Below are 121,896 nucleotides of genomic sequence, written 5' to 3'. Positions count from 1 at the left end.
TATTAGTGGCATATCCCTATTGGGAATGGAACACAAGCAATCCTAAGAAAGTATGTTAACAGTCTGAGACCCTTCATGGCGAACTCCCCTGCTAGTATGGACATGAGTGGTATACAGAGGGTGTCGGGTGACGTGGTGAGGATGATTTCATCAACGTAAATCGAAAGGTAGCAAATGTCACCACCATGTTCATAAATAAATAGGGAGTTGTCACATTTTCTCTGACAGAATCCGTGTTGAGTAACAAAAACCGTGAAACGTTGGTACCATGCACGTGGTTCTTGCTTTTGACCTGTAGAGAGATTTTTTTTTAGTAGGAAAACATGGTCAGGATAATCAGGGTGCCGAAATCCCATTAGCTGAAAAATGTATACGGTTTCACTAAGTGTCCCATGGAGAAAAGCATTTGTCACATGGAGTTAATAGACATACCAGGAATGTGAAAGTGCCAAAGTAAGAACATGGCCGGTTTGACAGCTAGAGTAAAGGTGTCCCCACAATCAATTCCCACCTGTAGTTTTCAGCCATCACAAACCAACCGTGCCTTGTAGCGTTTCAAACTCCCTTTAGCCGCATGCTACAAAGAATATTCAAATAAAGTTTCTGAGGGACCAACTCCCATGGCTCCGTTTTAATAAGAGCACGAAACACGTCGTTCATATCATTGTATTATTTAGGTGTGGACAAGGCAACATGTGGGTTTTTGGGAACAAGAGCAATAGTGGAACTATGTAGATTAAAGAGTTGTTTAGGTTTCGTGATGCCGCCCGTCGCACAAGAGTGCGAATGATGCGAGAGTTGAGCTGAGATATGAGGCTGTGGGTTGTTGAATAGGTAGAGGTATGATGTTTATAATGGGTGGATGGGCTGGTTGTTTATGAAGACGTGAGTAGGTGAGGGTGAGCATGGCTGTAGTGTGGGTGGCGGGTGGTGGGTCGTGGGGAGTGGATGGGTGGTGGGGACCTAATGTGGGTTTGGGTTAAGGGCTGGAATGGGAGAGTGGGGGGAGTGAGATGCGGATGGTGGGGATGTATGTTGGGTCGAGGTGTGGGTGGTAGTAACAGAATGTTGAGGTTGGGAAGATACATATGCCATAGGAGAGGATGAACATTAGATGTTAAAAAATCATAGTTGGAGGTGCTGTGAGGCGACCGAATGGCATAAGGAAATATAGTTTCCTCAAAGTGAATAAGTCTTGATATAAAGATTTTATTGCTTTTAATGTCAAGACATTTGTAGCCTCGCTGATTTAATGGGTACCCGAGAAAAACACACGATTGTGACCTATTCGCAAGCTTATGAATGGTGGTTGATGGAGGCATGGTGTAGCATAAGCACCCGAAGACCCATAGGTGTTTGTATTCATGTAAATAGTTGTATAGGAGGCTAGTGGAAGATTGGAAGTTGGGTTTTGTTGGGAAGAATATTAAGTAAATAAGTTGCCGCTTCAAGCGCATAGTGCCAAATATTTATAGGAAGTGAGCTTGGGCTTGAAGGGTACAAAGCATGATGTTTATGGTTCGAATTTTTTGGTTCCGTCTTAACAGAAATACATGTCGTTTTGGTGATAAAAATTTAGAAAGTTGTTATTAGCAAATTCTTTTCCATTGTCACATTGAAATTGTTTTAGTTTTTGTTCAACTTTTGTCTTAATAAGATTGTAGAAGCGAGTGAAAAGTAAATATACTTGAGATTTGGTCATAATTTGGTGAGTTCAAAGAATGTTTGCAAGGTCTTTAAGAAATAGAATGTAATAACGACGACCGAGGTCGAAAGGTCAGTATGAATAATATCAAATGGCTTAAATTTATGATTAACAGGTAAAGCCTTGCACTCTTACCAAAAAGACAAGAGTAAAAATAGTTTTAATTATTTCTCCATAATCAATAAAAGAAGAAGACTTCAAAGACTGTAATAATTGGTGGACCGGGTGTCCATGTCGTTGATGCCAACGCTCTTGAGTGAGAGTGGCAAAAGTTGAAGGAGAGTTGAAAGTTGGAGCTAGTTCAGGGGTGAGAGGATATGGGTCAACTGTGCTATTGCATCGTAGGATAGGCTTCCCCATGTTGATGTCCTTCACAAGAAAACCAAATGGGTCAAAGATAATAGAAATTAAATTACCTGTTGTTAGGCGACGAATGGACACGAGTTATTTAATTAGGTTGGGTGCATAAAGAACATTATTTAATTTTTTATCATTAATTTTTTGTAGTATTTCATTCCAATCACCAGGGCAAATTACATAAGGATAGCAGGTAGACGAGCAACATACTGCGCCGCCATCCCCTTCTGAATAGAAAACCCTAAGCTACTAAAAACAAAGCCTCGCCCTTGTGGGGTCGAAAAGGTGGTGAAAGTTGTTGGTTGCCTTGTCCAAGTATGGGAATGGTATTGCCGTCACCGACAATAATATTTTAGACATGCAATTATTAAAAGAAGACAAAGAGAAGTTACCTGAGTTGTATTGCATATGTCCAGTCGCACCGATGTCCATATACAAAGTCGGATCAGGAGATCAGAGACATGGTGTATAATGTTTGCTCAATATATGTAGACGTATATTGAGTGTGATACGCCTGAACGAGCTTCCTGAAAGTTCGCTAGGGGTTCGCGTTGTTGAAGGATCATTATGATGCCATTAAATTATTCTGTAAGGCCACTGATTAATTGCAAAACAAGGCGTTGGTTATCAACTGGTGTACCTACTCCAGCAACAACAAGTTATATCAAGAGATTTGAGTTCTTGGCAGTAGGCCTATGATGCACGGGGACACCTGTTTAGAGGGAGTACCCGTCCTGGGGATGTTTTGGGGACAGAAACGCCATGGGGACATTTCCTAAACGTTTTCGGTTTATGGGGACGGATCCAAAATGTTTCCAGGTTATTGGGGACGCATTTAAAACGTTTGGGGGGCGTTTCTATGTATTTATAGGGTTTTAACAATGACAGTGGACGTGGTGGAAGACACGGAGGTTGAAGGTATGGTAGTTGTGGTGGCGGACGTTACTACAAAGGAGGAGGTTGCAGACTTGCAGGTGTTGTTCCTCGTTTGTAGAGGCAACTGTTTACAAATAAACTCAAAACTAATGATAACGGGAATCGTATATGAGAAAGATGTTTCACCATGCTATATCATGCATCATGTGCTTCTTATATATATGTAATAATGGGCATGTATTCTTTCGAAAGAAACATGTAATTAGTATATGTAAAATAATCTCCGAATGATGATGTAAAGATGTGGGATGTGGGTGGAGATGCTTTTGATTCAATAGAAGATGTTGGGTTTTTGGAGGTTGCCGATCTCTCGCTAGATGAACCGGAATTTGAAAATGATTTGATTATTGATAACTAGGTTATTGCCCCGTGTAATACACGGGGTGAATCATAATTATAATGTGAAATAAAAAAATATGTTCATAATATGATCTAAGTATATATAATATAGAATAATATGCAGACCAAATACAAAATAAATATTGAAGTTTGTATAGTCATTTATAATAATATGATGTGTTATTTGTTTTAGGATTTGTCATAGGAACTTAAAATTTTGTACCACTACTAAAAGGTGTCACATACTTCCAAAAAAATGGTAATATGCAAATGGGGATCTTCATCAGGCAAGCCATGAAAGGTGACAGAATTTTGGAGCATTTGGATTAGGTGAGGTCGAAGCTCAAAGTTGTTAGCATCGATATTTGGTGGATTAATAGCGGCTCCAAGATTACCGACCGTAGGCCGTAGGTAATCTATGAGAGTACGTTGATCCACCATGGGAAGTTTTGGGTCGAGGCTTTTTGTCAGTTTTTAGCTTAAAGTCTTTTTTTAAAAGCGCTCGGGTTCTTCTAGCGGCACTTTTATGTCTTTATCGGAGGTGGAGGTCATGCATCAGGTCGTATTTTCTACTAATTATACGAAATGGTGTAAATTTCTGTGAACAAAAAAAAATGTTGATCAGTTAACAAACACGACCCTGTGTCTATATAGTACGGCCCGGTGCTGTTGAGATAAAGTTTCTGTTTTCTGGTTCCCAGATACTGGAATTTTGCCACGGCCTCGTGGTCCTTTAACACAACCCCGTGCTTTTATTCAAGTAACCCAAAGAACAAATTCTTCTGTAAGTTTGGCACCGCCCCGTGTTTATCAAACATGGCCCCGTGTTACTCCTGCAGAAAGTAAAAAATGCAGAAAAAGAAGAAAAACCTAAAAGAAAAAATAAAGAAGGTTAAAAAATGATTAGGCCGTCGATTTTAAACTTTTTAAAAATCCTTGTGTCCCCGGCAACGGCGCCAAAAACTTGACGTGTGTCTAGTGATATATAATTTCTAGTACATTTTAAGCACTTTTACTCGTTTATCAAGCTTTAAATTTATAAAACACGATATAACACAATCACTCTCTACAACACGCTAGGGTAGGTACACCCATCGTTGGCGTAGTATAGTGATGGTAAGATACCAATGTCGTCCAAGGACAGAAGAGCTTTTAATACCGGAATATAGTCAACGTCTTATCTAACCAAATTTTTAGAAAATATTTTTCTTTTTTTTTTTGTAAATAAAAGATAAATAAAAAGAAACTAAAATAATAAAAGAAACAAATAGACAAGATAGCATCACTTGGATCCGACTCCTCTTTTACGTATCTTTTGATGATTTCCGCACTTTGGGTTTTTAAAGAGATTATCTTAGTTATAGTGGCATGTTTCTCTTTTTGAAGCAACACTACCCTCAGCCATATCGGTCTGAGTCAACAGGGATACAGTCCCGCAAGGCCGGAATATTGAAAGAAAATTAAGTAAGTTATCAATGCAAAATGTGGCATGTCCATCTTTTGGAGGCAACGCTACCCTCGGCCATATTGGTCTGAGTCAGCAAGGATACAGTCCCGCAAGACTAGTTTAAAGTTTTAATAGTAGTTTATTTATAAGGGATTCAATCCGTTATTACTTCTCTCGATTTGATGCTATCTGCCTCAAGAGAAGTCCTAATAAGCTTGAACCAAGTACTCGCAGGATCTATACACTCAACGAGGCAAAAACTTTACCCAAACCACCCTTCTAACCCCTTCCAGACAGTTAACCCACTTTATATAGACCGTAAAGACACGAATGAGTGAATCAATGAAACATAAAGAGATGATAGAATAAAGTTCACTTTCAATATAAAAATTAGTTATTAAAATCATTAATACATACCTAATTAAAAAGTTAACCAAAGCTTGAAAATTAAAAGAAATACATAAAAGGCTTGTACTCACCAAGTGATGTAAGAGATTAGCCAAGCATGGTATTTGTTTGACAAAAACTCTTATGATCAATCTTGGATCCCGAGACTACTACACACACTCTAAGAATGGATGATGGAGGGATGTGGTGGATGATGGTGGTATTGTGGTGGTGGAGTGGTGGCAGGTGTGAGAGAAGTGGTTTGCCAAGGGATGGATTAAAATTGAACCAAACATCCCTATTTATAGCTAGAAACAAACTCCTCATATGGCCCCGCGCCTGGAGGGCACGACCCAATGTCTCCTTCTTCTATGTTTAATAAGCTGTGTTAGTCCGTTTGCTCACACGGCCCCGTGTGTCAACGGTACCGCCCTGTGTCCTTGTACTTGTTGTACTAATGGAGATTTTGCATATTTGAGAGCTGACCACGGCCCATGTCCATGGGACACGGCCTCGTGTCTCTTGCAAGCTTCTATTTGTCTTTTCTTCATGGAATCTGGAGTGAGGCACGGCCCCATGCCTTGGTGGCATGGCCCCATGCTTGTCTTCTTATTTGTTGTTTTTGGTCTTGGGGTGAAGCTTGGAGGGTTGGTATGAAGTGTCAACTTCTCTTCTTTTGTATTTATGTTGGCTTCTACCATTAATTTGTTCTTTTTGTACGTTTAAGCTCTTTTAATCCTAAAAATCAAAAGTATATAAGAAACACACTTTTTCCAATATTAGTACATAAAAGGGTTGATTTTATACCTTATTTGATATAATTTATATCTTTTACACGTTATTATTGTGTTTTCTTGGCTGAAATTTAGTTTCTTAGAAAAGCAAGAAACAAAGTACTATTGCGAGGTCTACCGGAGAGGCTAAATGCAGAGCAATGCGTTCAACTTCTTATGAGTTGGTATGGGTTGTAAATGTTTTAAAGTGAACTAAAAGTGAAATGTAAATTACCAATAAAACTTTTTTTGTGATAGGAGTGCTGCGATTTCTATAGCAGCCAAATCCTTTTTTCACGAAAGAACAAAACATTTTGAAATTGATTTCTATTTTCTGAGAGAAAAAATGTCAATTGGTTTTATATGTATTAAAAAGGTTGATTCAGATAATCGACTTGCAGATATCTTTACTAAAGGGTTAAGTGTTGCCCAACATGAGAACTTTTGTAAAAGATTGGGCTTGGTTGATATGTTTAGAACAACTGAAATGAAGGGGGATGTTATAATAATGTGACATTAGTGTCACATATTTCATTCACTTGTTTAAATATAACTTTCATCATGTTATATATCATTTATGATATCTTATGGACTTATGAGTATAGTGTTGTATTTATCAGGGTGTTAAGTGGAACATTTGAGTGACTGCGATCTTCATGAAGCATAGTTAGAGGGCCTGGTTGTAATATATATCTTGTGACTGGAGTATAAAAGGCCTTTTGTCAGTTCAGAGATGTAACTCTCTCACATGTTTCACTCTCTTGTTCTCTCACAGTTTGTTATTCTGGTTAGTTGTTATCGTTGTAATAATCTCTCATCTGTTAGAGAGATTGATCTTCTGTATTAGATGATCATCCAATTTTTTATTTTTTTTTTACGTCTCATAATATCATTCCACACGAAAAAGGGCAATTACAAAGCAATAGCAGGTAGTCGGGCAACAAGTTGCGCCACCACCCCCTTTTGAATAGAAAAACTAATTCTACTAAATACAAAGTTTGAAACCTTTAGCGACGAAGAATTACTTTTGAATAAGATTTTGTCATGTTTTGTCGCTAATTTCTGTGTGTTGTTATCTTTCTATTTATACCATTGTTCTTTACCGAAGCCAAGCTAGAAGAGGCTTGTATAATGCAGAAATTAAATTAACATCCATTACGTGAATATTAAAGACAAAAACACAGTTGAAATATATAAAATCTGACTTAGTAATCGAAGTTTTAAACAAATTTACTAGAATTTTCATGAGTATAGTGTATCTAAATCAATGAAATTACTGGACTGTGAAATGAACAAGCTTAGATCACTTTTCGAAGAAATCTCCCTCTTATTGTATCTTGTGTGTGATAGAGAGAGAGATTGAGAGAGAGAGAGAACCTCATCAGGAGTCTGCTCCCCACTAAGACGATGCCCTTCAAACAAAAACGCAATAAAATTAAACTCAACAAATTGTTGGTCACAATAAGCATTCATAAGCTACTTCACTCCTTTTGAATTTTGATCATGGAGAACACTTCATTACCATTCTAGAAACAGAACAAACGACACATGAGTTAACGCTCCAAACCAAGACGGGTTAATATATAATGCATCATGTCTTCTTATTTGTTGTTTTTGGTCTTGTGATGAAATTTTAGTTTTACGAATGATGAGGGCGGGGTTTGTTGCTTTCGAAATCCAATTGACCGTTGTGGTAACTTGAGTTATTTAAATCTTTGATATGATAGTGGTATTATGCAAATTTGACTTTTAAAAGTGTTGGTGAGTGATGGTTGTGAGTGAATAAAAGAGAAAACGTTATTCTTTATCTGGATGAGAAGAACAATGTGTATATTTGAGATCACTAGTCACCCTCAATAAATTTTTAATATATTTTGAAAGTGGTTCTGAGTGAGCGAGAGATAAAATGTATTGATAAATGTATAAATAAAGTTTATTTAATGAGTTAACTGCTATTTTCGTCCTTGTAGTTTGTTCAAATATGTCAGTTCAAACCAAATTTCTTATTTGTACCATTTCATCCTGATATTCATGAAACATGTCAGTTCCGTCCCATAAAGAATGGGTTAACTGTCATTTTCGTCCCTTTGGTTTGTCCAGTTATTCGATTCATCCTTAGTTTTTTTGGATGGAACTGACATGTTTAAAAAATGTCAAGGACGAAAATGGTACAAATCTGAAATTTGGCCTGAACTGCCATAATTGAACAAATCACGGAGACGAAAATGACAGTTAACTCTTATTTAATTGAAAGGAGAGGTAAAGTGTATCTGTTTTTAATGGAATTATAAGGTAAATTTGGTGGATGGGATGTGAATGCTCTTAGGATGCGTTAGAAACTACTCCAAATTGAAATGAAAAGTTGTTAGATAAGTTTGAACAAACAATCGTTTAGATTAGATAGATTAAACCCTGTATTTACCAAATTAATCATATATAAAAGGGAAAATTACGAAAATAGCCATTGACCACCACGACTTTCAAAAATAGCCTCCTCATGTGTCTTTGGAGCGGCTCATCATGCACAGGATGCGAATAGAAGGTTGTATTACCCAACCATTACAAAAATTTGCGTTTTATATGTTGATTTCTCTTTTAGTTTAAACTTATAAATAATCGGTTTTCAACTTTCACAAGTTTTTAACAAGAAACATTAAACAAACAAACAAACAAACAAAGATTCCAAAAAGCCATCACGAATTTTAAAAATAACATATTCACCCCTTTAGGTTCTTACACACCTTTACTTTTCTTGTCGACTAGTCTAACCCCAAAACTATGACACCCATCAGCATCAACTTCAAAAGATATAGCTTTGTACGTTTGAACCCACCTTGCAGCGTATCTCAATGAACCAAATGAAACATATGTGACCCATGTCCTCAAATGCTTATCACAATCATTTTCCTCTAAAAATTGTGAACGAGTTTTGTATGTTTGATGATTATCATTATCACCTTCCCTAACTGCCTCCTTCATACTATTGCTATGCCTTTCCTCCCAAACCACATCACTTTGATAATCCATACCACTCATCACCCTCGCTCTTATATTAATATCCAAGTGATCACCTCTATAAAGAACAACACATATTAAGAAACCACAAAAGTCATCGTACCATTTCTCTGGAAGCTGCAAGCTACATGTTTTCCCTCTAAGCAAAGGTGTAAATCCCTTTGCAATTTCAACACCTTCAAGTTGAAGAAGCATGCACCCATTCTCAATAGATTTTACCTAATTAACACAAATACATTAGATTCTAAACCATCATGTTGATATTCGACGAGATAGATAGACAAACCTCAAGCATGGACTTTAGTAATCTGTCGGCATCATTTATGATCACATCTATAAGCGAGACATGGCGTAACTGTTTACAGTTTTTATGGCAATCTCCAGTGGTTGTAACTGACTTGCAACTGTCTGCCTTGAGAATCACTAAACCTGACGGAAGCTGAGGCAATTCAAGAAGTTGTTCGCAACCCGAGATGTTGAGGAGTTTGAGTCTCGTAAGTTGCAAGAGGCTGAAATCTAACCGTGAAAATTTATTACCACGTAGACTTAGTTCTTGTAAGTTGGATAATCTATCAATACCAGAGGGTATGTCTCCATCTTCCAAATTACAATACCCTATTTCTAGAGACTTGAGGTTTTCCATGTGGACGATTGTTGGAAAACTTCTAAACTTGGGACAACATGACACACTTATGTATTTAAGACTTCCATGCCTTCCTAGTGATGAGTGAATCTCTACTAACTCGTCACACTGAGAGATGATAAGCTTTTGAAGACGTGGGAGTTCATCAAAATCTGGTAGGTTGAGTAGCTTACGCATGGCAAAGAGGTGAAGACTTTCTAGATTTGGTAGCTGCTATAAAGCATATAAGGGTTTATGAGAATCAATATGATTTAAGAAGTTACATTTTCTAATGGAAATGAGTTTAAATTGCATTCACACTGTTTGCACAAACGAACCATCTTCAATGGCTTGTTGCGATGCTACACCAACATTAATTATTAGTTGCATCTTTGTGGTGGGAAATGACATAAAGTTGAGGTGTAACAGTTTTTTTGCACAAAACTATTCTTGAGTTTTGAGAGGAAGCTATTTAAGATGAGGTATATGGTATTAAATTATAGACGGCAGCTAGTATGATCTTTTTTTTTACGGCTAATTTCTTTAATCCCTTGTCGTATGTAGGACTTGAACTCAAGACCCTCCCCTTCCCAACCTAGGTGGGTTTTAAAGGCTTTGCCTTTACCAATGGACCACCACCCCATTGGTGGAGCTAGTATGATCTAATAAGTTCATCTTATGGGATAAATTGCATAATTTATTTATTATCTTTCCTGCCATTCAAAAACAAAGTAATATTATCTTTCCTGCCACTCAAGATGACAAAAACTAATTTCACGTGTAAAATAGAAAAAAAAAAACGGATTTTGCTTTTTGGTGGGAGATTTAATAAGTTACGTGGTGTAACAAACGAACAAGGAGGTTTTAGAGGACCCGGGGTGGTCCGTGTTCGGCCCCCCATCACGAGTGATGGGCTTTTGCTACACCGCCGCCACCAACAATATAACGCGTGGAAATGTAAACGCGTGCTGGCCATAACGCGTTGAACTTTTGAGTTTTATAGGGTATGACTTGTACATTGTGCATTAATACTTGTATATTGGAATCCCCATCACTAGTGATTCCACCCCTAGTCCATTTCTATCACTAGTGATGGAAATATGGTTGATGACATGGCATTAGTTGATTGGATAGTGGGAGTGATGGAATCCATCACTAGTGATTCCACCCCTAGTCCTCTTATTCTAGGGTAAATTAAAGTTTTTGTTCGTTATGTTTGTATAGGATTATAATGGATAACTTTTAACTTTAATAATTACAGTTACAGTCATTTATTCGGAAAACTCAATACATCTTTCGTTCTTTAGCACTAACCAAGTTAAAATTTTCAGTTAAATCTAATCAGTTAAGGTTATTTTAGTCATTTTACCAACTTAGTTAAAAAAAAAAAAAAAAAAACTAAAACATAATTTTACCACTTCCATCTCTTACCTTTTTCATTCTTTCCCCTACTTTTTTCACCACCACCAATCTCTCTTTATCTCAATATCAGTTTTCTCTCTCCAACCAACTCTCACCACCACCACTATGACAGCTACTACAAACCCTATAAACTCATGTTTATAACTATACAAGTGAGATGCATGTGCTTCTTCAAAACTGTTCCACAAGTTAAAAAAGGGAAAGTCTTAAAGAAAGTAAAAAAAAGATTCAGTTTTCAACAAAACCTACTTCAGAAATCAAATATTGGGATGTAATGATTAACCTTGCGCTATGAACAAAAGCAATCATCCGATCCAACCTCTGAATCGAGCAAAACGCACCTCTGAATCAATGGTATGTAATGATTAACTTAATCAAGCGAACTACCTCTGAATCAAACACAACCGCACCATTCCACCATCCTCTCAAACTTCGATTTTGCAGATCTGGAATCTTGTCACCCCCTCTGACATCACTCCACCGTTGCAATACAAAGAAAAGAGAGACGTGGAGTGAGAATGTTAGGCGGTGATGGTGCTTACGATGGTGATGCTAGGGCGGTGGTGCTTACGGCGATGGTGGTGGCCGACAACAGGAGTGGTGGTGGTGAAGAGCTTAGGTCACAGGGTTAGAGAGAGAGTTGAGAGTGTAAATGTATGAGTGTTTGATTTATAAATATAAATAAATATATAAATTTTTTTTATTTTTTCTGTTCTTTTTAAATATATTTTTTAAGTAAATAGCTAAAAATACAAAATTACCCTTAGTTGATTAGATTTAACTGAAAATTTTAACTTGGTTAGTGCTAAATGACGAAAGATGTAATGAGTTTTCCGAATAGAGGATTATGATTATGATTATTGAACTTAAAGGCTATCCATTGCAATCTGATACAAACATAAATAACGAAAATTGTAATTTACCCTTTATTCTAACATCTAAATCCACTTTTTAATTAATATATTGAATCAAATAAATTACCTTCCAACGACCTTTCCCAAGTTCAGTTAACGTGCTATCCTGCATTTCTAGGTAACGAAGCGTCGATAATGATAGTCTTGGAAATTCTAGAACAACAGGTTCAAAATCCTTATATGTTGTGGCGTTAATCGTGTCATTTTCCTGCAGCAAAGAAGGAAACAATGTAGGGATTGAGCATTATTCATTGCCCATATTACATAATATATATTTCTAAAAGCTTAACCTATAACACTGTTACATCCCCAAAGATCATTCATTTTCAACATTCTTTTTGGCAAATTATATAATTCCTCTCTCAAGATTTCTAGTTTACCCTTTTCGTTTTGCTATTTGGTTCTCTCCCAACCAAAACTAATCTAAGCGTACAAACAATTCAAACATCTAATCCACTACTTACATATATTTAAATAAAGGAATTACCTTCCGAACTTCTTGATACGTGCTCCAACTTAAGTTTAGAATGATAAGGTTCATTAACGGGTAACTGTTTAGGAATGAACTTGTGGGATACCCATCAGCATAACACAACTCATTTAAAAAAGTAGGCTCTCCATCAAACATTCTAGCATGCATGTCCACCCTAAGCCACCTTAATTTCTTCAATTTTGAAACAATCTTAAAGAAGCGTGATGAAAAATCATGACCACCATCATATAAATAACCATTATATTTTATCGCTTCAATCTTGTAATTTTCCTGCAATGGAGTAGGAAAAATATACGTGTTTATTATAATTCACTACACATAATATCTTCTATATATTCAAACGCATAACCTTTACCTTTATCGCATCCCCTAAACACAAGTTTCTAATGTCTTCTTCTTTCCAAAGTCTGCTATAACTTTCAGGACTGTAAGGATGTACCCCTTCCCCTCTAACAATGTAGTGTCCCATTTCTTGGACTAGGTCATGCATATCAAAATTGCCATCCACAATGCTTATGAGAGCCTTTTGTTTCAACACCTTTATACCTATTCCAGGGTGATAACCACAGGCTTCAAGTATCTCAACTGCATCATGTTGACTCTTCTTATTCCAAAAACATGCAATATCCAAGAATAATTCTTTCTGGTAAGTTTCAAGTCCGTCATAACTAATTTTGAGAATATTCATGACCTCATGATCTGGGATTTCTTTCAACTTCTTCAAGGTACCGATCCACTCACTGTTGGTTCAGTTCTGTTTTGTGCATGAAGGAAAACAATAAAACATACCTGTTAATGCAGACAATGCGTTGGAGAATCCAGTGAGGGAGTTCGACATGCTTGTCATCTTGATCTGGTTCCTCCTTAGGGTGCCAACTGATGATGGGGCTTAGAGAACCGAAAAGGGTATCGGTTAGGAGAGGAGGTTGAGTTATGATGTTATGACTAATGGGGTGTGTAATTGTGAGTGAGTAACCCCTAAACCTCCATATGACTCTCCTTATATAGGCACCCAGGAGGAAACCCTAATTAGTTAATAAGGGTAATATGGTCCATCAACAATTACCAACTAATTATCTTAATAGGTTATTATATATTTTGATCTCTATAATGTAAATGATTATGATGGCTATAGATTAAATATTAATACGTAATATATTTAATCTTACATTCTCCCACTTAGCCGAGTAATCATTTACTATGAGTATTAGATAAGCCTGATCAGGAGTTAACACTCATTTTAGCCTTAAACAAGTACTATAGCAGAAAAATACAGCCGTTGAATCATTATGCGACTCAGGACCCCCATTAATCATACTATAGCCTTAATTTAAAACCTAATCGTCATGATCAAAATACGCGTAAGCCCTTTGTTTGATTTGTAACTTTTATTTGTCTATATGCCATTATACCGGTTGAACATATTCTAATAGACATACAAAATCAAACTTGAGGAAATTTCATTAAACATAAAACATAAGCTAGTACAATATGCTCAAATAAGGTCTTTACATAATCCCATATTCCGAACATGTTCTTCGTAAACCTTAGGAGGGAGACCTTTAGTCATCGGATCCGCAAGCATATCTTTAGTACTAATATACTCGATACAAAGATTATTTTCCTCAACACGTTCACGTACAAATAGATATTTCGTATCGAGATATAAACCAGCTCCAGTCGAACTGTTACTGTTCGAGAAACTAACGGCAGCTGAATTATCACAGTAAAGCTTCAATGGTCTAGAAATGGAATTAACGATTTTGAGTCCAGTGACCAGGTTTCTAATCAACATTCCATGACAGGTTGCGTTATAGACAGCAATGTACTCTGCCATCATTGTGGAAGTTGTGGTCAACTGTTGTTTATGACTCTTCCAAGAGATAGGGCCGCCTGCTAACATAAAGATATAGCCCGAAGTGGATTTCTTGTCATCTTTGCATTTGGCAAAGTCAGAATCAGAATAGCCCACCACTTCTAAATGATCACTTCTTCTATAAGTCAGCTTATAGTCTTTCGTCCCTTGCAGATATCGAAGTACCTTCTTAGCTGCTTTCCAGTGATCTAAGCCAGGATTGGTCTGATAACGGCCTAGCATTCCAGCAATATAAGCGATATCTGGACGAGTACAGACTTGAGCATACATCAAGCTCCCGACTACTGATGCATAAGGTATCTGGCTCATTTGCTCCTTCTCAACCTCTGTTGTCGGACACTGAAACGAACCGAAAACATCTCCCTTAACTACTGGAGCGATGGAAGGTTTGCACTGTTGCATGTTATACCGTGTAAGGACACGATCTATGTAGGCCCTTTGGGACAATCCTTAGATCCCTTTGTTTCTATCTCGGTGAATTTCGATGCCAATGACGTAAGATGCATCTCCGAGATCCTTCATGTCGAAGTTATGCGAGAGTAACCGCTTCGACTCATGCAACATGTATAAACTATTACTTGCCAATAGAATGTCGTCAACGTAAAGGACAAGTATAGTAAAGTTGCTCCCACTCATCTTGAGGTAGGTGCGTTGATCCACTTGATTCTTCATAAAACCTTGCTTCTTCATGACTTCATCAAACTTGAGGTACCACTGACGTGATGCTTGTTTTAACCCGTAAATGGATTTCTTCAGCTTACAGACTAGATGCTCCTGACCTTCAGGTTTAAAGCCTTCAGGTTGTTTCATGTAAACATCTTCGTCCAAATCTCCGTTAAGGAAAGCGGTTTTAACGTCCATCTGATGCAGCTCTAAATCGAAATGAGCTACTAGGGCCATGACGATCCTTAATGAATCTTTACGAGAGACAGGTGAAAACGTCTCTTGATAATCAATTCCCTCTTTCTGAGTGTAGCCCTTTGCAACCAATCTCGCTTTGTAGCGTTCAACGTTACCATTCGGATCCAGTTTTGTTTTGAACACCCATTTGCATCCTACGGGTTTGACTCCGTTGGGTAGTTCTACCAAATCCCAAACGTCATTTTTCTTCATGGAATCAAGCTCATCAATCATTGCTTTATTCCATTCAGAAGACTGATCACTGCTAATGGCTTCATTGTAAGAGATAGGATCATTGAGCTTTTCGGGATCCATTTCAGTCAGGTAGGTAACATAATCATCCCAATTAGGAGGCCTTCTTTGCCTGGATGACCTCCTGAGTGGATTATCGGGTTCAGCGTTGTCTTGGTTTTGAGCGTTTGATGTGCCTTCGTCATGAGGTATAATGGGTTCTGGTTGTAGAGGTGAATTTGCAGTTGGTGCAGTAGCTTCAGGAACAATAGTTGCATTGGGTACAAGAGGAGTAATCGGAGTAATGGTAAGCGACGAGTCTCTCCCCCCCGCGTCTTGTACTTCTTGCAATTCTTCGTAAGGGTTGGTACTGCTCCCACTGACCTTGAAATCCTCCAGGAACGCGGCACGCTTGGTTTCAACAATACGGGTGACATGGGAAGGACAATAGAAACGATAACCCTTAGAGTTCTCAGGATACCCGATAAAGAAACAGGTAACTGTTTTAGGGTCAAGTTTCCTTAGGAAAGGATTGTAAAGTTTTGCTTCAGCAATGCAGCCCCATACTTTCATATATTTAAGACTCGGTTTCCTTCCTGTCCAAAGTTCATAAGGAGTTTTAGGGACAGACTTAGAAGGAACTCTATTGAGTATATGAACAGCTGCTTTTAACGCTTCAGTCCAGAGGAATAATGGTAAGTTAGTGTTGGCTAACATACTACGCACCATGTTCATAAGGGTACGGTTTCTTCTTTCAGCGACACCGTTCTGCTGAGGTGTACCAGGCATGGTGTATTGGTTCACAATCCCCTGGCCCTTACAAAACTCATAAAATGGACCAGGAGCTTGACCCACATCAGTATGTCTTCCATAATACTCACCGCCTCTATCTGATCTCACAACTTTAATCTGACGATCTAATTGCTTTTCAACTTCAGCCTTATAATCTTTAAAAGTTGTAAGAGATTCAGATTTCTCCTTAATAAGATACAAGTACATATAACGAGAATAATCATCAATAAAGGTGATAAATGAAGTATGTCCTGTTATGCCAGCGATTTGGTAGGGACCACTAATGTCAGTGTGAATGAGTTCTAATAAATTAGAGCTCCTAGTGGCACCTTTCTTATTCGCTAATGTCATTTTACCTTTAAGACATTTGACACATGTTCCAAAATCAGAGAAATCGAGAGGAGGTAAGACTTCATCCTTCACAAGACGATTTAATCGTTCTTTTGAAATGTGGCCTAACCGCTGATGCCACAACATGGATGAAGTCTCTAAGTCTCGTTTCTCTTCCATCTTTGTGAGTGATTCATTAATGTTATATGACAACAAAGATTTGGAAAAGTCATCTTCTAGTTCTAATCTATAGAGACCACCATCCAGAATACCAGTACCATAAAGAACAGAATCATAGAGGATAGAGAGTTTGCGATGACCATGGGAAACAATAAAACCGTCCATGTCTAACTTTGGTCCTGATACAAGGTTCCGAGTTACCTTAGGAACATATAAGGTATCATAAAGTTTAATACATAAACCAGTTTTCATAACTAATTGTAATGTTCCAATGGCCTTCACTTCTAATTCTCTATCGTCCCCAACCTTAAGCGTTCTTTGGTTTCTTTCCAGCTTCCGGATTGAAAGGAATCACTGAGTAGAATTGGTAACATGAACCATAGAACCAGAATCAAACCACCAAGAATTAGCAGGAACACTTAAATTATAGGACTCAAGTATCATAAAATAATCGTTACCTTTCTTAGCCAGCCACTCCTTAAAGTCAGGGCATTCCTTTTGCATGTGTCCTGTCTTTTTACAGAACTTGCAGCGGATATTGCCTAAGGAGTTCTTAGAGCTGGAAGATGCACTTGTATTAGGATTAGGATTAGGCCTTTGGACCTTTGAAGCATCCTTCCTCTGATAATTGTTCTTCCTTTTCTTAGGATTGGAGGTAGTGAAGTTTGCAACATCAGTTTGGCGATCCATCTTCATACGCTCTTCCTCCTGTACGCACATGGCGACCAGCTCACTCATCGTCCATTTTTCCTTTTGAGTGTTGTAGTTGATCTTAAATGCTTCAAATGACGAAGGAAGCGAAGTGATGATAAAATGAACAAGGAAACCATCACTGATTTCCATTTCCAGCCCCTTCAGCTTATTGGCCATGTCATTCATCATCATGATGTGCTCGCGAATGCCGCTCCTCCCATCATACTTAGTTGTCACCAGCTTTAGAATAAGGGTACTAGCGTGTGCTTTAGACGTCCCCTTGAACTGCGCCTCCACAGAAGCCAAGTAGGTTTTAGCATCTTCAGAATCAGGAATAGCTCCCCTGATAGCATTGTTTATGGACTGCTTCATAAACATGAGACACATGCGGTTACACCTAGTCCACTTTTCATGAAGTATCTGCTCAGCAGCAGTACTCTGAGTGGTAAGGTCCGCTGGCTTATTCTCCCTAAGAGCGTAATCGAAATCAAGCAGCCCAAGCGTGAGCATGAGAGCATCCTTCCATGCAGCAAAGTTATCACCAGTCAAAGATGGAATCCCTTGATTGGGCGCTGATAGTGGAAATAAGATGAGCAAGTTATGATACTAAGGAAGAAGTCCTAATGTGATCTATGGGCACGTTAAATTAAGGCAGGCATAGATAATGACCATTTAACATTATGAAGCTGTGATATTTTCTATTACTAACATCAAAATAATAGACTTAACTAAAAAAAAATTCTACTTAAACGAAAACAAAACAGCTTTGGCCAGAAATGTAATCATTTAAGCATATGTGCAAAGTGGTTGTAACAAATCAGCTTTGGCCAGAAATTGAAAACAATCACTTTAGTTATGCACTTGCTAAGTATGCCATCTATGAAAGAATTAAATCAGCTTTGGCCAGATATTAAAACATTCATGCTTATGATGCACACTTAGCATAGCTTTCGTAATACCTGAATGATAAGTAGATGTATCAAGTCAGCTTTGGCCAGAAATGATATATCAAAACTCATTCAAGTTAAGCTATTTTGGTTTTGTAAAACATTACATTATCTGATTCTGATTATTTAACTAAATAATTACAAAACCAATTATTTAGTTCATATTAACTGCTTAATGAAGTAATAGGATTTCGGACAATTCTTGACATTTATGAACACTCATCATTTCGGATGTATTTCGGATGATTTCGGATGAATGATTCCGGATGAAGTATGCCTTAAAATCACCCGAAATGTTAGATGCTTAGTCCGAAATAGTTGGTCCGAAATGATCCGTGATGGTCCGTAATGATCAGGCAGATGTTGATCCGTAATGGACACTTAGTCCGAAATGGTTAGTCCGTAATGTGTTAATCAAGAACTCATGATGAACCCTAAAACAGGAAATTCAAACATTTATCCGAAATCAAGACTGATGATTCCGGATCAGTTATAATGAATGAATGTCTGATCCGTAATGGATCCAAGATGATCCGGAATGACGTCTATGTCATCCGGAATGGATCCGGAATGCAGTTACATGAAAAAACCTCATCCGTAATTCATCCGGAATCATCCGTAATAATCAAAGATGATCAGTAATGATCCGGGATGCATTCGAGATGATGAAAACCAGATCCGTAATCATCCGTAATTGTCAGTAATGATGATTTCGGATGACAAAAACGGATTTTGCTACGGTTTTCAAGTCTGTTTTCCAGATTTAATGCAGATTTTCGGATGCAAAACAGAACCGACTAATCAACATATGCTCTGATACCACATGTTGGTTCAGTTCTGTTTTGTGCATGAAGGAAAACAATAAAACATACCTGTTAATGCAGACAATGCGTTGGAGAATCCAGTGAGGGAGTTCGACATGCTTGTCATCTTGATCTGGTTCCTCCTTAGGGTGCCAACTGATGATGGGGCTTAGAGAACCGAAAAGGGTATCGGTTAGGAGAGGAGGTTGAGTTATGATGTTATGACTAATGGGGTGTGTAATTGTGAGTGAGTAACCCCTAAACCTCCATATGACTCTCCTTATATAGGCACCCAGGAGGAAACCCTAATTAGTTAATAAGGGTAATATGGTCCATCAACAATTACCAACTAATTATCTTAATAGGTTATTATATATTTTGATCTCTATAATGTAAATGATTATGATGGCTATAGATTAAATATTAATACGTAATATATTTAATCTTACACTCACTATTATTTTTGTCGTATAAAAAAGAACCTAGAACTTTAAGTGCTAAAGGGAGCCCAGCGGCATAAGAAACCACACGTAATGATAAAGTTTCATAATCTTCTACAGGGACTTCTTCATTATATGCATGTATTTTAAAGAGTCGGATAGCCTCATCATCTGATAATAATTTGACAAGATAGATGTGGCCTACCTTGTGTGTTCTTAGCAAATGTTCATCCCTAGTAGTGATTAATATTCTGCTCCCACTACCAAACCAACTATGTTTTCCAGCTAACGCCTCTAGTTGGTCAACGCTACTGACATCATCAAGAAGTAGTAACACCTTCATACGACATAACATATCTTTTATTTTGTCTTTTCCTTCTCCAACACTCTGTATGTTTTCCTTTGTGTTGGAAAGAGCTCCTAAGATAATCTCTTGCAATTTTGCTAAACCATATTTGCTTGTTTTCTCTCTAATATTCTCTAGGATGCAATGAGCATCAAATTGTTTCGAGATGTTCTTATATAGAGAATATGCAAGAGTACTCTTACCGCTACCCCCAACCCCCCATATCCCAACCATGCGCACACCACCTAACCGATTGTCTAATAGTGGTTGTAATTCTTGGAAGCGAGTTGTCATTCCAACAAGGTCTTCATCAACACATGAAATGAACACGGTCAATCTATCCAAAACTGTATCAACAATTATTTTGATCAATTGTGATTCATGCCTGCATATAAGATATAATTATAAATAATTATTGTATCTGTAAGAGGTAAATAATATCCAATATGTCTTTCTCATTGATTTCAATACAATATATAAAGATTATAATTCAATCTCCTATTTTTTGGAGACAATACATGCACAATTATCAAGCCACCAAATCAGGGATATACAATCCTATAATATACGTGCTATTATACCCCGAAGTAGAAGCGGGAGGAGGCCGGATATTGAGACTGGAGCGAAAATCATCAAACAGAATCCTCGGAAGACCTTTAGTAAAAATTTTGGCTATTTAATAGCGACATGGAACATGAAGAACTCTAACATTACCCCGTTGAACTTGTTAACGAATAACATTTATGTCTAGCTCAATATGTTTTGTGCGTTGATGTTGCACCAGGTTGCCAAACAAGTAAATCGCACTCACATTGTCACAACAAACATATCTCAGCAACAACATTAGTAACCCCTCGGTATTTAGCCTCGGCACCAGACCTAGAGATGGTGGATTGTCGTTTGGAAGACGAAGAGTTGAGATTATCGCCAAAGTAGACACAATAGCCGGAAGTAGAACACTATGTGTAAGGACAACCTGCCCATTCGAATCAATGTAGGATATAAGAGAGAGACTAGGGGTTGGACCAAGTTGAATCCCAAAGGAGACGTTACCATGAATGTATCTAATAATCCGCTTAAATGCATTCCAATGATCCAAACGAGGAGAGTGCATGTGCATGCAAAGCTGTTGTACAGCATACGAGATATCGGGCCTATTGAATGTAAGGTACTGAAGTGCCCATGTTGTATTGAGTGGTATAATCAAAGAGGGGTTCGTTGGAAGCACTGACCATTGGGTGAGTGTCAACTTGAGTGGCCACAGGGTTGCAAGATTCCATTCCTACATGTAAAATAATATTAGTGGCATATGCCTGTTCTGTTGGGAATGGAACACCAACAATCCTAAGAAAGTATGTTAACAGTCTGAGATCCTTCATGGTGAACTCTCATGCTAGTATGGACATGAGTGGTATATAGAGAGTGTCGGGTGACATGGTGAGGATGATTTCATCAACGTAAATTGAAAGGTAGCAACTGTCACCACCATGTTCATAAATAAATAGGGAGTTGTCACATTTGCTCTGACAGAATCCTTGTTGAGTGACAAAAACCGTGAAACGTTGGTACCATGCACGTGGTTCTTGCTTTTGACCTGTAAAGAGATTTTTTATAGTAGGAAAACATGGTCAGGATAATCAGGGTACTAAAATCCCATTAGCTGATACATGTATACGGTTTCATTAAGTGTCCCATGTAGAAAAGCATTTGTCACATGGAGTTGATAGACAGACTCGGAATGTGAAAGTGCCAAAGTAAGAACATGTGCAAATCGTGTCCGTTTTAACAGCTGGAGTAAAGGTGTCCCAACAATCAATTCCCACCTGTAGTTTTCAGCCATCACAAACCAACCTAGCCTTGTAGCGTTCCAAACTCCCTTTAGCCACATGCTACAAATAATATTCAAATAAAGTTTCTAAGGGACCAACTCCCATGGCTCCGTTTTAATAAGAGCACGAAACATGTCGTTCATATCATTGTACCATTTAGGTGTGGACAAGGCAACATGTGGGTTTTTGGGAACAAGAGTAATAGTGGAGGTATGTAGATTAAAGAGTTGTTTAGGTTTCGTGATGTCGTCTGTCGCACAAGAGTACGAATTATGCGAGAGTTTGGCTGAGATGGAGGAGGTGAGGATGTGGGTTGTTGAATAGGTAGAGGTATGATGTTTATAATGGGTGGATGGGCTGGTTGTTTATGAAGACGTAAGTAGGTGAGGGTGAGCATGGCTGTAGTGTGGGTGGCGGGTGGTGGGTCGTGGGGAGTGGATGGGTGTTGGGGACTTAATGTGGGTTTAGGTTAAGGGTTGGACTGTGAGAATGGGGGGAGTGAGATGCGGATGATGGGGATGTATGTTGGGTCGAGGTGTGGGTGGTAGTAACAGAATGTTGAGATTAGGAAGATACATATGCCATAGGAGAGGATGAACACTGTTAGGATTTAGATCACACACATACGGTCAATAAACGAAAGCAATAAGAAAAGTAGACACGAGATTTACGTGGTTCGGTCACAGTATGTAACCTACGTCCACGGGGGCAACTAGGGTTTGTATTTTATTGAGTGATAATGATTACAAGTACAAGAGATATATTTATAGGCTAGAATTAGGGTTAGTCTCTTGCTAAACAAGTAACTAAACAACCGGACCTAAAACACTTAAAGCCCATTAGGGTTAGGACCGGCCGAACCCTTTCCCTTCTTCTCTTTAATTCTTGGCTAGCCTTAATGGGCTGGGCTGAAGACAACATCTCCAACAATCTGCCACTTGATGTCTTCGGACCTCGAACTGCACCATCTCTTCTGTACTTCTGTAAATGAAAATCCCCCTTGATCTTCAAAACTCCCTAGTTACCCCGCCTTCTCAGCATTATTCCTGAAGGCCAGCTGAAGCTATGCAGCTTCAGCTTATCCAGCACCACAACCTTGGTAAACATATCTGCTGGATTCTTAGCACCTAGGACATTCTTCAAACTGATTGATCCTTCACTGATCAATCCTCTGACAAGATGATACCTCATCCCTATGTGCTTCGTCTTCCCATGATAAACAGGATTCTTTGCAAGTTTCACTGCACTTTCATTGTCACTATACAACGGGTAGTCAGCTTGATTCTTCCCTAACTCTTTTAGAAAAGCTTTCAACCATACTAGTTCTTTACTGGCCTCAGCTACTGCCATGTATTCAGCTTCTGTAGTAGATAAAGCCACTTTTCTGAAGTCTGGACATCCAACTCACTGCTGTTCCTCCCACTGTAAAGACATATCCTGTAGCGCTTTTAAATATCTCTTTACAGCCAGCCAGGTCAGCATCTGTATAACCCTTGAGAACCACATCCTTTCCTTTAAAACACAGCCCCATCTTTGACGTACCTTTCAAATAACGAAGCACCCATTTAACTGCTTCCCAATGTTCTCTTCCCGGATTTGACATAAAGCGACTGACAACTCCAACTGCGTGTGCTATGTCAGGTCTCGTGCATACCATAGCATACATTAGACTTCCTACAGCAGATTCATATGGAACTCTAGCCATATCAGCTGTTTCTTCTTCTGTTATGGGACACTGTTCTTTAGTAAGCTTGAGGTGACTTCCTAAAGGCGTGTTTCTAGGCTTGGTCTTCTCACTGTTCATACCAAATCTCTCTAACACTTTCCCGATGTACTTCTCCTTGGATAGTGTCACTAAGCCATCTTTCTTGCTTCTGGTTATACTCATCCCGAGTATCTGTTTGGCTGGACCCAAATCCTTCATCTCGAATTCTTTGGACATTTGTTTCTTTAACGTGCTTATTTCTTTCATATCAAAACCTACAATTAACATATCGTCAACGTAAAGTAACAATATGATATAAGAGTTGCCGAACTTCTTCAAATAGAAGCAATGGTCCATCTGACATCTCTTGTACCCTGATCTCTCCATGAAGTTATCAAACTTCATGTACCACTGTCTGGGTGTCTGTTTAAGACCATACAAACTCTTCTTCAATTTGTAGATCCAGTTCTCTTTCCCAACAACCTTGAATCCCTCAGGTTGTGCCATATAAATGTCTTCATCTAGCTCACCATGTAGAAAAGCTGTATTCACATCTAACTGCTCTAGATGCAACTTTTATGCGGCTACAATACTAAGAACAAACCTGATGGTAGTCATCTTCACCACCGGAGAGAAAATCTCATCATAATCAACTCCTTTCTTCTGCTGAAACCCCTTGACTACTAAACGGGCTTTGTACCGTTTAGAACCATCGTGTTCTTCTTTGACCCTGAAGACCCATTTATTTTGTATAACTCTTTAATCTGGCGGAAGCTTTACTAAGACCCAAGTCTTGTTTTTATCTAAAGAGGTCATCTCATCCTTCATTGCATGCTCCCACTGGAGAAAATCTTTCATCTTGACTGCCTCAGAGTAGCTTTCTGGTTCACCGTTTTCTGTCAACAGAATATAATTAACTGAAGGATTATATTTATTAGGCGGTTTACTAACTCTGGTGGATCTCCTGACCCAATTTTCTGACGGGTCAGGCTGCTGTGGAGGCTGTTCTTCTTCATGCTCTGAGCTCCCACTGTCAGAGACTTCTCCTGTCTCATTATATCCACCTTCAAACTCTGGTCCTGTGTCATCTTCAAAGTCTGATTCGGGCTCTATAATTGGTTCATTCTTTTGACCATTAGTGTCAAACTCAACCACTTCGTTCTAAACCTCTGATTTCTCCGAATTCCTGTATTTGTACAGCTCTGCTTCATTGAATTCGGCATGTTTGCTTCTGACTAGCTTTCTGCTTTCATGATCCCAAAGCCTGTGGCCCATTTTATCAGACCCATATCCAACGAGCGTGTACTTCTTTGCTTTGGCATCTAACTTGTCACCTTCAAGATCAATATCATAAGCATTACACCCGGAGATTCTCAGGTGATCATACCCAACTGCTTTTCCCTTCCATTTTTCCTGAGGAATCTTGAATCCCAACGGTACTAAAGGCCCACGATTGATAAGATAAGCTGCGGTGTTAACCACATCAGCCCAGAACATTTTTGGGAGCCCTGCATTCAATCTCATACTCCTGGCTCTCTCACATGGTGTTCTGTTCATCCTCTCTGCAACCCCATTCTGTTGCAGAGTTCCTGGAACTGTATTTATCATCTTGATCCCTCTCTCAGCCCAATAATCTGTAGATTCTTTGCTGATGTATTCACCTCCGTTGTCAGACTTCAAGCATTTCACCTTCAAATCAGTTTCAAGTTCAACAGCAGATTTCCATTTCTTAAATTTATCAAAAACTTCAGATTTATGTTTAAGAAAGTAAACCCATACCTTGCGTGTTGAATCGTCTATGAAGGTCACATAATAGCGAGATCCTCCAGGTGAAGCAACTAATGTCAGCCCGTACACGTCTGAGTGAATCAACTCCAATTTCTGAGCTTTTGGTGCTCTCCCTGCCTTCACAAAAGTCACCTTCTTTTTCTTGCCAAGGATGCACGGTTCACAAAACTCAGACTTGACCTGTTTCAGTTCTGGAAGCTTTCCCTTGGTAACGAGCATCTTCATCCCCTTTTCACTCATGTGGCCGAGTCGTTGATGCCATAACTTTGATAGACTCGGCCATCAGATACTGCATTAACCCCGTCAGTTGGTACCTCAACCATGTATAGTGTACCTCTCTTCTTTCCTCTTGCAATGACCATACTGCCCTTAACAACTTTCCATTGTCCTCTACCAAAGTCGACATCATATCCCTGATCATCAAGCTGACCAATGGATATCAACATCCTCTTCAAACCAGGAATGACCCGATCATTCTTCAAGGTCCAAATGGTTCCCAATGGTGTTTTTAAGTCTATGTCTCCAACTCCTATAATATCAAGACTGTGATTATTAGCCAAACGAACTTTACTAAAGTTACCTGTTCGTAGATTCTTCATCTTCTTTGTGCTAGAAGTAGCATGAAATGATGCTCCTGAATCCATAATCCAGTCTTCAACAGTATTTTCGACACAGCAAATAAGGGTATCCTCTGAATCTGAGGCTGTGGTAGCATTCGTCTCCTTTTTGTCTCTATGAGGTTTAGTGCACTGATTTCTAAAGTGCCTATGCTCATCACAGTTCCAGCACTGTATGTCTTTTCTCGGTTTTGTTGGTCTTGACTTACTTCTTCGTTTTGACTTTGACCTTCCTCTATTTCCACCTCTATTATTACTTCTCCCTCTCCCCTCAGTACTGAGCAACGAACTTGACTCTCCAGAATTCCTCCTTCTTGAGTCCTCATTCAATATCAAGTCACGAACTTTAGCAAAAGTGAGGGTCTCAACTGCCCCAATGACTGCAGTAATAGTTCCTGACCAGCTGTCAGGTAATGAGGACAAGAGCAGGCATGCTTGCAGTTCATCATCTATCTTGAATTTTACTGAATTCAAACGAGACAAGTGAGAATTAAACAAATTAATATGCTCAATAACAGAACATCCCTCTTTCATGCGAGTGTTGACTAACTCCCATATCAGAAACACTCCCGTATCAGAAACACCTTGTTGGCAGGAGACGGCTTCTCATACATATTTGACAAAGCCTCTATGGTTTGTTCAGAAATATTGTAGCCAACATTCATAGAAAGAGTGAGCCTGATAGTTGACATGGCCTTCTTGTCAATGGTTGTCCACTTATCCGTTAGAGGTGTAGGAGGAGGCTCTAAGGCTGCATCCAGATCCTTATGTATCAGCAAATCCTTGATTTGTATCTTCCACCATCCGAAATTATTCCCATCAAACTTCTCAATTCTGACTTTTCCATCATCAGACATCTTTGCTGAATAACAGAAACTAACCAGAGAATCGTGAGAGAATAAACTGAAAAAAACAACCCTGAAATCTGACCTCGAAAAACGTGCAGAAAATCCGAAAAACGCAACAACGAAAATCGGTAAAGAAACCCTTCTGTTTGAGCGACGGCGGTTCTGCGGTTCCGGCAAGATGGTAGGCGGCGGCTGGCAAAACCCTAATCTGGGTTAGGTGGCAGCGGCGGTACCTGGTTGCCCTAGAGCAAAGCTGCGAAACTGCAGCGGGTCGGTGGGTGTCGGCGTGGAAACCCTAGCGGCGGCGAAACCCTAAATAGGGTTTGCGGCGGCGGGTGGAGGCAGGAGGTAGTAGGCGGCTGGTGTGTGTTATTGATCAAGAGCCCGAGCTCTGATACCAGTTGTTAGGATTTAGATCACACACATACTGTCAATAAACGAAAGCAATAAGAAAAGTAGACACGAGATTTACGTGGTTCGGTCACAGTATGTAACCTACGTCCACGGGGGCAACTAGGGTTTGTATTTTATTGAGTGATAATGATTACAAGTACAAGAGATATATTTATAGGCTAGAATTAGGGTTAGTCCCTTGCTAAACAAGTAACTAAACAACTGGACCTAAAACACTTAAAGCCCATTAGGGTTAGGGCCGGCCGAACCCTTTCCCTTCTTCTCTCTAATTCTTGGCTAGCCTTAATGGGCTGGGCTGAAGACAACATCTCCAACAAACACTAGATGTTAAAAATCATAGTTGGAGGTGCTGTGAGGCGACCGAATGGCATAAGGAAATATAGTTTCCTCAAAGTGAACAAGTCTTTATATAAATATTTTATTGCTTTTAACGTCAAGACATTTGTAGCCTCGCTGATTTAATGGGTACCCGAGAAAAAACACACGATTGTGACCTATTAGCAAGCTTATGAATGATGGTGGATGGAAGCATGTGTAGCATAAGCACCCAAAGACCCATAGGTGTTTGTATTCAAGTAAATAGTTGTATAGGAGGCTTGTGGGAGATTAGAAGTTGGGTTTTGTTGGGAAGAATATTAAGTAAATAAGTTGCCGCTTCAAGCGCATGGTGCCAAATATTTATAGGAAGTGAGCTTGGTCTTGAAGGGTACGAAGCATGATGTTTATGGTTCGAATTTTTTGGTTCCGCCTTAACGGAAATACATGTCGTTTTCATGATAAAAATTTAGAAAGTTGTTATTAGCAATTTTTTTCCATTGTCACATTGAAATTGTTTTAGTTTTCGTTCAAATTGTGTTGATAAAATTATAGAAGCGAGTGAAAATTAAATATACTTGAGATTTGGTCATAATTTGGTGAGTTCAAAGAATGTTTGCAAGGTCATCAAGAAAAGAAATAGAATGTAATAACGATGACCGAGGTCCAAAGGTCACTATGAATAATATCAAACGGCATAAATTTATGATTAACAGGTAAAGCCTTACACTAACCAAAAACACAGGACTAAAAATAGTTTTAATTATTTCTCGATAATCAATAAAAGAAGAAGACTTCAAAGACTGTAATAATTTGTGGGCCGGGTGTCCATGTCGTTGATGCCAACGTTCTTGAGTGAGAGTAGCAAAAGTTGATAGAGAGTTGAAAGTTGTAGCTAGTTCAAGGGTGAGAGGATAGGGGTCAACCGTACTATTGCATCGTAGGATAGGCTTCCCCATGTTGATGTTCTTCACAAGAAAACCAAATAGGTCAAAGACAATAGAAATTAAATTACCGGTTGTTAGGCGAGGAATGGACACGAGTTATTTAATTAGGTTGGGTGCATAAAGAACATTATTTAATTTTTTTATCATTAATTTTTGTAGTATTTGATTCCAATCACCAGGGCAAATTACATAAGGATAGCAGGTAGACGAACAACAAACTGCGTCGTCATCCCCTTCTGAATAGAAAACCCTAATTTACTAAAAACAAAGCCTCGCCCCTGATGGGTCGAAAAGGTGGTGAAAGTTAGGGGTGTTCAAAACCGGATATCCGAGTTTCGGATATCCGAAAGTCGGATATCCGAACATTTCGAATAGTGGATTTCACTATCCGAATCCGTATCCGAAATTTCGGATATCCGAAATTTCATATACGGATAATGAACCGGATATCCGAAATTCTAAAAAAAATTTCAAATAAAAATATCAACTTTTCTAACATACCAAATAGCAAATAGAAAGATCTGTTCAAAGTTCAACTGAATGTTTTCAAAAATCAAAATACAAGGTATTTGTGAATAAATCTATGGAGCAACTTTACTCTTATGGAGCAACTTTACTCTTGAATCAAAATACAAGGTATTTGTGAATTAATCTACTGTTGGAAGTTGGAACAAATATAGGGAACAAAACCAAGAGAAAAAAAAAGAACATCTTCAATGATTTAAACAAACAAATCGTAAATAAACACTAAACAACTTCCAAATCGTATATAAACAGCTTCCAAATCGTATATAAACAGCTTCCATGTTTTGAAACTGAAACGAATTGTGTAAAACTGAATCAGTAAATCGTGTATAAACTGATTGAACCTTTGATGTTCGCATATAAACTGTTGAACAAATCAGATTCGATAATCGATATATGGACACAAACCTTGAAACGTCGAATTTCAGATCTCGATCTTCGATGCTCAGTTGTTCGAATCTGAATCTGGATGTGGGTCGTTGTGGGTGGGGACGTGGGGTGTGAGAGCGGCCGGAGAGAATGGATTAGGGTTATTAGGTTTTAACTTTTAAAGGGTATTTATATATTATACAAATATAATAAAAAAATGTTTCGGATATCCGAAATATCCGAAATTTTCTGAAATTACTATCCGAATCCGAATCCGAAAATTCAGATTATCCGAATTTCGGATATCCGGATATCCGAATTTTCGGATATCCGAATTTTTGGATAATTCGGATAATTCGGATTTGGATTCGGATTCGGATGATTTTGAACACCCCTAGTGAAAGTTGTTGGTTGCCTTGTCCAAGTATGGGAATGGTATTGCGTCATCAACAATAATATTTTTAGACATGCAATTATTAAAAGAAGACAAAGAGAAGTTACCTGAGTTGTTTTGCATATGTCCAGTCGCAACGGTATCCATATACAAAGTCGGATCAGGAGATCAGAGACATGGTGTATAATGTTTGCTCAAAATATGTAGGCGTATACTGAGTGTGATAGGCCTGAACGAGCTTCCTGAAAATTTGGTAGGGGTTCGCGTTGTTGAAGGATCATTGCGATGCCATTAAATTATTCTGTAAGCCCGCTGATTAATTGCAAAACAAGGCGCTGGTTATCGACTGGTGTACCTACTCCAGCAAGTTATCATCAAGAGATTTGAGTTCTTGGCAGTAGGCCTATGATGCACAGGGACGCCTGTTTAGAGGGAGTACCGTCCTGGGAACGTTTTGGGGACAGAAACGCCATGGGGACATTTCCTAAACGTTTTCGGTTTATGGGGAAGGATCCAAAATGTTTTCGGGTTAATGGGGACGACTTGAAAATGTTTGGGGGCGTTTCTATGTATTTATAGGGTTTTAACAATGACAGTGGATGTGGTGGAAGACATGGAGGTTGAAGGTACGGTTGTTGTGGTGGTGGACGTTACTACAAAGGAGGAGGTTTGCAGGTGTTGTTCCTCGTTTGCAGAGGCAACTGCTTACAAATAAATTCAAAACTGATGATAAAGGGAATCATATATGAGAAAGATGTTTCACCATGCTATATCATGCGTCATGTGCTTCATATATATGTAATAATGAGCATGTATTACTGGGAAAGAAACATGCAATTAGTATATGTAACATAATCTCCGAATGATGATGTAAAGATGTGGGATGTGGGTGGAGATGCTTTTGATTCAATGGAAGATGTTGGGTTTTTGAAGATTGCCGATCTCTCACTAGATGAACCACAATTTTAAAATGATTTGACTATTGATAATTAATTACCTATGATTGATGTAGTGTTTTTAGAGTTTACACTTTACATCGATATATATCTATTTTGGACTTTGTTTAATATATTTTTATTTTTGCCGTACCCGTATCTCGGATTTTTGAGTTTTATCATTCCCCGTACCCATATCATCCCCATACATCAGTCTCGTACCTGTTCCTGTGTTACATAGCCGTAGGCTGACATACTGGGGAAATTTAAAAGATGGATGTTTGCAAATTCTTGAGCCGATAAACAGCCCTGGCATTTTTGTTATCTTGAAAAGGCTCCTAAGAGCCATCCATGCTTCATAGGTGGTTAGATCTGGTTAGTGGGGTAGCTCTGTAGAGACTGAGCCATAGCTCCATTAAAAGAATATGGAATCAATGCGAGACCAAGAATCATCGGGTGGAGGGGAAGAGTCTTTCTTAGCATCACCAGAGGATGTGGAGGTCGCAGGTAGAGGTTTTGGACCAAGATGGTCGATAACGTGGTAAGCGCGGCAGTGCACTTTAAATAATTCTAATCAAGAGCCATAGGGAGCAGTTTCAAACTCAAGAGTGATTGGAATAAATTCTTGATGTCAGAAACTATCACTGCAGGGTGAAGCGTAGGGTCCATGGCAGACTAATAGGGATGAAAGGTGGTACTGTTAGATATGAAGGCTTTGCAGGAATGCAGGAACAGAATAGAGCATCTGCATATCCTCTATTGTTTGATGCGCTAGTGTTTCATAGATGCTCTAATAGATGCTCTAGATGATAGATGCTCTAGATGATAGATGCTCTAATCTATTGCATCTACTGTTCACAGATGCTCTAATTGTGACAGATGCTCTAATAGATGATAGATGCTCTAATCTATTACTACTATTGCTAGATGCGCTAATATGGAACAGATACGTATATGCGCTAGTTTTTTGTTAAGTCTGATATCCGATTTCCTATTTTACGGTTTCTTGGTCAACAAGTTGTAAACCTGGGCATTATAAATAGTTGATATGATCTTTGTAATTGGTATCAGCTCAGTAATAAAATCCTAACCCGAGTTGCAACCCGTGGACGTAGGTCACCTTGACCGAACCACGTAAATTCTCGTGTTCTTTATTTTTTGCTAGTGTGTGTGTGTTTGTTCCGCTTCCGCTCGAGCCTACTCTGATCCGATACCCCTAACAAGTGGTATCAGAGCCAAAGGTTCAGTAAAATACACGGTTCACACGGTTATCGCAGGAGAAGGAGAGAGGTGGATGAGAGATCTTGATCTGCTGTTGCTGTCGTCGCCGCTTACTTGTTTACGGCCCGTACCTATTCTCTGGTTACGGCTCGTAAGGTCTAGGGTTTGCGCTGTAGGGTTTGCTGTTGCAGTCTGGTGGTTTTAGGGTGTTTGGCGATTAGGTTTTCGGTTGCTTGGTTCCTTGTGGTTTTTTCTGGTTTTCTCATTTGCTATGGCTGAAGACGGGAAGTTCCGAATCGAGAAGTTCAACGGTACTGATTTTGCGTGGTGGAGAATGCAAATAGAGGCGTTGCTTGGTGAATGCGATTTGGATGTGGTACTAGAAGAAAAACCTGCTGGAATGGATAAAGCTGCCGAGGCAATTTGGAACTCAAAGGACAAAAAGGCAAGAGGTAAAATTACACTGGCTTTGACGAGGAGTGTTGCATTTAATATCATGAAAGAAACAGCTGCTCGTGATATGTTAGCAGCTCTGTCAAATATGTATGAGAAGCCGTCTGCCGGTAATAGGGTGTTTTTGATGAGGGAACTGTTTAATATGAGGATGAGCTAGGGCAGTTCAGTTGCTGATCACATTAGCGAAGTCAATTCAATTTTGTCCAGGTTAGCAACTGTGGGCATGAAGTTGGATGATGACACTCTGGCTGTGGTTTTGTTATCTTCCTTACCTGATAGCTGGTCAGGATTTGTGACAACGGTCACTCAAACTGCTGGAACTGGAAATTTGAAGTTTGATCGGGTCCGGGATAGTGTTTTGGGTGAAGATGTTCGGCGGAGGAACACTAGTGGAGGATCTACTTCTGGTATGCTCAATGTTAGCAGGGGAAGAGGTAAAAACAGAAGCAGTGGGAGTCGTGGGAAAAGCTTGTCTAAAGCTGGGAAGAATGTGAGGTGCTGGAACTGTGGTGAAAAGGGGCATGTTAAAAATGAGTGTCCTGATCCTAAGAAAGAGGATGGTAAGCAGTGTGTAAACAGTGTTGTGTCAGATGAATCTGATGGTGACGTACTGGTTTGTTGTGAAGAGTCTATAGATTCTTGGGCTATGGATTCTGGTTCTTCTTTCACGCCATGCACAGCGGGGAGACGATGGTGAATCTGAAAAAAGGAGACTTCGGAAAGGTACGATTAGCTAACGGTCATGTTCTTAATGTTACGGGTATAGGAGATGTCAATCTGAAGACTCCACTGGGCACTACATGGAACTTAAAGAACGTCAGGGTAATTCCAGGTTTAACGAAGAAACTTATTTGTGTTAGTCAACTGGATAAACAGGGACTAGATGTTAAGTTTGGTGGTGGGAAGTGGAAGGTGATTGATGGAAATCTTGTTATTGCCTGTGGGAGGAGACAAGGATCGTTGTATCTAGTTGAGATACCTGCTGAGGGGGTAGCCGTCCCTGTACAGCATAAAGTCTGGTTCACTGAATCTAGTAAGCGGAAGAGGGTTCAATTTGCGAACTTGAATCCTAATGCTTTGGAGATGTCAGTTGAATGTGGTCGGGGGTCTATGTTTAAGCCAGTCAGAGGAATTGGTGATAGTGGGAGCACGGGTCGTGTTCCGGGTACAATCACGAAGAACCGTTGGGTTTTGAAGACGAAAGTTCCGACTGAAGAAAAATGCTCTCCTGGAAATGGTTTGCAAAATGTGGAGAGTGGTATTGATTCTCGGTGTACCTCTGGAGATGGTGGATCGTGCAAGCCGGTTGAGACACAGGATGGGTCAGTACCGATTTCAGTCATGGCTGGGTTGGAGCTTGTGGGAGCTTCAACTGGTCTCTCAGGTACTTGATGAGAGGTGTGGTTGAAACTAGGTCGTTTGGATGTGACTGAAGTCTTAGCTTGTTCTTGGGAACTGGAGGCTTGAAAGACTTGAACCGGTGATAGGTTTACTTGGATAGACTTTGTGGTTTATGCAAAGCGTCCAAGTGGGATAGACTTTGTGGTTTATGCAAAGCCTCCAATGCAGGAACAGGAATGCAGGAACAGAATAGAGCATCTGCATATGTTCTATTGTTTGATGCGCTAGTGTTTCATAGATGCTCTAATAGATGCTCTAGATGATAGATGCTCTAATCTATTGCATCTACTGTTCACAGATGCTCTAATTGTGACAGATGCTCTAATAGATGCTCTAATCTATTGCTACTATTGCTAGATGCGCTAATATGGAATATGGAACAGATTCGTATATGCGCTAGTTTTTTGTTAAGTCTGATATCCGGTTTCCTATTTTACGGTTTCTTGGTCAACAAGTTGTAAACCCTAATTTGGGCATTATTAATAGTTGATAGGATCTTTGTAATTGGTATCACCTCAGTAATAAAATCCTAACCCTAGTTGCAACCCGTGGACGTAGGTCACCTTGACCGAACCACGTAAATTCTCGTGTTCTTTATTTTTTGCTATAGTGTGTGTGTGTATGTGTTTGTTCCGCTTCCGCTCGAGCCTACTCTGATCCGATACCCCTAACAGGTACATGGTGTTGATCGAAACAGAAAAGAAGGGGAGAAGGCTTGCGGTAGAAGTTTTAAAAGGTTTTAGGATGTTGCTCTGATACCACGTAAGAGGTAAATAATTTCCAGTCGGCCTTTCTCATTGATTTCAACAGAATATATAAAAGATTACAATTCCATCTTCTACTTTTTTTGGAGAGTAATGAAATCCTATTACATACGTGCCATTAGGGGACTTGGGACGGTTGTGTGTGTGTGCGCGATAAGCCCCCATAACGAGTGATGGAATTCCAAACACCACCGTCGGCCTCATGTATAACACGTGGATCTTATCGCGCGTTATTCATGTTTGAGTGGTGAATTATTTTTAAATGGAGATGGGTGTGTGGTGAGTGATGGTCATTTCCACTAAAATCCATCACTAGCGATGGAAAAAGGCTTGATGACATGGGGGATTTTGATTGGAAGTTGTGAGTGAGTGATGAGTGATGACCACCCCTACCCCCTTTAGTATCAACAAACTAAAAAGAATGAGTTACAAACAAATTTTAAATCTTTAACTGAAATGCGGAAGAGAAATAAACTAAAGGGCTTTTTGGCAACTTCTAAATAGGTAAGTGCCGAACCAGTAATAAGTTCTGAACCATTAAGTGTTGAATCAGTAAGAGGTCTAAACTATTAAGAGTTATTATAATGCTTAACCGTTCAAAGGCAAATGTCTAACCAATTCAGATAAGAGGTCTTAACCATTTAGACTCATTATAATGCTTAATCATTCAAAGGCAAATAATCATTCAGACATTTGCTCAGGAAACAAACAGTCCGAACCATTAAGTGCTAAACCAGTAAAAGTAAAAGGTCTGAACCATTAAGAGATTCATTAAGCTAAACAGCCAGCCCCGAAGATGGATCCACCCAATCTATAATGTCAACTCTACATATACCATAAAAGTAAGGATAGTAGATAGCTTTAGCCGATGTTCAAAAAATAGATAAATAAAAAACAAATGAATTTGTATATCAATGCAAACAATAAAAAACAAAAGACTAATTTTTTTGTTAACTTGAAATTTTGACTAACACGATCATTAAATAGGTTCCAAACATAGAACATGTTGAAGTCATCATAGGCTCATAGCATTACTCCCCGAGATTGAGCCAACGCTGACTTTAAAATTTACACAAAAGCCTTAAATGAGTGAGCTTAAATGGTGCGAGCCGAAGCTTCGGTGTCGAGAATTCTGGTTAGTAAATCATCAGAGACCGTGCTATATATCCTTTGAGAGACCAAGGCATCCAATTCCTTCCACTCCGAATAATTTGGATCTGTGGTTGCTGGGGGCTGTGTATCGTCTATGTGGTTTAGAACCCGGTATGCGACACAGTGGAATTTGAACAATTTTACCCAGGAGGAATATGTAGCAGAGGTGCCATCAAGAGTTCGAATTTTTGACTGGATGTTCGAAACAGAGTAAGCTGGATGAAGGGTTTTAGGGTGCTGGTCATCTGGTTTGGAGGAGAATGTTTTGTCATCGGTCATGGTGACCTGCTGTTAGGTTGAATAATTGGAAGAGAAAGAAGGGCTTAATCGGAAAAAAAAAAGGAAGAAAGGGAAGGGATATGCAGAACCGAAGCTCTCATACTATAAAAGAGTTTATGATCTGTAAAAGTCGATGATCATTATTCACAAAAGAAAGCCCTATAAATAGGGATAAATACAATGCCAGCCTAACTCTAATGTAGGAAATACAATCTCAATACAAATACAATTGATCATCTATCTAAACCATATATATCTCTAAATAAAACAAATAAATAATAATATATATCGGCTAAGAGAGAAGGCTTGCGGTAGAAGTTTTGAAAGGTTTTAGGATGTTGCTCTGATACCACGTAAGAGGTAAATAATTTCCAATCAGCCTTTCTCATTGATTTCAATACAATATATAAAGATTACAATTCAATTTTCTACTTTTTTTTGGAGAGTAATGAAATCCTGTTACATACGTGCTTTAAGGGGACTTGGGGCGGTTGTGTGTGTGCGTGATAAGCCCCCATAACGAGTGATGGAATTCCAAATACCGCCGTCGGCCTCATGTATAACGCGTGGATCCTATCACGCGTTTGTTATGTGCCACAGGTTCCATGCATAAGTTTAATTTCTTTATAATTTCTTTATTTACTTGTAAGTTTATGTTAATTAGCATGTGAATAAAGAGATAGTGGGAATGCCCATATTCTCATGTTACGTAGCATTAGGAAGTAGTGGGTGTTAGTTATTTTGTTTCCTTTAAAAGAGGATATTGGTTTGGAGAATGATATGCAGAAAATTAATCTAAAAGGCTATCTCTAAATCTCCAAGTTCTCTCTAGTTTCTTTCTCTTTGCTTTGGCCAACAATTAAATTGTTGGAACCACATCAGTGGTATCAGAGCTGACTTGATCCACCTTCGGACCTATGGCTGCTCAAACTCTATCCGAAACCGAGTTCTATCAATGGATGAACGAATCCCTTGCGAAGCTCGAGTCTCAGTTGCAAACCCTTCTCAACGAGTTCCGATCGATTCGAACCGCATGGGAAGCCCCCTAACCCATATTCCATCACCGCCCGCCTCCGCTCCCGAACCTCCTGTTCCGTCTCCCGTCACCCGCATCTGCACCAAACCACTGAATCTGTCACCCTCACCACCACCAACCGTTGTCATCAAATCTCCTCCATCACCCGTTTCCGCTACCGCACCACCAGCCATGTCACCCACTCCTGCCACACCACTACAAACTGTTGCCTACCCACCACCAAAAACCAAACCAGCCACCAAACTATCAGCTTCACACATGTTTTTTGTGACCACCAAACCAACACCATCTATTGAAAACATTGCACCTTCGAACCTACAGATTACACCGGCCACAATTTCGGCTCGTGTCTTCAACCCTCCGACATGCCAACAACACAACCGAAACTCGCCAAAGGGCAAGGGAACATCGAGAGAAGACGTAGCCGAAGAACGCGAGTGGCGCCCTCCGTGGCAACCCAATAAGACGGTTCCGAATGCCACTACCAGGACCGACTGGCGGCCGCCGTGGTCGAGCATCTTTCGATTGCATATCCTTGAGGACAAGGATTGTTTGAGCGGGAGGGAATGTTATGTGCCACACCCTGGTTCCATGCATAAGTTTAATTTCTTTATAATTTCTTTATTTACTTGTAAGTTTATGTTAATTAGTATGTGAATAAAGAGATAGTGGGAATGCCCATATTCTCATGTTACGTAGCATTAGGAAGTAGTGGGGTGTTAGTTATTTTGTTTCCTTTAAAAGAGGATATTGGTTTGGAGAATGATATGCAGAAAATTAATCTAAAAGGCTATCTCTAAATCTCCAAGTTCTCTCTAGTTTCTTTCTCTTTGCTTTGGCCAACAATTAAATTGTTGGAACCACATCAGCGTTATTCATGTTTGAGTGGTGAGTTATTTTCAAATGGAGATGGGTGTGTTGTGAGTGATGGGCATTTCCACAAAAATTCATCACTAGCAATTAAAAAAGGCTCGATGACATGAGGGATTTTGATTGGAAGTTGTAAGTGAGTGATGATTGATGACCACCCCTACCCCCCTTAGTATCAACAAACTAAAAAGAATGAGTTACAAACAAATTTTAAATCTTTAACTGAAATGCGGAAGAGAAAAAAACTAAGGGGTTGTTTGGCAACTTCTGAATAGGAAAGTGCTGAACTAGTAAAGTTCTGAACCATTAAGTGCTGAATCAGTAAGAGTTCTGAACTATTAAGAGCCATTATAATGCTTAACTGTTCAGAGGCAAATGTCTAACTAATTCAGATAAGAGGTCTTAACCATTCAGACTCATTATAATGCTTAATCCGAGGCAAATAATCATTCAGACATCTCCTCAGGAAACAAACAGTCCAAACCATTAAGTGCTAAACCAGTAAGAGTAAGAGATCTGAACCATTAAGAGCTTCATTAAGCTAAACAAGCAGCCCCGAAGATATAGGCTCAATGGCTCATAGCATGACTCCCCGAGATTGAGCCAACGCTGACTTTAAAATTTACACAAAAAGCCTTAAACGAGTGAGCTTAAGTTCAAGCTCTTTTAATTAAAAGGGGTTGCTTCCAAGCGTAGATAAAGATATAGCTTGGCTTGTGTACACATACGTTGAACAAATGAATGTATTATATAAGATTGAAACTAATTGTAAGATAAAATGTATAATTGAGTTGTAAAATCATGTCAACTACACGCAGAGACTTTGGATTAAAAAATTACCCGTTAGCAATGTTCTTTGGCTCCCATCCAGCGATGTTACTCACATCAACAAATGCTTTTCTCCATATTTCAGCTCTGGTGACGTTCTTCGCCTTTTGTTTGGCAAATGCTTTTCCAAATTTCCCTTTCTGATTTCTCACTTCTGTGGGTTCCACATCATAAAATATGGGTAAAACAATAAGCTCTCTCTCATCCTTACATTTCATAATATGTGCAAGTTCTTCCAAACACCATGAAGAATCTGCATAGTTTTTGGAGAATACTATGACAGCAATTCGTGATTCTTCAATAGCCTCGAAGAGGGATTGATTGATGGATACACCTCGTGGAAGTGTTTCATCGTCCTTGTAAACACGGATAAGGTGTTGTGTAAGAGCAGAATATAGATGATCAACAAATGTCTTGCGGGTATCTTCTCCTCTAAAACTAAGAAATACATCATATTTACACGAACGAGAAGAAGAGACGGGTGCAGAGTGAGAAGAAGATGATGAACATGCCATTGATGTATTTAGAATCTGTAGAGTAATATGAAACCAATTTAGATGAAGATTTATGTGGTTTGAATTGTTTTTATCTACTCAAATGAGATTTATATAAGGAGATGCATGATATTATTTCTATCATGGCTACGAAATTTCGTCTTACCTTCTTATAACATAAGAAAACAATATTAAAAATATATATAAACACCAATCATGTTGTGAAACTTTAAAGGAAAGTTCTTGATAAATTCGTAAGGCTATCATTTCAATTCTCAAGGGTCCACATGGTAATTATTTGCCCACTAGTAATTATTTTATACCATACTATTATTTTATACATTAGAGAATTATTTATAAAAACATTTTTTTTCTCATATACCATAGTACAGGGATCACGCCGGCAAAGGAGGAAAATCATCAAAATAACTAAAATTAGTCAAAATACCATACTACAGGTTCCAAACATAGAAACCCAATAAGTCAGCAGTCATCACTGCTCATCAATCGTAAAAACGTAAACTTATTGTGAAATGATTTGACCTTAAAAGAAAAACCGTACATAGTGAACACATGATTCGATTTTCTGGTTAGCAAAAAATAAATTTACGGCATAACAGATCTAATATGTATATATATACAGAGAGAGAGAGAGAGAGAGAGAGAGAGAGAGATAGGATCTGACCTTGTGACGAGCATAACGACGACAGTGGTGTGAGGGGCGGTGTTTTCAATGAGTTGATGACAAGTTGACCGGGAAGGAGGAGGAGTCAATGGTGGTGAGTAGAGTATACAGAGCAGGTAGGTGGAGGAGGGAGGCTTCGAAGGATTGATGTAAGTAAGATGGGTAGTTAAAGAAAAGGGTACTTTAGGATATTGTGGCATTCCTTCTCGATATAGGCGAGTATTTTTCCATAGAACTTTTTATGCTTTCACACCTATCAAGAGTTATTGGATTTTAATAATCTCAATTTTAAAAATTCTCTCTAATGATCTAACTTGTAAAAGTTTGGCTGCCATTATTCCTTTTCAAACACATAAGAATAGCCTACTCCATAGATTCAAGTGTATCTCAAGACTCCTTAATTGGCTTAGATGCACTATGTGTTGATTCAAAAGTTATATGGTGGGCTATATTTAGGTGGCTCAAACTACCTTCTAGCCCGAATATAGAGACTTGCAGAGACATTCTTAATGTGCTGGATAACCATAAAGGGTCAAAAAATTGGAAGAAACTCATTGGTAACATTATGGCAATTATGAAAAGTTCAAAATGAAAAAGATTTCAATGGTGTCAACATGTCGGTTAAGAAGATAGTGGAAATTATAAACGCGAACACGTACCTATAGATTAAAGGGAAAACAAAATTAAAAAATTTCATATAGGAGAGATGGGATGATTTCAATGTGCAAGATGTAATCACGTAGTACCGTTTTGGTTTTATTTCGTATAGATATATAATGTGTTTGAACTGTCAAAGACGAGAGGATAGGTTGTAGTCTTTGTATCCGTCTATATCGTCGGGAAAATACTCGATTGGCAGTTGTGAGTGCGAGGTTTTGGCTTTAGCGGTGGTAGTGGTTTATGGCTTTGAGATGAAACAGAAAAGTTGTATTTGGAAATTGAAAGTTTATGCACAAGAATTGGAATTTGAAATGTTTTTATAAAAGTTGAATTTGGAACTTGAAAGTCTCCCCATGAGAAATGGAATATGAAATGTTGTTATAATATTTTACTCTGCATTTAATAATCATCTATTATTATTATATTATTATATTCAATTAATCATATATCAAATTCTCACAAATTTAAAATACATCTTCAAGTTAAACTAAATAACAAAATAAAATTAATTAAGATTTATATTATTTTTAATAGACATCATAACATTTCGCAATGAAAGACTAAAACGTTCCACGCGTGTGTACGGTTTTACGTTTTCACATATGTTTTTTGGGGTATCGATTTGACGCCTTCGCCTCAACGCGCAGGTCATAAGTAAGACGACCGGTTATGAAACATTGGTTTCATCCACAAAAAGTAACATTTCGTCATAATTTAGTAAAACTATAATAATGGACACATAAGTCGTGGAACATTCTTGGATATGACTCATCTTTTTTTTTTTGTAAATAAAAGATAAATAAAAAGAAACTAAAATAATAAAAGAAACAAATAGACAAGATAGCATCACTTGGATATGACTCATCTTTTACGTATCTTTTGATGATTTCCGCACTTTGGGTTTTTTAAGAGATTATCTTAGTTATAGTGGCATGTTTCTCTTTTTGAAGCAACACTACCCTCAGCCATATCGGTCTGAGTCAACAGGGAAACAGTCCCGCAAGGCCGGAATATTGAAAGAAAATTAAGTAAGTTATCAATGCAAAATGTGGCATGTCCATCTTTTGGAGGCAACGCTACCCTCGGCCATATTGGTCTGAGTCAGCAAGGATACAGTCCCGCAAGGCTAGTTTAAAGTTTTAATAGTAGTTTATTTATAAGGGATTCAATCCGTTATTACTTCTCTCGATTTGATGCTATCTGCCTCAAGAGAAGTCCTAATAAGCTTGAAACAAGTACTCGCAGGATCTATACACTCAACGAGGCAAAAACTTTACCCAAACCACCTTTCTAACCCCTTCCAGACAGTTAACCCGCTTTATATAGACCGTAAAGACACGAATGAGTGAATCAATGAAACATAAAGAGATGATAGAATAAAGTTCACTTTCAATATAAAAATTAGTTATTAAAATCATTAATACATACCTAATTAAAAAGTTAACCAAAGCTTGGAAATTAAAAGAAATACATAAAAGGCTTGTACTCACCAAGTGATGTAAGAGATTAGCCAAGCATGACATTTGTTTGACAAAAACTCTTATGATCAATCTTGGATCCCGAGACTACTACACACACTCTAAGAATGGATGATGGAGGGATGTGGTGGATGATGGTGGTATTGTGGTGGTGGAGTGGTAGCAGGTGTGAGAGAAGTGGTTTGCCAAGGGATGGATTAAAATTGAACCAAACATCCCTATTTATAGCTAGAAACAAACTCCTCATATGGCCCCGCGCCTGGAGGGCATGACCCAATGTCTCCTTCTTCTATGTCTTCATTTAATAAGCTGTGTTAGTCCGTTTGCTCACACGGCCCCGTGTGTCAACGGTACAGCCCTGTGTCCTTGTACTTGTTGTACTAATGGAGATTTTGCATATTTGAGAGCTGACCACGGCCCATGTCCATGGGACACGGCCTCGTGTCTCTTGTAAGCTTCTATTTGTCTTTTCTTAATCTGGAGTGAGGCACGGCCCCATGCCTTGGTGGCATGGCCCCATGCTTGTCTTCTTATTTGTTGTTTTTGGTCTTGGGGTGAAGCTTGGAGGGTTGGTATGAAGTGTCAACTTCTCTTCTTTTGTATTTATGATGGCTTCTACCGTTAATTTGTTCTTTTTGTACGTTTAAGCTCTTTTAATCCTAAAAATCAAAAGTATATAAGAAACACACTTTTCCAATATTAGTACATAAAAGTGTTGATTTTATACCTTATTTGATATAATTTATATCTTTTACAGGTTATTATTGTGTTTTCTTGGCTGAAATTTAGTTTCTTAGAAAAGCAAGAAACAAAGTACTATTGCGAGGTCTACCGGAGAGGCTAAATGCAGAGCAATGCGTTCAACTTCTTATGAGTTGGTATGGGTTGTAAATGTTTTAAAGTGAACTAAAAGTGAAATGTAAATTACCAATAAAACTTTTTTTGTGATAGGAGTGCTGCGATTTCTATAGCAGCCAAATCCTTTTTTCACGAAAGAACAAAACATTTTGAAATTGATTTGTATTTTCTGAGAGAAAAATGTCAATTGGTTTTATATGTACTAAAAAGGTTGATTCAGATAATCAGATAATCGACTTGCAGATATCTTTACTAAAGGGTTAAGTGTTGCCCAACATGAGAACTTTTGTAAAAGATTGGGCTTGGTTGATATGTTTAGAACAACTGAAATGAAGGGGGATGTTATAATAATGTGACATTAGTGTCACATATTTCATTCACTTGTTTAAATATAACTTTCATCATGTTATATATCATTTATGATATCTTATGGACTTATGAGTATAGTGTTGTATTTATCAGGATGTTAAGTGGAACATTTGAGTGACTGCGATCTTCATGAAGCATAGTTAGAGGGCCTGGTTGTAATATATATCTTGTGACTGGAGTATAAAAGGCCTCTTGTCAGTTCAGAGATGTAACTCTCTCACATGTTTCACTCTCTTGTTCTCTCACAGTTTGTTATTCTGGTTAGTTGTTATCGTTGTAATAATCTCTCATCTGTTAGAGAGATTGATCTTCTGTATTAGATGATCATCGATGATCATCCAATTTTTTTTTTTTTTTACGTCTCATAATATCATTCCACACGAAAAAGGGCAATTTACAAAGCAATGGCAGGTAGTCGGGCAACAAGTTGCGCCGCCACCCCCTTTTGAATAGAAAACCAATTCTACTAAATACAAAGTTTGAAACCTTTACCGACGAAGAATTACTTTTGAATAAGATTTTGTCATGTTTTGTCGCTAATTTATGTGTGTTGTTATCTTTCTGTTTATACCATTGTTCTTTACCGAAGCCAAGCTAGAAGAGGCTTGTATAATGCAGAAATTAAATTAACATCCATTACGTGAATATTAAAGAAAAAAACACAGTTGAAATAGATAAAATCTGACATAGTAATCGAAGTTTTAAACAAATTTACTAGAATTTTCATGAGTATAGTGTATCTAAATCAATGAAATTACTGGACTGGGAAATGAATAAGCTTAGATCACTTTTCGAAGAAATCTCCCTCTTATTGTATCTTGTGTGTGATAGAGAGAGAGAGAGAGATTGAGAGAGAGAGAGAACCTCATTAGGAGTCTGCTCCCCACTAAGATGATGCCCTTCAAACAAAAACGCAATAAAATTAAACTCAACAAATTGTTGGTCACAATAAGCATTAATAAGCTACTTCACTCCTTTTGAATTCTGATCATGGAGAACACTTCATAACCATTCTAGAAACAGAACAAACAACACATGAGTTAACGCTCCAAACCAAGACGGGTTAATATATAATGCATCATGTCTTCTTAGTTGTTGTTTTTGGTCTTGTGATGAAATTTTAGTTTTACGAATGATGAGGGCGGGGTTTGTTGCTTTCGAAATCCAATTGACCGTTGTGGTAACTTGAGTTATTTAAATCTTTGATATGATAATGGTATTATGCAAATTTGACTTTTAAAAGTGTTGGTGAGTGTTGGTTGTGAGTGAAGAAAAGAGAAAACGTTACTATTTATCTTGATATTTGAGAAGAACAATGTGTATATTGAGATCACTAGTCACCCTCAATATTTTTTTAATATATTTTGAAAGTGGTTGTGAGTGAGAAGATAAAATGTAATGATAAATGTATAAATAAAGTTTATTTAATGAGTTAACTCCTATTTTCGTCCTTGTAGTTTGTTCAAATATGCCGGTTCAAACCAAATTTCTTATTTGTACCATTTTCATTTTCATCCTGATATTCTTGAAACATGTCAGTTCCGTCCAAAAAAGAATGAGTTAACTGTCATTTTCGTCCCTTTGGTTTGTCCAATTATTCGATTCATCCTTAGTTTTTTGGATGGAATTGACATGTTTAAAAAATGTCAAGGACGAAAATGGTACAAATCTGAAATTTGGCCTGAACTGACATAATTGAACAAATCACGGAGACGAAAATGACAGTTAACTCTTATTTAATTTAAAGGAGAGGTAAAGTGTATCTGTTTTTAATGGAATTATAAGGTAAATTTGGTGGAAGGGATGTGAATGCTCTTAGGATGCGTTAGAAACTACTCCGAATTGAAATGAAAAGTTGTTAGATAGGTTTGAACAAACAATCGTTTAGATTAGATAGATTAAACCCTGTGTTTACCAAATTAATCATATATAAAATGGAAAATTACGAAAATAGCCATTGACCACCACGACTTTCAAAAATAGCCTCCTCATGCGTCTTTGAAGTGGCTCATCATGCACAGGATGCGAATAGAAGGTTGTATTACCCAACCATTACAAAAATTTGCGTTTTATATGTTGATTTCTCTTTTAGTTTAAACTTATAAACAATCGATTTTCAACTTTCACAAGTTTTTAACAAGAAACATTAAACAAACAAACAAAGATTCCAAAAAGCCATCACGAATTTTAAAAATAACATAGTCACCCCTTTAGGTTCTTACACACCTTTACTTTTCTTGTCGACTAGTCTAACCCCAAAACTATGACAGCCATCAGCATCAACTTCAAAAGATATAGCTTTGTACGTTTGATCCCACCGTGCAGCATATCTCAATGAACCAAATGAAACATATGTGACCCATGTCCTCAAATGCTTATCACAATCATTTTCCTCTAAAAATAGTGAACGAGTTTTGTATGTTTATCACTATCACCTTCCCTAATTGCCTCCTTCATACTATTGCTATTCCTTTCCTCCCAAACCACATCACTTTGATAATCCATACCACTCATCACCTTCGCTCTTATATTAATATCCAAGTGATCACCTCTATAAAGAACAGCACATATTAAGAAACCACAAAAGTCATCGTACCATTTCTCTGGAAGCAAAGGTGTAAATCCCTTTGCAATTTCAACACCTTCAAGTTGAAGACGCATGCATCCATTCTCAATAGCCTTTACCTAAATAACACAAATACATTAGCTTCTCTATATAAATATATAGGGGAGGGTTCAATTAAAAACCACTAGTTAGAGTGAAAACTTGAAAACTAACTAAAAAAGCCTAAAAAACATGTTTTTTTTTGTTTTACAAGTTTTTGCTACTTTTTACATATAAAAAAATTTTTTGTCAAAAAAAAAAAAAAAACTTGTACTGCACATGTGCATTATATGTATACTACACATGTGTAGTACTACAATTTTTTTTTTTTGAAAAAAAAGATTTTTATATATATAAAAAGTAGCAAAAATTGTAAAAAAAAATTAATTTTGGTATTTTTTTTAGGTTTTTAGTTAGTTTTCGAGTTTTCACTCTAACTAGTAGTTTTCAACTGAACCCTCCCCTATATATATATATATATATATATATATATATAGGGTAGGGCTATATAGAAAACCCTATATATAGAAAAACCCTAGAAAACCCAACCTCCCGACATTTTTTTTTAAAATAACACATGTAATATACATGTTTTTAAGAGTTTTGCGCCAAAAAAAACAAAAAAGCGCCGAAGGGATGATTTAAAAAAAAAATCAGCAATTTCTATCTTTTGTGCCTAACACATGTTAGGCAACCGGACATTGCTGAAATTTGTTTATTTTTTTAAAAAAAATCCCTTCGGCGCTTTTTTGTTTTTTTTTTTTTGGCCCAAAACACTTTAAAACATGTATATTACATGTGTTATTTTTTTCAAAAAAAAAAAATGTCGGGAGGTTGGGTAAAAATGGGGGGAGATTTGAGTTTCCAGAGTTTTCTAAAAATTTAAGGGTTTTCTGTCTAGCATTCCCCTATATATATATATATATATATATATATATATATATATATAGGGTAAGGTTCATGCGAGAACCACCCTTATTGTGAGAACCGCGAGAACCAATGTGAACACAAAATAAAATCTAAAAAAAATCAAAAAAGCACTCAATTTTTTTTCTAATACTTTTCCTAAAAAAATCGCTATATTTAGTTACCAAAAAAAAAAAACGTTTTTTTTTTTTTTTTTTTGGTACACATGTGCATATGTATCATTACTTCGACAAATTCGGTAATACGTTATCCGGAATAGACAATTGCACTTTAATTTACAATACCATTCATAATTCACTACTTTTTACATTACCAATATTCAAAATGCACATGTGCATCATTAGGTATAACCATGATATAACGTGTTTTGTTACAAAAAGTTTGTGATTTTGAATGGAGAAGTAGGCCCATATACATGTTTTTTGGTTAGTTATATCTAGTGGTTGATGGTTTGGTTATAGTTGTAAATTTATGATGTAATGTGTTGATTGGATGGTATAAATGGTGTTTACATACATGTAATAAAGTGAAAATATATTGTATTATGGATGGTAGGAGGTAATGGTATTGTATTATGGATGGTAGGAGGTAATGGTAGTGTATTAAGGATGGTATGATATATGAAAGGGAAAGTGTATTCAAAGTAGTGTACCAAAATGTCACGACCCCCGACCCCATCTGGCCGGAATCGGTGCCGTGAGCAGTCCGGTGGTACCGGTGATTATTTTTGAAAAACGTTGCAGCGGAATTTTCATCAGGACCGTGAGTTAGGAAAATATCAGAGTTTAGAAAACACCGGATTTGATTTAAATAGATGGGATAAATCCCTATTTAAAATGGTAGCTTTAATAAAGATAAATTTTATTTTATAAAACAATATTTCTTAATAAGCCATTTCTTGATGCCTTTCAGTGCCGTATCCAGCCTTTATTCCAATCTATGGTAATTACCTGAAACATGTTTTGAAAAAGGTTTTGTCAGCGGAAAATGCTGAGTGAGATCATTCCATTTTTATAAAATATATTGTTATACCTTACAGTATTAAAGTTTTTATATTTATTTGTATTTACCCCATTCAATCAGTATTTTGTCACATGATGGCAGTTTCAATATAACAGCAATAATATCACTCATTGGCTTACTTTCGTCCAATAGTGAATTTATCAAATAACTATACTTTACTATTATTCAATTTATCTGTTATTAGGCGATTCCTGTGACGGGGTCATATCACTGTTGATCATTCTTTCAACTAGTGACTCTGTTTATATCACTGTTGATCATTCTTTCAACTAGTGATTCTAATTATAACACTGTTGATCATTCTCTCAACTAGTGTCTCTGGTCATATCACTGTTGATCATTCTTTCAACTAGTAACGATGGACATGATGATGTCCTATGACATTACTTGGTTAAATATATTATTTATGGCACAAAATCATGTAATCCAGAATAATGACATTTTATGTCAACTATTATAACTTATCCAATATGTCAATTCACTAATTGTAATATCATGATATAGTAACCTGACTACAAATAGAATACATTATACTTGACTTTATTATGGTATCCACCATTTAGATTTATTCTTAAACATACATTAAATTTATTAACAATTTAATGTTAAGATAATATTAGTTATAATTGTGGTCATGCTATTATTAGCTAACTTTCTGGCTAATCGTAAAGAGGATCAAATAATGTATAAAACTTCCCATACCAGCAGTTATTATAAAATATAATAATTAAATCACTGTAAGTATAACTGGTAACCATTTAGGATTTTTAGAAAGCATTTGTAATATAATTGTATCACAAAAAGGTGATAAAAATGTGATAAAAGAGTATGGACTCACAAATGGTGAGAAAAGAGAAATGAACTCACATTGCAGATTTCTACGGGCAAAGTTTAGTCTACCGATAAGCCTTGATAGATTGATGATTCAATTTGGGCAGAGTCTAGCCTACTGATTAACCTAATTCACACAAACGGGGTTGTAACTAATACAGCAGTTACGACAATTCACGAGATTAAACCCTCACAACGATTAACAAGTGCAATACTTAACAATTCAATCGGATTCGCAACGAATAACAGAGCATAGTCCGAACTCGAACAGCACTCAAATATTCAAGTCGAAATCACGATGAATAACAAAGTATAAGCTCAATTTGAGCAGCACCCGGACAATCGTTGGATAGTTACAATCGATCGGACGTTGAATCGTAATAGCGATCGAGTTATTACCCTGATTGCGGCAACGTTTCGTGAATCGTGTGTGTGTTTATAGTATTTCGACTATATCTCAGCGGATATTTAGAATTTTAACATCGAACGAACAGCAAAATGCAAGTGCCAGGCCCCTCTATTTATACCCAAATTTTGCACCTCCCGCGTGTCGCGGAAGAATCCAAGACCTGTGTCGCGTATCGCCTGGGAAGTCAAAGTAGGATAGGGTAGGTTCGTGTCCAACATAGCCTTGGTGAGTCAACGTACAACGAAATTCAATTCCTACAGCAAATTATAAGGATAATCGTTGAGTAGGGAATACCCCCCCTGCGTTTTAGGGGCCCTGATCCTGATTCTGATTGTTGTGAAATTCGTAGGGTTTGTGCAGAATCACTTGGGTGTCTTAATTAGGTTTTCCTATTGAATAAAATAATACAATAAATAATAGTTTTGACGAGGGTTGTTACATCCTCTCCACCTTAATAAAAATCTCGTCCTCGAGATTTGGGTTATGATATTTCTATTAGATTTATGTCATAATTAAATAAAACTAGATTCTTAAGGTAAATGACACAGAATCAAATTTTGTGAATACTAGTTGTATAAGTAGGGTTCAAAAAGTTCAACTGAAATAGTTCAAGAAATCGATGACAACCGAATGAGATGAAATGATATAGTTTCGAATGGGACTAGGTTCAAGCCAATAGATATATGATCAAATAGATATCTGTTTACAATTAGTGAATGTCTTTTTAGAATAAAATTCATGGTTAAAAGAAAACTTACTTTGATTGGCAACTGGAGAAGACTCAGAATCAACAAGTTCAGAATGAAATAGAAGTACGAAAATGATTGTCAACTATCGAACCAAAAGGAAAAATGTGTTGACATTTATTAAATTGCAAGGATACGCCAAAATACAATAGGGTTTAGTGTATCATTGTCTTAATACATAATTGCATCAAGACTGCTTTCAAAGGATGAGTCAAACGAAATACATACATGGTTTTGAATGTATGATTAGGATTAGCCCAGGCTACAAGTTTATAACGACTCCGCAAGGTGTCGAAATGATCGAAATAATTCAATAATTACGGTGACTGAAAAATTTCACCGTGTAAATAACTGAAAGCTTAAATGGAGTGAATTTGGATATTTATTTCGAATAGGATTTTCAATTGATAATGAAAAGACCAAATGAATTACTATAGAATTTTCGATAAATGATGAAAGAAACGTTAAGAGGTTCACTGGAATATGATATGAATTTGTGTACTTTTATCTTAACACATAGTTGTATTAAGACTGGTTAAGCATATGAACCAAAGATTAAAATTCGTACATTAGGAGTGAAATTGAAAATAACGCAAGCTACAAATTTATTATGACGCCACAAGGTGTCATAGTGATTTGAAATAGTAGCGGTGAATGAAACGAGTTTCACCATGATGTAAATCAAATGAAGTAAATCCGAATGTTTCAAATAAATTTATTTTGGATTGAAATTGAAATAGTTGAAGAAAGTTTTTCGATCAAAGATAATAAAGCAATAAAGATTACGAAGCGCTCGATAGATACACGGAAATATGAAATGAATTTGTGTATCATTATCTTAGCACACGATTGTGTTAAGATTGTTTTGATAGAATAAATCAAAGCGGATTCAACATAAATAAATAATTAAACCCGTATGTAAGAGGTGCAACGAGATTAGCACAAGCTTCAAATTTGTGAAAACGTCACCAGAAGGTGATCGTGACCAAATAAATGATTCAATGAAAGTGAAAACCAAACAAGTTTGTTATGGATCTGAAATGGATGAAATATTTGACGGAATGTATTTATTATGAACTTTTATTTGTACTAGGGTCAAATAACAACTTAACTTAGATATTATATATCAGTGACTACGTCTGGAATCATCTCTGCTTCTTGTGTAGTAAGTACGTATGCTCGCGCGTTCTTCTTAGCTCCGTCTGTTGTTCTAGCCTTTTTGTCAGATGCTTTGGTTAGTTTCGGGCAATATGATTTGATGTGTCCGGTTTCCCCGCAATTGTAACAGACGTTAGTTTTCCTTCTACACTCTTTCTCTATATGCCCAGTCATCTTGCAGAAGTCACAGTAAGGTGTTTTCCTAAAACGACATCGTCCTGAATGCGTTTTGTTACAGTTTCTGCAGATAGGTTGCTCCAATGACGGTTCAGTTTCTTTCTTCTTGAATTCTTGGAAAATTTTCTGGGCTAACTCTTTTTTCTTGTTTTCTTCTCTTGTGCGGATTAGTCCATCTGTCAGCATGTTAGCTAGTTCAACTGCTTCCTCAATAGTCTGTGGTCTAACGGCTTTGACTATGTCTCGGATTTCGCTAACTAATCCCCAAATATAACGAGAAATTAGTACGGGTTCTGGCGAAGCCAGAGTTGGTACCATTCTTGCATATTCGGAGAACGTTGTTGTATATTCACGACAATTCACATCTATCATTTTATGATTTAGGAACTTGTTAGTTATTCTTTCCTTTTCATAAGGAGGACAAAATTTTCTTTCTACCATTTCCTTGAATTTTTCCCAGTTTATGGCATAAGCCATGGCCCTTCCTTTTGCCTGAAGAATAGTATTCCACCATTCTAAGGCTTCTTCCTTAAAGAGATTAGATGCATACATCACCTTATCTTCTTCGGCACACTTGCTGATTGTAAGAACAGCTTCCGTCTTTTCCAACCATCGTAGAGCAGCCGTGGCACTTTCACTGCCCGCGAACTCGGTTGGTTTACATGCTAGAAATTCTTTGTAGGTACACCCGAGAGTCATCGCCTTCTTCTTCTTGGGAAATGGGGTTTTGGTAATATCATTATTATCACTATTGACACTATGGTTAAAACTATCGTCACGGGTATGCTTACTACTCATAGCTTTGGTGGGTTCTATGGGATTTTTAACAGCTTTAATTATTAAAGGTAAAGCATTAGCTATTCCTTGAGCTATTAGATTTTCTATAGCATTTTTATCCAAAGGATTTTCATTATTAGTATGAGCTTCTGGATTATGTGATACTTCATTCGACATCTGGATTGCAAATATTTTCACTTATTAATATCACAGAATCATTAAAACAAAATAATACCTCCAGGATATTATATGTGCATATTGACATATACATATTCATGTACAACACATAAGTTAATTTGTATTAGTTTCCTAACTTTATTATTTAGGTATTAAAGAACACCTAATTAGCTTAAACAAGTGGCTTAACTTATACTAAGGCATCTTTTCTTATTCAATCTTTGAATGTTATCAGATGTGCTACCAGTTAATAGCAATCTCCTAACTCTTTTATTTAAGTTTAAATATTATTATCACAACACTTATAGGCTTAAAGTAATGGCTCGATTAGTGGCTCTGATACCACCTTCTGTCACGACCCCCGACCCCATCTGGCCGGAATCGGTGACGTGAGCAGTCCAGTGGTACCGGTGATTATTTTTGAAAAACATTGCAGCGGAATTTTAATCAGGACCGTGAGTTAGGAAAATATCAGAGTTTAGAAAACACCGGATTTGATTTAAATAGATGGGATAAATCCCTATTTAAAATGGTAGCTTTAATAAAGATAAATTTTATTTTATAAAACAATATTTCTTAATAAGCCATTTCTTGATGCCTTTCAGTGCCGTATCCAGCCTTTATTCCAATCTATGGTAATTACCTGAAACATGTTTTGAAAAAGGTTTTGTCAGCGGAAAATGCTGAGTGAGATCATTCCATTTTTATAAAATATATTGTTATACCTTACAGTATTAAAGTTTTTATATTTATTTGTATTTACCCCATTCAATCAGTATTTTGTCACATGATGGCAGTTCCAATATAACAGCAATAATATCACTCATTGGCTTACTTTCGTCCAATAGTGAATTTATCAAATAACTATACTTTACTATTATTCAATTTATCTGTTATTAGGCGATTCCTGTGACGGGGTCATATCACTGTTGATCATTCTTTTAACTAGTGACTCTGTTTATATCACTGTTGATCATTCTTTCAACTAGTGATTCTAATTATAACACTGTTAATCATTCTCTCAACTAGTGTCTCTGGTCATATCACTGTTGATCATTCTTTCAACTAGTAACGATGGACATGATGATGTCCTGTGACATTACTTGGTCAAATATATTATTTATGGCACAAAATCATGTAATCCAGAATAATGACATTTTATGTCAACTATTATAACTTATCCAATATGTCAATTCACTAATTGTAATATCATGATATAGTAACCTGACTACAAATAGAATACATTATACTTGACTTTATTATGGTATCCACCATTTAGATTTATTCTTAAACATACATTAAATTTATTAACAATTTAATGTTAAGATAATATTAGTTATAATTGTGGTCATGCTATTATTAGCTAACTTTCTGGCTAATCGTAAAGAGGATCAAATAATGTATAAAACTTCCCATACCAGCAGTTATTATAAAATATAATAATTTAATCACTGTAAGTATAACTGGTAACCATTTAGGATTTTTAGAAAGCATTTGTAATATAATTGTATCACAAAAAGGTGATAAAAATGTGATAAAAGAGTATGGACTCACAAACGGTGAGAAAAGAGAAATGAACTCACATTGCAGATTTCTACGGGCAAAGTTTAGTCTACCGATAAGCCTTGATAGATTGATGATTCAATTTGGGCAGAGTCTAGCCTACTGATTAACCTAATTCACACAAACGGGGTTGTAACTAATACAGCAGTTACGACAATTCACGAGATTAAACCCTCACAACGATTAACAAGTGCAATACTTAACAATTCAATCGGATTCGCAACGAATAACAGAGCATAGTCCGAACTCGAACAGCACTCAAATATTCAAGTCGAAATCACGATGAATAACAAAGTATAAGCTCAATTTGAGCAGAACCCGGACAATCGTTGGATAGTTACAATCGATCGGACGTTGAATCGTAATAGCGATCGAGTTATTACCCTGATTGCGGCAGCGTTTCGTGAATCGTGTGTGTGTTTATAGTATTTCGACTATATCTCAGCGGATATTTAGAATTTTAACATCGAACGAACAGCAAAATGCAAGTGCCAGGCCCCTCTATTTATACCCAAATTTTGCACCTCCCGCGTGTCGCGGAAGAATCCAAGACCTGTGCCGCGTATCGCCTGGGAAGTCAAAGTAGGATAGGGTAGGTTCGTGTCCAACATAGCCTTGGTGAGTCAACGTACAACGAAATTCAATTCCTACAGCAAATTATAAGGATAATCGTTGAGTAGGGAATACCCCCCTGCGTTTTAGGGGCCCTGATCCTGATTCTGATTGTTCTGAAATTCGTAGGGTTTGTGCAGAATCACTTGGGTGTCTTAATTAGGTTTTCCTATTGAATAAAATAATACAATAAATAATAGTTTTGACGAGGGTTGTTACACAAAACACCTTATTTCATGTTGATACATATAGATGCACATGTGCATTTCTAATATTGGTAATGTAAAAACTATTGTATTACACATGATACTGTAAATGAAAGTGCAATTGTCTAATAGTTGTAATGAATTACGGAATTTGTCAAAGAAATGACAAAAATGCACATGTGCATGTTTGTGTATTATGGATGGAATGATAGATGAAAGAGAAATTAGTGTACCAAAACACCTTATTTGATGTTGATACATATAGATACACATGTGCATTTCTAATATTGTTAACGTAAAAAGTAGTGTATTACACGTGGTAGTGTAAATGAAAGTGCAATTGTCTAATATTTGTAATGAATTATGGAATTTGTCAAAGAAAAGATACAAATGCACATGTGCATGGATAACTATGACTCGAAATTTTTTTTTTTTTTAAATTTTTTTTATTTTTTTATTGTAAACTAAATATAGCGAATTTTACCAAAAAAATAGTAAAAAAAAAAATAGTAAAAAAAAAAAATTTTTTTTTGGGTGTTTTTTAGATTTTTTTTAGGTATTACTGTTTGTGTTCACACTGGTTCTCGCGGTTCTCGCAATAAAGGGTGGTTCCTAACGGATCTTTGTCCTATATATATATATATATATATAGGGTAATGCTAGACAAAAAACCCTAAAATTCTTAGAAAACTCTGAAAACCCAAATCTCCCCCCATTTTTACCCAACCTCCCGACATTTTTTTTTTTTGAAAAAAATTACACATGTGATATACATGTTTTAGAGTGTTTTGGGCCAAAAAAAACAAAAAAGCGCCTAAGGGATTTTAAAAAAAAAATAAACAAAATTCAGTGCCTAACATGTGTTAGACAAAAATGCTGAAAGTTGCTGAAATTTTTGTTTTTTAAATTATCCCTTCGGCGCTTTTTTGATTTTTTTGGCCCAAAACTCTTAAAAACATGTATATTACATGTGTTATTTTTTTCAAAAAAAAAAAATGTCGGGAGGTTGGGTTTTCTAGGGTTTTTTATATAGATAGGGTTTTCTATCTAGCCCTACCATATATATATATATATATATATATATATATATATATATATATATATATATATATATAGGGAGCCGCTAGAATGAAAACCATCTCGAGTTGTAAGAACCGCGAGAACTACACCCCACGGAGCGCCGTTCACCATGATTTTTTTTTTACAAGTAGATGTGTATATTATAAACACAGCCGTAAAAAATCATGGCGAACGGCGCTCCGTGGGGTGTAGTTTTTTACACCACAAGTTTGGTAAAAAAAAAAGAAAAAATAAAAAAAATTAAAAACACCAAACTTGTGGTGTAAAAAACTACACCCCACGGAGCGCCGTTCGCCATGATTTTTTACGGCTGTGTTTATAATACACACATCTACTTGTAAAAAAAAATCTTGGCGAACGGCGCTCCGTGGGGTGTAGTTCTCGCGGTTCTTACAACTCGGGGTGGTTTTCATTCTAGCAGCCCCCTATATATATATATATATATATATATATATATATATATATATAATGATGGGTTAAAATGAGAACCACCCGAGTTGTGATAACCGTGAGAACTAAGCCATCCAAAAAGTTTTTTCAGAAATTTTTTTTCTCAAAAGTCATAAAAAAATCACTTGTTTCGGCAAAAAAAAAATGCCGCATACTCACATTTACATGAGGCGTAAAAAGAATATTTATTTCATGCAAACTTTACGCCAAGGCGTAAAAAAACTTGCATCAGTCAAAACTATCGACTCGATAATTTTTTTTTACAGATGTGTTTATAATGTTTTAATCTACGTTTGTGCAAAAAAAATTATAGCCCAACTCGCCCCGGATCAAAAAGTTCTCGCAACTTGTGGTGATTCTCATTTGAACCGAGCCCTATAAATTGATATTCAACGAGATAGATAGACAGACCTCAAGCATGAATTCTAGTAATCTGTCAGCATCATTTATGATCACATCCATAAGCGAGACATGGCGTAACTGTTTACAGTTTTTATGGCAATCTCCGGTGGTTGTAACTGACTTGCAACTGTCTGCTTTAAGAATAACTAAACCTGGCGGAAGCTGAGGCAATTCAAGAAGTTGTTCGCAACCGGAGATGTTGAGGAGTTTGATTCTAGTAAGTTGCAAGAGGCTGAAATCTAACCGTGAAAATTTATTACCACGTAGACTTAGTTCTTGTAAGTTGGATAATCTATCAATACCAGAGGGTATGTCTCCATCTTCCAAATTACAATACCCTATTTCTACAGTCTTGAGATTTTCCATGTGGACGATTGTTGGAAAAATTCTAAGCTCGGGACAATATGACACACTTATGTATTTAAGACTTCCATGCCTTCCTAGTGATGAGTGAATCTCTACTAACTCGTCACACTGAGAGATGATAAGCTTTTCAAGACATGGGAGTGCATTAAAATCTGGTGTGTTGAGTAGCTTCCACATGGAAGAGAGGTGAAGCGTTTTTAGATTTGGTAGCTGCTATAAAGCATATAAGGGTTTATGAGAATCAATATGATTTAAGAAGTTACATTTTCTAATGGAAATGAGTTTAAATTGCATGCACATTGTTTGCACAAACGAACCATCTTCAATGGCCTGTTGCGATGCTACACCAACATTAATTATTAGTTACATCTTTGTGGTGGGAAATGACATAAAGTTGAGGTGTAACAGTTTTTTGCACCAAATTATTCTTGAGTTTTGAGGGGGAGCTATTTAAGATGAGGTAGATGGTATTAAATTATAGACGGCAGCTAGTATGATTTTTTTTTTTGGAACGGCTAATTTCTTTAATCGCTTGTCATATGTGAGATTTGAACTAAAGACCTTCCCCTTCCCAACCTAGGTGTTTTTAAAGACTTTGCCTTTGCCGATGGACCACCACCCATTGGTGCAGCTAGTATGATCTAATAAGTTCATCTTATGGGATAAATTGCATAATTTATTTATTATCTTTCCTGCCATTCAAAAAAAAAAGTAATATTATCTTTCCTGCCACTCAAGATGACAAAAACTAATTTCACGTGTAAAAAAGAAAAAAAAACGGATTTTGATTTTTGGTGGGAGATTTAATAATAAGTTACGTGGTGTAACAAACGAACAAGGAGCACAAGGAGGTTTTATTCTAGGGTAAATTAAAGTTTTTGTTCGTTTGAATAGTAGGATTATAATGGATAACCTTTAACTTCAATAATTACAGTTACAGTATTTTATTCGGAAAACTCATTACATCTTTCGTTCTTTAACACTAACCAAGTTAAAATTTTCAGTTAAATCTAATCAGTTAAGGCTATTTTAGTCATTTTACCAACTTAATTAAAAAAAACTAAAACCTAATTTTAAAAACCCACTTCTATCTCTTACCTTTTTTCATTCTTTCCCCTACTTTTTTCACCACCACCACCACCGTCCACTATAACCACCACCAATCTCACTTTATCTCAATATCAGTTATCTCTCTCCAACCAACTCCCACCACCACCACCACTGTGACAGCTACTACAAACCCTACAAACTCATGTTTATAACTATATAAGTGAGATGCATGTGCTTCTTCAACACTGTTCCACAAGTTAAAAAGGGGGGAAGTCTTAAAGAAAGTTAAAGATTCAATTTTTAACAAAACCCAGTTCTGAAATCAAATGGGATGTAATAATTAACCTTGCGCTATGAACAAAAGCAAGCATCCGATCCAACCTCTGAATCGAGCAAACCGCACCTCTGAATCAATGGTAATGTAATTATTAACTTAATCGAGCGAACTAACCTCTGAATAAAACACAACCGCACCATTCCATCATCCTCTCAAACTTCGATTTTCCAGATCTACGATTTTGCAAATCTGGAATCTTGTCACCCCCTCTGACATCACTCCACCGTTGCAATCGACCAAGAAAAGAGAGACGTGGAGTGAGAATGTTAGGCGATGATGGTGCTTACGATCGTGATGCCAGGGCGGTGGTACTTACGGCGGTGGTGGTGGCCGACAGCAAGAGTGGTGGTGGTGAAGAGCTTAGGTTACAAGGTTAGAGAGAGAGTTGAGAGTGTAAATGTATGAGTGTTTGATTTATAAATATATATATATATATATATATATATATATATATATATATATTCTGTTCTTTTTAAATATATTTTTTAAGTAGAGTAAATTACAAGTTTTGTCCTTTATATTTATTCCAAATTTCAGGCACTGTTCTTTACCTTTAAAATTGATGAGTTTTGTCCTTAACGTTTCAAAATCTTGCACGTTATGTTCTTTAGGGCAAACCCAGTTAATTTTTTTTTGTTAAATCTGGTCACATAGACCCCACATAAGGGCAAATTTGTCTTTTTACCCTTCAATAAAAATATTAAATATATATTTATAAAGCTTATCTTCTAGTTAAGCTTATCTCCCTCACCTCTCTCTCTGTATCATTCTCTCTCTAGAAACACCACCTGCCACCACCATCTACCACCATGACCTCCTACTTCCTACCACCACAACCACCTCCGTCACCATAAAAAACACCCAAAATCAACAACACCCACAACCCAAAATCAGCAACCATAACCTAAAATCAAGCTTGAAACCCACCGCCACCGATGATTTCAACAACACCCTATATTTCTTCACCAAAAGAGAATCAACCTGTGTTCAGATGTGAAATCAAGCATCAACCTATGCTACCGTCACCAACAATCGAACAAGTACCCATCTTAGATGAACAAAAAAAGCAATCAAATCAGAATAAGGTTCGAAATCAGATCTGGAACTTCAGAACCTGTTGTTGATTCAAAAGCAGATCTGGAACTTCAGTGAATGATTTGTGGCAGTTTACAACGGCAAACCTGGAACTTCAGATCTGGAACTTCACCAACAATCAAACCTGCTGTTGTCACGATGAGTGGTTCAATTGAATGATTTGTGGCAGTTTACGACGGTGTCGGTGGAACAGAGGATCACCGCCGGCGATGAATCGCAACGGTCTTTGTATATACCGGCTCCAATAGCTCGTTCAACTTCAGCAACTGAGGGTTTCTTCTCTGTTAGTTATTTTCCGGCGGGAACAGACGACGGTTGCAGTGGGGTTTCTTCTCTGTTTGTTGTTGGCTACTTTCGCGAGGGCTTTGTGGGTGGTAGATGGTGGTGTCAGGTGGTGTTTCTAGAGAGAGAATGATATAGAGAGAGAGGTGAGGGAGACTGACTTGAGTGGAGAAGATAAGCTTTATAAATTTATATTTAATATTTTTATTGAAAGGGTAAAAAGACAAATTTACCCTTATGTGGGGTCTATGCCACCAGATTTAACAAAAAAAATTAACTGGGTTTGCCCTAAAGGACATAACGTGCAGGATTTTGAAACGTTAAGGACAAAACTCATCAATTTTAAAGGTAAGGAATAGCGCCTGAAATTTGGGATAAACATAAAGGACAAAACTTGTAATTTACTCTTTTAAGTAAATAGGTAAAAATACAAAGTTACCCTTAGTTAATTAGATTTAACTAAAAATTTTAACTTGGTTAGTGCTAAATGACGAAAGATGTAATGAGTTTTCCGAATAGAGGATTGTGACTGTGATTATTGAACTTAAAGGCTATCCATTGCAATATGATACAAATATAAATAACGAAAATTGTAATTTACCCTTTATTCTAACATCTAAATCCACTTTTTAATATATTTAATCAAATAAATTACCTTCCAACGACCTTTCCCAAGTTCAGTTAACGTGCTATAATGCACTTTTAGGTAACGAAGCGTCGATAATGATAGTCTTGGAAATTCTAGAACAGATTCAAAATCCTTATATGTTGTGGCTTTAATCGTGTCATTTTCTTGCAACAAAGAAGGACCAAGTGTACGGCTAGTGTCATTTTCCTGCAGCAAAGAAGGAAACAATGTACGGATTGAGCATTATTCATTGCCCATATTACATAATATATATTTCTAAAAGCTTAACCTATAACATTGTTACATCCCCAAAGATCATTCTTTCAACATTCTTTTTGGCAAATTATATAATTCCTCTCTCAAGATTTCTAGTTTACCCTTTTCGTTTTGCTAGTTGGTTCTCTCCCAACCAAAACTAATGTAAGCGTACAAACAATTCAAACATCTAATCCACTACTTACATATATTTAAATAAAGGAATTACCTTCCGAACTTCTTGATACGTGCTCCAACTTAAGTTTAGAATGATAAGGTTCATTAACGGGTAACTGTTTAGGAATGAACTTGTGGGATACCCATCAGCATAACACAACTCATTTAAAAAAGTAGGCTCTCCATCAAACATTCTAGTATGCATGTCCACCCTAAGCCACCTTAATTTCTTCAACTTTGAAACAATCTTAAAGAAGCGTGATGAAAAATCATGACCACCATCATATAAATAACCATTATATTTTATCGCTTCAATCTTGTAATTTTCCTGCAATGGAGTAGGAAAAATATACGTGTTTATTATAATTCACTACACATAATATCTTCTATATATTCAAACTCATAACCTTTACCTTTAACGCATCCCGTAAACACAAGTTTTTAATGTCTTCTTCTTTCCAAAGTCTGCTATAACTTTCAGGACTGTAAGGATGTACCCCTTCCCCTCTAACAATGTAGTGTCCCATTTCTTGGAGTAGGTCATGCATATCAAAATTGCCATTCACAATGCTTATGAGAGCCTTTTGTTTTAACACCTTTATACCTATTCCAGGGTGATAACCACAGGCTTCAAGTATCTCAACTGCATCATGTTGACTCTTCTTATTCCAAAAACATGCAATATCCAAGAATAATTCTTTCTGGTAAGTTTCAAGTCCGTCATAACTAATTTTGAGAATATTCATGACCTCATGATCTGGGATTTCTTTCAACTTCTTCAAGGTACCGATCCACTCACTATTATTTTTGTCGTATAAAAAAGAACCTAGAACTTTAAGTGCTAAAGGGAGCCCAGCGGCATAAGAAACCACACGTAATGATAAAGTTTCATAATCTTCTACAGGGACTTCTTCATTATATGCATGTATTTTAAAGAGTCGGATAGCCTCATCATCTGATAATAATTTGACAAGATAGATGTGGCCTACCTTGTGTGTTCTTAGCAAATGTTCATCCCTAGTAGTGATTAATATTCTGCTCCCACTACCAAACCAACTATGTTTTCCAGCTAACGCCTCTAGTTGGTCAACACTACTGACATCATCAAGAAGTAGTAACACCTTCATACGACGCTTGTTTTCTCTCTAATATTCTCTAGGATGCAGTGAGCATCAAATTGTTTCGAGATTTTCTTATATAGAGAATATGCAAGAGTACTCTTACCGCTACCCCCAACCCCCCATATCCCAACCATGCACACACCACCTAACCGATTGTCTAATAGTGGTTGTAATTCTTGGAAGCGAGTTGTCATTCCAACAAGGTCTTCATCAACACATGAAATGAATGCGGTCAATCTATCCAAAACTGTATCAACAATTATTTTGATAAATTGTGATTCATGCCTGCATATCAGATATAATTATGAATAATTATTGTATCTGTAAGAGGTAAATAATATCCAATATGCCTTTCTCATTGATTTCAATACAATATATAAAAATTATAATTCAATCTCCTATTTTTGGAGACAATACATGCACAATTATCAAGCCACCAAATCAGGGATATACAATCCTATAATATCCGTGCTATTATACCCCGAAGTAGAAGCGGGAGGAGGCCTTGAGACTGGAACGAAAATCATCAAACAGAATCCTCGGAAGACCTTTTGTAAAAATTTTGGCTATTTAATAGCGACATGGAACTCGAAGAACTCTAACATTATCCCGTTGAACTTGTTTACGAATAACATTTATGTCTAGCTCAATATGTTTTGTGCGTTGATGTTGCACCGGGTTGCCAGACAAGTAAATCGCACTCACATTGTCACAATAAACATATCTCAGCAACACCATTAGTAACCCCTTGGTATTTAGCCTCGGCACCAGACCTAGAGATGGTGGATTGTCGTTTGGAAGACCAAGAGTTGAGATTATCGCCAAAGTAGATACAATTGCCGGAAGTAGAACACTATGTGTCAGGACAACCTGCCCATTCAGAATCAATGTAGGATATAAGAGAGAGACTAGGGGTTGGACCAAGTTGAATCCCAAAGGAGACGTTACCATGAATATATCTAATAATCCGCTTAAGTGCATTCCAATGATCCAAACGAGGAGAGTGCATATGCATGCAAAGCTCTTGTGCAGCGTACGAGATATCAGGCCTAGTGTTAGGCCTAGTGAATGTAAGGTACTGAAGTGCCCATGTTGTATTGAGTGGGATAATCAAAGAGGGGTTCGTTGGAAGCACTGACCATTGGGTGAGTGTCAACTTGAGTGGCCACAGGGTTTCAAGATTCCATTCCTGCATGTAAAATAATATTAGTGGCATATGCCTGTTGGGAATGGAACACCAACAATCCTAAGAAAGTATGTTAACTATCTGAGATCCTTCATGGCGAACTCTCCTGCTAGTATGGACATGAGTGGTATATAGAGAGTGTTGGGTGACGTGTGACGTGGTGAGGATGATTTCATCAACGTAAATTGAAAGGTAGCAAATGTCACCACCATGTTCATAAATAAATAGGGAGTTGTCATATTTGCTTTGATAGAATCCCTGTTGAGTGACAAAAACCGTGAAACGTTGGTACCATGCACGTGGCTCTTGCTTTTGACCTGTAAAGAGATTTGTTATAGTAGGAAAACATGGTCAGGATAATCAGGGTGCTAAAATCCCATTAGCCGATACATGTTTACGGTTTCATAAAGTGTCCGATGGAGAAAAGCATTTGTCACATGGAGTTGATAGACAGACCAGGAATGTGAAAGTGCCTAAGTAAGAACATGTGCAAATCGTGGCCGTTTTAACAGCTGGAGTAAAGGTGTCCCCACAATCAATTCCCACCTGTAGTTTTCAGCCATCACAAACCAACCGGGCCTTGTAGTGTTCCAAACTCCCTTTAGCCACATGCTACAAATAATATTCAAATAAAGTTTCTGAGGGACCAACTCCCATGGCTCCGTTTTAATAAGAGCACGAAACATGTCGTTCATATCATTGTACCATTTAGGTGTGGACAAGGCAACATGTGGGTTTTTGGGAACAGGAGCAATAATGGAGGTATGTAGATTAAAGAGTTGTTTAGGTTTCGTGATGTCGTCCGTCGCACAAGAGTACGAATTGTGCGAGAGTTGGGCTGAGATGGAGGAGGTGAGGCTGTGGGTTGTTGAATAGGTAGAGGTATGATGTTTATAATGGGTGGATGGGCTGGTTGTTTATGAAGACGTGAGTAGGTGAGGGTGAGCATGGCTGTAGTGTGGGTGGCGGGTGGTGGGTCGTGGGGAGTGGATGGGTGGTGGGGACGTAATGTGGGTTTGGGTTAAGGGCTGGAATGAGAGAGTGGGGGGAGTGAGATGCGGATGGTGGGGATGTATGTTGGGTCGAGGTGTGGGTGGTAGTAATAGAATGTTGAGATTGGGAAGATACATATGCCATAGGAGAGGATGAACACTAGGTGTTAAAAATCACAGTTGGAGGTGCTATGAGGCGACCGAATGGCATAAGGAAATATAGTTTCCTCAAAGTGAACAAGTCTTGATATTAAGATTTTATTGCTTTTAATGTCAAGACATTTGTAGCCTCGCTGATTTAATGGGTACCCGAGAAAAACACACGATTGTGACCTATTAGCAAGCTTATGAATGGTGGTGGATGGAAGCATGTGTAGCATAAGCACCCGAAGACCCATAGGTGTTTGTATTCAAGTAAATAGTCGTATAGGAGGCTTGTGGAAGATTGGAAGTTGGTTTTTGTTGGGAAGAATATTAAGTAAATAAGTTGCCGCTTCAAGCGCATGGTGCCAAATATTTGTAGGAAGTGAGCTTGGCCTTGAAGGGTACGAAGCATGATGTTTATGGTTCGAATTTTTTGGTTCCGCCTTAACGGAAATACATGTCGTTTTGGTGATAAAAATTTAGAAAGTTGTTATTAGCAATTTTTTTTCCATTGTCACATTGAAATTGTTTTAGTTTTTGATCAAATTGTGTGTTGATAAGATTGTAGAAGCGAGTGAAAATTAAATATACTTGAGATTTAGTCATAATTTGGTGAGTTCAAAGAATGTTTGCAAGGTCATCAAGAAATAGAATGTAATAACGATGACCGAGGTCCAAAGGTCACTATGAATAATATCAAAAGGCATAAATTTATGATTAACATGTAAAGCCTTACACTAACAAAAAACACAGGACTAAAAATAGTTTTAATTATTTCTCCATAATCAATAAAAGAAGAAGACTTCAAAGACTGTAATAATTCGTGGCCTGGGTGTCCATGTCGTTGATGCCAACGTTCTTGAGTGAGAGTAGCAAAAGTTGATAGAGAGTTGAAAGTTGTAGCTATGTAACACCCCGTGTTTTCCAAAAGTCAAGGTCAAAGTCAAGTGATGACTGTGATTGGAATTAAAAATAAATAAAGATTATTTTATTTAGTTTCATTTTGATTTTCATATCATGTGGAGTAAGTGTTGTATAATCAAACTAATCGATCGATCATTAACCGCGAATCGATGACCGACTGTGAATAATAGGAAGTAACAATGCGATAAAGTTAGTCAACCAATAATCAAGCTAATCGACTCAAACATCGAACCCAAGTGTGGAATTTTAGTACTTTTATACGTGTGTGTGCCTTACGTGTTACTTGTGCATGTTTATTACGTTACTTTGTGTGATGAATCAATCAAATCAAATCAAAACTCGAAGGATAATCAAACTCAATCGACATCGAATGTGAAATATAAGTTGTAAGGATGCTTGTATGTTAGATATAGTAGTTGGGACTAAAAGTAATTTGAATAGAAACTCTACCCTACTCAATTCCTCATCCATCGAAATCGAAATATCAAAAATCGTCGCGAAACGCTCAAAACGGGACATTCTGATCGAACAGGGCATCCTGATCGAGCAGGCTAGCCGATCGAACAGGCTGTTCGATCGAGCAGCCCACTCGACCAGAAATGCTGCTCGATCGAATGGACCTTTCCTCTTTTAGAAGCCTATAAATAGGGCTGTCATTGTCATACTTTCCACTTTTGGAAAAGCTCTGACCGACCAGCCTCTTCTTCTCGCTATTTCTCAGATTTCTCTTAATCCGGTAAGTATTTTGCTCTAAATCTTGTACGTTTTTGTTCACCTATTGACTCTACACATTTCTATCTTTCAAAACTTGGATTTCAACCGTGAAATCACCAAGATCTAAGTGTTCTTGGGTGATGTCATCATGGTGTTCTTCAAGAACATCAAGTTTGACATCATTCCACTATGATTAGCTTAGATCTAGCCGATTTCCACATAAATAACCTAAAATCTACCAAAGATCTTAACATTTCATGGTGGAAAAGGATTGAAAGATGGATTTTCATCTATCTTTCAACTCTTTTACACTCAAACCGGTGAAAACGGGACTTGAACCGACTTATAAATCATTCTAAACAAACACATGGTTCAAGATTCGGGTTCTACCGTGAGATTTACCGATTTCGGGTTAAACGTTAAACTTAGGCTCCGAAACGCCCACTGACCGGACTTGGGTGATTCCTACCCGGGTCAGTGAACCCAGTAAAGACTTAGGTTTTTGAGGTTCAACTCGTTATCAAACTATCTCAAAATCACACCAAGATAACGGGAAGCACCAAGTGTTAGAAGATAGGCTAACCAGGTCAAAATGCTGGCCGAACGGTTAGGCTGTCTGATCGGATGGCCCAACCGAACGAACTGCACCAGCTGATCGACCGGGCTAACCGATCGACTAGCACCTGGGCCCACCCACTCACCAAGTCTAGTATTGACGAAGTAATGGTGTTCGGTCGACTATTCCACTCGATTGAACATTACTACTCGAATCATGAGATACTATACTTCAACACTTAACCTTTTCGAAACATTGGAATGTCACCCGATCGAGCATGCCACCCGACCGAGTGACATGATGTCATTTGATTACACAAAGGTGTCTAACCGATCGGTTGGGCTAACCGATCGAACGACCCGTTCGATCGACCGAATTGAAAGGTAAGAACACTTTGATGTTCTCAAATACTGAAACTAAAACTTCAAGAGTTCAAACCATCATACACAAACACATCCTTCCCACTAAAGGAAGAAACAATCCACTTGAAAGGACCAGCCGATCGAGCCAGCCGGCCGATCGAATGGGAATATTCGAACGGACTTTCAAACCGGTCGAACAGCCCGTCCGATCGAACTAGCTGCCCGATCGAACGGCCCACTCGATCCATTATCCAGTGTTTGCATTCTCTCGCGTACTCATCGCTATGCTATCGAACTGTTCAGGCTAACTTATTCTCAGTGCTCCCTTCTATCCACATCCAACCACTGTGAGTATACTCGACCCCTTTTTGCTTTTAGCACTTTTGGGTGTTACATACGTTATCTATCAAAAATCACAATCAACACAAACTATTTGAACGCTAACCCATCCGCATGTGCTACTTAACTAAATGATTGCTGTTTATTATGTTTACACGTGGAGTGCTATCTACCTGCTTTAGCAACATAGTACTATAGTTTGGACTCAGCACCTGTTCCCACGGGGGTTGCTAAGGACAATTACTTGCATGGATTACGGTGGTAATCGTGTATTGCGAACTGTCTCGGACAGTCAACCCGCGGTCGTTGGTACCGATGGTCCCATGTTGATAATTTACATGCATCGTTTTCCCTTGTGTACGTGCCTGGTTATGCGTAAACTATTCAAACTCTATATGCTATATCAAACTTGTGTACTCACCTTTACATTATATGTATTGACTGTATTTTAACGTATGTGACAGGTGTTTAAGGTGTTAGCTTGCTAGGGAAGCGAGGCAATAATAAGCTTCTAAGAGCCCACGACCTATGGCCCTTGTCCACGAACCTGATCCGGGGTCATAGTTCTCAGTAGATCTTGCCACTGGCACCTGTAGCCAGAGGGGTCCACAAATAGGGGTCTTAGAAACATCAAACAATATTTATTTGGTATGTAATAATTAAAATCTGAGTTGTCGGAACAGTGCTACTTGTTTAGTTGTTTTCTGTAATAATTAGTTTGAATATTTGGGATACGGTATGGGACGTATCTATAACTGAATATTATAAATAGTTGTTGTGGAAACTTCTGAACAATCTGTTTCGCTCAGTGCCACGCCCCGATGATTCCGCCATCGGTTGGGGTGTGACAGATTGGTATCAGAGCCATAACAATAGAGAATTAGGTTAGACACGACCTAGTCCGGGTCGTTGTCTTAGAGACCTAGACTATAGCTAGGAACCAAGAGACCAAGTTTATGTGCTTATTTCTGTTATTCATTCTATTCTACCCCTACACTCGAACTCCAAGTCAAAATTTGCGGTCTGGGACAGGATTAGGTGTGAAAGCCGTAAATTCCTGCCTGAATTGCTGGATTTTGTCAAGTTATTTATGTGTGATATTCTACCAACAAACAGGGAAAATTATACCAAATTAGGGCTGAAACCCGCAATTTGACGCAATTTTCCTTTAAATTTTCTTAAAACAAGGAAGTAATTGCTAAGCTAGGGGTGAAGCCTTAACCTTGGCAGTTGATTCCAAATTTATTCCGCCAAGGCAATTAACGGACTCAAACGGCCTGAACTCACAAGATGGCCTAGTGAACGCATGCATAATGCCCGAGAATTGAGGCAGAAACACGACCCCTAGAGTCGAAAGTGACGACAAGTCTACTGTGAATAGTTAAATTGTTTTGGTTAGTCAATGTTTAGTAGCCGCAGACAATCTATCTTTCGATTTCCAAGTGTTGCTTTGCTGATTTCATATGTTTTGTCGAAATTACGTGTTTATATTTCCGTTGGATATTTGATTTTGTTATCAGTCCACACGATTTACACTTGCTACCCTACTTCGATTTCCAGTTAATACGATATCTTACGCTATACGACTAAGTTAGACGATACGAGGTGACACTATACGAACGAAGCTCGACTTGTGGATTATAGGTTTCTGTTTTCTGACTGCTTCTGTGCTAAAACGTGTATGTGTTTAGGAAATTATATGCTCTAATTGCTTGGTTGCTTAGGTGCCCTACCTGTTTATGTGGCTTATGTGCTTCTGTGATTACGTGATTTTGTGTACCTTGTGCTCTTGTGCTTATGCGTGCAATGTGTTGTGTGATACGGCGTAATTCTAAGCTTTAGTAATCTAAGACGTGTGAGATGAGATTCGAATTCGTTGTGTTGAGCCTGTGGCGATGTCTATTGCAGACCATGTCGTCATCAAGGCCTCGCCAACCTCTTACCCGTCAGGAAAAGAGAGATCGACGTCTCGCCGCGATCATCTCAAGGTCTGTAGCAAAAGCCGTCAGTGATGTGTTCGAGAACGCGAGCAAATCATCCGAGGAATCCCGAACCCTCACGCCCAAAGATTCCAACAAAGCTACTTTTAGCTTCAAACAATTTAAGGCATGTGGACCAAAGGAGTTCACCGGTGAAGATGGTCCTACAGCGCTGTTTCATTGGTTTGACTCGGTAGAAGTCACCCTTCGTCAAAGCAGATGCCCAGATCACCTCCGTACTCTCAATGCTACCGGAGTCTTCCACTCACGTGCTTTGGACTGGTGGACCGCAGAAAGGAACAAGCGCGGGAATGACGCTGCATACGAGCTGACGTGGGAGGAATTGAAAGCGATCATGATGGACGAGTTCTGTCCTCCCCACGAACGCCAAAAGTTGGAGGATGAGTTCTGGAGTATCAAGCAAAAAGAGGGAGACAATGCTGGTCTCACTGCCCGTTTCAAACAGCTGAGCATCATATGTCCCGACCAGGTCAAGACTCCTGACATGACCATCAAGAAATATATCCGTGCTCTACCTGATTGTGTCGCGGATTTCGTTCACGCCTCCAAGCCCGCAACAATCGAGGAAACCTACCTGCTCGCCGCTGAGATTAACGACAAGCGGGTGAAGGCTGGTTTCTGGGATAAGCAAGCCAAGTCTCTGCATCAAGTCACCACAGCATCAACCGATAACGCCACTGCTCAAGCCTCCAAGTCTTCAAGAAGGAGGAAGAAGAACAAGAGTTGCGCTGCCGCGACCACTGCTGCTCCCATTCAGTCTGTACCAGCACAGCAGCAGCAACCACAGCGCACCGCTCTAGTGATCAATGCGCCGCCAGCTAAGCGTGCGTACACCGGCCCCCACCCACTCTGCCCAACGTGTTCCTATCATCACCCAGCGGGTGTGGCTTGCCGATTCTGCGCACACTGTAACATCTACGGGCATTTCACTGCGAGTTGTCGCTATGGTCCCCGTCAAGTCCAAGCTCAAGTCGATGTCAATCAGGCTCTACTCCCTGCTCCTCAAGCTCAGCAAGCCGCTCAGGCCCCAGCAACAAATGTTCGGACTTGCTTTGCATGTGGTGACCCTAACCACTTTGCAAACCGGTGCCCGAACAGGGTGGTAAAACAAGAAGCCCAACAGCCCCAGCAACAACAACAGCAGCCTCAACAACAAGCAGCTCACGCCAGAACCTTCAACATCAATGCACGACAGGCTCAAGCTGACAACAACGTGGTCAATGGTACGTTCCTTGTGAATGGTATATATGCATCATGTTTGTTTGATACTGGAGCCGATAACTGCTTTGTGTCATTTGAATTCGAGAAGCTCCTTAGTCGTAAGCGCTCTTATCTTTCGTCGTCATTCGAAGTTGAAGTCGCTACCGGAAGAACTATCGTTGTAAATTCAGTGCTCCGTGATTGTACTCTTGAGCTCAACAATCATATCTTCCCTATCAACCTCATTCCGATGTAGCTCGGAAGTTTCGATGTCATAGTAGGCATGGACTTTCTTCGCGAAAACCATGCTGAAGTTGTGTGCTTCGATAAAATGATTCGATTTGTGTTAGCCAGTGGTGATGTTCTATGTGTGTATGGTGAAACTACTGCAAAAGGTCTCAAACTCATGTCATGCCTTCAAGCTAGCAAATATCTCCGCAAGGAATATCGAGCCTTCTTGGCCAACATTGTTGTAGCAGTGGAGGACAAGAAAAAGAAAGTTGAAGTCAAAGATGTCCCAGTTGTCCGAGAATTTCCTCAGGTGTTCCCTGATGATCTTCCTGGATTACCTCTAAGTCGTGATATCGACTTTCGAATCGACCTTATTCCTGGAGCCAATCCTGTAGCCAAAGCCCCTTACCGACTCGCTCCATCCGAAATGCGCGAACTATCAAACCAACTCCAAGAACTACTTGAAAAAGAGTTTATTCGCCCGAGCACTTCCCCTTGGGGCGCACCAGTCCTTTTCGTTAAAAAGAAGGATGGGTCGTTCCGGATGTGCATCGACTACCGGGAATTGAACAAGCTAACCATCAAAAACCGATACCCCCTACCCAGAATAGACGACTTGTTTGACCAGTTGCAAGGTGCTCAATGCTTCTCCAAGATCGATCTACGCTCAGGATATCATCAGTTGCGGATTCAAGAGGAAGACATACCCAAAACCGCTTTTCGAACCCGATATGGCCATTACGAATTTGTCGTCATGCCTTTTGGATTGACAAACGCACCCGCGGTTTTCATGGATCTGATGAATCGCGTATGTAAGCCCTTCCTAGACCGTTTCGTCATCGTGTTTATCGACGATGTCTTGATCTATTCCAGATCGAGGGCCGAACATGCGCAGCATTTGCGGTTGGTTCTCGAGTTACTTCAGGGGAATCAACTTTATGCCAAGTTCTCCAAGTGTGAATTCTGGCTAGAAGTGGTTCAATTTCTGGGTCACATTGTGAATAGTCAAGGTATACACGTTGGTCCTGCGAAGATCGAGGCAGTTAAAGGTTGGATTACGCCTAAGAATCCGTCAGAAGTTCGCTCTTTTCTCGGATTAGCAGGTTACTACCGACGATTCATCGAAGGATTCTCGAATATTGCTGTACCGCTTACCTCTCTTACTCATAAGGATAAGTCCTTCGTGTGGGGAACCGCACAAGAGACTGCTTTCCAAACCCTCAAACATATGTTGTGCCACGCACCGATTCTTACACTGCCCGACGGAAGCAATGACTTCGTTGTCTATTGTGATGCTTCGAACCTTGGTCTTGGCTGTGTCCTCATGCAACGAGACAAGGTTATAGCTTACGCCTCTCGACAACTCAAGATCCACGAGAAGAACTATACAACCCACGACCTCGAGCTAGGCGCAGTTGTCTCTGCGTTAAAGATTTGGCGACACTACCTATACGGTACAAGGTGTACGATCTTCACCGATCACAAGAGGTTACAACATATCTTTAACCAGAGAGAACTCAATATGCGTCAACGCCGGTGGGTAGAACTCCTCAACGATTACGACTGCGAGATCCGTTATCACCCAGACAAGGCAAATGTAGTTGCCGACGCACTTAGCAGGAAGAATTATGTGATAGGTGTTCGAAACATCCAGGCGCAGTATAACCTCGAAACCCTCATCCGTGAAGCGCAACATGCTTGCTTCAACGAGCGTACGTTGAAGAGAGAGAGGATCTATCATGATGGAGCTCATCTAATAAGCAAAACCAATGGAATATTCTATTATCTGGACCGAATCTGGGTTCCGAGGAGGACAGATTTGCGAAAGATCATCATGAACGAAGCCCACAAATCCCGATACTCCATTCATCCCGGCGCGGACAAGATGTACCAGGACCTACCCTACAAGTACTGGTGGCCTAGAATGAAACGGGATATCGCTCTATATGTTGGTAGCTGCCTAACTTGTGCAAGAGTCAAGGCTGAACACCAAAGACCTTCCGGCTTACTCGAACAACCGCCGATACCCGTATGGAAGTGGGAAAGCATAGCTATGGATTTCATAACTAAGCTTCCGACCACGCCATCAGGTCACGACAGCATTTGGGTTATAGTCGACCGTCTAACCAAGTCAGTCCACTTTTTGCCAATACGAGAAGACTATAAGGTGGCCAAGCTAGCCCAAATCTACACCGACGAGATCATTAAGAATCATGGTACGCCTCGAGACATCATCTCTGATCGTGACGCTCGGTTTACTTCGAGATTGTGGGAAACATTTCAAGCGGCACTTGGTACGACGCTGAATTTGAGTACCGCATTCCACCCACAAACCGACGGACAGACTGAAAGAACGATCCGTACTATTGAAGACATGCTCCGTGCGTGTGTTATCGATTTCGGTGGTAGCTGGGGCAAACACCTGCCATTGGTCGAATTCTCGTACAATAATAGCTACCATTCCAGCATCGAGATGGCACCTTTCGAAGCCTTGTATGGAAGGAGATGTCGTTCGCCTATCGTATGGCACGAGGTCGGTCATTCCCAATTAACCGGTCCCGAGATCTTACAAGAAACGACTGACAAAATCCACCAGATCAGGGAAAACTTGGTAAAGGCCCGGGATAGACAAAAGATGTACGCCGATAAATGACGCAAACCCCGCGAATTTGCAGTTGGTGACTATGTGCTTTTAAAGGTATCCCCTTGGAAGGGTGTAGTCCGATTCGGAAAAAGAGGGAAACTTGCGCCTCGATTTGTTGGACCTTTTAAGATTCTGGAAAGAATCGGAAAAGTCGCCTACAGACTCTAATTACCGGAGGAACTCAGCAACGTCCACCCGACTTTCCATGTCTCAAACCTTCGGAAGTGTGTAGCCGATCCCGATACAGTCGTACCACTTGACGATCTTCAGGTCAACGACACGCTACACTTCGTGGAAAAGCCTGTCGAAATCATGGACCGACAGACCAAGCAACTCAGGCGCTCTCGCATTCCGATTGTGAAAGTCCGATGGGAAGGTAAACGGGGCGCGGAGTTCACTTGGGAACTCGAAAGTGACATGAAGGCTAAGTACCCGCAGTTGTTCAGTTAGATCTGAAGCATCAAATTGGTAAAATCACAGGCGATGTACGGCTCCCAGCCTAATTTCGGGACGAAATTCCCTAAAGGAGGGGAGGCTGTAACACCCCGTGTTTTCCAAAAGTCAAGGTCAAAGTCAAGTGATGATTGTGATTGGAATTAAAGATAAATAAAGATTATTTTATTTAGTTTCATTTTGATTTTCATATTATGTGGAGTAAGTGTTGTATAATCAAACTAATCGATCGATCATTAACCGCGAATCGATGACCGACTGTGAATAATAGGAAGTAACAATGCGATAAAGTTAGTCAACCAATAATCAAGCTAATCGATTCAAACATCGAACCCAAGTGTGGAATTTTAGTACTTTTATACGTGTGTGTGTGCCTTACGTGTTACTTGTGCATGTTTATTACGTTACTTTGTGTGGTGAATCAATCAAATCAAATCGAAACTCGAAGGATAATCAAACTCAATCGACATCGAATGTGAAATATAAGTTGTAAGGATGCTTGTATGTTAGATATAGTAGTTGGGACTAAAAGTAATTTGAATAGAAACTCTACCCTACTCAATTCCTCATCCATCGAAATCGAAATATCAAAAATCGTCGCGAAACGCTCAAAACGGGACATTCTGATCGAACAGGGCATCCTGATCGAGCAGGCTAGCCGATCGAACAGGCTGTTCGATCGAGCAGCCCACTCGACCAGAAATGCTGCTCGATCGAATGGACCTTTCCTCTTTTAGAAGCCTATAAATAGGGCTGTCATTGTCATACTTTCCACTTTTGGAAAAGCTCTGACCGACCAGCCTCTTCTTCTCGCTATTTCTCAGATTTCTCTCAATCCGGTAAGTATTTTGCTCTAAATCTTGTACGTTTTTGTTCACCTATTGACTCTACACATTTCTATCTTTCAAAACTTGGATTTCAACCGTGAAATCACCAAGATCTAAGTGTTCTTGGGTGATGTCATCATGGTGTTCTTCAAGAACATCAAGTTTGACATCATTCCACTATGATTAGCTTAGATCTAGCCGATTTCCACATAAATAACCTAAAATCTACCAAAGATCTTAACATTTCACGGTGGAAAAGGATTGAAAGATGGATTTTCATCTATCTTTCAACTCTTTTACACTCAAAGCGGAGAAAACGGGACTTGAACCGACTTATAAATCATTCTAAACAAACACATGGTTCAAGATTCGGGTTCTACCGTGAGATTTACCGATTTCGGGTTAAACGTTAAACTTAGGCTCCGAAACGCTCACTGATCGGACTTGGGTGATTCCTACCCGGGTCAGTGAACCCAGTAAAGACTTAGGTTTTTGAGGTTCAACTCGTTATCAAACTATCTCAAAATCACACCAAGATAACGGGAAGCACCAAGTGTTAGAAGATAGGCTAACCAGGTCAAAATGCTGGCCGAACGGTTAGGCTGTCCGATCGGATGGCCCAACCGAACGAACTGCACCAGCTGATCGAACGGGCTAACCGATCGACTAGCACCTGGGCCCACCCACTCACCAAGTGTAGTATTGACGAAGTAATGGTGTTCGGTCGACTATTCCACTCGATTGAACATTACTACTCGAATCATGAGATACTATACTTCAACACTTAACCTTTTCGAAACATTGGAATGTCACACGATCGAGCATGCCACCCGGCCGAGTGACATGATGCCATTTGATTACACAAAGGTGTCTAACCGATCGGTTGGGCTAACCGATCGAACGACCCGTTCGATCGACCGACTTGAAAGGTAAGAACACTTTGATGTTCTCAAATACTGAAACTAAAACTTCAAGAGTTCAAACCATCATACACAAACACATCCTTCCCACTAAAGGAAGAAACAATCCACTTGAAAGGACCAGCCGATCGAGCCAGCCGGCCGATCGAATGGGAATATTCGAACGGACTTTCAAACCGGTCGAACAGCCCGTCCGATCGAACTAGCTGCCCGATCGAACTAGCTGCCCGATCGAACGGCCCACTCGATCCATTATCCAGTGTTTGCATTCTCTCGCGTACTCATCGCTATGCTATCGAACTGTTCAGGCTAACTTATTCTCAGTGCTCCCTTCAATCCACATCCAACCACTTTGAGTATACTCGACCTCTTTTTGCTTTTAGCACTTTTGGGTGTTACATACGTTATCTATCAAAAATCACAATCAACACAAACTATTTGAACGCTAACCCATCCGCATGTGCTACTTAACTAAATGATTGATGTTTATTATGTTTACACGTGGAGTGCTATCTACCTGCTTTAGCAACATAGTACTATAGTTTGGACTCAGCACCCGTTCACACGGGGGTTGCTAAGGACAATTACTTGCATGGATTACGGTGGTAATCGTGTATTGCGAACTGTCTCGGACAGTCAACCCGCGGTCGTTGGTACCGATGGTCCCATGTTGATAATTTACATGCATCGTTTTCCCTTGTGTACGTGCCTGGTTATGCGTAAACTATTCAAACTCTATATGCTATATCAAACTTGTGTACTCACCTTTACATTATATGTATTGACTGTATTTTAACGTATGTGACAGGTGTTTAAGGTGTTAGCTTGCTAGGGAAGCGAGGCAATAATAAGCTTCTAAGAGCCCACGACCTATGGCCCTTGTCCACGAACCTGATCCGGGGTCATAGTTCTCAGTAGATCTTGCCACTGGCACCTGTAGCCAGAGGGGTCCACAAATAGGGGTCTTAGAAACATCAAACAATATTTATTTGGTATGTAATAATTAAAATCTGAGTTGTCGGAACAGTGCTACTTGTTTAGTTGTTTTCTGTAATAATTAGTTTGAATATTTGGGATACGGTATGGGACGTATCTATAACTGAATATTATAAATAGTTGTTGTGGAAACTTCTGAACAATCTGTTTCGCTCAGTGTCACGCCCCGATGATTCCGCCATCGGTTGGGGTGTGACAATCTAGTTCAGGGGTGAGAGGATAGGGGTCAACCGTGCTATTGCATCGTAGGATAGGCTTCCCCATGTTGATGTCCTTCACAAGAAAACCAAATGGGTCAAAAACAATAGAAATTAAATTACTGGTTGTTAGGCGACGAATGGACACGAGTTATTTAATTAGGTTGGGTGCATAAAGAACATTATTTAATTTTTTTATCATTAATTTTTTGTAGTATTTCATTCCAATCACCAGGGCAAATTACATAAGAATAGCAGGTAGACGAACAAACTGCGTCGCCATCCCCTTCTGAATAGAAAACCCTAATTTACTAAAAACAAAGCCTCGCCCCTGGGGGGTCGAAAAGGTGGTGAATGACTAAAAGTTGTTGGTTACCTTGTCCAAGTATGGGAATGGTATTGCCGTCATCGACAATAATATTTTTAGACATGCAATTATTAAAAGAAGACAAAGAGAAGTTACCTGAGTTGTTTTGCATATGTCCAGTCGCAACGGTGTCCATATACAAAGTCGAATCAGGAGATCAGAGACATGGTGTATTATGTTTGCTCAATATATGTAGGCGTATACCGAGTGTGATAGGCCTGAACGAGCTTCCTGAAAATTCGGTAGGGGTTCGCGTTGTTGAAGGATCATTGCGATGCCATTAAATTATTCTGTAAGGCCGTTGATTAATTGCAAAACAAGGTGCAGGTTGTCAACTGGTGTACCTACTCCAGCAAGTTATCATCAAGAGATTTGAGTTCTTGGCAGTAGGCCTATGACGCACGGGGACGCCTGTTTAGAGGGAGTACCCATCCTAAGGACAGAAACGCCATGGGGACATTTCCTAAACGTTTTCGATTTATTGGGACGGTGTTGGTTCAGGCACTAGTTAACACAGACAAACACACACAGTGGAACCCAAACTTGTTCGACTCTTTGTATTAAGTGAAAACTGATTACAAGAGTTAATATTCTAAACTAACCTACTTGACCCTATTTATAATTGAAATAAACAATAAAAACACATGCTAAACAACCCACGTAACTAACTGCATGCTCATGACTTCCACTTTTTTCCTATTTACTCGGTCAAAACTATTTGCCAAATTAATATAAACGTGCACTAATTTCACCGAGATTTCGCACGTCCAAAACAACCTCAAATTGCAACGTTCACTTCTATTTTACGCGGTCAATCACTACCTATTCAACCGAGACCTGTGACCCATGTGTATTCGAACTCATGACCCGTTGACCATGACCCGTGAATGAACCCGATTAACCCAACAATCACCCCCTTAATCGGTTTATTAACGTCATTCTTCAACGCACCGTTTCTGTCAATACACGCCTTCACTTTGAACCATATCGACTCTTCCCGGACACCCGACCTTCACCTCGGTCACGTCCAGAGCCGTCTTCAACTCGACATATCCCGGACACCCTGGTCTTCACCTCGATGACGTCCAAAGTCGTTCACCCCCTGGTCGTGATTTCACTATTCTGTCAAGCTCTTCCTTGATAAGCACACCTTGCGTATCAACCACCAACTAGACGCCTACCACCTGTACCATCTTCGAGTCTCTAAACGAATATCTCAGCCACCAGCTGTTTCGTTTCTACCGCGCTACACTCGTTGGTTTTTCTACCCAAAGGATTCTACACTCCTTGCAATTCTTCTCCTAGGCTAGAAAGAGTATCCGACAACTAAAATACACGATCTCTTCTTCGTTCTTCGATCAACAAACTGGGTTGAGAAGCCCGCTGATTTGGCCTTAATCACGACTCGTCTCCGCTACCCTCTTGACCCGCTAGAACGGTAACCCTCGAAACCACCTGCGATCACCTAGGTTTTTCCGATCACTGCATACCGGTTACCTTCAATCGCTGCAGCCCTTTTCTTCCTCTTTGATCACAACTAACAACCACTGATCTACAGTGTTCATCACCGGTCAAGACCATCTTCCAAACGGCACTCCTCCTCGACAACGCTGACCCGAAACACCGTCTTCTGTTGTTCGTTGATCTCCTGTGTTAAGTGTGTAGTAACACCCCCTAGTTCCGACCCGAACCAGTAGCCAAAACCTGTGATTGTCGACCCACCTACGGTTCCGCTGCAATGGCAGCCCGCACCCGAAGGCTTCTCCTCCCTTCCGACGGTCGACTCTCAAAACGGCCTCCGCTTAACCTTTGCTCTGATACCAATTGTCGGTTCAGGCACTAGTTAACACACACAAACACAAAGTGGAACCCAAACTGGTTCGACTCTTTGTATTACGTGAAAACTGATTACAAGAGTTGATATTCTAAACTAACCTACTTGACCCTATTTATAATTGAAATAAACAATAAAAACACATGCTAAACAACCCACGTAACTAACTGCATGCTCATGACTTCCACTTTTTTCCTATTTACTCGGTCAAAACTATTTGCCAATTTAATATAAACGTGCACTAATTTCACCAAGATTTCGCACGTCCAAAACAACCTCAAATTGCAACGTTCACTTCCATTTTACTCGGTCAATCACTACCTATTCAACCAAGACATGTGACCCATGTGTATTCCGACTCATGACCCGTTGACCATGACCCGTGAATGAACCCGATTAACCCAACAGACGGATCCAAAATGTTTCCGGGTTATTGGGGACGACTTTAAAACGTTTGGGGGCGTTTCTATGTATTTATAGGGTTTTAACAATGACCGTGGACGTGGTGGAAGACATGGAGGTTGAAGGTACGGTTGTTGTGGTGGTGGACGTTACTACAAAGGAGGAGGTTGCAGACTTGAAGGTGTTGTTCCTCGTTTGCAGAGGCAACTGCTTACAAATAAATTCAAAACTGATGATAAAGGGAATCATATATGAGAAAGATGTTTCACCATGTTATATCATGCGTCACATGCTTCTTATATATCTAATAATGGGCATGTATTATTTGGAAAGAAACATGCAATTAGTATATGTAAAATAATCTCCGAATGATGATGTAAAGATGTGGGATGTGGGTGGAGATGTTTTTGATTCAATGGAAGATGTTGGGTTTTTGGAGGGCTAGATGAACCGGAATTTAAAAATGATTTGACTATTGATAATTAATTACCTATGAAAGGCGGCACAGAGTGTTGACCGGAACAGAAAAGAGGGGGAGAAGGCTTGCGGTAGAAGTTTTGAAAGGTTTTAGGATGTTGCTCTGATACCACGTGAGAGGTAAATAATTTCCAATTGGCCTTTCTCATTGATTCAATCTTCTATTTTTTTTTCTGGAGAGTAATGAAATCCTATTACATACTTGCTATTAGGGGACTCAAGGCGATTGTGTGCGCGCGCGTGATAAGCCCCCATAACGAGTGATGGAATTCCAAACACCGCTGCCGGCCTCATGTATAACGCGTGGATCTTATCACGCGTTCTCCATGTTTGAGTGGTGAGTTATTTTTAAATGGAGATGGGTGTGTGGTGAGTGATGGGCGTTTCCACTAAAATCCATCACTAGCGATGGAAAAAGGCTTGATGACATGGTTTATTTTGATTGGAAGTTGTGAGTGAGTGATGAGTGATGACCACCCCTACCCCCTTAGTATCAACAAACTAAAAGGAAGGAGTTACAAACAAATTTTAAATCTTTAACTGAAATGCGAAAGAGAAAAAAAACTAAGGGGCTGTTTGGCAACTTCTAAATAGGTAAGTGGTGAACCAATTACGTGTTGAATCAGTAAGAGGTCTGAACTATTAAGAACCATTATAATGCTTAACCGTTCAGAGGCAAATTTTTAACCAATTCAGATAAGAGGTCTTAACCATTCAGACTCATTATAATGCTTAATCATTCAGAGGCAAATAATCATTTAGACATCTGCTCAGGAAACAAACAGTCCGAATCATTAAGTGCTGAACCAGTAAAAGTAAAAGGTCTAAACCATTAAAAGATTCATTAAGCTAATCAAACAGCCCCGAAGATGATCCACCCAATCTATAAAGTCAACTCTACATATACCATGAAAGTAAGGATAGCAGATAGCTTTAGCCGATGTTCAAAAAATAGATAAATAAAAAACGAAAGAATTTGTATATCAATGCAAACAATAAAAAACAAAAGACTAATTTTTTTGTTAACTTGAAACTTTGACTAACACGATCATTAAATAGGTTCCAAATATAGAACATGTTGAAGTCATCATAGGCTCATAGCATTACTCCCCGAGATTGAGCCAACGCTGATTTTAAAATTTACACAAGAGTTAATTACTGTTTTCGTCCCTGAGGTTTGTTAAAAATAACGGTTTCAGTCCATTAGTTTAAAAATTGCGATTTCAGTCCATTAGTTTCATTTTCGTAACCATTTCAGTCCACTAACTTAACTCCATCCATTTATTTTGTTAACTTTGAGTTAACTAACTAATTCAGGGACGGTTTGCGTCAGTTTTAGAAACACAGGGACTTAAGTGTAAACTCTAAAACATTAAAACAAAAAAAATAGTAAATTCCAAAAAATAAAAAAAAAATCCAAAAAATCAAACAAATTCCAAAAAAATCTAAAAAATAATAAAAATTCTAAAACATAATAAAAATTCTAAAAAATAATAAAAATTCTAAAAAATAATAAAAATTCTAAAAAATTCTAAAAAATCCAAAAAATCCGTTTCTGCTCGAACTGTTTCGACCCGAACCGTTTCGAGCTGAACCGTCCGTACCGTTTCGACCCGAACCGTTTCGAGCCGAACCGTTTCGAGCCGAACCGTTTCGACCCGTACCGTTTCGAGCCGAACCGTTTCGACCCGTACCGTTTCGAAGCCGAACCGTTTCGAGCTGAACCGTTTTGAACTGAACCGTTTCGACCCGTACCGTTTCGAAGCCGTACCGTTTCGAACCGAACCGTGCCGTTTCGAACCGAACCCTTTCGAGCTGAACCGTTTCGAACCGAACCGTGCCGTATCGAACCGAACCGTTTCGAGCAGAACCCTTTCGAACCGAACCGTTTCAAGCTGTACCGTTTTGACGCGAACCGTGCCGTATCGAACCGTACCGGTTCGGCTTCGAAACGGTTCGCGTCGAAACGGTTCGGGTCCAAAGGGTTCGGTTCGAAACGGTTCGCATCGAAACGGTACGGTTCAAAACGATACAACTCGAAACAGTTCGGTTCGATACGGCACGGTTAAGCTCGAAAGGGTTCGGTTCGAAACGGCACAGTTCGGTTCGAAACGGTACGGCTTGAAACGGTTCAGCTTCGAAACGGTACAGGTCGAAACAGTTCGGTTCGAAACGGTTCAGCTCGAAACGGTTCGGCTTCGAAACTGTACGGGTCGAAACCGTTCGGCTCGAAACGGTTCGGCTCGAAACGGTACGGGTCGAAACGGTTCGCGTCGAAACGGTTCAGCTCGAAACGGTTCGGACGGTTCCGCTTGAAACGGTTCAGCTCGAAACGCTTTGGGTCGAAATGGTACAGGTCGAAACGGTTCGCGTCGAAACGGTTCAGCTCGAAACGGTTCGGGTTCGAAACAGTTCGCGCCGAAACAGATTTTTTGGATTTTTTAGAATTTCTATGATTTTTTAGAATTTTTATTATTTTTTAGAATTTTTTGGAATTTGTTTGGTTTTTTGGAATTTTTTTGATTTTTTTGGAATTTAGTATTTTTTTTGTTTTAATGTTTTAGAGTTTACACTTAAGTCCCTATGTTTCTAAAACTGACGCAAATCGTCCCTGAATTAGTTAGTTAACTCAAAGTTAACAAAATAAATGGATGGAGTTAAGTTAGTGGACTGAAATGGTTACGAAAATGAAACTAATGGACTGAAATCGCAATTTTTAAACTAATGGACTGAAACTGTTATTTTTGACAAACCTCAGGGACGAAAACAGTAATTAACTCTTTACACAAAAAGCCTTAAACGAGTGAGCTTAAGTTCAAGCTCTTTTAATTAAAAGGGGTTGCTTCCAAGCGTAGATAAAGATATAGCTTGGCTTGTGTACACATACGTTGAACAAATGATTGTATTTGACGACGGGGGTAGCCCAAAGGCAAATAAAAACACTAATATGCAAAGAGCTTAAAAGGTTGAAAGGTTCATTGGATGAAAAGCTGAATAATGAGTGAATCGAGGAACAGTAACTAGTCATGTCCACCAACTCATCTCACCAACTCACGCTCACCAACTCACACAGTCAGAGCAGGTCTGTACAGGCACATCCTATTAACCAGGGGTCCAAAGCCTTGAACCCCAAAAGGGGAAACCCTCCATAAGCAAACAGGTTCCACTAGTATAATCCATACCATTTCGAGAGATGTCTTCCACTATAAGAAGACAGCTCGAAGACACTTCCTGGACATTCCGAAAAGCAGAGATTTCTTAATCTCTTGTCATTCAAGAGTTCTTTGTCACCTCCAAAGTACTCTTCATCAGATTCATCTCATTTGCTCTCTTTTCTGGATTCGAGCTAGTCTCGAAGAAGGAACTTCAAAGCAAATATCTCAATCATACTAGTGAACCTCCATCCACGTTTTGCAAACGTGGAGGGACCCCGCGACCTGCGTTAGGCAAAACTGAACCCTTCAGCCCTTTTGCCTGACCAGTTAAGCTACCATCCTCGGTCCTGTGTTTGTTGCATCAACAAGTTGGCGCCCACCGTGGGGCTACGCCGCTATTTCTCCTCAGAAGAGACCTGGTACGTGTAGCTCCTTTCGTTCAAAATCACCATGTCAGAAAGTGGATCTCCGGGGGAGGTGAACCAGGTTCCTAACACCTCTACCCCGGGAAGTGGTCAAGCTCGCACAACAGTAACAACGCCTTTTTCAACTCCGGGGAGTGCACCCGAGTTCCTCACCTTTAACACACCAACCCCATCCAGATCTGGAGCTCCGTCTCCCAACGTTGGTGTGTCTGACACTCCTACACGCGTTGAACTTACCCCCGAGGGGGTCGCTAATAACTTCCTTGAGTTAAGATCACTCCTTAACCAACATGTGAACAGAGAAAGGGAAAAAGGTGTAAGGATCCGTCTCGATTACGACGAACCTGAACCAACGTTGTCTCCTGGGCCACCTCTACCACCCTTTGTTACAAGAGGTGAGGCCGGTCCCAGCAACCCTTCAAACTTTCATCCTTATTTGTCTACTATGACAAACCCAACTGTTCATCCTGTTCTTTCTTCCCAACCAACCGCTAGTGGTACTCCTCTGGGACACGAGTTAACCCTCGACCAACTCCTACAATCCCCAGTGACTAGTTGTCCCACTTCTCTGAATACCACATGGGAGCAAGCCCTGTCCGTGCTCCCTTTAGCACGAAGTGCTGTTGCCAACACCCCTCTTGGGGTAAGTTGCTCGGTTGGTCCTGGAAGCCTTCAAGGTTTCAATTTCGTGCCCAATGTGATGTCTCAGATGATGGCCCACTTCCCTTGGCAGCACTTCATCAATCAAGTGCTGGCCACTCAGGGAAACCAAGGCAATAATAACAACGGAGGCACGAGACCTGAAGAGGACTTGGCTAAACCTTACAAGCCAAGCAACCTTTCATGCTTTTCAAGACAGATAGCTGATTATGACTTCCAGTCAAAAATCAAAATGCCTGCCCACATCAAAACGTATGATGGGACCGAAGATCCAGAAGATCATCTTCAAATCTTCACTGGTGCTGCTCGAATAGAAAAATGGTCGAATGCTGAATGTTGCCTAATGTTCATGCAAACCCTCATTGGGTCAGCAAGAATTTGGTTCAACGATCTTCCTGCTCAAAGCATTCGAAGCTTTGATGATCTCAGCAGAGGTTTCCTGGCAAACTTCTCCCAACAAAGGAGATACGTCAAAGACGCGACTGTAATCTTCCAAATAAAACAACGAGATGATGAGAGCCTACGAGCATTCATTGAACGGTACAAGAAAGAAGGGTTAACCTACGTGGGGGCTGATGAGAAAATGAGGGTTGCCGGTTTTATGAACGCCATAACCTCTAAGTATCTCACACGAGACTTCAACAAATCTCTACCCAAAACCTTGGAAGAAGCCCTTGAAAGAGCCGAGGCTCACATCCGAGGAGAAGAAGCTGTTGACATCAAGGAACAAAGGAAAAGGGGTTCTGGCTGGCGAAGTAGCAGTCCAGCCAGAAAAAGAGGTAACTTCAACTCTTACGACAGACGCCCAAAGGGTTCAGACCCTCGAAGGGTTGAAGGGCGTAACCCTTCAAGCAGAGATAAAAACATGAGTTTCACTCCTCTCACCAAAACCCCTCAGGAGATCCTGGCAACGGAAGAGGTCAAGCAAAACTTCAGACCTCCCAGGCCTCTTCCCAAAAGTCGAAAAAACGAAAACTCCACTCAGTTCTGTGAATTCCATGAAGAAAAGGGACATCACACCAATGATTGCTTCCAGCTGAAAAAGAAAATTGAAGAGGCCGTCAAGTCGGGAGAACTTGCCCACTTGGTAAAAGGAGTTCGAGACAAGATGGCTGAAAGCAAAGGTAAGGAAGTAAACATGGTGTACTCTGATGACAAGGCCCCTTACAAGAAACAGCGCTTGGAAGCTTGGGAGCTTCAGTGTGTCTGCTTCCCCCCAACGGAGAAGGACCCACTGCCTGGCCCTCTTGTGGTCGAAGCCCTCGTGGGGACCTTACAAACATGCAAAGCATACATAGACACAGGAGCAGCCACTGAAATCATGTTCGAAAAGTTCTTTAACCGATTAAGCAATGAGGAGCGTTCAAGGCTTCAACCCTCCGGGACTTCTATAAAAGGTATCGCTGATATAACCTTGAAGCCTTTGGGCCAAATAACTCTTAACGTATGTTTCAGGGAAGGTTTAAAGGAAAGGACTCGATCACTAACCTTCGTGGTTATCAACATCCCTTCCAACTATGATGTGATCATAGGGAGGCCCGGACAATGTGCATTTTACATGGCTGTATCTATTGGCCATGGCACTGTCAAGTTCCCCACCGAGAGAGGGATTGCAACCCTCCAACCCTCTCAGGAAGCCTACCTGATCGAAGGAGAAAGTCCCGATGACGAGAAAGACAAGCAGGGGTTAGTAATCAACCCTAAGTACCCCGAACAGCGGATAAGGGTCAACCCCAACCTTTCTCAAGAAACTCTTTCATACCTTGAAAAGTTGCTAAAACACCACAGCGATGTATTCGCCTGGTCCCCCGAAGACATGACCGGGATTCCTCGAAGCATTGCTGAACATGAGCTAAGGATACCACCAAACGTCAAGCCAGTGGTGCAGAAGAAAAGAAGCCTGGCACCCGAAAGAAGCCTAGCAGCTTGCCAAGAGGTTGAAAAACTCGTATCAGCTGGCATTCTTCGAGAAGTTAAGTACCAGTCATGGATTGCTAATCCTGTTATGGTTCGAAAACCTGATAACTCTTGGAGAATGTGTATAGATTTCAAAGATCTTAACAAGGCTTGTCCTAAAGATTGTTACCCACTCCCAGAAATTGATCTCAAGGTTGATTCACTCACGGGATACCCGTTCAAATGCTTCCTCGATGCATACAAAGGTTATCATCAGATCCTCATGAAAAAAGAAGACGAAGAAAAAAACGGCTTTCCACACCGACAAGGGCATTTTCTGCTACCAAAAAATGCCTTTTGGCCTCAAGAACGCGGGAGCCACTTACCAACGGCTCGTCGATAAAGCCTTCGAAAGCCAGATTGGAAGAAACATGGAAGCATATGTCGATGACCTGGTGATCAAAAGCAAAACCGAATAACAGATGCTTGATGACATCCAAGAAACCTTCAAGAATCTTAGAAAAATCAACATGAAGCTTAACCCTGAAAAATGTTCGTTTGGGTTTGATGAAGGAAAATTCTTGGGTCATATTGTGGGAAAGCAAAGCATCAAGGCCAACCCCAACAAAGTAAAGGCTGTTCTCGAAGCTAAACCGCCAAGAACCAAGAAGGAGGTTGAAAGCTTGAATGGGAAGCTTGCAGCCTTGAAACGTTTTACATCAAAACTGGCCGAAAGATCTCTACCATTCTACAAAACACTCAAGAATTGTTCAGATAAGAGAGATTTCAGATGGACCGATGAGGCTGAGGAAGCTTTTAATCAAATGAAGCAGCACCTTGCTTCACTGCCAGATATCGCAGCACCGGAAACCGGGGAGCTCATATCGGTGTACCTCTCAGTCGCTGATGAAGCCATCAGTGCCGTCCTAACCATTGAAAGGGATAAGGCTCAGGTACCCGTCTATTTTTTCAGCAAAACTTTAAAACTGGCTGAAACCAAATATCCTCCCCTTGAAAAATTAGCCCTAGCCTTGGTCCAAACAGCCAGAAGGCTTAGAAGGTACTTCCAAGCACATCCTATACAAGTGGTCACTGACCAACCCGTTAAGAACGTGCTTGAAAAACCTGAAAACTCGGGAAGATTGGCAAAATGGGCAGTGGAACTAGGTGAACATAACATCACCTATGTCCCACGAAAAGCAATCAAAGCTCAGGTTTTGGCTGACTTTCTAATAGAAATCCCAAGCCAAAAGACTGAGGAAGTAAACACCACAACCACTGAACCCTCCAACCCTGAAGCCTGGAAACTGTTCACAGACGGGGCTTCAAGCGTTGAAGGGTCAGGAGCTGGTATAATCTTAATCAACCCTGAAGGGTTAGAATTCACATATGCTCTTCGTTTCAACTTTCAGACCACCAATAACGAGGCTGAATACGAAGCACTGATTGCTGGTCTCCGGCTAGCCAAAGAAATGAAAGTCAACAAGCTTGAAGTGTTCACTGATTCACTATTGGTATCAAGCCAAGTCAATGACAGCTATGTTGCCAAAGAGCCCAACATGAGAAGGTACAAAGAAAAATCCAAGGAATTAATGAACACCTTTCAAGCATGCAACATCAAACAAATTCCAAGATCCCAAAACAAAAAGGCAGATGCCTTAAGCAAATTAGCATCCCTCACATTCGCCCACCTCACAAAAAAGGTGTTGGTTGAAGTGTTGAAGGCTCGCTCAATTGATGAATTGAAAGTACAAGATGTGGTCACCGAGGAAGGTCCAAATTGGATGACTCCCATAAAGAAGTTCCTTCAAAACAATGAACTACCCAACGACCAAATGGAAGCCGAAAGGGTAAAGATCAAAGCAAGACAATATGTGTTGCAAGGAGAAATCCTCTATAAAAAAGGATACCTTGCACCATTACTAAGGTGTGTGGGCCCTGAACAAAGCAAATATTTGGTCAAAGAAGTGCATGAAGGAATATGTGGAGCTCATTTTGGAGCTAGATCGGTGGTTGCAAAGCTCATGAATTTGGGATATTTCTGGCCTTCAATGCATCGTGACACCGCTGAGCAACTAAGGAAATGCGATGCCTGCCAAATCCACTCACCGATACCAAAAAGTCCCAAACACGACTTGGTCCCCATAACCTCAGCATGGCCATTCTATAAATGGGGAATGGACATTGTCGGTCCATTCCCTCCAAGCAAAGGGGGAGTAAAATTCCTATTGGTAGCAATTGACTACTTCAGCAAATGGCCAGAGGTTAAACCCCTTGCCAAAATCACAGGAAAACAAGTCATAGACTTTGTTTGGGAGAATATCATATGTCGCTATGGGTTACCGGGGGTAATCGTCACCGATAATGGGAAACAATTCGCCGAGAAACCCTTCAGCCTTTGGTGCAAGGAGTACAGAATCAACCAAATCTTCAGCTCAGTGGCCTACCCGCAATCAAACGGCCAGGTTGAAAGAACCAACAGAAGTATTGTAGAAGGTATCAAGACAAGATTGGGGAGATATGAAAGTAATTGGCTGGAGGAATTGCCTAGCGTTTTATGGGCAATCAGAACGACGGAAAAAACAAGTCACAAAAAGACACCGTATAGCTTGGTATTCGGATCCGAAGCCGTAATCCCAGCTGAAATAGGAGTTGTAACCCAACGAGTTGTCAACATGGATCCCAATGTAAACACACAAGAGACCATGTTGAACTTGCAACTCCTAGAAGAAGCCCGGGATCAAGCAGCAATACAAGAAGCCAAGTACAAACAAAGGATGGAGGCCTATTACAACAAAAAGGTCAAGAACGAAAGATTCAAGCCAGGGGACCTAGTCCTCAGAAACAATGAAGCCAGCAAAAAGGAAAACCAAGGGAAACTAGGCCCAAAATGGGAAGGTCCTTACACCATCCTCGAAGCACACAAGGGCGGATCCTATAAGCTGGCAGATTCAGAAGGCAAAAGGCTTCCAAGGCACTGGAACGGAAAAACCCTTAGAAGGTTTTATGTTTAGAAAGTTTGGTTTGTAGCAAAACAAAAACCTTTTGTAAAAGCAAATGTTGCTTGAATGAATGAAGTTACTTTATCAAACTTGTCTTTCTATCCTAATATCAGGTTGAGAACCTAGCAAAAAACTCCATGGCAAGGGCCATGTAAGGGGATGAGCTCCCAGGCCATATCGCTCAATAGGTTCAAGGGTTGAATGGACCTATATAAGGGGTGAGTTCCTAAATCAATACAACTCCATGAGACTTATCAAAGAAAAATAATAGTGTCTCATAGACAGGTTTGAACAGCCTACACCAATCGTTCCTTAAGTCTAAAAAATGTACCCAATAAACAGACTTACGAAATCAAACAAATCACAACGAAATAAAAGAAAAGGATAGATACTACGTCTTGATGATAAACACTAAGGCAAAGTGACTGCAGCACTGAACCCTTTAAAGTGTAAAAAACATAAAGACAAAGTAAACAAAGACAAGGCAAGAAAATAAAAATAAACAAGCCCATCAACCAAACATACAAACCAAATCAGAAGCTACCCAGTGTTCAACCAACAGATACTTAGCTTGAAAGGATAAAGGCTTCAACCCAGCAGCAACCATACAAAAAAGCTTGAAGGGTTGAAACCCCATAAAACAAACCAAGCAAGTAAAATAAACAAAAACACCAAACCATCATGTCATAGTCAGAAAGGCCATAAAAGACCTTCATCAGATAGTCAAAGCAAGCCCTAGTGACTTGCAGATAAAACTAATGTTCAACAGCCATATAGGCCCAACCAACCATGGGAACCTTAAGGGTCCCCAAAACCTAAACATTGTTTAAAATATTACAAAACATTAAAGTGTTTGCTAAGAAAGCTACGAATAAATGTCAGTTGCCAGAGGGCTTAGAACCTTCACCCTTAGACTTTTTAGCTTTCTTTGTCTTCTTCCCCTTCACACCTTCTTCACCACCAACCGCCGAGGTTTCCAAACCAGCATCTTTCGAGGTTTCAGGCAGACTGGAAAGGGTATCATCACTGTCCCCGGAGTAAGACCTCTTCCTCGACAAAGAGCCCAAAACCTCAGCACAAACCTTCTCATTCAACCCTTCAGGCTTCAATCCCTGTAAAACAGACAAAGGCTTACCAAAGCAGGAGGATACCTCATGAATATAAGGGTAAGTTAGCCTCTCCATCTGCTCAACAGAAGCCTTGAAAACATCAGAAGCCTCGGGGCGATACATGGGTGACTTCTCCAAAGGTTGCCCAGATTCATGAAGTTTATAACCAGCAGCAAGGCCTTGATGCTTCCCCAGGTTCAGCAGCTTTGTGTAAACATCACCAAGGGCAGAGTTAAACTCCTTGGAATGCAAAAGGTAAGTCACAACCTGCTGGAACCCATGCTCAACCAACCATTGATTATCCGCAGTCACCTGACCAACGGAAGCCTTCAACCCCTCCTTTTCTTCACGAAAAGCCTTCTGCTGGACAGACAAGGCCTCTCGATCAGCCTTCAACTTCAGCAAATTAGCTTCAAAGCTCTTCTTCAAGTCACCCATCTCAATAGCATGCATCTTCTTCAAATCCTCAATCTCCTTCTTCCAAGCTGCCTCCTTCTCTGCAAACCCAGCCACTTCCTTCTTCATCGATGCAAGGGAGGATTTCATTTTGTCTTTCTTTTTAGAGAAATCCTCATACTCCCGCATCCTTTGGCGAAAGCGTGTAATCCCTTGGGGAAGCATGGCTGCAAGGTTGCAAGTAGTTAAAACCATGCGAGCTAACATAGTGTCATCATCCATCTCAGCAATAGCTTCACGAACGGAAGGAGGAGCAAGATGACTAAGAGCATCTTCACAAACAGCAGCATCCTTAAAAGTGTCAATTATTCTTAACCAACCAAGAAGGCACATAAGTGCCCTCAGGGTTCAACCCTTCAACGTCTCTACTCGACGATTCTTGAACAGGGGTAGCAACACCCTTCTTCCCTCGAACCTTCTTACCACGAACAACTAATTCCTTCTCCTTCTCAACCTCTGCCTCAACCTGATCCTCAGAAACCTCGATGTCATCACTCAAATCCACTGGCTCAGTGGAAGTGGATTGAGGAGTAGCTTTCAGTAAACGACGAGATAACCGGCGAGTTGAAGGCTTGGAAACATTGGACTTGGTAAATCCCTTCACGTTTTCAACACTGACATAACCTGAACCCTCATACCTTTGCTCAGAAGTCCTCACAACAACATTTTCACCCGGAACAGTCGGAGCATCCTCAAAAACCACATCGGACGTATCGTCACTCTTGATGAAGTCCAAAGCAGACATAACTGCCAAAAAACAAATAAAGAAAATAAGTCACAAACAAAGTAAGACGAAAAGGCATAGGGGAGAAAATGCATACCAAGGCCATTTCTCATCAACACCGGATCCCGATCAACCTTTGCCCAAATATTACTAACCCCTAAAAGCACTAACAAATGTTCGGGAAAAGGACGAACCCTGGAAGGGCACCCCCGAATGGCTGAAAGAAAGGCATCATTTAATTCAGACTCGGAAGGCTCCGGATCGTTGAGAACAGCATCCGGATGCCTCCACACCATTTTGAAAGGAATGATGGATTCAGAAACCCAGAAAAACGTATTCTTCCATGATCCAAGGGTCGTAACCATGGAGGAAACGAGACAAGTTTCAACCTTTGTGTTCTCAAAAGTAAACCAATCACCGTTTTTGGCTAACCGGAAGAACCTCCGAAAGAGCAACAACGAAGGATCATAACCTAAAGCACGACACAGCACTTCAAAGTGCAAAACCCTAGCCATTCCTTTCGGGTGCACTTGCCCAAAAGACACTCGATAATACTCAAGCACATTTAGAACAAAAAACGAAAAAGGGTAACGAAGATTAGACCACTCAAAATGCCGACAGTACAGAGCAATAAAACCAGGAATCGGTTTGTCAATGGAAGCGTCGCAAGCAGGGGCGGTTGGATTAAACTGTTTATCAATACCATGTTCAAGACAAAACAGGTCAACCTCCTCTTGTGTCAATCGAGAAAATGACCTCGCTAAATCCTTAAGGGCACCCATGATCGGAAAAAAGTAAAAGTGAAAATGGAGAAGAAACTAACCTGAGAAGAGGAAAACTGTGAATGATTGAAGGGAAAATGATGAAGTTTTGTAACCGTAAAAATGAATATAAGAGTAAAGTAAGGGTATTAAAGATAAAAATAAAAATCTCTGCCAATCCGCCGCCTGACACATGTCCAATCAACTGTCAAATCGATTAAATTTCAAAATTCAAAAAAGTAACCGCCTCAAACCCTTCAAGCCTCCAAACAACGAACCCTTGAAGCCTTTACAAGACATGCATAAAAGTCAGAAGTCTTTGAGCATAATACCCCAAAAACCTCTGACTTGGGGGGCTGACGACGGGGGTAGCCCAAAGGCAAATAAAAACACTAATATGCAAAGAGCTTAAAAGGTTGAAAGGTTCATTGGATGAAAAGCTGAATAATGAGTGAATCGAGGAACAGTAACTAGTCATGTCCACCAACTCATCTCACCAACTCACGCTCACCAACTCACACAGTCAGAGCAGGTCTGTACAGGCACATCCTATTAACCAGGGGTCCAAAGCCTTGAACCCCAAAAGGGGAAACCCTCCATAAGCAAACAGGTTCCACTAGTATAATCCATACCATTTCGAGAGATGTCTTCCACTATAAGAAGACAGCTCGAAGACACTTCCTGGACATTCCGAAAAGCAGAGATTTCTTAATCTCTTGTCATTCAAGAGTTCTTTGTCACCTCCAAAGTACTCTTCATCAGATTCATCTCATTTGCTCTCTTTTCTGGATTCGAGCTAGTCTCGAAGAAGGAACTTCAAAGCAAATATCTCAATCATACTAGTGAACCTCCTTCCACGTTTTGCAAACGTGGAGGGACCCCGCGACCTGCGTTAGGCAAAACTGAACCCTTCAGCCCTTTTGCCTGACCAGTTAAGCTACCATCCTCGGTCCTGTGTTTGTTGCATCAACAGTATTATATAAGATTGAAACTAATTGTAAGATAAAAAGTATAATTGAGTTGTAAAATCATGTCAACTATACGCAGAGACTTTGGATTAAAAAATTACCCGTTAGCAATGTTCTTTGGCTCCCATCCAGCGATGTTACTCACATCAACAAATGCTTTTCTCCATATTTCAGCTCTGGTGACGTTCTTCGCCTTTTGTTTGGCAAATGCTTTTCCAAATTTCCCTTTCTGATTTCTCACATCTGTGGGTTCCACATCATAAAATATGGGTAAAACAGTAAGCTCTCTCTCATCCTTACATTTCATAATATGTGCAAGTTCTTCCAAACACCATGAAGAATCTGCATAGTTTTTGGAGAATACTATGACAGCAATTCGTGATTCTTCAATAGCCTCGAAGAGGGATTGATCGATGGATTCACCTCGGGGAAGTGTTTCATTGTCCTTGTAAACACGGATTAGATGTTGTGTAAGATTAGAGTATAGATGATCTACAAATGTCTTGCGGGTATCTTCTCCTCTAAAACTAAGAAATACATCATATTTACACGATCGAGAAGAAGCGGCGGCTGCAAAGTGAGAAGAGGATGATGAACTGGCCATTGATGTATTTAGAATCTGTAGAGTAATGGAAAACCAATTTAAATGAAGATTTATGTGGTTTGAATTGTTTTTATCTACTCAAATGAGATTTATATAAGGAGATGCATGATATTATTTCTATCATGGCTACGAAATTTCGTCTTACCTTCTTATAACATAAGAAAACAATATTAAAAATATATATAAACACCAATATGTTGTGAAACTTTGAAGGAAAGTTCTTGATAAATTCAAAGGCTATCATTTCAATTCTCAAGGGTCCACATGATAATTATTTGCCCACTAGTAATTATTTTATACTACCATACTATTATTTTATACATTTGAGAATTATTTATAAAACATTTTTTATCATATACCATAGTACAGGGATCACGCCGGCAAAGGAGGAAATCATCAAAATAACTAAAATTAGTCAAAATACCATACTACAGGTTCCAAACATAGAAACCCAATAAGTCAGCAGTCATCACTGCTCATCAATCGTAAAGAAAAACCGTACATAGTGAACGCATGATTCGATTTTCTGGTCAGCAAAAATAAATTTACGGCATAACAGATCTAATATATATATATATATATATATATATATATATATATATAGAGAGAGAGAGAGAGAGAGGGGATCTGACCTTGTGACGAGCATAACGACGACAGCGGTGTGAGGGGCGGTGCTTTCAATGAGTTGATGACAAGTTGACCGGGGAGGAGTGTTAGATATTTTAGTGTAATCGGGGATTGACTTGGTGATCAAAGCGAATTATAATACACATCAAGCAAGTTAGGAGGTGTGAATTCTAATACACATCCCCAAAATTCGTACACACAGTTTTGATCATCTTCCTGGTTCGAAAATTCACAGACACACCAACATACCCTGGTTCAATTTCTCATAAAATCAGAGTTGTATCCGATTGAATTATTCAGATGAACCACCGAAATAATTTGATCTGAGAGTGATATCACGCCTATCTAATCATCCAGCAAACTGAAATTCCCCAACAAGGAGGAGTCAACGGTGGTGAATAGGGTATACAGAGCAGGTAGGTGGAGGAGGGAGGCTTCGAAGGATTGATGTAAGATGGGTAGTTAAAGAAATGGGTACTTTAGGATATTGTGGCATTCCTTCTCGATATAGGCGAGTATTTTCCCATAAAACTTTTTATAGTTTCACACTAATTAAGAGTTATTGAATTTTAATAATTGTAACTTTCATTTTTTAGCAAATAATAATCTCAATTTTAAAAATTCTCTCTAATGATCCAACTTGTAAAAGTTTGGTTCCCATTGATCCTTTTCAAACATATAAGAATTTAGTCTAGTCGATAAAATCAAGTGTATCTCGAGACTCCTTAATTGGCTTCGATGCACTATGTTAGAAAAAGGATCAATGGGAGTTAAATTCTTACAAATTGGGATCGTTAGAGAGAACTTTTAAAGTTAATATTATTATCGGCCAATAGACGAAACTTAGGATTATTAAAATCTAATAACCCCTTAAGTAATGAAAAGTAGTATTTGGGACCCGTGCGTTGCGACGAAATCGTTAAATCAAACATGAATTAGACCTAAAAATGTTGAACGGCATACATGCGTTACGGCATTTTAATTCGCAAAAAATAGATTAAAACGTAAAACATAGAAAATGTTAATGGAAATAAATATATTAAAACGGAAATAATGGTGGTAATGGCGCGCGCGGAAGAGTATTTACGATTGGCGCTGGTGATGCTAGGAACGATGGCAATGTCGTGACTGGTACCTTGCCTTTTATCGAATTAGATAACTGACCTCCCTTTTATCGGTCCGCTCGAATAATACTACCCTGCCGCCACGATCACCGGTGGCAAGATAGTCACCACTTTTATCAAACTCAATCGCTGAGATGATATCAACTGCAAAAATCACAAATTCATCATTGCACTATGAAATAATCCATATTATCCTTAATCAAGTAGATTGGTAAAGAAAAAAAGGTTTATTAATGTAAAATATTGGTAATTGTATAACATAAACAAAAAACGTGCAGCAAACGTTACATGACTTACAATCTTTGCATTTATATATAATATTACCATACACAAACACCTTAAATGTTACCAATAAGCCAAATAGCTGACAGAAAAACTCTAAAAGTAGCATTAAATTTAAAAACATTTCCATACAGGCATCAGAGACCGTGTTAGAAACAATAATCTTCTTACATCTTCTTTTTTTTTTTTTTTTGAACGGCAAATTTGGATCACTGACGGACCACTGGAGTATCATCGTGTCACCAGCAGAACCACCCGATCATATCCATCTCCACTAGGCAATAATGCCTATACACCAATACATCTTCTACAATCTGATTTTCTATATAAAATAATTTGGTTTTTGGATCCTATTGTCAGCCTAACATATTTGTTATACTATAATGAGATAAGCACCATTGGGCCAAGCCCAGGATAAACCTAAATGACAAAGTGAAATCTGATATTAATCGATAGTCTGCCTCTTAAGAAAAGTGTACCTAAAGGGATTACCCTGAAACAAGAGACAAGTCAAAAAGATATTAAAGTGTAAATGTGTAATTATGTACTCTGGTGGGGTCAATTTTTTGCTTGTCACGTGTGCCAAACATGTTGCGATGATTAATATGATAATAATAGTATATAAAGTGCCAAAAGGAAGTCACGAGGAGTATGTTACAACTTGAATCCTTAGGCAGTACAACAAGCACTAATTCTAACTTTCTAAGTTTAGCCATGAGGATTAGTATACGCGGCAATAAGAAACGCGGAACCCCACAATTTCATCGGTGAAGAATGAACCATGTATGTAATTGGATAAAAAGTTTCGAGCTTTCATAAAAGGTTAGCAATTTCTAATGAAAAAAACACTAAGAGCGTGTATTAGAATACATACTTCCTCCTGCATATAAACTTATGTCAAGTGACATGTGACACATGGTACGTAGCACGGAATACTGGCAGAGTGGCAGTAGGGTTAGATACACAAAAACGTTGTTGAACAAGTTAACATTACCTTGATAAGCAAGAATAGCAATATAACATTTATAACCTATGTTGTCAAAAGTGCACTAGGAGCAGAAGCACAGGGAAAGCGTGCAGTTCAGGCAATCATACGCAGTTTCTGGCCAAATTCCGGCCAAAGTTCTTCCATGTTTGAACATGTCTAAAACCCCTAAACATGCCTTGAATCAAACCTAAAATAACATAAACTAGCCCCAAACAAGGCTAAAAACATGTCTAAAACCCTTAAATATGGTATTTTTATACTATGCGCCTCGCTTAAAAGAACCTTCACTATTTTAGCACCTTGCAACTAGGCTCCGCACAAGACCTATACGCCTTTTTAGTGCACCTTTGACAACATAGATTATAACCACCTATCAACATTTTACAACCAATAACCCTGGCATCTCACACCTATACAACTACATGCAAGCAAAATTTAATAGTTTCTTAATCACAAATAATAACACCTTTAAGCATATGAAACATAAAAGAAGATGCTTAAGCCTTCCAATATTTAAATAATAGTACTAGATCAAAACACAAATACAAATTTATCATTCTATAGCTTCTGTCCAGCATTAATATCAAGTACGGGGCTGTTTGTTGACTCTTAATGGTTCAGACCTCTTACTGATTCAACACTTAATGGTTCAGACTGTTTGTTTCACGAGCAGATGTCTGAATAGTTCAGACATTTGCCTCTGAATGGTTAAAATTTATACAAAGTCTGAATGGTTAAGACCTCTGATCTGAATTGGTCAGACATTTGCCTCTGAATGGTTAAGATTTATACAGAGTCTGAATGGTTAAGACCTCTAATTTGAATTGGTCAGACATTTGCCCCTGAATGGTTAAGATTTATACAGAGTCTGAATGGTTAAGACCTCTAATTTGAATTGGTCAGACATTTGCCTCCGGTTAAGCATTATACAGGCTCTTAATGGTTCAGACCTCTTACTGGTTCAGCTCTTAATGATTCAGACATTTTTACTGGTTCAGCACTTAACCATTCAGATGTTGTCAAACTGCCCTAACACCTATATTTCCAGAGTCTCATATGATTCAACATTATGCCAATCCATAAACAAACTCAAACACTTATTAAATTCAAAACCTAATCAAATACACGTCTGCAGATCCATATAAGAAAAATAAAATATACATATATAAAATAATGTATGTATACCTTCCTGAACTTCTTCACCGGCGGTTCGTTCACCAAACACCTGAGAGAATTTCCACTCTAGCGCACCATCTCCTCCTTCGCCACCTTTCATCTCCTCCTTTTCTTATTATTATTATATCAATTACACGATTAATCGATCGATCAACTCAACGCAAATCAGCAAAAGCAATCGTCCGATCGGTCATACAGTAACTATTTCATCGAGATCGTATCCTTCAAATCGTCAGTTAATTCCATCAACAAACGGATATAATGATGTGCCTGTTTTAGATTCATAGATTAACGATCATCGTTGTAAATTTGAAATCGTAATTAACGAAAACTTCACGAAATCGATTCATTTACAGGTTGAGATTCTGTTTTTATTTTCTCTCTCTTGTTCGAACACTTTCTCTCTAGAATTGGGGAGAAATTGGGAGGAAGATTTGGAGTTAATTTTTTTGCCTTGTGATTTCTGTTGTTTATGATCAAATGACTGGGGTGAATGTTTGTTAGGTTACGGGATGATTGGTATCCAATGGGTGGTGTACGTGGATGTCTATTAGTGGTTTGTGATGGAAGGAACGTGACAGGCTGTGACTTGAGTCAAAAGGTGTTATAATATGGTTTTTGAAGGTGTATACGACGAGGCACGAGGGATCCGTTCGTGGACCCAATGTAAACCTGTGACATTTTTGCTCTTGGTTTTTTTTTCTATGATATTTTTTATAAGGTAGTATTAAAGTTACTTCATTTTTCTAGTCTTATTCACTGCAACTAGTGAGATTTCCTTTGGTCGGTATCTATTCGTTTCATTACGGTATTGGTAGCCACAATAGCCTACTGTAATCGAAATGGAAGACCTTTTATTGATCGAAAACAATAAAAACGAGTAGTGATACCGATACCTATGTTGTTCAGTTAATATCGGTTCGATTGATTTGCATTCTATGTTTATTTCTTTTTTCAATATTGCGATATAAATTTTATTGACAACAAATGATGTGCCGCTATCATACCAAACCGAACTGAAACCAACTGAACAACATCTGTATCGGTATCAGTATCTATTTTTAATTGTTTTCCTTTCGGTAAATTGACACCGTATCGCTACCATCCCGTACCGAAAAACATCATTTTCGGTACAAGAGTTTCTTTATATTGTTTTTTCTAACGATAAACTGACATCGTAGTGCAACCGTACCATACCGAACATTGATACAGGTACATGCATTTATTTTTATGATTTTCAATTTTGAAAAAAAAAAATTCATTTATACCACCCTCTCTATGATGATAAATGAATAACATTACCGGTATCATGACACTCTGAACCGATCGGTGTCATACAAACAATATCGGTGTTCGTTTTTATCGTTTTTGGTCATGTAAAATATGTGTTGATTTATATGCCAAGTGTATGTATCGTATGGTACTATAACGAACCGAACTGATACCGATCTAATGCAAACGGTAACGTACCACCATATCGCGTAGGTAAATAACTTGTAATGTTAAAAAAATAAGCATAGATGCAGCTTTTGTTAAAAAGTTAACACTAAAAATCAAATTTAAACTTATATAAATACATAAAAATATCATTATAAGTTCTATACATTAAAATATCATTATACAAAATTAATCTTTTATAGTATAATTTATAATATACTTTGTAAATTAATAGATAGTAATATAATGAACACGGTTCATTTACTTTGTAAATTAATAGATAGTAATTTATAATATAATGAACTTCATCTACTTTGTAAATTAATAGATAGTAATGAACACTGTTCATCTACTTTGTAAATTAATAGATAGTAATAGAAAGTAATAATTAAACACAACCTGAATGTATATAGTTACGAGTAAAGATCAAATACAAATAATTTTAACATATAAAACGTACGAACTAAAGATTTTGCTAAAAAAACGTCGTGGTAATTTCGTAATTAGTAGTAATTATTAAAATTACTCTACAAATGATCTTGTAGAGTAATTTTGATCTTGTGGGGTAATTATCAAAATTACTCTACAAGTGTATTAAAATTAATCTGCAAGTTTATCAAACAACATACAATTCAAAATTACTCTACAAATGATCCTGTAAAGTAATTTTGATCTTGTAGAATAATTTTGTAAAATGATCCTGTAGAGTAATTTTGATCTTATAGAGTAATTTTGTAAAATGTTCCTGTATAGTAATTTTGTAATTTTTTTTTTGGTTTTTTAGCATTTAGTTATGAGGTTTGGCTTTATGGTTTAGTTTTTAGCATTTAGTTTGGGTGGGTGGGCGGGGGGTTAGGTTTTTTTTAGCTTTTTGTGTGGTGGTGGTGGTGGTGGTGGGGGGGGGGGGGGGGGTTAGTTTGCTTTTAGGCGCTTCGCGCTTAAGCGTGCTTTTTAAAACCAAGGCCACAAACAAGCCTAAAACATGTCTAAAACCCTTAAAAATGGTATTTTTATACTATGCGCCTCGCTTTAAAGAACCTTCACTATTTTAGCACCTTGCAACTAGGCTCCGCACAAGACCTATACGCCTTTTTAGCGCACCTTTGACAACATAGATTATAACCACCTATCAACATTTTACAACCAATAACCCTGGCATCTCACACCTATACAACTACATGCAAGCAAAATTTAATAGTTTCTTAATCACAAATAATAACATCTTTAAGCATATGAAACATAAAAGAAGATGCTTAAGCCTTCCAATACTTAAATAATAGTACTAGATCAAAGCACAAATGCAAATTTATCATTCTATAGCTTCTGTCCAGCATTAATATCAAGTAACACTATATTTCCAGAATCTCATATGATTCAACAATATACCAATCCATAAACAAACTCAAACACTTATTCAATTCAAAACCTAATCCAATACACATCTGCAGATCCATATAATAAAAATAAAATATACATATATAAAATAATGTATGTATACCTTCCTGTATTAATACCAATGTTTCTATCATTTTTCCACAATTCAAACTACTTGTCGAAAAAATTTTTCAAACCAAAATTATATCCACCTTCACCGACAATGGTGGCGAATACATCGGCCTCTTACCTTTTCTCCAATCTATGGGGATCTCATATTATACCACTCCCCCGCATACCCCCGAACAAAATGGAATAGTTGAGCGACGTCACCGCCACATAGTGGAAACCGGCCTTGCCTTGTTACACTATGCCGGGCTACCACTTTCCTTTTGGTCACTTGCGTTCCAAACGGCGGTCTATCTCATTAATCGCCTTCCTACACCAATTCTTCAATCCAAATCGCCATATCAAATGCTTTATCGTGCGTCACCGAATTATACAAAACTAAAAACCTTTGGTTGCTTATGCTATCCGTGGCTCAAACCCTATGCTACATCCAAACTACAACCCCACTCTCAACCATGCATTTTCTTAGGTTACTCCACATCCAAGTTCGCCTACAAATGTCTAGATACACGAGCAAATCGTCTTTATCACTCTAGACATGTCGCATTTGTTGAAGATATTTTTCCATCTAAAGAAAACTCTTCAAAACTCTATTTTCTTCCAACTACGGATGTTTTTTTCTCAACTGTTACTAACCCTTCACCACCTTTGCAAAAGTCATCTACATGCAACACCTTTGCATGCACCTACACCATCCCATGCAGATTCCTTAACCACTACCACTTTCTCATCTCATGAACCAATGACATCACCTTCCACCTCAAATTCCCTCTCAAATTCCAATCCCCATGATTCTGATCATTCAACCTACACTCCTAATTCCCAATCGCCTACCTCCTCTTTATCCTCATCCTCTACAAATTCGACTACCACCTCACCTCCATCTAATTTCGCTGCAACTCCCTCTTCCACGTCGACATATCCGTCACCGCCACCCACCTTGCCACCTAGAAAGAGGAAACCCAATCCCAAATACTACAATTCAAACCTTGTCAACACCACCACGGTTCACCCCATTCCTCAATCTCTTGAACCAAATACCTATCTTCAAGCTTCTAAAGACCCGATCTGGCGTAAAGCTATGGATGATGAGTACAATGCCTTACTTTGAAACCAAACATGTGAACTTGTTGCTCCATCCTCTAGACAACCGATCGGATGTAAGTGAGTTTTCAGAATCAAACGTCGTCCCGATGGTAGTGTGGATAAGTATAAGGCACGTCTCGTTGCGAAGGGTTTCTTACAAGAATACGGCAAAGATTATTTTGATACGTTTAGTCCGGTTACCAAACCCGTCACTATACGTACGGTGCTTGCTATTGCCTTATCTCGGGGATGGTCTTTACGTCAACTGGACGTCAACAATGCGTTTTTGCATGGTCATTTGCAAGAAGAGGTATACATGGTCCAACCTTCGGGTTATATTCATCCACAATTTCCGAATTATGTTTGCAAGCTTTGTCGATCCCTTTACGGCCTTAAACAGGCGCCACGTGCATGGTACATGGCCCTTCCTTCCTGGTTGATTTTGGGTTTACCAAATCTCATGCGGATGCCTCGCTTTTTACCTACAACCGCAATGGTATCGTGTGTTATTTTCTAGTTTATGTTGACGATATTCTTTTGACAAGCAACAGCAATGGGTTCATGAATGATTTTGTTAACAGTCTTGCTTCTCATTTTTCGGTAAAAGACTTGGGGTATCCTAGTCATTTTTTGGGTGTGGAGCTTATACCTACTACACATGGTTTGTTTTTATCTCAACACAGGCATATACATGATCTGTTAACATTGCATCGCATGGATGGGGCAAAATCCGTTCAAACACCACTATGTTCCTCTCAAGTTCTGACACTCGAAGATGGTACTCCTAAAGTAGACCCGACACCTTACCGCAAACTTGTGGGGTCTCTTCAATATCTTGCGTTTACACGACCAGATATTTCTTTTGCCGTCAACAAGTTGTCACAGTTCATGCATCAACCCACTCAAACGCATTGGCAAGCTCTCAAGCGCTTGCTTCGCTATCTCAAAGGAACGGTTTATCATGGTTTGTTCCTGAAAAAGAACTCTCCCTTAGAGCTTACCGCCTTTTCTGATTCCGATTGGGGGGGGGGGTGTCTCTACAGCCGGACGCTCTACCACCGCCTACATTATTTATCTTGGTAGCAATATCATCTCTTGGAAATCAGCACGCCAAAAGTCGGTCTCTCGATCCTCCACTGAAGCGGAATATAAAGCACTTGCAAACGCCGTAGCCGAGCTCGCATGGGTTGAAAATCTTCTCAAAGAGCTTGGTCTCTCCGTAACTGCTTCGCCTAGACTATATTGTGACAACACCGGAGCAACTTATTTGTGTGCTAATCCCGTGTATCACTCGCGTATGAAACATGTTGCTTTAGATTATCATTTTGTTCGTGAGAAGGTTGCGGCTGGTACTCTTCGAGTTCATCATATCAATTCAACAGATCAATTGGCAGACGCTCTTACCAAACCCCTCTCTAGAGCTCCGTTTTTAAAATTACGGTCCAAGATTGGCGTTTCTGACGGAACCTCCATCTTGCGGGGGCGTATTAATACCAATGAAGCACCACCAATTCCCGCCACTTAGTTTAGTCAAACTTGCAGAACATTCTCGAATATTTGATTAGTCAAGGTTGTTGTATTTTCTATATATATATATATTGCTAAATTGTCTCCTGTAATTGTGGATCTCCCCACTATATGTACTCGATGTATTTTGTGAATAAAATATACTTTTCAATCATTCCTTCATATCCTGAACTTCTTCACCGGCGGTTCATTCACCAAACACCTGAGAGAATTTCCACTCAAGCACACCATCTCCTACTTCGCCACCTTTCATCTCATCCTTTTCTTATTATTATATCAATTACACGATTAATCGATCAACTCAATCCAAACCTAACGCAAAACAGCAAAAACAATCGTCCGATCGGTCATACAGTAACTATTTCATCGAGATCGCATCCTTCAAAATTCAAATCGTCAGTTAATTCCATCAACAAACGGATATAATGATGTGCCTGTTTCAGATTCATTGATTAACGATCATCGTTGTAAATTTGTAATCGTAATTAACGAAAACTTCACGGAATCCATTCATTTACAGGTTGAGATTCTGTTTTTATTTTCTCTCTTGTTCGAACACTTTCTCTCTCTAAAATTGGGGAAGGAGAAATTCGGAAGATTTGAGTTAATTTTTTTGCCTTGTGATATTTGTTGTTTATGATCGAATGACTGGGGTGAATGTTTGTTAGGTCACGGGTTGATCGGTATCCAATGGGTGGTGTACGTGGATGTCTATTGGTGGTTTGTGATGGAAGGAACGTGACAGGCTGTGACTTGAGTCAAAAGGTGTTATAATATAGTTTTTGAGGGCGTTAGGGGTGCCAAACTGGTTGAGTTCGCAGGTTAGTGGATTCAACCTGACCCGAACCCGAAAATTTTATATGAACCCGAACCCGATTCGAACCCGAAAATCTTGTTATATATATGAACCCGAACCCGACCCGAATATTAGCGGGTTGACCCAAACACGACCCGCTCAACCCGAATTTTCAAATTTTTAAAACTTTTTCGCAAATTAATATATTAAAATTTAAATTTTACTTAAAAATACACAAATATATATAATACAATTGCATTTTAATTATAAAACTTTATGTCAATCTCTCTATTTAAGTTATAAAATGCATAAAATACACACTCAAATTAATTTATGACATAAACATATTGTAAAAAAATAAAATATAATATAAATGGGTTAAACGGGTCAACCCGTCAACCCGACCGAGTTGACCCGAACCCGGCTCGTTTAGCTAAACGGGTTCGCGGGTTCAACCTGAAACTGACCGAACCCGTTTAGACTAAACCTAAACCCATGAATTTCGTGTTAGGTTCGTGTCGTGTTTTCGGGTCGTGTCAAAAATTCACACCCCTAGTGTATACGACGAGATACGAGGGGTGCGTTCGTGGACCCAAGGTAAACCTGTGACATTTTTTGCTCTTGGTTTTTTTTCTATGATCAAGGTAGTATTAAAGTTACTTCACTTTTTTAGTCTTATTCACTGCAATTAAACACAACTTGAATGTGTATATATATATATATATTTTGAAATGCTAACTTCATTAACAGAAGCCGAACCCGAAAACCGGGAAGGACAACAACCAAAACGACAAACTACATAAATACAAAGAAAACTGACCGATCTAACTTCGCTAAAGATGCTATCGACACAGCTTCTCTTCCCGTTGAAACGCAGATTGTTTCTCGCCCTCCAAAGCAGCAACAGGCAGCATACACAATTCCCTGCAATGCCATTTTTTCCTTCGGTCTTCTGCAGCCAGTATTGTGGAGCTCCAACAGGTCCCTGAATGAGAACACATAAAAATTTTGAACCTGACACCAAAATGAAATTTTCTCCCATATTCCCAAAGCCAACCGGCATGCGGTGAAGAGGTGATCAACCGAGTCAGAACCGGATCCGCAGTGAGCGCAAGAGATTTCCGTAACCGACACACCCCTCTGATCCAAAGCCTCGGCTGTCGAGATCCTGTTCATCTCGGCCTGCCACATGAAGATATTGCATTTGATCGGAACCCATTTACACCATTAATGGGTACGTGTCTTATTTTTTAGGCAAAAGGAATCTATGGCTTTCAAGGTCTACATCTAACTATAAAAAGTAGAAGAAATGGAAGTAAAAATTGTACGTTCCTTTCATGTCTTTTTCTGACTCTCGCCACTTTCCCCCTCTTTCTAAATATTCAAATTCTTTTATATTATACTCATCATAATAATAATAATAAAGCACTGCCCCGTTTAAGTGTTTTAACCCCTGATCAGTGATACCCTGTCCGATTGATCTAGGTCCCCGTAACGCATGTCAAGGCTTTGCCCGACTAAGTTTGTTGGGGTTCTGTCTCGTGACGTAGGGATAAAGTTGAATTGGGTTACTATACTTAACACGAGTGCATTATATATTTTATTAAATAGCTCATGAGTTATACCCAAGATTATACCAGGAGGCTTTCTAGTTGAACCCTAAAGTTACAAAGTAACTCCATTCTCTTTTCTCACAGTTTATGAGTCATTCTTAGGGCTGTAAACGAACCGAACGAACACGAACAAGACCATGTTCATGTTCGTTCGTTAAGGAAATTAATATGTTCGTGAACTGTTCACAAGCGTATACCGAACATAAGTTTATGTTCATGTTCGTTCGTTAAGGAAATTCAGTTGTTCACGAACAGTTCGTGAACACTGGTCTCGAACATAAACGAACGCAAGCGAACACAGACGAATGCAAGCAAATAAAAAAGAACACAAACGAACATTTAACTTTAAAATAAAAAATAAAAATATTGTTATCCTTAAACATTGGATATAAGTAGTTAGGGCTTGGCTATATAAGAAACTCTATCTTTTTAAGAAAACTATGCAAACCCATTGTCATCTATTGATTAGCTTTCATCTAACTTGATCAATGGCTTTCATCATTTTGGTAAGAATTAGAATTAAAAGAAATATGTTAATACACATTAATGATGCTGGAAGGGCATTTTCGGTAGAAGAAAAACACTTTTTGGCATTGGAAATCACAAAACCCACTAGTATCATCATCTCTCTCCTCTTTCTTCTAGTCAAATCTTTCAATACACTATTATCTCTCTCCTCTTTCTTCATCATGTGAAAGAGAAAAGCTTCATGGTCTTCAATGGTGATCTTTATTTGAAGATAATTTCAGCATCATGTGGTCTGAAAAAATCACAAAGACACACGCACGAGTGTGTGTTTGAGAAGAACGATGACAAGATGAATGTTTTTAGAGAGAGAAAGTTTCGATCTTCAAGTTCAGATCTACATCGTGTGAAAGAGAAATGTTTGAAGATTGTTGTTTTAGAGAGAGAACGACGGCATGATGAAAGTTTTTAGAGAGATGAATTTTTTGTTGTAGAGAGAGAAACAACAATCTTCATCATGTTCATCTATAACACCAAGAACACACATACAAGTGTGTGAGAGAGAAGAAGTTTGAAGTATGTTGTTTTAGAGAGAGAACAAGACACACGCACGAGTGTGTGTGTGAGAAGAAGGTTTGGAGATCTTCTTCGTGTTCATCGAACGGTTATAGATCCGGTAAGTGTTCTTGAAATATCATTTCGCATTTGATTTTGTGTTGAAATGGTTATTAATATGTTTTTGTGTGCTGAAAATGTTTTAGTAATGGTTGTTAATATGATTTTGTATTTTAAATAAATCAAAAACTTTAGGATGAGATTTTGAACGGGTTTTTTTTGTTGGTTTGGTTGCTTGTTTAGGTTTTTGATCTGAACAGTAAGTGTTTTTTTGTTTGGTTGCTTGATTCACAGACTCAGGCCCATAACGTGTGTTGATTTACAGAAACAAACCCATAAAGATATTCAATTGACAAGCTGGATGGATGTAGGCGAAGTTAATGCGTGTTCTAGTAATGGTTAATGTTCATGCATTTTAAATAAATCCAAAACATTAGGATGAGATTTTAAACGAGTTTTTTTGTTGGTTTGGTTGCTTGTTTGGGGCTTTTGATCTTAACAATAATTGTTTTTTTGTTGGGCTGCTTGATTTACAGAGACATACCCATAACATGTGTTAAGCACCTGTTAGAATGATATGTAACGTGTGTTGATTTATAGAAACAGATCCATAAAAGATATTCAATTAACAAGCTGGATGGATGTAGGCGACGTTAATGCGAGAAAATTGAATAAGTCACATCCTTTGGAAAAAGAAGTGTTCGTTCATTTATAACATGTGTTGGTGGTTCATGTTGTAACAAAACACCATGATGTAACCCGACTTGTATTCATGTATATGAAAGTGGTTTGCAAAACACCACGATGTGCATATACTGATCGTAACACGTGTACAAGTTAATATGGAACATACAAGTAAATATTGTAACACCGTATACCTGGGATAACATTTTGGAATGTATAATATGTGTTAAGCCTCTGTTATAATCTTTTTGTAACCTGACATGTATTCATGTATAAGCTAGTGGTTTACAAAACACCATGATGTATATATACTGATCTAACATGTGTTACAATTTGTCTGTTCGGGACATGTAATTGCTTAACATGTGACAAGGGTAAAAACAGTCGACGGGGGCGATGAGTTTAATGGTGAGCTTAGTTAATATCGTAATCTTGTTGTAACCCCACTTGTACAATATCGTAATCTTGTTGTAACCCCACTTGTATACATATGATAACATGTAAGCATCCATTATAACCCGACTTGTATTCATGTATATGAAAGTGGTTTGCAAAACACCATGATGTGCATATACTGATCGTAACACGTGTACAAGTTAATATGGAACATACAAGTAAATATTGTAACACCGTATACCTGGGATAACATGTGTTAAGCCTCTGTTATAATCTTGGTTTAACCCAATATGGTGTCATGTATAAGCTAGTGGTTTCCAAAACACCATGATTTGTATATACATACTGTAACATGTGTAACGTGTGTTAAGCCTCTATTATAACATGTGTTAAGACTTCCAGAATGGATGCATAAACTCCAATAGTAACTTAATAACAACATAGTATACCTGATATAACGTGTGTTAAGCCTCTTTTATAACGTGTGTTAAGACTTCCAGATGTGTTAAGTCCATACCATTTTAACATCGTGTACTAGACAAAACAATAAGAGTCTCACATTACATATTACTAGTAAACGAAAATACATAGCACTAAGAAAATGATGTACTGGTAATTTTGGAATATATAATATGAAACGGGTCATTTGTTTTGCACATTTTGGAATGTATAACATGTGTTAAGCCTCTGTTATATTTTTTTGTAACCTGACATGTATTCATGTATAAGCTAGTGGTTTACAAAATACCATGATGTGTATATACTGATCTAACATGTGTTACAATTTATCTGTTCTGAACATGTAATTTCTTAACATGTGACAAAGGTGAAAACAGTCGACGGGGGCGATGAGTTTAATGGTGAGCTTAGTTAATATCGTAATCTTGTTGTAACCCCACTTGTATACATATAATAACATGTAAGCATCCATTATAACCCGACTTGTATTCATGTATATGAAAGTGGTTTGCAAAACACCATGATGTGGGTGTGCGTATGCCAGGGAAGTTATAAAAATGTGTTTTCATGTCACATGTAACACATGCATGTCCGAGAAGTTCAACCTATAACACGTGTTAGTTGTGTTGTGCTGTAACATAAACATGATCATGATCCTTGAGCATCTGATCCACGTTTGACGAAACCAAACGGTCCTGAGAATTGGATCTTATTTCCCTTGAATCCATCACCGTCCTAATAACAAAAAGATAAGATAACCGTTAAGTCGTTAACCAGACATAAATATTAACACATTCATAGCCAGAAGTTCAGACTATAACACGTGTTACATTGGTTGTGTTGTAAGACAAACTTGGCTTAGCTGTGAAACAGGAGTTCAGACTATAACACGTGTTACGTTGGTTGAGCTGTAAGACAAACTTGGCTTTTCGTTTTTAAAAACAGATGTGCCGATTATTAGACGTCTAAAATAAAAAAATCGAGCATGTGTTAAACACGTCATAACTATAATAATTTAAACTGTATGGCTATGTCTAATAGGATAAAGTGTAACATGTATTAGGGGACGATGTTCAAAATTGCAATCAGATCCACATTGTTTGAGAATTAAGCAAACCAACAAAAAACAATTACTGTTCAGAGATCAAAAGCCCTAAACAAGCAACCAAACCAATGACAAACTTTTTAACACAAAAATAAAAACCTACAAATTACATAAACATGCACCACTTTTTAGAACCATTTTAACAAAAAATCGTGTTCCTCTATAAAACAGCCACTACACAAAAAACTATTAACAATTATTTTAACAAAAACATCAAGTGTGAAAATGATTTTTCAAAATAATACTCAAGAGATTGTTGTTTCTCTCTCTAAAGCAGCAACTTTCTCTCTCTAAAACACTAACCGGATCTAGAACCGTGCGATGAACACGATGAAGATCTTCCAACTTGCTTATATCTGTGTATTCTTGGTGTTCTTGATGAACATGATGAAGATTGTTGTTTCTCACTCTATAAATCTGCTTTCAACAAGCATGAGCACACCCGAGATGAAGATGACGACGTGAGATGAAGATGAACACACCCGGAATCAGCTTTCAACAAACAGAGATGAAGTTCATGGAGTTTGGAAATGGGGGAAGCTAAAAGGTAAAGAAATGAAGTTTTGAAAGTACATCTAGATGTGAGGTGGGTAAAGATCGAAGTAAAGACCTTGTTTAGGAAGTTGAATGCTCCATAGTATATTAATGGTCGATCTAGTATTAAAGAACTTGTTTAGGAAGATGAAGATATTTTGAAAAAAAAATTTAATTTGAAATATACTAAACGAAATGGAGGATGAATGATGAGAATGATGTGATGGGTACATTAATGATGGTGTTAAATCATGTTGGTCAATAGATCTTTGGGGTGGGGTAGGCATATGTAAATTTACTATAGTGCCCTCAAAAGCAAAAAAGGAGATGAAGTTGGGTGGGACATGTGGCCAAATGTAGGCCATGTGATTGGTTTTCAAGGTTTTCTAAAAATCTAAGGTTTCTTGTAGAGCATTACCCTAGTTAAATATAACCATTAAATAATAAATCAAAACAAAAGAAGTCTAATACACCACCAAACGATGAATCAACTTTAACTAACTTAGACATAATTATCCTCAAAAATGTCTTAGCATATCCAAATTTTAGCTAACTTAGAAAAAAATAGGGTTTCAAGTTTTCAATATCTTTAGATAAAAAGTTTATTATTTATTATGTTTTAATATAATCAAACGAACACAGACGAACGTAACCGGACATCTTACCGAATGTTCACGAACGCAGTCGAACGAACGAGACATATGTTCGTGTTCGTTTGCTAAGCTAACCGAACAAAATTTTTTGTTCGTGTTCGTTCGTTAAGCTAATCGAACGAACTTCCCGCCAAACGGTTCACGAACTGTTCGCTGAACGTTCGGTTCGTTTACAGCCCTATCTTTTATCACCTTTTTGTGATACAATTATATTTAAAAATGTTTTCCAAAATCCTAAATATTTATCAGCTATACTTACAGTGATTAAATTTTTGTATTCTGCAATAACTGCCGTTATGAGAGATTTTATACATTACTTGAACCTCGTTACCATTGGCAAAAAAGTTAGTCAATAGTAGCATGACCACAAGCACGGGGGAAATTGTGCCCCAGTGGCCATAGCCTATAACTAATTTTATTTTTACATTAAATAACTAATACATTTAATGTATGATTGAAATAAATCTAAATAGTGTGTATATAAAATAGAGTTGTATTAATCACTATCAAAGTATATTAGTTACATTAAAAAAATATATTTATTGAATAGAGTTGTATTAATCACTATCAAAGTATATTAGTTAAATTAAAGAAAATATATTTAATAAATCTAAATTACTATTAACATTATAAAATAATTTATAACATAATAAAATATGTCAAATATATTATATTCTACTTTTAATATACTAAGGTTATATTTTAAATCTTAGTCACGATAAAATATTAAATAATAACATCATAATTATTTAATTAACATATTATATCTGATAAAGTTATAGCTATTAATTTGACAGAAAATGATATACATCATTTTCTGGGCTAATTGGTTTTATGTCATAGAAAATATATTTGACAAAGTAATGTCATGAGACACTATTAAGTTCAGAGTCACTAGTTGAGAGAATGATCAACAGTGATATGACCAGAAATATGACTAGAATCATTAGTTGAGAGAATGATCAACAATGATATGACCAGAATCACTAATTGAGAGAATGATCAACAGTGATATGACCAGGGTCACTAGTTGAGAGAAAGATCAACAGTGATGTGACCAGTCATTAGTTGAGAGAATGATCAACAATGATACAACCCCAGTCACTAGTTGAAAGAGTCACTAGTTGAAAGAATGATCAACGATGATTTGACCACTCTCACGGGAATTTCTTAGTGACAAATACCTTTGCATAATAGTAAGATATAGTATATATCTATTACTTGACAAACTGCACTATTGGACGAAAATTAGCCAATAAGTGATATGACCACCGTCACATCGGAACTGCCACCATGTGACAAATAATGATTGAGTTTTTGGGTAAATATAAATAGATATAAAAACCTTGATGCTATAAAGTATAACAATATATTTTTATAAAAATGGAATGAACTCGCCAGTATAAATACAAATAGTGATAAATGTTTTCAAAACATGTTTTAGGTAATTTGTTGTAAAGATAATAGGAGGGAGCTATGGAGTACTAAAGGTTTAAATAAAGTGGCTATAAATACCTAAATAAAAGAAGAAATTTATGTTTTATTTATTTGGGTTTATCCCTATAAAAACAATTGAATTGAATATGAGTTTTAGCCCATTTGTTTAATATTAAAAGTTTGGTGTTTTACAAACTCTAAAATTATTTCCTAACTACGGTCCTAATGAAAACTTTTCCGCTGCCAAATTAATAAATAGTGATACTATCTTACTAGCTCGCGACTCCCGCTCCCAGGGTGGAGTCGGGGGCTGTGACACTTGGCATACTCTGTTGAGGGTTTATTCCCCTGTACCCAAGAGAATCGTGTTGAAAAATTTCATCATAAGCCAAGTTTATCCCTATAAACACACTCTTCAATGACAAACACACAAGCAACATTATAATTTAAAACAATGAATTTTAATTTACCAGATATGAGTTTAGCGTCGGCTCACTTATAACTTCTGGATGAAAATTAGCTTCCATAGAATCATACTAATACTACCCCCACAAACACGAACAATCAAATCTTAAAATTGTTAATTAAATGCACTAAATTAACACAAAAGTAGCAATATCAAAAGTATAATTAAAGTTATAACTACTTACAATGGCGGACAGCATACCAGTGGTGGTTAGCAGATGGTGGATTTGTCGGTTGTGCTGGTCGATTGGGTGGCATTGACGACCGATTGAGCGGTAATGGCTGTCGATTGAGAGGTGGCGAGATCGCCTTAGTGGTGGTTGTGTCCGATGGTAGATTTTCTCCTTACGAATGTAAATGAATATAGAATAAACATGATAATATATAAATCAAATGTCATGGTAGTGAGTGGTTATTGCTATCAACGTGGGCTTGAGAAAAAATGAGGAATAAAACTGTTGAAGAAGGAAAACTGGACATCACAACCACCCAGAAACCTCTCCTTCTAGAAGGTTTTTTAAAGGGCTGAGATTTGATTTCAGTCTCATCCAACGATGGAGATAGATTTTAGGAACCATTTGATTTTAAGGGGAACATAAGTTATATAATTACTTTTCTCATGTGGGGGTTTATTACCATAATAGCACCCAATACTCAAATGGACGCCTGCTTCGTGGTTCTTACCACATTCTTACTCGTTGACTAATTTCTCCTAATTTTCACGAAAGTGTTTATTTTATTTGGCATGCGTGAAACTTACATATTGTATTTCTCCCGGGGGTGGGTCTAGGTAGAGGGCTGGGTGGGTGAGCGCACCCATTGAAAAAAATTAGTGTATTTTATAGGGCAAAATCCCGATCACACCCTTTGAAAATTTTGTTAAACCTCTCGTTCGCACCCCAGAAAATAACTCATGGGTCCGCCACTCGTTTCTCCCTTAATTTTATTGGATCAAGTGCTTTAACCATGCTTCTATCCCTGGGATAAATCTTAGTTAATTAACGAAAACCGGACTATAACCGATTAACCATAACCAAAGTTCGGTTATGGTTAAGGAATTCCATAAACGAAGCTAGCGGTTATGGTTAATTCTAAAAATCGAACCAAACCGACTCATGCACACCCCTAACCTTCGGTACAGGTACGATTCAGTATTGAGCAAAATTTTACATAGCTTAAAATAGAAACGAATACAGACTAATAGCAGGTAGACGAGCAACAAGCTATGCCGCTACCCCATTCTAGCAAACCCTACCCTGCTAAACACAAAATTATGCCCCTTAAAATGCGTGGTGTTACTGCTTACCACCTACTGAACCCGCGTGAGGAACCGCACCACGTCAGGGGCGAGAGCCCCAATGGTATCGAAAGCGAACGGGACGAACACGTGTTGATTCTCGATGCAAGCTTTTTCATGCTTAGCTACTTTGCCCGCTTCTGCCTTGGTTATCACCTGGCCCTCCACAAACCCGTGGTCCCTTAGCCCAATGAGGGAGGACACACCTGTCAAATTGACGCACGCTTGTTTCCCTCCTTCCCATCCAAAAACAAGAATCTCGGTGGGCCGTAGGGTAGATCTCCCTTCTAATGGATTGGTCAAGAAGTTCACCGGGGCTTCCTTTTTGGCCGAGATCACTGCCCGCTTAAGAACATCATGAAGGACATCTTGTTGAACGTATTAGATTACCCTCTACACCAAATCTCGAACAGTCAATAAACTATGATTTCCAGCTGAGTTTTTGAGTGTTTGAGAGTGAGATTAGTGAGTTTGAAAAGTGAAAAATGAGTGGAGGAGGCTTGGGTTTTATAGGGAATGATTAGGTTGGTTGTTGGGTTCATTAAGTGCAAGAAACACATCTAAATAACACAAAATGGACCAATAATCGCGGCTGAAACACACATCTGCGGATCTAGCACCCTCGCGGGGTGCAAGCCAAATGGAGCTCCAAGTCGCGGGCCGCGAGCAAGGGGCTGGTGGTTCAAGTTTGTTATTTTGGCAAATTTAGTCATTGTACTTATGTTTTAAGGTGCTTTAGGGTGTTTTATGTATAAAGAACCATATGTAAAGGTATGTAATGTAATTAAATTATAAAAAATAAATATAAACAAGTATAAATAAGTATGTTTATCGAGATTAAGTATCGTATTCGCATAAATTGAGCATATAAGTCACATGTTTGTAAGTTTAACGCATTCTGCACGAATTATGATTAAAGTATCAGATGTTTAATTAATTCGAACGTATGAACATGTATGAAATGTGTATAACATGAATGTAAAGAAATACGAATTTTATCATGATCCAAGTCTTGGATTTTACAATGATTACAACGAAAAGACGAAGACAAGAACACAAGACTTCCAAAAATATAAATACAAACAACGTTTTCTAATTATGGAAAGTATGAAGAAGCAGGGCGTTAAAGGAATCGCATGTAGGGACCTCTATTTATACTACTTTGAGGCAGTGTAGGTGGTAGAAGTGTGTTATGATTGGAATGTTGAAGTGGGTTTTGAGATAAACATCAAAATAACGCGAAATAAGCGATGATTCTTGCGGATTAAGATGGAGATAGGGTTTATCGCTGAAAAACGGACTGAAAAAGCATTGAAACGAGGTTCCGGAGTTGCCGGAATCGTCGCCGGAAAAACCGGCCGGAAAATCGAAAGGGATGAAGCACTGTTTCTTGTTTTGAATGTTTGAGATATTTCACAACTGGTCCCTGAGTTTTTGTATTTATTAAGAAATGACCTTTATACTTCTATAATGCCTTGTTTATAATTTCATTAAGTGACAATACTGGTCCTGTTGTTACACGAAACATACGTGAGAATGAGGAATTCATTGATATTTTTTCTCTTATTCCATTTTATCAAAATTAACTTACATATTTTTCTAGTCTAGTTTACTTACGAGAAAGGATGCTATACAAGACAATAATTCCATGCGAAACATACGTGAGAATGAGGAATTCACAAGTGTCATTGGCAGGAAAGGTATTCTAGTAATTTTTCAAGTGAACAACTTCCTCCATTGGTTTTCAAACAACTATAACTTTACATACGTTAATATATTTTTTTTAAATTACACCGTATTAATGATCATTTCATTCTCTTTAATCCGAGCGACCTATTGCTATAGTTTTCTTAAAAAAACTATAGGATTTTGAATACACAATAATCCATTACGTGATTGCATGATTTTACATACCCAACATGTAACAACTCTCACTAAAATTAATAATTAGAATGATAATTAATCAATAAGAACACCCTAATTGAGACACCCAAATAATTTGGCACTAACCCTGAAATTTCCGGAATAATCGGAATCAGGATCAGGCCCCTAAAACTCAGGGGGGTTAAACCCTAATTGATATTTATCTTCAAAATTCGTTGTGTGCACTGGAATTCGATTTAGTTGTTGAGTCACCTAGGCTACACCAGTGAGAAGGCTAGTCTACAAGCCTAAACACGTCCCTTACGGACCGTAAGGATTATGGCTTACGGACCGTAAGCTAACCAGGTCCCTTACGGACCGTAAAAGTCAAGCCATACGGTCCGTATGTGAGTCGATTTTTGCACTATAAATAGCCGACATTGGCAGTCGACTGATGATGTTCCAAGTTCGATCAAACACTTTCTGTACGTCAAATTAGATCGATTTTACTACAATTAATCACACACTAGTATCAAGGTGCTGCCGCGGAACAGGGTAATTACTCGATCGCTATTACGATTCATTTCCGGGATCGATATATCCAAGGAATGCCTAAGTGCCGCCCACATTGGGCTATGCTTTGTCGTTTGTCGATAATTCGATAAATGAGTTGAAGCATTGTACTTTGTCGTTTGTCGATTATTCGATAAATAAGTTGAAGTACTATACTTTGTCGTTTGTCATTTTGATAAATGAGTTGAAGTATTGCACTTGGTCATTCATTGAGAGAATTTGATCTCGGGAAGTTATCGTAACTGCTGTATTGATCACTAACTCTGTTTTGTGTGCATTATTGTGAAATTAGGTTAACAGGGATAAAATCATATTCTGTCAGTACTAAATCTGCAATGTGAGTCATTCTCTTTTTATCAATTATTTTACAATACTCCAAATCATTTTCCAAAAGTTATACTTACAGTGATTAAGTTTATGTAATCACCAAACTACAGCCGGTATGTGGGGTATTGTGCACATTATTATTGTTTTAATCACATTAGGTGGGCGAGCCTAAAAGAAAAGTGATATACGTCACTCATTGGGACAGCCAATGGTGATATGACCACAGTCACAGAGCTGGTCTGTGACAAATACCTATTCTTGAATGTTGGTTGATAATAAACATATGTAAAAACTCTTAATACTGTAAATTATAACAAATGTGTCGTTTTCAGTAAAATGAATGATTCACTCAGTATTTCCCCGCTGACAAAACCTTTTTCAAACATGTTTCAGGTGATCTGCTGTAAATCAGGAAAAAGTGCTGACGAGCATTTCAAGCTTAAAATAGTGGCTCAATATAAAATAAATAAAGATGTTTTGAAATAAGGATTTATCACTAAACTTATGCATTGTAAATTATCGGGTTTTATCCCGAATTGTGAAATAAAAATAATCGGGAAAAAATATTTAGCTTTATAACGATCCTGATGTTAAAATTTCCGCTGCTAAACTCAATTAAACAAATATCACGGGATTTCTGTCCCGCGGCTCCGGAAACGGGTCAAACCGGATCGGGGGCCGTGACAGAAATTTGTATATGTTAGCCACTGTGGCAGAACATGCAAATCTTTAGATGCCCTAAAATTTGCAAGCCGTACTTCCCAATAAGTAAATAAATAAAGTGAAATGAATCTGAGTGTGTTTTCTGTATTTGTACAAATAGTGTGCAATAAAACTTCCATGTTATTTGATAAACTTTGTTCCAAAGTTTTAACTTGATATTTTGTGCATTTTGCATATATGCTACACAGCATGAACGAGATATCTGAAGCTTTTCAGAACCTCAATCTGTACCCAGTAAATATTGAAGTTTCTCATGAATTTACGGGATACTTTGCTGATGTGGACCAACCTGTAAAATTCCCTACTCCACCAGTGACCAAACCAAAAAGAAGACCAAAGAAAAATTATGTATGGGGAAGCCGTATACGTAAGAAAAAGTCAGTTACAAAAACCCCTAGAACTAGTAAACCTTTAGAAAAAGGAAAAGCAATTATAATCCAGGAAAACCCTAATCCGCAAGAGCAAGAAATTGAAGCCAATAATGAGTCTAGGCAAATGGAGGAACAGTTTGATCAGTATTCTCAAGAAATAGAAATAGAAATAGGGCAAGGATCTAGGACAACTCAGGTAGAAGTGGGAGAGAGTTCTAATCAAAACAAAAGAGTTATTTTTCAGGATCAGATAGATATTCTACTAGAAAAATGTGAAACCATGCAACCTGCCAACACAGGTATCTTTACCTATCCTATCCAAAACCCAATCCCTATGAATTTTGCACCAACAATCACTGAACCAATAGTCCATGACCAACCTGTAGAAATGGAAGAGTGGTGGACTAACGATTGGCAATTCCAAAATATTGTCAATAGCCCTTACTCGTTTCTTCCACAATTCGACCCAGAACCCCTACCCAATCCACCAATGAGTAATGAAAACCTGGCTGAACTTCGCCATTTCGGTGAAGAGTTGATGGATGCAGGGAATAGAATTAGGGAAATAGGGGGACAGATTGCCTGGAAATATGACGAGAGGGAACTCCGTTTCTAGAATGACAAGTAGGAGAATGGTGAAACTATCTTTGTATAATAGTAAAAGTAAACAGTAAAACCAGTTGTAACATAACGAATAAAACGTTGTAAAATATCAGTGTGTATTGATGCATACTATACGGATATAACATGAAATCGAGAAATCGATAATTTTGACTTTATGTGTTATAAATTGTTCAATTATTTGTGTAAATTATTAATTGCTAATTACTCCTAATAAATTATCATCAGATGGCAAATAACGATAACGAACCAGTAAATGAAGTTAATCAATCAGAGCAACACCCAGAAGATCAATATATGACCAAACAAGATATTGAAAATATGGTTGCCCAAGGAATAGCCAACGCAATTCCAATGTTCGTTGCTGCTATGAAAAATCCAAACGATCCCCAACATATCGTTCCTAGTAAACATACTACTGAAGATAACTTCAGTAATAGTATAAATGGGGGCAATGATCATATAAACCATGACAATGAATCTCAGCACACACAGCATCCTAAAAAGCGAAAAGCTGCAACACCTGGTTGCACTTTCAAAGAATTCCTTGCTTGTAAACCCGCTGAATTTGCAGGCAACGAAGGAGCAACTGCAACACTGCGATGGTTAGAAAAAACCGAAGCAGTAATTGCAATAAGTAAATGTGCTAAAGAAGATCAAGTCATGTATGCCTCAAATCTGTTTAAAGAAGGAGCACTAGAATGGTGGAACACAGTGCTGCAGGCAAAAGGCAGAAGGGTAGCTTATGCTATGACTTGGGACGAATTTAAAAATCTTGTCGAAAGAAAATTCTGTCCTGAGTATGAGAAGGAACAGATGGCAAATAAGTTCCTCAATCATCGAATGACCGGGGTAGATTGTCGTGGTTATACTTCGACATTCTTCGAATATGCGAGAGTGGTACCTAATCTGGCTTCGCCAGAACCAGTACTTATTTCTCGCTATATTTGGGGATTAATTAGCGAAATTCGCAATATCGTTAAGGCTGCGAGACCTCGCACTATTGACGATGCGGTCGAATTAGCTAACACCTTTACTGATGAGCTGATACGCACACGAGACGAAGATAGGAAGAAGGAATTAGCTCAGAAAATTACCCAAGGATTTAGGATGGGTAATAGTAGTAATTTCAAGAAGAAAGGAACAGGGCAATCTTCAACTATGCCATTCTGCAAATTTTGCAAAAAGAGACATTTTGGAAAATGTAATAGAATTTGCAATTTTTGCAAAACAACCGGACATCGGGAAGAAAACTGCAGAAAGAAATCCATAATTTGTTACAGTTGTGGGGAAGCTGGACATATCAAACCAGAATGTCCTAAGTTAATCAACCCAGTAGACAACAAACCCAAGGCAGCTGAAGGAACTACTAAGAAGAATGTTAGAGCATTTCAGCTGACTACTCAAGAAGCAGAACTCATTCCGGATGTGATCGCCGGTACGTTTTTAGTTCACAACATCTATGCCAAAATATTATTTGACTCTGGTGCAAACCAAAGTTTTATAAACACTTCGTTTTGTCAAGCTCTTAAGTTACCATTAACTACCGTCAGGCAGATCTTTACAGTCGAAACTGCAGATGGGAATTCAGTTAAAATCAATCAGGTTTTGCAAAAAGTAGAAATAGAACTCTCAGGTCATAAATTTGTTGCAAACCTATTTCCTATGAAATTAGCTGAATTCGATGTTGTGTTAGGAATGGATTGGTTAATAGCCAACCATGCTCAAATCATATGTGATAGAAATTCTATAGAAATCCAAGCACCCACTGGAGAGATAATTAAGATTTCAGGAGATAAACCTCGGAAACCATTGAAGTTCATATCAGTAATGAAAGTTGCTAATTATGAACGGAACCAAGGAATAGTATATATGATTTCAGTAATCATTTGTACTAAAGGCAAAGAACTCAAGGAAATCCCTGTAGTCTCAGAATACCCAGAGGTATTTCCAGAAGATTTACCTGGGTTACCACCAGACAGAGAGGTAGAATTTAGGATTCATCTAATTCCAGGAACTACACCGATAGCCAAGGCACCTTATCGATTAGCTCCTACCGAAATGCTAGAATTAAAGAAGCAATTAGATGAATTATTAAGCAAAGGATTTATACAACCTAGTTCATCCCCTTGGGGTGCACCAGTGTTGTTTGTGAAAAAGAAAGATGGATCAATGAGAATGTGTATTGATTATAGAGAATTGAATAAAGTTACAATTAAGAATCGATATCCATTACCAAGGATTGATGATCTTTTCGATCAATTACAAGGAGCTAGGTATTTCTCTAAGATAGACTTAAGATCCGGATATCATCAGTTGAAAGTTCAAAAGGAAGACATACCTAAAACTGCTTTCAGAACTAGGTATGGTCATTATGAGTTTACAGTCATGCCCTTCGGATTAACTAATGCCCCAGCTGCATTCATGGACATGATGAACAGAATCTGTAAACCATATTTGGATAAATTTGTAATCGTGTTCATTGACGATATACTGATTTATTCCAAAAGCCAAGTCGAACATTGTCAGCACTTACATGCACTCTTAACTTTGTTAAGAAAAGAAAAGTTGTACGCTAAATTCTCAAAGTGTGAATTCTGGTTACAAGAAGTGCAATTCCTAGGACACATGGTAAATCACGAAGGTATTCATGTAGATCCTGCTAAGATCGAAGCAATTACCAACTGGAAGGTTCCACAAACTGCAATGGAAATTAGAAGTTTTATAGGTTTAGCCGGTTATTATAGACGATTTATTAAGGATTTTTCTAAGATAGCCGTACCATTAACTAAGCTAACCTGTAAAGCCACTAAGTTTGAGTGGGGACCAAAACAAGAAGAAGCCTTTAGAATCTTAAAGCAGAAATTAACCAATGCACCAATCTTAGCCTTACCAGAAGGAACAGAAGATTTTGAAGTATATTGCGATGCTTCAAAATTAGGATACAGATGTGTGTTGATGCAACGCAAAAAGGTAATTGCGTATGCCTCCAGACAATTGAAAAAGCACGAAGAAAATTATACAACTCATGATTTAGAACTAAGAGCCATAGTTTTTGCCCTTAAGATTTGGAGACATTATCTGTATGGAAGTAAGTTTACTTTTTATACAGATCATAAGAGTTTAAGATATATATTCGGGCAGAAAGAATTAAACATGAGGCAAAGAAGATGGATGGAAGTCTTGAGTGATTACGACTGTGATATTCAATATCATGAAGGAAAGGCAAACGTAGTTGCTGACGCATTAAGTCGTAAGTTCCATGAAAAGCAAAGACGAGTCCGTGCTCTTAGAATAAATCTACAAGTAGATTTTAAGAGAACAAGTGAAGGAAATCCAGAAAACGGCAATCAAGGACGATGCCGAAGGAATGAAAGGTTATCTAACAGAATTAGAGCAAGGAAATGATGGAATGTGGAAATTCCACAAAAGCAGAATTTGGGTACCTAAACAAGGAAATTTAAGATCAAAAATCTTAGAAGAAGCCCATAAATCTAGGTATACTGTACACCCAGGAAATAATAAGATGTATCAAGATTTAAGAAAGAATTTCTGGTGGATAGGAATGAAAAAGGATATAGCTGAATACGTATCTAAGTGTTTAACTTGTTCACAAGTTAAAGCCGAACACCAGAAACCCTCAGGCTTACTGCAACAGTTAGAAATGCCTGTATGGAAATGGGAACTCATAACAATGGACATTGTTACTAAGTTACCCAAAACCAGAAAAGGTGATGATGCAATTTGGGTAATCGTGGACCGATTAACCAAATCAGCTCATTTTCTGCCAATAAAGGAAACCTTTAGCATGGAAAGATTAGCCAAGCTATATGTGGATGAAATAGTATCCTTACATGGAGTCCCGCTCTCCATTGTATCGGATAGAGATAGTCGTTTTACCTCCCGATTTTGGACAAGTTTCCAAGAATCAATGGGAACCCGACTCAATCTAAGTACTGCATATCATCCACAGACCGACGGACAA

At 38.5% G+C, this 121,896-nt stretch overlaps 5 protein-coding genes across 5 annotated transcripts; all 5 read right to left on the bottom strand.

Moving 5' to 3' along the window:
* Positions 1 to 8,611: 8,611 nt before the first annotated feature.
* LOC110935561 (TMV resistance protein N-like) lies at positions 8,612 to 10,257 on the bottom strand. Its single transcript, XM_022177936.2, has 2 exons — positions 9,246 to 10,257; positions 8,612 to 9,178 (listed from the first exon to the last, which is right to left on the bottom strand). Exons 1-2 carry the CDS (start codon positions 9,777 to 9,779, stop codon positions 8,678 to 8,680), a joined length of 1,035 nt encoding a protein of 344 aa, XP_022033628.1. The 5' UTR covers positions 9,780 to 10,257; the 3' UTR covers positions 8,612 to 8,677.
* A 1,035-nt stretch (positions 10,258 to 11,292) lies between these two features.
* On the bottom strand, positions 11,293 to 23,127 carry LOC110932760 (TMV resistance protein N-like). Its single transcript, XM_035988943.1, has 6 exons — positions 22,964 to 23,127; positions 19,614 to 20,333; positions 12,766 to 13,150; positions 12,405 to 12,680; positions 11,985 to 12,125; positions 11,293 to 11,346 (listed from the first exon to the last, which is right to left on the bottom strand). Exons 1-6 carry the CDS (start codon positions 23,125 to 23,127, stop codon positions 11,293 to 11,295), a joined length of 1,740 nt encoding a protein of 579 aa, XP_035844836.1.
* A 15,480-nt stretch (positions 23,128 to 38,607) lies between these two features.
* LOC110935562 (TMV resistance protein N-like) lies at positions 38,608 to 39,900 on the bottom strand. The gene is made up of 2 exons (XM_022177937.2): positions 39,821 to 39,900; positions 38,608 to 39,171 (listed from the first exon to the last, which is right to left on the bottom strand). The coding sequence occupies exon 2, from the start codon at positions 39,154 to 39,156 to the stop codon at positions 38,650 to 38,652; it is 507 nt and encodes a 168-aa protein (XP_022033629.1). The 5' UTR covers positions 39,157 to 39,171; positions 39,821 to 39,900; the 3' UTR covers positions 38,608 to 38,649.
* Positions 39,901 to 45,403: 5,503 nt separating this feature from the next.
* LOC110932758 (TMV resistance protein N) lies at positions 45,404 to 61,645 on the bottom strand. The gene is made up of 6 exons (XM_022176015.2): positions 60,932 to 61,645; positions 60,571 to 60,846; positions 60,114 to 60,293; positions 56,338 to 56,907; positions 45,621 to 45,870; positions 45,404 to 45,579 (listed from the first exon to the last, which is right to left on the bottom strand). The coding sequence occupies exons 1-6, from the start codon at positions 61,643 to 61,645 to the stop codon at positions 45,404 to 45,406; spliced, it is 2,166 nt and encodes a 721-aa protein (XP_022031707.2).
* A 30,767-nt stretch (positions 61,646 to 92,412) lies between these two features.
* LOC110932757 (TMV resistance protein N) lies at positions 92,413 to 98,025 on the bottom strand. The gene is made up of 4 exons (XM_022176013.2): positions 97,371 to 98,025; positions 93,797 to 95,059; positions 92,662 to 93,179; positions 92,413 to 92,544 (listed from the first exon to the last, which is right to left on the bottom strand). The coding sequence occupies exons 3-4, from the start codon at positions 93,162 to 93,164 to the stop codon at positions 92,427 to 92,429; spliced, it is 621 nt and encodes a 206-aa protein (XP_022031705.2). The 5' UTR covers positions 93,165 to 93,179; positions 93,797 to 95,059; positions 97,371 to 98,025; the 3' UTR covers positions 92,413 to 92,426.
* Between the last annotated feature and the right edge of the window lie 23,871 nt (positions 98,026 to 121,896).

The sequence above is a fragment of the Helianthus annuus genome, chromosome 4 (genome assembly GCF_002127325.2).
Source record: "Helianthus annuus cultivar XRQ/B chromosome 4, HanXRQr2.0-SUNRISE, whole genome shotgun sequence".
Classification (NCBI taxonomy): Eukaryota; Viridiplantae; Streptophyta; class Magnoliopsida; order Asterales; family Asteraceae; genus Helianthus; species Helianthus annuus.
This window is presented reverse-complemented; position numbering and strand designations above follow the sequence as displayed.

Coding starts and splice junctions, on each gene's coding strand:
- LOC110935561 (XM_022177936.2), bottom strand. CDS start 9,779: ATGCGTAAGCTACTCAACCTACCAGATTTTGATGAACTCCCACGTCTT. Junction 9,179..9,245: donor TACTAAAGTCCATGCTTGAG/GTTTGTCTATCT, acceptor TGTGTTAATTAG/GTAAAATCTATTGAGAATGG.
- LOC110932760 (XM_035988943.1), bottom strand. CDS start 23,127: ATGGCAGTAGCTGAGGCCAGTAAAGAACTAGTATGGTTGAAAGCTTTT. Junction 20,334..22,963: donor ACGAAGCACATAGGGATGAG/GTATCATCTTGT, acceptor TCTTATATGCAG/GCATGAATCACAATTGATCA. Junction 12,126..12,404: donor CGTATCAAGAAGTTCGGAAG/GTAATTCCTTTA, acceptor TCTTTGCTGCAG/GAAAATGACACGATTAACGC.
- LOC110935562 (XM_022177937.2), bottom strand. CDS start 39,156: ATGGCATGTTCATCATCTTCTTCTCACTCTGCACCCGTCTCTTCTTCT.
- LOC110932758 (XM_022176015.2), bottom strand. CDS start 61,645: ATGAAGGTGTTACTACTTCTTGATGATGTCAGTAGTGTTGACCAACTA. Junction 60,847..60,931: donor GTTTACGGGATGCGTTAAAG/GTAAAGGTTATG, acceptor ACTCCATTGCAG/GAAAATTACAAGATTGAAGC. Junction 60,294..60,570: donor CGTATCAAGAAGTTCGGAAG/GTAATTCCTTTA, acceptor TCTTTGCTGCAG/GAAAATGACACTAGCCGTAC.
- LOC110932757 (XM_022176013.2), bottom strand. CDS start 93,164: ATGGCCAGTTCATCATCCTCTTCTCACTTTGCAGCCGCCGCTTCTTCT. Junction 92,545..92,661: donor CCAAAGAACATTGCTAACGG/GTAATTTTTTAA, acceptor CAACAAACACAG/GACCGAGGATGGTAGCTTAA.